The sequence below is a fragment of the Haemaphysalis longicornis genome, unplaced genomic scaffold (assembly GCF_048455015.1).
Source record: "Haemaphysalis longicornis isolate Haplotype H1 unplaced genomic scaffold, Haemaphysalis longicornis Haplotype H1 scaffold_8, whole genome shotgun sequence".
Classification (NCBI taxonomy): domain Eukaryota; kingdom Metazoa; phylum Arthropoda; class Arachnida; order Ixodida; family Ixodidae; genus Haemaphysalis; species Haemaphysalis longicornis.
In genome coordinates this window covers 193,843,129-193,983,808 of record NW_027526445.1, presented here as the reverse complement: position 1 = coordinate 193,983,808, position 140,680 = coordinate 193,843,129, and the positions used below count along the sequence as shown (strand labels likewise).

General features: G+C 52.3%; 4 protein-coding genes across 15 annotated transcripts; 3 read left to right on the top strand and 1 right to left on the bottom strand.

The window, feature by feature from the left end:
- The first annotated feature begins 20,196 nt into the window (after nt 1-20,196).
- LOC144149927 (uncharacterized) lies at nt 20,197-48,667 on the top strand. Of its 7 annotated transcripts, none has more exons than XM_077681671.1 (7): nt 20,204-20,539; nt 23,062-23,140; nt 23,206-23,330; nt 29,719-29,847; nt 35,850-35,951; nt 39,301-39,389; nt 48,367-48,535. In XM_077681671.1, the coding sequence occupies exons 1-7, from the start codon at nt 20,429-20,431 to the stop codon at nt 48,395-48,397; spliced, it is 666 nt and encodes a 221-aa protein (XP_077537797.1). In that variant the 5' UTR covers nt 20,204-20,428; the 3' UTR covers nt 48,398-48,535. The 7 variants fall into 7 exon arrangements, 6 of the variants coding, with proteins under 6 accessions (XP_077537800.1, XP_077537801.1, XP_077537797.1 ...); XM_077681669.1 differs by having other exon boundaries at nt 39,283-39,389; XR_013318389.1 differs by lacking the exon at nt 48,367-48,535 and adding an exon at nt 39,106-39,206 and having other exon boundaries at nt 20,206-20,539; nt 39,283-39,389.
- Ps (RNA-binding protein Nova-1-like protein passilla) lies at nt 48,571-56,346 on the bottom strand. Of its 4 annotated transcripts, none has more exons than XM_077681666.1 (5): nt 55,945-56,155; nt 53,629-53,817; nt 53,248-53,391; nt 51,420-51,574; nt 48,571-51,269 (listed from the first exon to the last, which is right to left on the bottom strand). In XM_077681666.1, exons 2-5 carry the CDS (start codon nt 53,654-53,656, stop codon nt 50,049-50,051), a joined length of 1,548 nt encoding a protein of 515 aa, XP_077537792.1. In that variant the 5' UTR covers nt 53,657-53,817; nt 55,945-56,155; the 3' UTR covers nt 48,571-50,048. The 4 variants fall into 4 exon arrangements, with proteins under 4 accessions (XP_077537792.1, XP_077537793.1, XP_077537790.1 ...); XM_077681667.1 differs by lacking the exon at nt 55,945-56,155 and adding an exon at nt 55,479-55,598; XM_077681664.1 differs by lacking the exons at nt 53,629-53,817; nt 55,945-56,155 and adding an exon at nt 56,179-56,346.
- A 29,102-nt stretch (nt 56,347-85,448) lies between these two features.
- Nucleotides 85,449-128,710, top strand: Stnb (stoned B). 3 transcript variants are annotated; one of them, XM_077681662.1, is made up of 8 exons: nt 85,449-85,588; nt 104,873-107,601; nt 109,043-109,300; nt 116,823-116,997; nt 119,816-119,984; nt 123,664-123,961; nt 124,583-124,718; nt 124,881-128,710. In XM_077681662.1, exons 2-8 carry the CDS (start codon nt 104,887-104,889, stop codon nt 125,249-125,251), a joined length of 4,122 nt encoding a protein of 1,373 aa, XP_077537788.1. In that variant the 5' UTR covers nt 85,449-85,588; nt 104,873-104,886; the 3' UTR covers nt 125,252-128,710. The 3 variants fall into 3 exon arrangements, 2 of the variants coding, with proteins under 2 accessions (XP_077537788.1, XP_077537789.1); XM_077681663.1 differs by lacking the exon at nt 85,449-85,588 and adding an exon at nt 100,958-101,159; XR_013318388.1 differs by lacking the exon at nt 123,664-123,961 and having other exon boundaries at nt 124,881-125,020.
- Nucleotides 128,711-132,569: 3,859 nt separating this feature from the next.
- On the top strand, nt 132,570-136,995 carry Koko (cyclin Q). The gene is made up of 5 exons (XM_077681668.1): nt 132,570-132,870; nt 132,939-133,036; nt 133,122-133,207; nt 134,351-134,483; nt 136,621-136,995. The coding sequence occupies exons 1-5, from the start codon at nt 132,813-132,815 to the stop codon at nt 136,969-136,971; spliced, it is 726 nt and encodes a 241-aa protein (XP_077537794.1). The 5' UTR covers nt 132,570-132,812; the 3' UTR covers nt 136,972-136,995.
- Nucleotides 136,996-140,680: the final 3,685 nt, after the last annotated feature.

The following is a 140,680-nucleotide window of genomic DNA, read 5'->3' as shown; positions in this document are numbered from 1 at the left end:
GCCTTCACAAGGGTAGACACTCTACACGATGCAGTTCCCCTTCCGCCTCTCGCTAACCTCATCGAAGAGACAAAACTACGCTTCCAATATCATCTGGACCATTCGCCACAAGGAAAAAGACTCCAAAAATGGGACCACTTAAATAGTCAGTCTGAGAGCACCGATTTGCCGACAGCACTCCCTCCGTGGGAACGCCCATCCATCGGAATTCTGCGTCGACGCCCGATCCGCCGGGATAAAAGAAAAGTACGCGAACAATACGTTCGCACTCTCGGAAATGACAAGGAATGCGACGAAGCTGACATCTACACCGACGCGGCTCTGAATGGAACGACGGCGGCCATTGCCTGGACATCTGCGGACCTGCCGAAATTGAATGGATCCAGGCACATTTCTAACACATTCGGCCTCGTAGAAGAGGTAGAACTTCTAGGAATTCTGGGAGCCACGCAGCAAATTTATAACCATTCCGGCCATCTATCCACGAAGAAATTTCGCATCATCACGGATTCCTATGTTGCTGTCCGAGAGTTAAATCGTCCGTTTTCACCGAACAATACGGCAACAAACATCCTCACATTGATAAGAGACCTACAAATTGAAGGCTTCAAAGTTCGAATTGTTTGGACTCCAGGACACACTACAGGCGCAGAAGGCAACCGTATGGCACACGACGCTGCCAGGGAGAGGCTACAATCACCTCCCACGGTGCCCGCCACGCCCGTCCCCCCTCTCCAGGCAGACTGGCAACTCCAGCTTCGTCACCTCAAAAAGGAAAGCTGCAAGCGCTTACAGGCAGAAACTCCTGTTGGCATCTTTGCCCCTCTCAAGCGCTTCTCGCGTCCGGGGGAAGTATTCGCCAATAAAGTGTATGCGAATGCAGCGTACACCCCCCACATTATTTATAAATGGAGAGCTCCAGCAGGATCCGAATTGCGCCGATGCCCCCACTGTAGTCGTGAAGGCACACCAAATCTTTACCACTTAATTTGGCTTTGTCCATTATTCGACCGTAATCGCCACCAGCTTTTAACTCTAGGTCCCGCCCCTGCGACTGAACAGGAACATGTTAGTCGGGTCCGCGACGATCCCACCACACTAGAAGCAATCACCGAGTACGCCCTTGAAAGCGGACTCTACAAATTAGTGTAACGGCCTGGTAGACTTCCCCGTTCTACCTACAATGTGAACTGACTGCAGCGTGCACTGTTTTCAGTGTGAACCGCGTTGTCTACAGTGTGAACTGTACTTTTAAGTGTGAGCTGTGCATTTTAGTGCCACTGACTGACTTTTATGTGTTCATTTTGTGATTAGGACGCCAAGACTGCAACTGTGTGCATTGTGCAAGTTGTTACCTTCCCCTTTTCCTCTCATCCTTACCCCCCCCCCCCCCAGGGCCCCATGGCCTCTCGTCTAATAAAGTTTTTCACTCACTCCCTGTGGCAGACCTCCTAGGGCGGAGGCGCCTAGTGACAGGACCTCGGAACTAGATAGCGGAAGGTTAAGGCGTCTAAAGGTTGACTCCAGATGCGTGCGTCGCATTGGGGAGAAGCTGCGGCAATTAAAAAGGAAATGTTCTGTATTTTCCAGTTCGTCGCAGAAAGGACATTGCGGAGATGGAGCCAGACGAGATTTATAAAGATAAAAATTTAGTGGGGGAATTTTGCACCGAAGTTTAGTGATTGCTACCTCGCATATCCTTGTTTCACAAAAAATCGGCTTCCATGCATGACGAGGGTGGCTATAATCTCTAGAAGATAGAAGGGCGTCTTGCTTATAAGCCTGGAGTAGCTGTAGACGTTTAAATCTCGCCCCCAATAGAAAACTGTCATTTGGACATTGCACGACCACAGGGCCACCAAGAGACATGCTGGCTAATTGATCAGCCACTTCATTGTATGGGATTCCTGCATGTCCTGGAACCCACACTAGCCGAACCTCACAAAGCTGATGCGGAACAAAAGATTGGAATGTGCGGATAATTGGAGAATAATCTTTTTCGGATGTTAATGCGGAACACACAGAGAGGGAGTCAGAAAGTATAACTACATGGGAAAATCTATGCTGAAGTTTTTGAAGAGCCAAAATTATTGCCAATAATTCCGCCTGGAAAATAGGTGTGAAATCAGGTAACCTGATCGAAAAGGACCAATCGAGGTACTGGGAGAATATCTCGACTCCAGCTTTCTCATCAACTTGTGAGGCATCGGTAGCAATGACGATATGGGAATGAAGGGTTGACAAATGATCCTCCAGCAATCCATTTAGAATTCGGGCTGGCAACATCTTTGCATTCGGGGGGAAGATATTATCAAAGTTTATTTCAACAGATGACACACTAATACAAGTAGAGGGGAGCCGGAAAAGGTCTGCGTGAAGTGGCTGAAGCCATGACTGTACTAGATTCATCTGGGGTCTCTAGAACCGCGTCCACTGAATGCTTTGAAAAAGATCAGGCCTCAGACGGAAAATGAACTGTGCGTCATGCAGTGGGGGTTCAAACAATTTGACAAAGGTTAGTACGGTCAACAATTGGAATCTAAACTTCAGTGGAGGAAATCGTGCCTCAAGGTGTAAAATAGGCTTAGCGACATATTTTGGCAATCCCAAGCATAATCGCAAAGCCATTCTCTCGACGATAAATAGGGGATTTAATTTGTACGCCGCACCACCAGAAAATAGGACGCAGCCAAGCTCTAATACCGGGTGGACATAACTGCGATATATCATTAACAGTGTATCTCTACGCAACCCGAATTTGTGGCTACTGTTGCGACCGGGCGGGGGCACCCGATCCGATCTCCGTGGCCTCCGACATACGAGTGGTAGCGTGTATGATGCGAGCGGCCAGCCGCTGTTGCAGCCGTGAAGAAGTCCAGAAGCCGTAGGCTAACGTAACTGTTTACTTCATAGCGAGAGGTGAGCCGAAGCCAAAGAACAATGCCCCGACGGGCGAGGTTACAATACAGGACTCGAGCAGAGCGACAACATCGATTCGCTGCTCTAACAGGAATGAGTTACAACGCTTGGGCAGCTCTATTTATACCCAAAAGTGATAACGGTCAAACGCAACAAGCGGCAACACGCCACGAACGTCACAGACACACACAACGCTCTTTCCCATGGAGGAAAGAAAGTTCGTTAGTCGTTCACAGCCTCGGCGCACGTAGAGTCCGAGAGAGAGGAGAGAGGAGGACTCCGTTGCGATCGACGGGGCCTCTGTGTCCTTGACGAGCGTGGAGACGAGCCTCGCAGGCAGCAGCCGAAGTTTTGAAATGCGCCGAAAGTGAAGCGTCTGACGCGGATTGTCGCAACCTCTCACCGACATGGTGGCGCACGTTTTCAAAGGCGCACGAGTGGCTTCACTGCACAGCCGAGGAGTGATGCGGGGAAGTACTGCGGCGCTGGCCGATTCGTAACAGCTTCTCCGCCGGGGGTCCGAGATCCCGATGGATAAGGGTCTTCAACCGTTGTCCGGAGGGATGCTTTCGAAGTGAAGTGCTCGGCAGACGCTCGACTCCAGGCCTTGGCTGTACGACACCGTGCTGGAGCTTCACCGGGCGGGTCACTGGACGAGTAGTGGCTCCCCAAGAACGTCTCTGGCTTGTTCAGGCAAGCAACAGAACAACACAGGAAGACACAACCGCATCGCCGGCAAGTGCGAAGACAAATCAACACTGAAGATCTACCAGGCTTTTAGTTGCGAAAAGTACGCGAACAACTAACTACTCTAGTTATATTTTTGCCCAGCAGTACTTTAGACAAGTGACAAACTTGAAAGGTGACATTTCGCGTGATTGGAAATGTCCCACACACAAAAAAATGCAATCGTAAAGGGCGAAACCTGCTCCAGGAAAAACAATGAAATTGAGAAAGGTAAGTCAGGCGTCTACAAGCCGCTTCTCGCGCTGAGAGCTGCGATTCGAGCTTTCATCATTGCTCCGAGCTTTCCCCAATTTGTATCGCACTTTAGGTACGCCCGTTCTCTGAAAGAGACTGCTGCGACCGCGTGAAATCACACCTGTCGTCTTGTTCGACAAAGGTCGAGCGCGCGGAGGAGCGAGCGACATTTTCCAGCGTTCTAACGAGAGGCGCGCACTCCTTTTTGGAGGCGGCGTTCCCCTGGCGCGATGCGAGCTCACGGCTTTGCCCCTTCGCGTGCCCGCACTGAAACGCGCGCCACAAGAACGCGCGGAAGCTTTTTCTCTCTCCTCGTTGCTCGCCTTTTCGCGAACGCGTTCGGCAAGCGAACATTGGAACGCGTTTACGTTCACTTCTCTAGGCTGGTCGGTTCCCGACTTCGGCTCAGCCGCAGTCGACACCGCAACCTCAACTAGCTCAGCCGATGTTGGCCTATCATCGGGAGCATCCGCTGGGAGTGAAAATGGCACGACGTGCTCATTAGACACCTGGTAGCTTCGAACAGTCACTACCTCGTCATCCTTCGCATTTTCAGCAACAGCCTCGGCACGCGAAGGCCGAAGTGTGTTGCCGTTCTCCTTTCTCACTGCCAGAACTACACTACAACCAGGCTGCCCTGTCTCAAAAGACAGCTCAGTTGCGCGCGTCACCGGAATCTCTACGAGCTCGGCTGGCCGTTGCTCGAGGTCAGTTACCTGAGCTGGTGGCAGGACGGAATCGGCTTGCTCAGCGGCGAGATCGTCACGACTCCCAACTGAACCGTGTAAACCGTTCGCTGCCTCGGCTGCAGGCTTTCCCAACACGGCGCTCGTTTCCGCACTACCGTCCGAAGAAACGACCTCCGTTTCAGCGGACTCGTGCGGCCTCTCGGTAACCTCATGGTTTACGCACTCCAGCGAAACCTCGCTATCTCGCGAATTGTTCATGTTCAGACCGGTAGCCGTTCCCAGGCCTCCCGCGAATTTGAACCGTCCGAACACTCCACCGAGATATCCAAAACAAACGCTGACACATTGGGCCTGCTCGATTATCAGTCCCGGATCGTCCGCGGACTGCGCGAGACGCGATCCGGCGCTCGATTTTCCCATGTATTCCTATGGGGCTCCCGGTCCGAACGCAGTCCTCGGACTGCCCGCGGACCGTCCAGACTGGTAAATCGAGGGTGCCCATTATCGCACTCAGTGGACACGCACTGCCCTCTGCCGCCTTTGCCGACAGTCTGAGCTAATGCGCCGTCGTTATCTCTCTTAGCAACCTTGCCGCGCTGCGGGGCAGCAACGGTCGCTTCCGACCCGCGCTCCCGAGCGTCTGCTACTGGCAGCGCTGGCACGGTGCTTTCCTCGACAACGAGGTCTTTTTCGAGCAACAATTCAAACTCAGGCTTCACTTCTTCCTGCTCGAGTTTAATTTCATGTACTTGTTCTCCCGTTGGAGTCTCTCTCTTTCGAGCTTCTTTCTTTCCCTTCGGATTCGCTCGATATCGAGGGCTCTCGTTGCCGTTTCTGTTCTTGCTTCTCCCTCTCGAGCTCCTGTTCTTGCCTCTCAAGCTTCTTACGCTGGCGCTCAGCCTCTGCCTCTGCAGCCTGACGTTTAGCGGTCTCCCTGTCATTGATCAGCTCAATGCACTCAGACAGCTCGTCATCGTCAGCGCCGACAGCGAGTATAGCCTGTATCAGCTCTGGCTTTCTCAGCGCGTCCGTAACATCCAAGCGCAACTCTTTTGCAAGCTCCAACAACTGCGGTTTTTTTCAACGCCTTCAAATTCATGGCCGGTCTAGAGTACTGCTTTCCCACTGCTCCAAAAATGTTTTGCGCGAATAACCCACGCGACAAAAACACACGCCCTACCAGCTATCCTCAGAAGCCTGGTAAAACTCAGTGAAGAAAAGTCCCGCACTTACCCTTGACCGCCGTGAATTCTGCGAAGTCCGAAGCCGCCTTGACGTCCGTGGTGTTGGGTCTCGCACCGCTGGCTTCAGGTGTTACGAAGTTGCCATCCCACCGCTGCCAACCAGTTGTTGCGACCGTGAAGGCCGACTGCAGCCGGGAAGAGGTCCAGAGCTGATAGGCTAACGTAAACTGTTTACTTCATAGCGAGAGGTGAGCCGAAGCCAAAGAACAATGCCCCGACGGGCGAGGTTACAATACAGGACTCGAGCAGAGCGACAACATCGATTCGCTGCTCTAACAGGAATGAGTTACAACGCTTGGGCAGCTCTATTTATACCCAAAAGCGATAACGGTCAAACGCAACAAGCGGCAACACGCCACGAACGTCACAGACACACACAACGCTCTTTCCCATGGAGGAAAGAAAGTTCGTTAGTCGTTCACAGCCTCGGCGCACGTAGAGTCCGAGAGAGGGGAGAGAGGAGGACTCCGTTGCGATCAACGGGGCCTCTGTGTCCTTGAAGAGCGTGGAGACGAGCCTCGCAGGCAGCAGCCGAAGTTTTGAAATGCGCCGAAAGTGAAGCGTCTCACGCGGATTGTCGCAACCTGTCACCGACATGGTGGCGCACGTTTTCAAAGGCGCACGAGTGGCTTCACTGCACAGCCGAGGAGTGATGCGGGGAAGTACTGCGGCGCTGGCCGATTCGTAACACTACATAGCCTGCGGAGCACGCCTGCAGCTCTTTCTCCTTTAGTAGCAATATGTTTAATATGAGGACGCCATGTAAGCTTGTAATCATAGATTATACCGAGATATTTTAATTCTGTAACTTGACGGATGGATTGCTGTCGGTACAATAGGCATAAAGATATGGGGATGGTAACCGGAAATACTAAGACCGCACATTTTCCCACATTAAGTGACAAATGTAGCCTATTAAGCCAATTATCTATAGGGTGGAGTTAAATTTAGCCTCTCCATCTTCTTGGCGGACTGATGGAGACGAAATAGTGATGTTTTTTTGATGCGTGAGCCGAGAGGACGATGTCGACTCGCTCCGATGACCGACGACCGATGCTTGGAGCGGGTGAGGGATGAGGACTGCCTTCCTTGCTGGATATTAGGTTTATTTACATTATTTACATTACTCCAAGTTTACATCAGGTGAGAGTGACGGTTACATTGCCACTCTGACAGCAGCAGCCTGTTCGGCCGAGATCTATACTGAACTAGATCCCCTCTCGACCGACCCTCGACAAAACCCAACACTCCGGTTTTGATAGCAAAAACCCCGCCTCCAAAAAGGGGGCGTTCAAGAAAGAGAGAAAAACCTTTCAAAACAATTATTACAAACCATTGATTGGCCACAGGAACCAGCCAATCACACACATGTCCCCACCTGCGGTCACGTGACCTAACACTCTCTCTTACACACTCATAGTGCGTTTCCCACGAACGCTATAGCACCCGACAAGCAAATATAGGGCATCTGTGGCCTAAGTGGACACCATTACGTTCAGCCGGCGGCATCTGCACAAAAGCCAAGCCGAGGGCTTGGGCGATCTTCGCGCGGCTACCATCCCCCCGCGTCTGCCTTGACCCCTCGGCTGCGCGCGCGTCGGGACAATGCGGGAGTCGCCGCTAATCCCTTCCCAGACTAAGTACGCCGCCGCCTGCCGTCTGTCGCCAGGGAAGAGGCGCTTCAGGCCCAAGCAAAATCTTCGAGGCGAACGACCCGTCAACGGAGCGCGCCCGGCGCCGGCTTCGTAGATTCTCAAAAACTTACACCGCGCGCCTTTTCGACACTATGAGACACACCGTCATTCAGCTTCCCGTCAGCTTGTCATGCCGAATAACCCAGCCACCTCCGGCGCGACAGGGGCACTCAGGCTAAGCACCCCCGTCCTTTGACACACAGAAGGACGGGCACAACACACGCTCTCCGCGTCTCCGAACTTGGCGTCCGTGCGGCTACATGAAAGGGACACGGGAAAGCAGCTACCAGCGGAGGCGACGCGGATACATGAGCCACCGGCGGCCTTCATTAATTCCATGCGGAGCCCGAACTTAACACCTCCGCACTGAGAATGTTGTCCGTGCACTAGCTGTACGTACAACATTAACTCTCACTGCACGGTATGTCTTACTGCAGAGCCAGAAATAAAAAAAAACACCTCAAGCCGTTACGCGAGTACAATACAAAATACAATACAACACAACAATCCAAAATTACCCCGGATCACACCAACCTAACCAGCACAACGCGCCGGCCAACTGCACCAAAAGCGGATACAACACGGCATGCTTTGCCCTGGCCTGGCCGTGCCTTCCGCAACATCAAACAATAAACGAAAGCGCTCAACTACCGGGCCCGTGAGAACAAACTCGTGAAACCCTCTACCATTAAAGGCAACCAACCCCACGAAGGGTGTAAATGTTCAAACTTGACAACTAAATGAATGACACCATCCACTCTTAACCGTTCAGCGCATGTAGGAACATTCTTTCACTCTAAGGAAAGAAACAGACACCCAAACAAACCCAAACGCACAAAATGAGGCTAGTCCTGCACCAAAAAAAAAACTTTTAAAGAAAGTTCTCTTCACGCACTCGCGGACGCCGGTTCTTTCGGAATGCGACACAGATTGTTCGTCCCGGTTGCGGTTCACTTGTTGTCCACATGCGATACACTGAAAGTTCATTTCTCAGTACTTCAAACACTAGTTCGCACACAAGCGCCACAAGGGGGCCCTACTTGCACATTCCATGGCCCACCATGACCACATGCCAACGGGCGCAAATAAAGGAATGCACTCGCCATTTTACCCAGAGGTAAACTCCCTACCGTGCTATAACCGCGGCTCTACTCCTCAAGAAGACAGCGTTAAGACCGCCAGGCTGCGCTTCTCGCAAATCACACGACTTACGACAGCTGAACGCAACCAACACATGCACAAACAAAAAAAAAACTAACAAGGGGGGGAGAACTACAATACAGGTGAAACTAACAGTAATTGCCCTCTGAGCGATCCCTACGCACCCAGAGAAAAAGACGCTAACAACTAAGTGTGCGCCAAACAACACTGACCCGTTCTGTCTAGCACTGCACACTATTCAGCGCAACCCCTCCCTTTCCACGGCGGCACACACCGACCGTCGCACGGAAGCTGATTCCGTTTCGTGCGCCACCAGCTGATTCTACACGAACCCTGGTTTGGCTCGCGGCGTCCTCTGCTCCCGGGAGAAAAGGAACACCCTACTCGGCGGTAGCGCGTACGACGATGTCGCACCTGCGCCGCCACACCTGCCCCCGCCTTCCGCGTTCTTGGGCCCGTCGGAATCGCCCTACGCGCAAGACGCCGCGGGCCACCTGCACATTCATGCTTTGCGCGCGGAAGTTCAACGATTAGGCGCTCAGTTCCGCTGCCCTTACATGACCCCGGCGCTTCCTCTGCCTCCTCTGAGATGAGCATGCTTTCTGCAGCCTCGCTCGAGTTCTGCATTAGCTCATCCACGAGGGGCTCCTCGCGGTCGGCCGCGGATTCTATGTCGGCGCATGGGGCGGTGCAACTCTCGGCATTTTCCTGCGTGGCCACGGCAACACTGCCCGCCGCAACAGACAGAATTGCTGCAGCTAAGACATCTGTCTCACGAGATTCCACAATCTCATCCGTAGCAGTGGGAACGCTAACGTGTTGCCCAACAACTGGGGTGGCTTCGGCCACCTCCACTACATTCCCACTCTCCTTATCCCGTGGCGCTCGAAGCGCCCACGAGGGAACAAACACCGTGAAAACATTGGCGTCCTCTTCGAGTTCACCGACCCCGCGGAGCTTCGCTTTTTCGTAAGCGATCTCCGCTCTTCCTTGGGCTAATTGAGCACTGAGCTCCTCAGCCGTCCACACGGACTGGCTACCCGCGCCCCTGCTACACGCTAGCCTTGCTTTTTCCAAAGCGTGCTGGGCATTTTTGAGAGCTATCTCCGCTCTCAGCTCCTCAGTCTCGAGCACAATGGCACTAACCTTTCGGTCGGTGCCGCGACATCCCGTTAGCATAGTGGCCATGGTGAACCCGGAGAAAACAAACCAGGGCCCACATGTGCTCGCTCCGGGTTCGGCCGGGTCGCAGTGTCGCTGATGCAGCAGCTCGTGGACCCGATGCGCCGCTCTCGCCGCTGGGATGGGGCCGTGCTCCCTGGGCCGGAGCCCACGAGGCCTCCCGCTGAGGTGTCGCCCCGTCGAACCACGGCTCCCGCCGCCCTGGGCCGGAGACCACGAGGCCTCCCGCTGAGGTGTCGCCCCGTTGAACCGCAACTTCCGCCGCCCTGGGCCGGAGCACACGAGGCCTCCCGCTGAGGTGTCGCTCCGTCGAACCACGGCTTCCGCCGCCCTGGGCCGGAGCCCACGAGGCCTCCCGTTGAGGTGTCGCCCCGTTGAACCGCGGCTTACGCCGCCCTGGGCCAGAGCTCACGAGGCCTCCCGCTGAGGTGTCGCCCCGTTGAACCGCGGCTTACGCCGCCCTGGGCCGAAGCCTACGAGGCCTCCCGCTGAGGTGTTGCCCCGTCGAACCGCGGCTTCCGCCGCCCTGGGCCGGAGCTCACGAGGCCTCCCGCTGAGGTGTCGCCCCGTTGAACCGCGGCTTACGCTGCCCTGGGCCAGAGCCCACGAGGCCTCCCGGAGAGGTGTCGCCCCGTTGAACCGCGGCTTACGCCGCCCTGGGCCGGAGCCCACGAGGCCTCCCGGAGAGGTGACGCCCCGTTGAACCGCGGCTTACGCCGCCCTGGGCCGGAGCCCACGAGGCCTCCCGCTGAGGTGTCGCCCCGTTAAAGGGGCCCTGAAAGGCATTTTGAGCACACTAAATGAACAAGCGCAATCGTTAGATTGGGTCGTTAACGTCAGCTGTGCCAAGTATTACTCTTTTACGCGCAGCGGAAAGCTCACACTTTTGTTGCAAAGTTTGTCGATTTTTTCTCACCCTTTCCTTCGTGTTTTTGGACGCCGCCATCTTCACATGTCTACATCATCGATTCCCATATGTTCGTCATGAGCTAGACATCCTGCTATTGGGCGGCTTTTTCACGCACTTCCGGCAAAAAGATGAGTCGTCTGCTCAGCGTCGGCTCGCCGGCTGATCTGCCAGCGGAGTGGAGTGCTTGGACATTTTACGACAAACGAAACAAGTGTAAACAAACGCTTAACCGTTCGTATTGAATGCAACACGGCCATAACACGACATGGATATTCTCTTACCTGAGTACCTTCCCTAAAGAAAGCGTTGAAGCCCCGTGGCACTTCTTTCGTGCAATCGCAGAGAACGCCCTCAGCCGAATGCCCGGGTTTGACGGATACATTTTATTCAACTTCAAAACAAACCAGAGATGCGTTTCGAACGAACACAACGTCACAACATGCGTTGCAAGTCTGAACCGCGATTGACAGACGATCGGTTGCTTCCTCCTGCCCGTCGTAAATTCGGCACTCACCTCGCGCCTTGTTTGCGGGGACGAACAGCAAGTCACTGAACTCTGGCACGCAAGCGAGAAGGCTTTTAGCCAGGCACACTACACATACCCCATGCGAGGTTGAGTCGTTCGTCGTTCGAGAAAGATAATCCAGACCATGGGAAGCACTATCCACCCGCAGAAGTACAACGTCGCATTTCATCGCGAAACGAACGCTACACATAGGAGGCGATGCACACACACACACAGCTTCGGTCGCTGCATTGGCTTAGCTGCAAGCTTCGTTCGGACAGTCAGCGATGATTCGACGATACAGAGCTGCGTGAGGGCGACGTGCTAACCACTTCACGTATTTAAAAACACAGGGGCAAAGAACTTGGTTCATCGGAAGCAAAAGACCTTTCCTCCATTATTGTGCCTGAAATATACTGGCTAGTGTTGCTAGTGTGCCGAGGGCGGGCCCCAGGCGGGCGCCGGGAGCGATGTACGCGGCCGGCTGCCGCTTGGGGCGCTGCCGTGCGGGAGTGTGCGCGTTCGTCCGGCCCGAGCAGATCGCGCGGTTGCCTCCGCGCTGCGTAGCAGACGGCAGGGGCAGAACTTTCCAATCCCGCTTGCGACGAAAGCGAGCGAAAGCGACGGGAATTCTGTCGCGCGAAGAAACTTTCTCCCGACAGTTCGACAAACACGATCGTCGCGCGACAAAGCGACGAAATTCCCATCGCTTTCGCTCGCTTTCGTCGCAAGTGCGAACGGGCCTTTATGCGCAATCTCCGTCCCACATAAAATAAGCTCTTGCTTGTCGCCTGAGCATACGGTTGATATGTGACTACGTTACACTGTGCTTGCGAGTGTATTTAAACGATGTCACTAGGTTTGAAACGTAAGCGCTCGGCGTGCAGCTTTGTAAACGCAAGCAGCCTCACGTACGCACGCTATTTTGCTGCTAATAGAGAGTTTTAGTACAGCGTTTGTGCCTTTGCATACGCTAAACGCTAAATTTTTGCGTCCCGCTACGTAAACATCGCGAGGGGAGTTTTAGTAGAACGTCTCATCAGTTTTGCGTTGCGACATGCTAATGCATACGGCGCCATCTGTTAAATGTTTTCCGAAATGACTCGGCGGCTGTTCTGCTAGCGGAGTGCCGGAGTGCCTGAACATTTTACGACTATCAGAACACGGATGCGCTCGAGTGCGGCGTTGGTTTGCTCTGCGCCTTCCCGTTCATCGCCACTGATAAAGCAATCCGATCCGGCGCGTTTTGTGCACGGGTTCTGTGTCGGTTTAAAATGTCTTTTTTTCACATGCCGCCGGTAGTAGGAATTACAACCGCCGCAAAATAAGACCCGGCACCAGCGGGCCCACATCTGAGACCGCGCTTTTTGGATAAACAGTGCGCGGTGCACCAAAGGGAACGAGCGCACGATTCTCCCTGCGCTGCTGCGAGTTCACCGCGAAAGGGCAAGGCCAGGCCGCACACATGCGGCCAGGTCTTTCGTTCGCTTTTCCAGCCTTTAGAGGAGTGTCCATGGTGTCAACAAAGATGAAAAAGCCGAAAGAGCTGGCCCGTAGCAGACGGCAGTCTGTGGGAGCGCAATAGCGGAAGTACGTCACCGCTGAGGAGCGAAGCATCATGGGAGGGGAGGCCAACAGAGAAGAAACAGTTGAAAGGAGGAGGAAATACGGCGCGACGATAATGCGCGGTTTTCGATTTACGATTTCTCAGCTAATACTCATCGCTTTAACAAAATTCTTGCAGGAGGAGATTGCTAATACATTGCTTTATTTGGTTACATGTACAGCCGGTAAAAGGCTTGTCTATAACACAGCGTTCGTACTCCCAGCCCTATCCTGCCCCGCCGGAGCGGGATTTGAATAAAACTACTGCGGAATTCTGAAGTCCTAGTCCTTCGCTTTTGCCTCCGACATGTTTGGAACGAGTATGTTTCGGCAGTTTTCGGATGTAGCTGGTTGAAGTGGAAATCGCTGTTATAGACAAGCGTTTTACCGGCTGTACATCCATGCATCGGCGGAAGGCATTTCAGGACCCCTTTAAACCGCGGCTTACGCCGCCCTGGGCCGGAGCCCACGAGGCCTCCCGCTGAGGTGTCGCCCCGTTGAACCGCGGCTTACGCCGCCCTGTGCCAGAGCCCACGAGGCCTCCCGCTGAGGTGTCGCCCCGTTGCCGTTGAATCGCGGCTGCTGCCGCACTGAGCTGAACCTCCCGAGGCCTCCCGCTGAGGTGTCGCCCCGTCGATGCTTGGAGTCTGGCTCGTCGTTGGTCGGAGCCGAACCTTGCGTTGAAGGAGTCTCTCCGCAATGCCCCACCAGCTCCAGCCCATGGTCGTGGTCATCCTGTCGACTGCGCCAGGTAAATTTCGCCTCTCCATCTTCTTGGTGAACTGATGGAGACGAAATAGTGATGTTCTTTTGATGCGCGAGCCGAGAGGACGATCTCAACTCGCTCCGATGACCGATGCTTGGAGCGGGTGAGGGATGAGGACTGCCTTCCTTGCTGGATATTAGGTTTATTTACATTATTTACATTACTCCAAGTTTACATCAGGTGAGAGTGACGGTTACATTGTCACTCTGACAGCAGCAGCCTGTTCGGCCGAGATCTATACTGAACTAGATCCCCTCTCGACCGACCCTCGACAAAACCCAACACTCCGGTTTTGATAGCAAAAACCCCGCCTCCAAAAAGGGGGCGTTCAAGAAAGAGAGAAAAACCTTTCAAAACAATTATTACAAACCATTGATTGGCCACAGGAACCAGCCAATCACACACATGTCCCCACCTGCGGTCACGTGACCTAACACTCTCTCTTACACACTCATAGTGCGTTTCCCACGAACGCTATAGCACCCGACAAGCAAATACAGGGCATCTGTGGCCTAAGTGGACACCATTACGTTCAGCCGGCGGCATCTGCACAAAAGCCAAGCCGAGGGCTTGGGGCGATCTTCGCGCGGCTACCATCCCCCCGCGTCTGCCTTGACCCCTCGGCTGCGCGCGCGTCGGGACAATGCGGGAGTCGCCGCTAATCCCCTCCCAGACTAAGTACGCCGCCGCCTGCCGTCTGTCGCCAGGGAAGAGGCGCTTCAGGCCCAAGCAAAATCTTCGAGGCGAACGACCCGTCAACGGAGCGCGCCCGGCGCCGGCTTCGCAGATTCTCAAAAACTTACACTGCGCGCCTTTTCGACACTATGAGACACACCGCCATTCAGCTTCCCATCAGCTTGTCATGCCGAATGACCCAGCCACCTCCGGCGCGACAGGGGCACTCAGGCTAAGCACCCCGGTCCTTTGACACACAAAAGGACGGGCACAACACACGCTCTCCACGTCTCCGAACTTGGCGTCCGTGCGGCTACATGAAAGGGACACGGGAAAGCAGCTACCAGCGGAGGCGACGCGGATACATGAGCCACCGGCGGCCTTCATTAATTTCATGCGGAGCCCGAACTTAACAGGTGGCCAGATAGTTTTGTAGTCTTTGGCACAAGTCATGAATGTCTCTGCCCGATGAGTAAAAAGCAATATCATCGGCATAAACGTAAGTTGATATGCCATCCATTATGGGAACTGATCTGAGAAGAGTATTAAAAAGAACCGGAGAAAGGACTGACCCCTGAGGAACTCCGCGAAACTGCTGATATTGCGAAGATGATATGCCATCTTTCGAACAGAAGAATGTCCTTCCAGTTAAAAACGCACCAATCCACGATTTCGCTACTCTCAAGATACTCTACGCTGTCATAGGCCTTTGTTATATCAAGAGTAACAAGTGCGCTTACGTGTTTTAGGCTACGGGCTAGTTTAACGCGGCTCTCAATGTCAATATGAGCCTTCCAAATGGAATTCCCGGGTCTGAAGCCAATTTGAGTGGGGCTTAAAATCTTATTGCTTTCGAGAAATCGCATAAGACGACCATGCAATATCCTCTCGACGAGCTTTACCAAGTTGCTAGTTAAGGAAATTGGCCTGATGTTACCTGGGACGTAACCTAATCCTTCGTTTTTTAGCAATGGCACTATCTTAGAGAGTTTTCATTCTGGAGGTATCCAGCTATGTTTCAGCGACGTGTTTACTATGTTGAGTAAATCTTCAGGGGTTCCCTCAAATAAAAACTAACATTGGCACAGTAATGCCATCTGGCCCCGGAGCAGCCTCAGACAGCTGTGAAACGTCAGCAAATTCCGACATTTTCACTGGGTCGAAACCAACATTAGAAAGCTGACTGACAAAAGGAGCGGAAAACACAGAAGAAAAGTGGGATTTGAGAGAGAGAGAGAAATGACTTGTATTGATTCGTCCTGCGAGAAAGGTGCGGGTCAGGCCACGCAGGGCTTCGCCGCACCTCGTCTAACTACCTGCGCTAGGTAGCGGGCGGAGCCCGAGGCGTCGTGCCCGGCCGGCCGCGCGGGTTACTCGGATCGCCCGCGCCGTCGCCGTCCGCGCGACCCCCGCGGGGGCCGGGAGTCGAGGGGCGCTGGCTTTCCTTTCGCCGTTGCAGCGCCAGAGCTTCCTCGAGCCGCTGGACGGCCCTGAGCTGGTTGCCGTGCTCCGGGGAGCCGATCAACTCGCGAATGTCCGGCGGGAGGCGGTCGCCTCCGTCGCGCGCGCACTGTTCGTCGCAGCCCCACATGATGTGGGCCAGGTCCGCGGGCACTCGCGCACAGACACAGCACTCGGTCCGCTCGTAGAGTTCCGGGTACACGTGGCGCGCCAGCGCCGGCGTGAGCACGGTCTCGGTCTGTAACTGCCGCAGGAGCACCGCCTCCTCCCGGGACAGGCCGGGGTGTGGAGGCGGAAAAGTCCCTCTTTCGCGTCTGTACCACCGGAGCACTTCGCCGTAGGCGACGAGGGGCTCCCCTGCGTCTTCGTCGTGGTCGTCGTCTGCTTCCTCCCCGGAGTCTTCCGGGGTTCGGTCGAGGCGGGGGGGCGCGGTCCGGCACGTGGCGAGGACTCGGGCCGCGGCGTCCGCCTCTTCGTTGCGGTTGTGGTGGCCGTTGGGCAGCTCCTGGCCCGCGTGGGCCGGGAACCACCGGATGCTCGTGCTGTTGGCGGCCCCCTCCCGGATCCGAGAGAGGAGCCGCGCGGTGCTCCTGCACACCGTGCCCCTCGCGAAGTTGGAGATCGCCGACTTGGAGTCGCTGAGGACGGTCCGCGTGCCGGGCAGGGTTAGGGCTAAGGCGATCGCCGCCTCCTCGGCCTGCCGGGCGGTCGCGGCCCGCACGCTCCCGGCGTTGAGCAGGTCTCCCGAGGTGGCCTTCAGGACCACCGCCACGAAGGTGTCGGCCCGCTCGCGGTGCTTGGCCGCGAATTTGTAATTGGTCCAATTAGACGGGCATTGGTTTCTTAGCAGTACCTTCCAAGCCGCCTGCCTTTGATTATACGCCAGTGCGCAATCTTCTTTCCACCACGGGCTATTGCCATCTTTTTGAGAAGAGATAATGAATTGGTAAGACCTAACAGCATCCGAAGTGATCGAAGTAACTTGAACTGCCCTGCGTTCCTCGTTACCGGATGGAATAGATTGAAGTGCTATTTTTACTTTGTTTTGCATACGGTGTAAATTTGTATGCCGAATCATACGAGCACGTGGGGACCTAAAAGGGCACACTATCTCAAATAAAATAGGAACATGGTCACTACTTGTCGCGTGATCCAAAGTAGACCACGAAGAGATATTGCCGGAGTTTGAAAAAGTCAAGTCTAAGACTGAAGTAGTCTTCCATCGAAAAAATGTTGCTGAACCAGAGTTATAACAATGCATATTGTTATCATTCATACAACCACTTAGCCGCCTACCACAGGAATCTGTGCGGAGCCCCCAAGAGAAATGGTGGGAATTAAAATCACCGCAAATAATAACGCGATTCTCCCACGATTGCAAAACAGCATCGAGAAGAGAGGCAGAAATGACGCCTTCCGGAAAATAGGAGTTAACCACCGAAAATGCAAAACCCCCGGGCAGGCTAAATGTAACTGCTAGAATTTCACAATCCACCGACATGAATTCAAATGACTTATGGGCTTTATGGCAAAATTGCAATGACACGAGAATTAGCAATCCACCTCCTCTGGTTAGTCGATCTAAGCGGAATATCCGATAATTATGGAAATAAAATGGCCTACGCGGACTCATCCAGGTTTCTTGCAATAAAATAATGTCTGGTTGTTCTTTAGAGACTATGAAGTCAAGGTCTGTGAGAGCTGACATGACAGAGCGGCAATTCCATTGTAGAACCCGAAGCGACATTACGATGAATGGACCTTTTTCCAGTACCGGTCCCTCTAGCGGCCGCCACGGCGAACTAAAAATGGCAGTAAGGCGCACCCCCAAGAAAGTTTGACTTTCGGAGAACTCGTGCACAAAATATCCTGGTCCTGCAGCCCCTCCCGCACTGACCCGTCACCCGCACCTTTCACATGAATGTCACGGTAGCAGGCGAACGTTCTCGTGACTAATCTGCCGTGTTCGAAGCGCCCCCCCCCCCCTTTTTTTTTTTCATTTTCGTTACCCCCTCTCTGGCAGCCATGTGCTAGCAGCGTGGTCAGTCTCAAGCGTTTTCGCCCCTTTTCTTAGCAAGCCATTATTGTATGCACGTACGAACCCACCACGAGGAATCCAAAGAGAAAAAAAAGAAAACGTGCAGATTATAGCCGCTCCCTTAGCAGGAAACCGAGGGGCGCGCTTTTGTTTATTTTGCCCGAGGCGCCTGCCAAGAATGGCGGACCGGCAGCCCACGCATGCGCAGATCGCTACTGGAAAAAGGTCCATTGATGGCTGCCACCGCAGCTTCCAAGATGTCATTTGTTTTGGGAACGCCTTGACCTTTCTTTGCTTTTTGTTTTTGGAGACGATTCCAGTGAGCCCACAGTCGGAGATCCAGTTCTTTTAAACGGAACTGTTTGATACTCCATGTCCACCGGAGAGTTCAAAGAACTGGCACTAGGTTTGTTTTCAGGAAGAATATTGGAGGATTGCAGCAAAGTGGGCTGTCGAAAAACGATTTTGGAGGAAGATGGATCACGTCCAGAGCAGGACTGAGGCGAAGGGGGCACACTAGGGGGAGAGGCTGGTCAGTGCTGACTGAGCTCTGGAAGTTCAGGGGACTGAAGGGCTTTAGAGATGACTTGGCCTGGCGATTCCGAAAGATTTGACTCACTAAAACTGTGCTGGTTTAGTGACCCTGCAGCTTTTGAACTGGACCCGTCTGTTGAATCGCTTTGTACCGCTACGCCGCACAATGCAGACACAGTCTGGGATACATGGGATGTGTGAGCTGCCAAAAGTTCTGTCATGGCATGCATGTACCTGTCCATTACTTTAGCCTGGCTTTTTTCTATTGCAGAGGCAATTATTTCAGCCAGAGACGAATCAACAAGTGTAGAGCCGCGGGCAACTGCTGAGGCATAGCCGGACAATCTTTCGCGAACCACTGTCATCGCCTCACTCCGCGTGCACCGATGTTTCTCAATCACTTCAAGGATCTTCATTTCCTGCTCGCGAACCGGACACCTTGAGTAGTCCGCCGGGTGAGAGTTGCCACACAGGCAGCAAGTTACCTCCTCCGTATTGCATGGTGCAGGAGGATGATCACCCCCACACGAACAGCAGCGAGCCGAAGATTTGCATCCCCCGACACTATGGCCAAATCGCCAGCATTCCTTGCACTGCAAAGGACGCGGGGAAAGAGGCTCCACACGAAAGATAAGTGGCCACACTTTGAGCTCTGATGGGACAGACACCCCGGCGAAGGTAGCAATCACTGATTCGGTGGGATAGCGGGAGTCCTTCTCAATTCTGCTGCACCGGTGTACAGCTATGACACCCGCGGAAGCGAACTCTTCTAGCATATCGTTGACTCACATCTCGGTGTCTACTCCGCGGATGATTCCTTTTGCACACGCAAGGTGAGAAGGAACAAAGGGGCTCGCCGGGAACGCAGCAAATGACCTGTACACACTCCAGGTCCGATGATCTAATCACAACTCCACCTTTCCCGAATGGACGCACGCTAAAAATTTTGTTGAAGCGTTCCGTAGCGGCACGAAGGGCGTTCTGCATTATTCCAGGATTGTTGCGGCGAATCGCCCCACCATTCGTCGGAACCAAGGCCACAGGGATGTCGGTCAAGCCGTTGCGGAGAAAGGCTGTCAAAGGAAGATCCTGCGGAGAAAGGCTGGCCGACCAGGGGGTAGCCCCCCGGCCAGGGGAGTTAGTAGCCATTCGGCGCAAAAAGCGCCCACCCTAACTAGACTCCCAAAAACTGCAAGGTCACAGAGAGATAGATCACCAGGGAACCCTAAAATCCTGGCCAAAACCCCGCAAAGGATATAAGGAGTGATGCTCCGAACGCCAGAACTCAGCAGCTGACGTGTCTCGCAGCCGCCACCCTTTGGTACTTCGATAATTAGTACGCATTTCGGCGCTTCTTCTTTCTCGCACCCGCTGCTCGCCTTGCTGTCGTCGGGTTGGAGGCTGGAGCTTAGAGTGCCATACTAATATTATAATTAGTATGAAACTTAACGGGTAGGCTCGAGGGGCCTAAAAGCTCATAAGGATCAGGCAAGCCCGTAACTACGTGTTTGAGTTTGGCGCTAAATATTTTATAGGACTATAGAGCTTTTTCTCATACAGGAAAGATAAAGTTTCATACTAAATTTCACGCAAATTATGAAATTCTGCGAAGGGAGCGTTTTTCAGACTGTGATTTCCAAAAGCTAAATCATAACGCTAAGCCATTGGGGCTCTTCGATTTACAGTCTCGGACTCACCGCGGGTAGTCCGCGGGTAGTCCGAGGACTCCCCGAAGCCATAGGGATACATGGGAAAGTCGAATGCCGGACTGCTTCTCGGGTAGTCCGCGGGGAGTCCGAGACTGTAAATCGAAGAGCCCCATTGTCATCATCATCATCGTAATGCCGCTAAATTTTTCCGGACCGGCCTCTCCCTGGGCCTCTGGGCTCTGCTGAGTGTTGGCGTGTTGGTACCGAAGAAACGAAAGCGAAAAATCATTGTCTACTGGTGATGCGCACGACTGCGGATGACGCAGGCCATGCCAGATGTCGGCGGCCGCGTGAAGTAATGTGTTGACAGTTGCGCATCATCGCCAAGAAGGCTGTTGATCGTTGTCGAAAAACCATGAGCACCGGGGGGCTTCCCCAGTTCGCGTCCCTGTTCGAAATGGTGTCAGCCTGCGGCCTGTGTGAAATGCCGACGGACATCGACGTCCTGGACAGTTCGGGGCCGTGCGTGAGTTCCGCTCGCGACTTGCTCTACATCCTGCATCATGTGCCCATTTCACTCGTCCGTGGCAGCTTGGGCGGCCCCAGCCGGGACTGTGAAACTCTCTACACACATTGTACAGCCTACGACACAGCGTTACTTTGCGAAATAACGCTGTGTCACCCCCGTACAGGGGGGATTAAAAGAAATGCGAACAACGGAGCGCACAGCCTCCGACGCATGCTGCACTGTCTGGCTGCAAAGTCAGCAAACTGCGCGCATGCGCACTTCTTCAAGAGCGTTTGAGAGTGTTGCCTATATTTATGGGAAATGCTTGATCAGGAAGCGACGCCTGTCGTTTATTTTGAGGCGCCTTTTCACGCTGCGTCGCCACTGAGCAAGATGATCGTTGAAGGGCATCATGCTGGCTGCAATCCGCCTGCTGCGTACTTGGCTCCGAATGTAGCAGATAACAGGATGCTCAGTGGTGACAGAGCATAAAAGACGCCTCAAAATGAATGAACAGCGTCGCTTCTTTATCAAGCATTTCCCCTAATAGTAGGCCACACTCTCCAACGGTTTGAAAGAACTGCGCATGCGCGCAGTTTACTGACAGTGCAGCTAGGCGGTGCGGCATGTGTCGCAGGCTGTGTTCGTATTTCTTTTAATACCCCGTGTACCGTTTCCGTTGTGCCGGGACCCGATTGCGCATGCGGGCACGGTGAGGCGGGCCGCCCTTCACCGGAACGAATGCGCACGTGCCCACAAAGGTCTTGGTACAACGGAAACGGTACGTTAACCCGGTAACACATGCCAAGCTAGTATTGCTTTTAGCAGTACCAGGCATTCGCAACCAATCAACGGAGCTCGTGCCGTTTATGGCCTTTCTTGCGTGGTCATTTTCTTTTAGTTCACACAGGCTTTGTCGCTGTTAAGAAAAGCGAATAACAAAGACACCTGTGTATCAAGATTTTGGCACTTGTTAAAAATTTCCAGGTGGTCTACATTAAACCACAGAATTTGACTATGGTGTGCACCCCATCCCGGGTGAAATTTCCAAAATTGAGGTCTCATCAAATTCACAAGGGGCAGCGTTTCTTGAGTCGTACGCACCCACAACCAAGTCGAATTTTGTTAATTTTTCACGAAGTGATTGCTGCTGCAGCTATCACACTAAAACCCTGCTCTCAGAGGTTCCTTGTTACTGCATTTTCCCACACTTACACTGTAACCAACTTTTCCCGTTTTGAAGTTCAGAAACGTTAAAAGTTCAATGTAAGTCTACGACAAAACGTCTCTGTTTTACGGTTCCTTTAAAAACGTATCAACAAAGTTCTGCTGTGGTTTATTAAGTCTAACACGGTTTTCTGCCTTTCATAAATGCAAGTTTTGTAACGTGTGTTTGCAACAGTCTATGTTATAGGTACACTCAAGTGTAGAAAAAAAGTTGGTCTCTGTGGGTAGATTACAGTGCCGTGAATGCAAGCGTACCGCTTGTGACAACACTATGCAGAAAATGCTTGCGACCACAAACATGCTATATCATGCTTGCGACAAGAATGCAGAAAATGCCTAAAGTGGGAAAACGGCTATCGCTGCCCCATTGGCTTTCCCGTACAATTTGTGACGTTGCAAATTGTAAATGGTGAAACTGGTTTGGTGTCTGCAGTATTGTGAAACAAATGTGAAGGCAGGTGCATGTAAATGTAAAATGTACGTGTCAACTCCCGAGCACCTGTGTTTCCAAAAGGTGTGAACCTTAGCTCTTAACCATCATCGAGCAGGTTCAGGGTATATTTGAGTTTCAGTTTCGGTTCAACGCTTTGCATAGTTGTAAGTACCGTCACAAGATTTATGCAGGGGAATGCGAAAACTGTGTCACCCCTCTTCACTGTCCTTGTTTATGTGCAACCCCCACCTGCGAAGCCCTCGGGCCGATGGTGCCATTAGCTGAACGATGTGCCTGGTCTTCAGCTGCCGTCGTGCTGGGAAATCAAGAGTCGTTTCTGCTGTTCCTCCCATGCGGCAGCGCCTCCCGTGTAGTCTCGAATGGTTTTGGTGTCGGTCCCCTTTCACACTGCACCCGCTGCATTGTGGGCAAGGTGTTGTGCTCTCCCGGTTGCAGTGGCCGCTTTTCAGAAGCTGGCGGAAAATGAAAACGCCCCTGTGTCGAGATTGTGGTGCATGTCAAGCATCCCCAGGCGGTCTAGGCTAATCCCAAGCCCTCCACTGGGACACGCCCCATCGCCGTGCTGTAGCTTTGGTGCGTTAGCCCCCACAATCAATCATCATCTTCACCATGTGTTGTGTTCGTTTGTGTCCCGGTTAGAATTGAAGTGAAGTGAGCGAGAAATGAGGCAACTTTAATTATTTCTAAACACACAAGGAAGGCAACTATTGCTGCCGAACGAAACCGAAACAGCTTTGACTAGCGGGTTCTTTCAGTGGAGGCAGAAAGTTATTCAGCCTGTGGTCTTCTTCAAGCAGCAGCAAAGGCATAACTCCTGTTGTTGTGTCGACTGCTGTGTCGCCTTTTGACCCAACTGCAGGATTCCATCCTTGGAAGTGTCCTCCGGCAGCTCGAAGCACTGGTGACGGGCAGCACGACGGCCGTTAGCGCGAAAGAAGGTGCGTGAGGAGCCACAGCCCAGTGTCCAGCTCAGCTGGAAACGGTGCGTTGCGCTCCCTCGCAGGGTTTGAGCCGCCATCGAACCTGGCTGCAGTGCTGGCCATCGGCTGGCTGGTGGCCCAACACGGCGTTCTGGAGACGCTGCTGCTGGGGATCACCTCACCTGTCACCTGCCACACAGTCGCCAAGGTGAGGGAAGTCGATATGTGCACCATACAGACGATGTGGGCCATTATGGGCCATGCCTGGAGTGATTTACTATTAAACAAACCATACGGCACACACCTGTCTTCGAGGGAAGATTTGTCGCCGTGACTCGCTCTTCACCGGCTGGCGGGATCTGCTCCTCACGGTGATGATTCATCCAGCGGAGTCGGCAGACGTCTGTCCACTGCACAGCACCATTTCTTGCTCTGGTTTGTCATCGAGGTGGCTGGTGGGCTCGTTCAGGGGCGGGGGAGCCTCTGTGCTGGTCGTCAGGGAATCCCGCTTTCTCATGCAGCTGACGAGGCGGATCGGGAATGCTGCACGCGCATCTCCTCCGAGCACCTCCGTGAGGCTCCCAGCACTGTTGGCGGCATTGCTTGGGAGGGTGCAGTGGCCTGCCCAGTTTCCACTGTATTCACTAGGCTCTGCAAGGGTGAGGGCAGTTGCCACAGATCGGGCATTTCCTGTGAACAAAAGAAGCATGGTTGTGTAACGTTCGATTCTCCAGCGATTGCCGTGGTGGGGAGCGGAAGTTCGCTCTCGTGTGTGGCTGCACGGGGAAGACAGTGTGCAACGGAAGCAGCTCTGCTTGTGGGTGAGCAACCGTCAACTCGGTGACTGGCACGGCAGAGATGTCTTTGGGCCACTGCTATTCGGGCAGGCTGGGAAGGAACAGATGGCGCTGTTGCGCAAACTGGTGTGTGGTCTAGGACGGTAAAAGATTACCACATCAAACAAGTGGGCCGGAGCAGAGGCGGTGGCTAGTGCTGGCAGGAGGCATGTGGTAGCAAGGGCCCGCTGTTGTGGACACGCAATGTTGCCAGGTGGTTGGGTGGCCCATTATTGTCGTGACATGTGCAACCCGTTCTTCGCTCTGCTTTATCCGGTTTTTCACTGTCGTGACTGTACGGAGGGCGAGGCAGGCCCTATGTACTAGGTAGTGCCTACATTTTCATTTCCTGCAGGGCAATGGTGCGAGCCACAATCTCCATTCGTGCTGCAATTGAGTTTCAGCATGAGGGAGGCGTGGAAGTGTATGAGCCTAACCCGAGGTTACTTGCTGCCCTGAGGACAAGGGAGGGCTCTGCTGTGAGTGGAGGGGCCTTGGAAAGCTAGGCGGCAGTGCCCCACCTCCAAGGTTTGAACCATATCTGTGCCAACCTGTCACCGATGTGCTTTGTACGGCGTTTAGAGCTACCCACTTTCATCTTTTATCTTTTAGTACGTTCAAGACACTAAGCTGACGTCTTTCCTCGACATTTACGAATTCCCCGTGCCCAGAAAAATCCGCATAGTGTCATGATGCAGTGTTCTACTGTGAAACAACAGAGCCCCCGCTTTTGGCAGCCAGTGGCCTTTTGTTTCAGCGGCCATCCAAAGGAGAGCAAGCCCATGAAAGTAGTCGCTCACACGCATGCATGCAGGTCGAAGGGGGGAAGGTCCAGCGGTTCTCACTTTCCCAATTGCTCGCAACTATAAGGTCATTGCTTTTCCTTTTCCTTCTTCTCTTTCTGCATTGACTGTGGCTGTTGTGGTTGGTGTGAGTGGGAACTGTCAGTGATGTACCACTACCAGTGCCCACTGGTGTTGTGCATTACACATTCACATCCTCTCAGATAGCAGGGGTGCTGCTGTGAGTGCATTGAGCAACATTGAAAAACGTACGGTGAGCCTAGCTCCAGGCTAGAATCAGTACCTGTGAAAGCAATGCTGTGAGTTTAGCCAGGGCCATACTCAGAAATGTTTTTAAGGGTGGTGGTGCGGGCACTGCGGTGTCCATGTTGAAAATTTATACTGGCCTATTTTCACATATGAGTCATGCTCATCGATGACATATACCGTATTTCCTCGCGTAATGAACCCTCCCCCACTTTTCTTCTTTAGAATTTACTTTCTTGTCACTCTGAATAAAAAATGCAGTGGGGATATGTTTTCATATCAGCATGATTGCTGATGCTGTAGACGATCGCAGTAACTTGATATCATGCCACAGTACGTGCAGAAATGCTAAAAACGCATTCCAACAAGAAGAAATCGCAGCAGTAGCCCGACACGTGAGCAAGAATTCTGTGTCTCACAATTTAAAAATTGCGCGCTTGCGGTGCGCCACCTGCTGAACACAAAACAAACCTTGCACCACAAAAACGTTGAGGCGTGCGAACGAAGCGCAAAACGTACTCCGCACTCCTTCCCTGCTCTTTGCCGTTCCGGCTGGTTTTGGCAGTGTGCGAAGAAAGCACTAAACGTACTCCACACTCCCCTGCTCTTGCTGTTCCGCGATTTCGCCATAGCGTGTTTCCATCGCCAAAACGCTGTAGTGTCAAAACTTCCGGTGACGTCACACAAAAATAAAAAACAGAAAAACAAATACGCAGGGGCAGTTTATGCATTAAGTAGTAATAAGGATGATAAATCACCCAGGCGTTTTTACGAAACTCGTAAGCCTCTGACGCGCTTCTTCTATCAACTTTATTGTGTGTAATTTAACTTTTAAAAAATCTGTTGCAATTTTTTCCCGCCTAATGAATTCTCCCCCCAAATTCATGCTGAATTTTCTGGAAAAGAAGTGGGTTCATTACGCGAGTAAATACAGTAATAGAGAGTTATAGCAGAGCAAAGAACTGGTACCGGTACGGTACTCGGTAGCCAACCAGCACCACTGCGCATGCAAAGAGGGGGAGGACCGGCTGGGCGCATGCGCAGGTGCACCAAATGTGTACCGGGTGGTGTACCAGGACCAGTTCTCTGCCCTGCTATAACTCTTTTTCTACACTACAAGAAAAACTGCCTGAAATTTAATTCCTGGCTAAGGAAAGGAATAGAAGTTCAGGTTATAACTTTGGCCACAGCAGCTAAGGATGACCGGGCATTTTATGAGCGGCAGCTGGCTCCCTTTGCCGTGCCGCTACCGCTTTGACAAGAAGACCCACCCACAACTTTAAGCGAAATACTTTCTCCCCTTCAAAATAATCACTCTCGTGAAGTGTATTTTTGGATACCAAAAATGTTTAAGCCAGAAAATATTTTAGTGGGTCTATCCCCCCGTCCTTTCCTTCCATTGGTTATTGCCCTAAATTCAGCCATTGCAGCTGAAGCTGTGTGGGAATCCATTTCTGCAGATGTGTTGTGAATCTGGCAGTGTGGTGAGGGTTGGGACAGACCCCGCAGACCGCATCAAAATGTGCGATTTCTTCTGCTCTGGGCAGAGATCAGGTTATGAACAAACGCCTGAGAAATCTGAACGACTCTTCTGTTCAAGCCCTAACAAAATTTTACAACAAACACTGGGAATCCAGCACCCTTCCTGAAGATTGGAAACACACCCACATAGTAAAGCCGAATAAACCTCCGACCACAGACAATTTGAGACCGATATCGCTCGTGTCGTTCCTCGCGAGGCTCCTCGAGCACATAATTCTGAACCGGCTACAGCCATACTTGGAAGATCGCGAACTTTTTCCTGAAACGATGTTTGGTTTCCGACCGAAACTGTCAACAGAAGACATTCTGCTACAACTAAAGGAGGACGTCATCCAGCAGACCTCTCCACACGGCGTCAAGGCAATCCTGGCATTATATCTGAAAGGAGCCTTTGACAATGTATCCCATCATATTATCCTTGAAAATCTAATGGAAACAAACTGTGGCGTACGTACGTACAACTTCATCCGATCATTTCTGACAAACCGAACGGCCACAATAGGAATCAGAGATCTCTGCTCAGACACCACAAGTAGCCCGAACAAAGGCATGCCACAAGGCGCCTTACTCTCTCCAACCCTATTTAACATAGCCATGATCAAGCTCCCATCCAAACTGCACGAGATTGAAGGCATCCATCATGCTATTTATGCCAACGATATAACGATTTGGACCAACGTGGGATCGATGGCGAGATACAGGAGAAATTGCAAAGCGCCGTACATACACTGCAGCAATACGCACAAGCGAGTGGGCTCCAATGCTGGCCGGAGAAATTGGAACTACTTTTAGTTAAACGCCGGCGACGAGGGTTCGCATGTGAGCAACCCCAGATCAGACTGAGTTTGGACAGGCAAGAGATTCCCATAGTCGAGCGAGCACACATCCTTGGCTTGCGTATACTGCAAAATATGGAGAGCGGATACATAGTTCAACGAATCACACAATCATCAGCCCAAATAGTGAGAATGATTGGCCGAATTACCAACAGACATCACGGGCTTAAGAGTCCAACGTGATGAGACTTATTCAAGTCGTAATTATGAGCCGGGTGATCTGTGCAGCTGCGTATCTCCAGCTCACAAATTACAAGAGGGCAAAGCTTGAGACCATCCTCCGCAGGGCTTACTGACAAGCTCTCAGTCTACCACCCACCACAGCAACTGGCAAGCTCCTCTTCTTAGGCGTCTGCAACGTGGCGGAGGAGCATATCGAAGCATACCTTGTAAGCCAGCGGGAACGTCTCTTGCTCACTCCTACCGGCATACGTGTACTCGACGTCTGGGATATTCCACCAACGCTGGAGGGCACACTGTGAAGAGGGCCTCGAGCTCGGAGAGAAACTCAGCGTGGCACCTCGGAACATGCACCCCGAGCACCATACAGGGAGAAGATCAGCGAGAGCCAAATAGGTTCAGTCCAGATTCAGCAGTCATCCAGATTCGAGGCTCACTGGCGCAGCCAAGTATCCGCATCGGCCAGCGATGGCAATATCCATCAACGACCCAGACCTGCAGGAGATAGCTTCGGCCTCGGTCAACACAAGCAGCCCAACAGAGCCATAGCCATTGCCATCGTATCCAGCGCGTCAGACCAAAAGCACGTACGCGTCATCACCGACTCCCAGGCCGCCTGCTGGAGCTATGCAAGGGGCAGGGTCTCTTCCATAGCGCACCTCATTCTTGCCAGCAAGGCTCCAGGACACCTCCCAAATGTTACAATAGTACGGACTCCCGGACACGGCTCTCTTCGTGGCAATCAGCGAGCTAACGCTGTCGTCCGAGCCCATGCCTCCCGGGCACCACTGGAGGATTGTAACCCGGAGCCCACAATGCTGCAGCACAACGCAATTCTGCAGCACCAGCGGCTCACCCGACAGGCCTTTCCTCCTGCGCACAAATCCTTAACGAGAGAAGGGGTGACATTGTGGCGTCCACTGCAAAGCAACACCTTCCCGCACCTAGGAAGGCTCTGCGCCACGTACGACCTCACAGCTCGCCCTTCAAACAAATGCCCTTCCTGCACAACTGAGTGTGCCTCCATTATTTCCACATAACGTGGGCCTGCCCCGACGTTCCATGCATTCCCCGAATGCCCAACCCAACTCATGAGCAGTCGGAAGCTGCGCTGCTCAGCTCGGACCCAGAAGGTCAGCGACAGCTGGCATGACGGGCCACGAGTGCAGCCAGGGCTGCAGGGGTCATGAGATAGGGGCACCTCTCCTCCTCAAGCAAATGACGCCCTAAAAGTGCCTCCTTCTTCACCCAGAATGGGGAATTAAATTCTCCATTTCGCTCCTTCGCCTTGGCGGCGACACCCTATGTAACTGCCAGACTTTTCTCTGTGGCACGAAATGCAGCAAACTGATTTGTGCATGAACTGATTAGCAAAGACAGAAAATGAGATCGCATGGGTCGGTGCCGGGAGTCGAACCCAGGGTGCTTCAGGAGCAGGAATCGCCTCTCAGCTGCAACTTCTCGGCCATTGTAGGCAAAGTAGTACGAGGCCCTATACGCAGTTTTTGTGGGCTGTTGTCAAGAATGCGTCCTTGCTTCGCAGGAAGTGATTCAATGAAAAATGGCAGCAAAGAAGAAGAAGCAGAGGCCTTTGCTCTGCCCGCTCCCATGCCGCGTCAGGAAACACACCGCTGTAATTGGCTCACTTGCCTGAGTTGAATGAAATGTCTTTATTTACTGTGGAATGGCGCTTTGCCCTCATAGAGGGGAAGAGGGGTGTTGGAGAGAAGACAGAAAGAAAAGAAAGAAGTGCATACACCCATGCGTGTACATGGTGTACATCCGCAATCACATGCGGCGATCAATGCCGGCCTCGTGAGTGAACGCCCAGAGGGAGAGCAGTGTGTCGCTGTTGGGGTTGTTTGGGGGTGGTCCATTGATGCAGAGTGCTGATGTGCGGTGCTGGGCACGGAGGTCCTGGTAGCTAGGGCACTCCCACAGCAAGTGGGTCACTGTTGGGCACACTTTCGTGGGGCCTGTGGAACGGCTCACTAGGGGGCCCTGTTCCTGGTCGCCTGCACCGGTGTGGGCCCGCCATTTGGCGAGCACGTCCCCTGCACGTAGGACCTGAGCCCCCCGTGGCACTCCTCGGGGCAGTGGGTGGTGTGGGGACAAGGTCAGAGCAGGTCACCCTCTGCTGCCTCTCCCCGCAGGCGGAGCAGCAGCACCCAGCAGCAGGGGAAGCAGACAGCGGGAGCTGCCAGCTGGCCTGGTCGCGTGCCCGCCTCAGCCTCAGGGCTCTGGACAGTGCACTGCAGCAGCATGCCAGCCTGGTGCACCAGGTGAGCGTCGAGGCCGTGTGGCAGCAACTCCAGTTACGGCACTTGTGGGAGGTGTTCAGCGCAGCTGCGTCACACTCGCACCTTGATGTGGGTGCACGTCTTAATTCACTAGCCAGTGATGCGAGAGCAGTAATTCTTTCGCCCGATGGGCCGAAAATCCGGCTGCCCTGGCTCACGGACGGCTCAAAGAGCGAAAAGGCAGGGCCAGTAATGGGGCCATACTTTGCAGGGAGGCTCCTGTAGACAAAGTTAGGTCATGGAGTGGAGAAGAAAATGGGGTGGATTTGGGTTGGCTGGGATTCCGAGTCGTCATGCGTGGCAAAGGGGAAAGGACAAAGGTGGGCCCAGTGAATGTGGTGTGGCCTTGGACTTGGAAGGGCGAGACGTGCGCTGGGGCCCTGCAGGAGTACTTTGAGCATGCCGATTACAGAAGTTGTAATTAGAGCCCTGTGTGTTCGATAAGTGTCCCTTTCGGTTGACAATGCGAACACGTGTGTGTGCCGAGCCATAAAATAACTGAGAAAAGAAGATGCAAAGAGAAAGGGATCATGATATGAGTGGGACAGTTGGACAGTAATGCTAATGCTAATCATAATAGTTGCCTAGGTGCCCGCCTAACCTTTCCACATTTACTGGTTGTCAAATGGGGACCCGTGTAAGCGGTCGTCGGTGCTTTAAACATTTCGGGCGTGTGTCTCGAACTTTGTGTGCCTTTATGCTTGCTTCAAAATGCACTACATCCAGAGTGCCTCAATGCTTTTCTGGTCACGAAACCCTGGCCGCAGTTTAATACGGTTTGGGCAAAAGCTGCCGCGAAGGTCACCGCTGTCAGGGAGGGGGCCCGTTCGAGGCAGTTGTTCAGCAATAGTGTGCTATCACTCACATTTAGTGTGACGTATAGCGGGGTCTCTGTAGTGTCGGGGGTAATTAACGCATCAGTGCGTGCGAGCTGTGGCTGCGTCCTGGTCGGCAGGGTTATGCTCGCCGCGAGGTCAATCGTGGGGCCAGAGGTGACCAGGAGAAGGCGCTGCCCCCGCGTCAGGAGTTGCAAAGGCCAAGGTACGCAAGTGAGTTTCCGATTCATTACGGCCCTAGAGTGTCGCCACGACGGCAGCAGTAGGTGACGAGGCACTTGTGACAGGTCCTTGTGTTATGCGTGGTGGCAAACGCGGGGATTTCGTCGGCGTTTGGCTGAATTTCGACGCGTGTCGTGTGGACGACGCGTTAGAGAAACCGCCTGGGGCTCAGAGTTGCTTTTGGCTGGTCGGTTTTAATCTGTGTTGTACTTGTGTCTTGATGTTTATGAGTGAGAGTGTGGATCGCGGGATCATTTGTGCACGGACATTCAGTGAATGTTATTGTGGCCAATCGGAGGCCTAGAGTGTGTCAGCAGGCCCTCCTCACATTGTGCTGGGACATGCCAAATTTTGAGCGGTGCCGTTTGTGTAATAAAACTGAAGTGTTCCTGTTTTGGGAGGTCATTTGAAAGAGGGCAGATGCCGGGAGGCCCTTGTGGCTTAAATATGTTTAGCCGAGTGCATTCAAGTTGTTCTCTGTTTCCTTGTAAATTACGTATGTTCGTAACTTGGTAAGTTTTGTAATGTAACCAAATGTCGCCCGTAGATTAAAGTTGACCTCAGGGCCTCCACAGCCATTGTTCAGTTCATTGCTGGACTAAGCATGCTATTTATTTATTTATTTGTTTGTTTGTTTGTTTGTCTGGTTGAAGCACTCGCCAACAGCGCCGGGCCTTCTCAGGTTATGCACTGGGTACATGAATATAAGGCATGCAAAAAGACAACAAATAGGAAGGAAAATGAATAAAAAATTGCCAAAAATAAATGTGTTGATATGTACAAAAGAGGAGAGTGATGAAGGAAGGCAAAGAATTTTCTGAACAACAATCTTGGAGGTCGTGTGTAGAGTGTGCACCAATGAACACATACAAGCGTCAGCTGGGTGGTGCTTTTAGTGCAGAAACACAAGAAGAGAGGGAAACGTGGCGGGGCGACCTCTACCCAACATGCGCGCATCCACGACAGCCTAGGAACAGCGCTAGGCCGCAGCTTGGGCTTCTCACATTGCAAAAACACGACGTCTCCTTTCACAACGAAATCTTTGCCCGAAACAACATCCGTGGCATCAAAATGCTTCTCACAGGCACGGATATGTTGTGAGTCAAATAAGAAGTCGTTGGCTTCCTCTCACGGTGTTGCACATCTCACTGCTCGTGTTAATCGGTGTCACTTGGTAAACGAAACGACGACACCTTTTCACTCGTACCTCTGCAGCCGGAGCGACATCCCGGTATGCAGCAAGTCTTGGGCATTTCCTCCCAGTGTCCGTGCAGAATATTGTCGCGAAGTCGTAGTTCAGTTTACTCTTTTCCCCTTTTGCGAAGGAGGCACGTTGCATTTGTTTGAAAGCAGCCTGTCCGGGAGGTGGGCTGTTAATGAGTTCAAGTATACCGCCAGCAGAAAGGCGGATAGCCTTCGGCGGCTTCGCCTTTCATCGTTTGTCTGGGAAAGCGGGGTTGCGCGTCTAGCCGAGAAAAATAATCCCAGCCAGGGAAAAGTTATCAATGTCGTTTTGTAGTCTGGTCCAAACGGTGCCGAGGGTATCTTGTGACACCGGTGGAAGGTCTAGGTGCTGGGGGTAATTACCGCATTAGAGCGTGCAAAGCGCAGGTGTGTCTTGGTCGGTGGGGCCAGAAATGAATAGGAAAAGGTGCACCGCGGCACTGGAGAAGATGTGCCGTCCAAGCTATGCAGTGCGGTTCAAATTCGTTGTGGGTCTACAGTGTCACCACGACGGCGAATGCCATACTTACCCACATAATGAACCCACTTTTTTTTCAGAAAATTGGGCATGAATTTAGTGGGGAGGTTTCATTATGCGGGAAAAAGTTGCAACTGATTTTAAAAGTTACAATTTCATACAATGAAGATGCTAAGCGAACCGCTGTCAAAGCCTTACTCTCCAGTAAATACGCGTAGGTGATTATGTAGTCAAATTTCTTTTTTAATCACAATATGCTAGTAGCCCCCTACTCATTAGCGTCCCCTCTTGCCAGTTCACATTTGTCATCGGCGCATCATCTTTCGTGCCGTCAAAGCACTCCAAAACTTCTTTTCCCGCACCGGTAACTTCCCTTCTTTGGGCCCACGAAACACCCAGCAATCCCTGTTCATCGCCTTTTGTTTTCTCCAGTAGTGTACACGCACTGGGTCAACACTGAAGTGCTGCCCAGCCGCGCAGTTTCCGTATGCATCAACGCACGCTCCGCCACCTTCAGTTTAAAACTGACTGTGGACCTCACGTTATGGCCCATCGTACACCAGGACCACAAAAAAAGGTCGAAACGCAGCTGAACAAAAGCACGGAGCATAACGGCGAAGTTGCAGAACAGCACAGAGCAGGGGAGGAGTGCGGAGTACGTTTGGTGCTTTGTTTGCACGCCGCATCGGTTACGTCTGTTTTGCGTTCAGCAGGTGATGCTCCACAAGTGCGCAATCATCTCCCCTGCAAGTGCGCGGGGGAAACGACCGAGGCAATAAAAAAATGAAGTGACATAATCAGAGGCAACAACCTGGAAAAAGAGGATGGACGCAAAGAAGTCCTCAGATATATGCAGAATCGGGAAGCAGGAGATCATGAGGGAAAAGTTCTTTGATAACACCAAAGGGGGTGCATTGCTTTTTGAAGCCCGGGCGGGTTGCTTGCAGACAGAAACGCTCATCCGCAAGCTGGTGCAGGAAGAACTGCACGCAGGTTGCGCCAGAGAGCCAGAAACCATGCGACCTATTTACATGTGACAGAGTGCAGAGGTATCCGTCCGGTCTGCAGTGAGGGAGACATCCAGTGTCCGGAAGCCCCTGGCTCTAAGGTCAACGGAAAGGGGAATTGGAAAACAGTAGAGGTCAGTAAAAGAAAGCTAGACTGTTGGTGGGAAAAGAGCACAGAAGAACGTGGGAAGTCAGAGCAACAAAGAAGTCAGACTAGCACGGAAAATTCCGTAGAAAGATTTTTTTCTTTCTTTTCTGTCTTTTTTTTTTTTTTTTGTGAAGTTGCACAGTGGCGTTACGACAAAAGCCGCTGTGCAACAACACCCTGTTGCAAAAGGGAAGCCGCTAAGCACCATCATTTTTAAATTTTGAGCCCCGGCATTCGCGCTCACGTCTCTGGTTGCTGTTGAAGGCCTGCGTAAAGCGAGTGTATGAGCGACATTTGAAAAATCGCCTTGAGGCCGTGTTGCAAGTTGGGTAGCTCGTTCCCGCGGCACAACTGTGTGCTCTTATGTCACTTTTGCCCATTCACAATGCCTTTCCCGTGCGTTGGTGGCACAGAAACGGCACCTGCATGCACTTATTTCATCACAAGCCTTTCAAGCATGCATGCATAGCATGAGTATGGTTGCAGTTGCCCTACACTAGCTCATGTTTGCCTAGCATTAAGCAGCTGGGAAAAGTGCGAGTACACGTCACCTCGTCAACCGAGTGGTTCTGCAGCGTTGGTGGCTGCTCTTGTGGCTGACCCGTTAGGGGTGCAGTTTTGTCCTCCCTAAATCCGTAGTTGACAAAAGTCGATGGAAGTACATACCAGCGAGTGGACTGCTCTTGCCACAATCATGAACTTTGGCTTGCTTGAACCTCAGACGGTTATCTGGTTGCTCGTATGTTGCTGTCAAAAGAAATCAAGGTTCCCGCACCTGCTGTCCACCCTGCTTGCATTTTTTCTTCAACTGTGGCCCCGACTGGATGAATAGTGAGTGAGATACCACTGTCTGTGCACTGCAGTGCGCGTGCAGGCATTAGAGCAGGGCTGCAGCCTGGACTACGGACGGCTGACGACCCGAGCGGAGGTTTGGGGATCGAGTTGGGGAGAAACAGGGGCCAGTTCACAGGCGGCGTCTCTGGGCAGCCATTTCTCAGCTGGCCTTCTTGCCTGCCCTGCTGGCTGGTTCCCAGCACGGAGCGCATGACGTGGGAAACCACCTTGCTCGGCACTCACGGCTGCCTCGCTCTTCGGAGGCAGCATTCTGCCAGCAAAGTGGGAGAGACATTGGGATTGAGTGAAGTGTCACTGAGCGGGGTGGGCGCCTTTCAGTAACGAGGAGCATCTCCCCCCCTATGCGTGTGGAACGGGTAATTAAATGGTCCCTTCGAAAATGCCCGATATGGCAGGTTTGAGTGCAACGAAAGGGGCTTGGCACTGGCAAATCCAACCAAAGAGCACGAGGAAGACGAGGTGCAAAAAACGAAAGCACGTATTCTGAACCTGTTGCCTTTTGGATTGTTTGCAAAGCCTACTAACTGTCCCAACTTGTGCGCTTGCAACCTTAACAGAGTGGAATGGTGAAACTTTTTTTTTCCACGGCTGAAAGCGGATTTTATTTGGTGGGGAAGTGAAGAGAGGGTTTCTGGCACTGGTGTTATGGATTGGCCGTAGAACGGCATAATGTTTGTGCCAGAGTTGAGTGCAGACGAGTGGCTCACACAGGAAGCAGTTTTGCGCGTTCTGTGGCAACGTTGCGCTGCCCCGTACACTTGCAGCTGTGGCGAGCAGTGCAGTGCACGAAGTACACAGCAGAGTGACTGGCCGAATAAGCGAGAGGGGCGCCTGTAACACCAGGGGTGCAGAAAAGGGGGGCTGGGCTTGGTTCCCAGCGTGGGCAACAGGACGATGCTGCGCCGACAGTCATGCAGCCAGATGGGGTAGGTCTTGACGGCAGGGGCGGAGCGCTTTTTAAAGGCTGGAGGGCCGCAAGCCGGGAGGAGGCTGGGCCTTGCCTTGGCACTGGAACCGCGTCGCCAAGCGTTCTTCACCGACTCAGCCAGCGAGCACTTGTTCTTGGGAGTTGCCTCGTCGCTCAGCGCTGCACGAGGCGCTCCCTCGTCGAGTGCCCTGGCTCGGCCGGCTGGGCGTGTCGATGTGGCGGCAGCTCGCGTGGGCCGTGCGGGGAGGTGCAGCAGTGCAGCATGGTGGGGTCCCGCCCCCTGCAGGCCCGCCAGTGGCTTCCCCGGGACGGCCAGCAGCAGCGTGCCCTGCAGGCCTACCTGCGCTGGCGCCACCAGGACGAGCGGCTCCTCTGGCAGGCTCTGCGGGTGAGTGCCCTGCGGACGGGGGCATCGGTCGGGGGAAGGGCCGGGACGAGAGCCACCAAGCACTCTAGACGGGCAGGCTCTTCTGGCATCCCAAGGGACTACCTGGCTGGTTCTCTCTGGCCGACGCACGAGTCTGAGCGTGCAAGGCCACGCTGTGGGTGGTAAGGGCACCGACCGGCTGCGGCCGCCCAGTGTGCACTGTGCGGCTGACCACAAGGTCGGCACTTGGACTGCATTGCGGAACACGGGGGACTCTTGGTCGGCTCAAGCAGCCCTGCTGTGTGGTGTGTCTGGTGGGCTTCCTCTTCTCTTGCTTCACAACTTCCCGGGCTCTGCATTCTTATTAGCTGAAGCACAGGCACGATAGGGCGACAGCACGGTAGGGCAAGTTGTTTAAAGGAAGGCGTACTGTGCTTGAACAAATGACCTCTGCTGTGCTTTCGTTTGTTGATTATTTCTAGGGTAACTTGCTTACACAGATGTGCCCACTTGTGGTGTGCTGGCTCCAGTTCCGTGCAACCAAGCTCACTCTTTTGAGCAGGCTCTCTGACCCTGGGGCCACCACTGGCTGCACATTGGCTCAGTGTTGAGGCGTGCTGGTTGTAGTGCTGGTTTGGCTCCCAGCCAAGTTTAACTGGAGAGAGGGAGGGCTCTTTTTTAGGGGAGAAAGCGGAGGTGTTTGCTGGAATTTCGACTGCTACTCAGCGGGGGAAGGGGGAGAGGGAGAAGGAAAAGGTCCAAGAGATTACAGCGCAGAAGAAAGAAGAAGAAAAATAAGAAGAGAGAAAAATGACGAGAAATGACGTTCAGTTTGTGTCAGTAGTGTGTTTAAAAAGTCTGGTTTTTAAGCTCTAAATCATGGCAACGACACCAATCTTGTCCAGATAGTCGAACAACACCGCCAGTGCTTTGCGCTGAGCTGGTGGAGATGGCCATGGACCAAGACGTACTTTCAGAGTAATTGGTCCTGGGCTGACGCGCTCTAGTTCCTGCGCAAGACTGCACCTTGCATGTATATATGTGGAGCATTCCAACCGCAAATGCTCCCAGGTTTCCAGCGATCCACACTTGTCACAGTGAGGGTTTGTGGTGACACCAAGTCGAAAAAGATATGACTTCGTAAGCGCTACGTTGACATGAAGTTGGTGGTGTAACGTCTCTAATCGGCACGGAAGTACCTCTGGCAGCCTCATCCTGAGCTCAGGGTCTATGTAGCGTAGGAAGGCATGCTGGTGCTCTGGAAGGGACCAGAGAGGGTTCCGTTCCATTAAATCGCACGCCCTCGCCAGAGTTGCGTCATCACGCTTAGGAAGGAAATCTTCCTCACATTGCACGTCTCCAGGCCCCTGTGAGCAGCTTCATCCGCCTGCCCATTTCCTAGCACACCACAGTGACCGGGGAGCCACTGAAACGTCACACGGTGTCCAGCTTCGGTGGCAAGCTGGTGCAGGCATGTGATGTCAGGAGAGGCATGTTCCACAAACAGTGCAGCAGTCGCTGCATTGCAGGCTTGGGAGAGCCGCCTTCGAGTCCGTGGAAGCAGTCCACTGCTTGGGCCGCTGGTGTAAAATGTAGCGTATCGCTTCCTTGATGGCGTGAAGCTCGGCAGTCGTAGATGATGTCGCACGCTCGAGGCGATAGGAGCACGTCTGGCCTGTGGAGATAAATATTCCAGAGGAACTGTCGCTCAGGTGTGCAGGAGCCATCTGTGAAGATGCGGTCTGCATCAGAGTGCAGCCGGCTGATATGGAGAAGTGTTAATTGTAGGAGCCCACTTTGAGGCATGTTCTTTTTGGAGTCAGTTCCGGGGGTGCTGCGTCTGATATGTGGGGGTGAAAGGGTCCAGGGTGGGAAAATAGATGGCATTGCTTTTGGTGCCTGGGAGGGAACAGAAAGAGTCCTGAGTGTCTGCCCGAAACTCGAATTACCATTTTCAACTGTGCTTGTTAGTGTATGGATTTTGGCGTGCAGCCGATGTCGCAGATGTATTCGCTCAGTCTCCTGGAGTTGAATCACGTCCAAAGGCAGACAGCCAGCTTAGCGATCGTACCTGAGCATGAAGGCAGATGCGGAGGCCGCTGTCTCTGGCCGCATCTGGCTGCTCTTTCTGCTGGTGGGCAGAAGCTTCTGGAGGATAAAGAGGCTGCAACACAGTCAACCGTTGACATAGGCTTTGCAGAGCAGTACCATAGAGCGACAGTCACTGCCCCAGCGACTGCCAGCGAGATATCCGAGGATTTTTGACATTGCGGTTATTTTTACGCGGAGTTTCTTGACTTCAGGAGCCCAGGAAAGATTCCGGTCTAATAAGATCCCGAGGAATCTTTGGGTTCGCACATATTGTGGGGTGTGGCCTCCGAAAACCAGCAAACATCGTTTCATGTGCTTGCGAGTAAAAACAATGGCGACACTTTCCTCGGAAGATAGGTGGAGTCCCCTGGGTGAAAGGTACGCAGATATTTTTGTGAGAGCTTTTTGAAGCCTTTTCTGCGTGGTACGACACGATCTCAATGCACTCCAGATGCAGGCATCATTCGCATAAAGCTGACGGGCCAGGTGGGAGTACTCGCTTTGGGTGGATAAGTGTTTAACTGCTCTGCTCATAGGCTGGTCTCATGCCAATGTTCATCTCAATGTTTTACTGTAGCCAAGCATTTCATCTTCTTTCTCTTTTCTTTTGGTTTGGTTTTGGGGGTGCTGCTGCTAATAAGATTTGCAATCACCCACTTGAGGAGCGTATGTGTCGGGCTTCGTGGGGTTCTTGAGCTGTAACTGCTGTAGCTAATGCTGTCCAGCTCGTCTAATATGGGTGGGTGTATTGCAGAAGCCTTATTACCTGCTCTCAGTTCCAAACGCCAGTTCAGTGGCTTCTCAGTGCGAGATGAGGCTACAGGAAAAGGCATGAGTAAGCTGTGACCAGTGGCTCCACAGCATCATCACTCGAGCAGTGGTATTGTGCGTGCTCGTGTCAACAAAACTGCAGTGTTGGTGGGCACCGAGCTGAAAAGGGCCAGCACCAAGGAAAAGTGTGGCTCATATTAATCAGCCAGTGTGGTAGGAATGGGGCTGCTGTGGCTGTCAGTCGGGGCTACAGCGGTACTGCGGACACGAGGCCCGTTAGCTAAACTGTGGCTGGGCTTGCCTGGTGGCACAGGGCTGGAGATCTGTGGGAGAGCTGGGATGCTGCTCGTGATGGCTGGTACTTGTGCCGCCAGATGGCAGTTTTGTTCTTGCTGCGGCGTCGCCTGTGCCAAGGTAAGGCTAACACGTGTGCAGGTTCCATCATGCGCTGCCTGAAGGAGGCTGAAAGCGCGTGTCTTTTGGCTGACAGAGACCGTGTTGCGTTCAGCAAAGTGTCCAACAGTTCCGTGAGCCTGGTGGAATTGCTGAAAGCCGATGGAAGGAGGAGCCCCCGGTGGTGCCCGAACGCCCAGCGAGGTGCACACGTGCTCTGTTTCTGTGCCTTGGTCGCGCCTGGAGGAGACCGTGCAACAGGGAACACACTGAAGGCACGCGCAGCAATGAACATACCCGGTGCCAAGCATGTGTTCAGCACCGGGTGTCTTCATGCGCGGCCGGCATTTGAGCTAGCCACGCAAGCAAGCCTATCGTGTGTAAACCCTGCAGGGACGAAAGATTTGCTAACGACGCAGAGTGTTAGCTGGACTGGAACGTAATTGTGCTTAGGGTGGCAAAACCAAAGGTGGGCGTTTTGTCAAAAGTGCCAGGAGTGAGAATTGTTGCATTGAAAAGCCTGCTGGCTCCAGCCAGTCGCGTGCCTAGCGAGCGCGCCTTTTCACTGGCTGCAAGGAAGGTCAGTCACACTCGCTTACTGCATTCAAAATACTATGTTGCGTAACCCTTATTTCACCTTAGCAATGGTTGCCAAGTTTTTGTTCGAAGCCCCTGCCTCGATTTGATGCTTAGGATGTTTTGTAACCACTAGTGCAGTGGGGTCCACTGTCGAAAGTCCACCTGCTTGAAACTGCTGTTGGGCATGGCGCTGAAATTGCTTGGGCACACATTCTTTACAAATTGCTTGCGCCATTGGAGAAGTCTGTAGTGTAATGCGGGTGATGAGTGCAGCCAGAAATGAGCATGGCAAGCTCACGACAACCGCCCTTGCTTTCTAGTGCTTGGAAGCCAGTGTTTGTAGCCAAGGCAGAGCGTAGTGGCACATGGCACAGGGCCATGCAGGCTTACCATTAAATGGCACTTTCAACAGCGAAGCAGCAATTGTGCCAAGAGGGATGCACTTGTTGTTGAATTATTGAACATGGTGGAAACACAACTTTGGCTTGGGAACATTAATATCGCGTATGGCAAAGAGACTGAGACACGAAGCAGGAATATTCCTGTTCAAAAACATTCTATTTAGTTTGCAGTCTCTTGCTATTATTTGTGTTCAATTTGCAGTTCCGAGTTTTGTATCTGCACACCTGTACTTTGAAGTTGTGCACTGCATATTCTAAAACACTGTCCGTCACAGTTTCCTGCAACTTGTGCAGCCAGTGCCAGCTGGTATTTACCTAATGCCTGGATTCTAGGAAGCTAAGTTCAGCTCACTATACCACGCAGGGAGGAGTGGCTGCCACATTCGAACCTCTTGGTTGTAGCGAGACCGTTTTTGTTGCTATATCCTGCATTAGTCGTAGAAGTAGATGCCTGAATTGCTGCGCTTAGAATGGGGATAAGACTCGGACTCAGCAAGCACAGTGCAATGGCAATCCATTGAATGTTTGAGGAACTGCACTACACTACAAACACATTTTGAGTTTTTCACATTCAACAGCAGCATGTGATGCAAAACTTGTACTTGCATCGGTTTTCCTTTGCCCACTGATATGCAGTCACAATAAGCTACGTTTAGATGGAGCCGAGTGGTCTCTGGGCCTTGCAGCCAGCCAGTGGGCAGTGTTGACTCGCCTCCCCGTCTCCATTGTCGTCCCGCTGGTTCACTGACAAGTGCTCGTGGTGGAATCCCGAAGGGGTTGCCTTTGAAAGGCGTTTCTTGATGGGCTGTGACTCTGCGAGCTTGCCTAGGCGCTATCTGTAGCCACACTTGCCTCGTTATCGACCCCGTGCTTGGTTGAGTGCTTGTGGTTTTTTTGAAAGGCTCGTAAGTTGAACCTGACCAGCCGAATTTCTGGTCTTGCTCGTTATATCCAGTAATTTGTTTTACCCGCATCTGCTACAATAAGGCGTGAGTGTATGCGACAGCTGTGATTCCAGCCTTGGGGACTGCAAGAGAGGCTTTAACCATGCGGTGAGAGTGAGCGATGTCAAGGTTTTTGCCCTTGTGAGAGACGTGGCATTTGGGCAGCTCCACTGTTCAGGCGTTCACAAGCAGCGAGAACGGCGCACGACGCCTTGCCCCCCGCCCCCGTGTTGTGAGCCGCACTCGGAAGGCCTGTCCACGGTGCAAGGGCTGGCCCGGCCCCTGTCCACATAACTGCCTCATGACTTCGTTAGGTGTACCAGATTGAGCGGCATCGTCCTTGTTGTGTTTTTGGGCCAGCGTGACTGAGAACAGTGACTGGGCTCAGTGGGGCAATAAAGTCATGGCCGATTCTGAGTCTATATTAAAAAAGCGGAGGCATGTGTGCCATCATGGACACTGCAAGGTCTGTGCACTTGCTTTGTGGTCGGCACTGCCTTTCGGTGCTAATATAAAAGATGGGCATTGTTAGTCCGACATCACTAACAGGCACAGGGTTTACATTCCTGTCGATTGCTCTTGTGGTGTGTGCGCATGCGTGGCTGGTATGCGATACCCTTCACAGTGCAGCTGGGCTGTGCATTATTGAAACTGTGCACGCTATGCAAAGGCCTTAGTGACTCTCTCAAGGTGAAATCGCAGAATGCTGCTTGCTATAAAAGCTGACCACTTCAGGGCAAGCGGACACTCGGGTTTCCTCAGTTACGCCTTCATTTTGGGAAATAGTGTAGCCCTGGCCAGCTGGGCAGTAGCTTTGCGAGAGACGTCGTGGAATGTGTGTGCTTTTGTACCATTTTTCGAAAGGTGCTGCGTTGGTCTTGCATGCCAAAGCAGGATGTGTTTCGATGATGATGTCAAGTTTTCTGGACGGGAAAAAGCCCCAATCCTACGAGGTTGTGCTTTCACACGCAACGGCCAGTCATTCTCGTGCTGTCAGCTCTCACTGAAGATGCTTTGGAAAGCTTGGCAATGAAGATGTTGCATTGACTAGCAATAAAGGCTGGTGCTTCAGATAGTACAGCTGATGGACGACCTTGTACAGCGCACAGCAGTGATGGTATTTTCCGCTTGCTGCACCAGTCACATGTGTTATGATGATTGGAATTCACTACTGACTGGTCCTCGCAGCATGTTATTTCGTTAAATAAAACAGATGTCAACAAACAGTCCACCTTGAACTGGTCCAGTGATTAAATCTACAATATCATTAACATATATTAGAAATAACAAGGGATTTAGGGGACTACCTTGAGGAATGCCTTATGACATGGGACTGGCTAATCAGTCGCAGATATACGATTAATTATAAACATGTGGGGATCCACTAATTATTTCTGTGCAAGTTGAACATGAGAAACAAGGCCCCAAACTTTAGAAAAATCTTTAATGTGGAACTGGTCAAGAATATATCACCAGGGTGTCAGAACGAAATGTTTTTCGTTGCGGTTTCTGTTTTGTTCCATAAATAAAAGTTTCGTTTAGTTTCAGCTCCGGAACGGAAAAAAAAAATGCTTCTTAACGGTTCATAACGGTTTGTGTTTGCACGAGAAAAATCGATATTTTTGAAAGGATTGAGGATTGTGAAATTACATTAAACAAGATGAAGTGATGCTTAATAATTCTCTTGATAAATATAATTTTTCAAAAACTCTGTAATTGTGATCTCATTGTTAAAAGTTTAAAACGGTCTGTCTCACGGAAAACTGAAAAACTCCTGTTTTTAATTTTAAAAGAGATTGTGTGCGAGTATGTAGCAATGGATTAAAGGGACCCTGCAACACTCTTTGAGCAGTGCAAGTAAACCTGCGCAACGTTTAGATTACACTGCCAGGAATACCTGAGCCAAATATTACACAAGCACGTGAAGCGGTGAGCGCGCAAATCGATGTGAAAGACGCGGAAAAACAAGCTGCTCTCTCTTCAGTTGTCCTCATTATGCATGGCCTGAGGGACGTCACATAGGCCATGGCTGCCCGATCGGCTGTCACTGGTCAACTTCGCGGGTAGATTCTCCCATTTCCGTCGTCGTCATCGCTGTGTACGAACCTCTTCTATGCCTGAACCTGTAGGCACAGTTTTGCAGTTTCTTTTGTGTTTTGAGTGTGCGCGGAGTTTGAGTGATGAGCTCAATACTTCCCTTTCAACGGGACCACTCGACTACAAACGTTTATTGCTTCAAAAACGCCCTACCAGCCCGAGCGCGCACTTGCGAGCAGGCACCCATGCCTGCTTTTTTGTGGCACCAGACCGGAAATAGGCCCCTCCGCGTTGCGGAGAAAAGGAGAAAACTACCCGGAATGTGATATATCGAAGGCCGCCGAAGAGAACGCCGCGAGCCGCCCTCCTCTCCGGGAGAGAGCGCGCAGCTTTCGTCGCGTTGCCCGCGGTCGAGTTGAGAGGGAACGATTATGTGCGATTTCTCATCGCGCGTAGTTTCGTTAATTGTGAACGGATTTTCATAACTCTTGCGAGAAGAGATTTCTGGGACAATAGACTTTATCCCAAAATACATTACTAGTAGTCGATGGAAGGTGTTGCAGGGTCCCCTTAACATCAGTACCTTCAGCAAAGCCCCACCCCCCACTTCCACCGTATATATCCGAACGAAGGGTAACAGCACAAAAATTTGTGAATAATTATTGCCCACTACCGCATTGCAAGCGTATTTTTCTAAAATACTTCAATAAATAGGAGTGCCCTGCCCGACACTGTTGCTTCCGCGCTCCTCATGAAATATTTTTCGCTGCGCTCTGGCAGCACTTGCTTACAAGTGCAACATGAATTGTAGCTGTTTGCATTGAGTGTGCGGCTGTAATCTTCTTTTTGCGCTGCTAGTGGTGTATGCTGGTGTTCATGCTAAAAGTTGTACGCTTTGCTCCTTGTTCTGATGTCGTGTTTTAGAATATTCGTGTTTATTTATGTATCGCACCCCCTAAACAATGCCGTAGGGCTAATGTGGGTATTTTCTTAAACTAAATAAATAAATCATGCCGCGACGTCTGCAGCGCAGCCAGATGCCTGTGGCAATCATGCGTGGACCTCAGCAGCGCCCCTATCGGCACTGACGGAGAGAGTGTGGAAGCAGGCAGCAAGCCTTCTGGAGGAGAGTGGGTGCTGCCATAGAGACGAAAGATGATTTCACGATGGCAATTTCCCATTTCGCTGAATGGAAATTGAATGAATCCTGAAACACATGAAATTGCCACTCAAACCGAAACGAAATTTTTTCGGTTTCGCTCTTGAACGAAGTAGTAAATATCGTTACGTTTTCGTTCCGGCCAAAGATTCTGTTTTTTTCGTTTTTCGTTTCTGGTTTTCGTTTCGTTCCGGCACCCTGCTGCAAACAATAGACATCAGGTTGCAGTGAGAAGCCTTCTCTAAAGCCATACGGGAAGTAAGACAGGAAATTTTTGTCATCGAAAAGCTTAATGAAGGCTTATGCCCACGCTACATGAGCATTTCGAAGGCCTTTGAGTCGAATGTCACTTGACTCAAATGGCACCTTTGAGCTGCTACACGACGTTCTTCAAAGGCCTGTGGTTGAAATGCCATTTCAGTCAAAGGAGCACACCACCAACGACCTTCGAGGTTCTCAAAGGCCTTTGAAACGCGAACGGTAATGCTCTTGGGTGCAGTTCCTGCATGCCGTAATTACAAAGCAATTACCAACAAGTAGAACTTGGTGTTAAAAGTACACAACTTTCATATTTTTTCTTTTGTTTCTGTTTTGTATCACTTGCTCTACGTTACAAGGTAAATTGGTACTTTCAACACTGGCGGTGCGACAAAAGAAAAAAAAACTGGCTGTTATTGCATGTTTTGTGCACGCTTGTAGATTGTTATCAATTTGAACGCTAATAAATGTTATTTTTCACATTTTTACTCTAAAATTAAATTTTTGTCAAAAAACGAAACAAGGCAGCAGTGGCAACACCAAAACATGGCGGGCAAACGCGGAAACTTTCAACTGCCCTTGAGAATTGTCGTGCTAGATCGGCGCAACTCCTTCCAGTTGGAATGGCATTTGCAATTTCGAAGGCCATTCGACTGAAATGTCCTTTCAAACGCTCGTCTAGCACAGGCATCAGAGGCATTACACTGGACGAAAGTGATCTGCAAAAAATAGTAGCGAGAAATTGGGCTGACATGGTGGCATAATAGTGGAGAAAGATAGCGTATTTTCGCGCATATTACTTGCACCATAAATGCAAAAATTTTATTGGCAAAGTAGGGGTGCAGATAATATGCAGAGTTTCTCCTTAGTGCAGCTTCACAGCAAAGTGCATTGTGCTGTGTAGCGCCTACGCAGTAACATTGACTAAAGCCTGTGCTACACGGCAAGTCTCCATTCACAATTGGACTCTCCACCACAACTGCTCCCTGTGTATTTAGTGGGGCACTCGATAGACCATAGGTTGAGCGGCCTTCCTTTGAAACGGCCGTGTAGCACAGGTATAAGCCTTCCATGGCAGCGATTGCACAAAACATACAAGGACGAGTGCACTCTAACAGCTGAATTTTATTAGTGAATTGGGACTTTTGCCTTGCTGTCTATGTGTTCTGCTTGCTAAATATACGCTTTTTCTGTCTACATAGTATGCGATGTGTTGCTTGAGCAGTAGCTTTGGTGCAGCCTTTCCTGTATCAAATGTGCAGGCAATACACGAGGTGTTTTTTTTCTATTGTGCCGGGCTGAAAGTGGGGTTTAAAAATGTAAGAAGCAGCGCGAAGGACAGGACGTAGAGTAGAAGACGAACATGCTCCACTCTGCGTGCTGTCCTTTGCGCTGTTTCTTGCATTTTTAAACATGCACCAAGCAGCCCACTTGCTCCCCGTTCTAAGATGAAAGTGGGGGTGTGGAGTATATGCAGGGGTGCGTTATACGCGTGAAAATACGGTACTTAACGACCTTGGTCTGGACTTGGTGGAGCACTCAAGTTAAGGAAGCGAACCTAGGCTAAAACTACTCTGCGTAGGCTAGTTGGTAATCCATGAAGTGCGCCGTGCAAGAGTGCTGTTATCTTATTCTTAGTCATAGTCTCCGTCTGCGCTGTTTGCATCCACCAAAGCATCGTTGAAAGAAAAAAAAAATTCGCTAGTGCCAGCTGGAAAAGGAGGGCAGTAAAAGGTATCAGGACGTTCTCAGCCACCGTGCGAGTACCATTTAGCTGATGTGTGCTTGTTCCATTTGCCAGTGGTGTGGGACGCCTTGCAATGTAGAATTTGCTCGGCAAAGTCACACCTGCAAACTGCCACAAAATGTAAATGAACCCTGGGAAGTGACGGATGATCATAACATGGATTGTGCCGAAGCAGAAAGCCAGGCCGATGCACTTACTCCCCGCACAATGCGCGCAGTTGTCTGTGGGCACGATGCACTTTCCTTCAACGTGCACGTACATGCGGTGAAATCCTTCATTTGCACACAATGGCCCACTGGGAGCAGCAGCAAGGCTCGCTGGTCTGGCGACCGGAGTGCTGCGCAGAGCTGCTGCCAGGTCTGCCACTGGCAGGCCTTGAAGGGCCCGTGGAGGCAGGAAAAAGTGGTTCATTCCGGAGCGCTGTCTTGTCCCAAAACAGCGATGCCAATTCAGAGGGGAACTTCGAACAGCCAGTCTGAATGGGGAGGCAAATTCGCCACTCACCGGCCACTTTCTCGCACAGTCACGGGGACTTTTGCGAGACGGGCGAAGACTTTCTCTGGTGCCTCCAGTTCAGTCGTATCAAACGAATTCCGACGTGCGGGTTACTCGTGGACAAGTGCTCCAAGCACTTCCCGTATTGCGCACATTTTTTTTTTTCTTTTGAAGGTGAGCACTTGCTTGGTGGCAGGGAGCGCTGTCGAGGAACTTATCGGTGGCTGTTTCTTGAAAATGAAATGAGGCGCTAGTCTGTCTTGATGTCTTGTCAAGAACGAACACACAAGACTGTCAGGGTTGCTCAATGTTGGGATGTACGCCCAAGGCTGGCCAGAGCAATGATTGGCTAGCGATGGAAATTCAGGCTCAAATCACAATTGCCAACGAAAATGACAGCGTGTTGTGAACGTGAAGGTCTTGTAAGTTTGCCTAATGTTTGAAGTGAAGGCATATGAGGCGTCTTTTTTTTTTCGAAGGGAGCAAAATCCACCTAACGCAAATTTGAGAAACTACCGGAAGTTTGTTACCGGACGTAAATGTAGTGCTGTCAAAGCTATTATACAATATATGTTACGTGCCAGCTAGGGGAAGCTTCAGGCCACAACTAAAAATTATGCGGTAAATTCGGGCTATATTGGTGTGGTATGTTTGGATTTGGCTCTCGTATTGCATTGAAACACTCAAGTTGACACGGCATTTTTATGAAAACTCTAATTTGGCTTGCAAGAACAGTGCGATTGAGCTTTGGCGGAAAAGGCATTAAACACATTCAAAGAGCTCCTCTTGGCACCATTAGCAGCTCTTTTCAAATCTTCCGTGGGATAATTTTTGGGGGCACACCTGAAGGCACTCACGAAGCAAGCAAGCTCTTCATTGCCTTGCCATGGATTTCCAAAATGCTTCACAAGAGGGCTCTTCTTAATGAAGTGGTTTGTACCCCCAGTGGAGGAGGGGGCAGATTTGCCAGGGCTTGCTGCGCCTATTAAGTTCTAAAACAGTAAATATGGGAGTAAAAAATTAATATAACCAGAACTACTGCGTAGGGACGAAAGAGATGAGATGAATTCATTGTTTCACACCTGTGTTTCATTTCGTCGTTCACATTTGGGGACAAATCTTTCACTGATCTCATAATTTCAGTCTGAATTCATGATAGCCAGCTCAGAAAAGCAAAAAAAAAAAAAAAAAAAAAACCTGATAACACCCACAAAAGTCTGAACAGTCAAGTCAAAAGCAAACCAAATGGATTTGGCTCATTTTGATCCGTGAAACGGCAGGAATTGGCTCATTTTCGATACTAACTACGATGTGCATACACATTTGCAGGGCGTTATTTCAGATTTTCTTGCCACCCCTTTTTCTAGGAGACAGTTGCCGAGTTCTTGTCACTGCAGTTCTACCCGACTTGGTTTCTGTTTCTGGATGTGGCTCATTTCGAAAAAAAGAAACGCCTCTATGAACAAGATTACTTCAGCTGCACCTTTGGCGAAATACGATGCACTACTGCCCAGTCCTCTAGCACGCAATGACATGAACTGCTTGAACAAAACCTGCGCAGGCATGCCACCCGCCTGGGGCAGCAGAGCTGAGCCGGTACCAGGCACACCTGCAGCAGCAGCGTCTGAAAGAGGGCGGCCTCCCGAACCAGCTGGCCAGTCTGGCCGAAGGCTGCCCAGGATTCTGGCCCTAGGACCACGAGCCACCCACCCGAAAGGAAGGAGAGAGAGCACACATTTTCGGCAGCTTTGCTGCAGGCTGGATGTTTTCCCTTTTTTTTCTCTTTATTCTCCATTTTATTAAGTGTTTCTAGCAGTGATACAACAGTTATACAACAATAAAAAAAATAATGGTTTGCAGCAGTTTGTTGTGTAACTTTCCCTGACCCCGCTTTGTAGACATAGAAAAAAAAAAGGGTGTGGTTGGTGGTGGGGAGGGCCTTCTTGACCGGCCAGAGCTGTGGCACCCTGGTGCGTGTGCCCTTCCCCCGTGGGTGATGAGGCGAGCAGCAGCAGCCCAGGCAGCCTTTTCGTGCGGCTCGAGACTAGAGGCTCAGGGGAACCACCGAGAGAATCACAGTCCCTGCCCTAAGTACTGCCCTCTGTATATATGTACCAGTGTTCGGCCCCGGCAGAGCGGGGAGGTGCCCCAGTGGGGGGCCACAATTAGAATATTCCTAGCAAGAGTGTGCGAAGAAAAAAAACGTGGGGGGACGACACACAGGAAAACAACAATGTGTCCGAGGAGGAGGAGAGATGCTGGCAAATGTTCATGCAACCCTTTGTTATGTGTTAGGAACAAGTAAACAAAAACATGGCAAAAATTGGAAAAAACGTGTCTAACAGAAGAAGCACTTGCACCTATTGACGGCAGCCGCAGTAAATATTCTTTTCTTCTCTCTCGTCAACGCAGCGGCGGCACAGTGTACAGAGTCCATCATCATCGTGGTAAGGTTCAACAAGGTCTCTCGCATCAGAATGCACCCGCACAGAGCGGAGGAGAAGCAATGGTTGCGCGCACAACACTGCAAGCCCAGGGGGAACGGCGCTTCTCTCTTCTAAAAGTTTGCTCGAAAACGTAAAAGAGTGGGGGTGGTGGGGTGGAGGAGGAAGATGGTGGTGGCGCCCCCTCGGGCGCGCGAGAAGAAAAACAAAAAAGAACAAAGCGTCGCCGTGCCAGCGGAGGGGTGGCCCCTCCTGGCGTGGAAACAACACGGCCCTTTCTCCTCAGCAGGTCGACAGCATGCATGCACACACACACACACACGCACGCTTCCGCGCACACAGGGGGGAGGAGCAGGGCTTTCAAAATAAATAATGCTATGAGACATGAGCGCACGCGGGATGCAACTCCGGCGGAGAGAGTCCGGCCACAGCGCCCCTCCCTCCCCCGGCCAGCAGTCGGGGCCCGTGTCGTCGCGCGGTAGCAGCAGGCGGGGCGTTGCATAGGCGCTACTGCTTGTACTGGGAGCGGGGGCGGGGAGAGAACCTTTCCCAAGGCACACTACGACGAGGAGAGAGAGGAGGAGGAGACCCAGCGAAGGAGCGCGTGCGCGACACCCGAGTCCGACGTGGAAATGGCCCACACTTCTGCACCTGTACACACCCAGACATGCGTGTAGTATATATATATACAGTATGTATATCCGTATGTTATATTATTACGCTATGCTAACATCACATTGCAACATCCTCAAAATGGAGCGGGGAGGGGAGGCCCGAGGGGAGAGGGAGAAACACACACCTAGCGCAGCACCCCGAGTGCATTCTGCTGTGACCTCTTGGCCTCCTCCTCGGCGATCTGCTGCTCGATCAGATACTGGGCCGTGGAGACGGCGTTGGGCGTGCCCGTGATGCTGACGATGCGGTTGCGGGTGCCCGGCGCGAAGGTGCCCTTCTTGGAGATCTGGATGGCGGCGCCGCTGAAGCGCTGGATCTCCACCAGCGACTTGCCCCCCGGCCCCAGGATGGCCCCCACAATGTTCTCCCCCACCTCCAGGTCCCGCTTGACCGCGTCCGAGCACTTGTCGCCGGCCGAGGGCGGCGGGGACTTGCACATGGCGCCGCCGCCGGCCGAGGGCACCAGGGCCGTGCCCAGCCCGAAGGAGTTGTTGTTGACCGGCATGCCGCCGCCGCCGTTGTTGGCCGCCCCGGGCGAGCCCAGCGCGGGCGAGTTCCGCCGGAAGGGGTCGAACACCATGTCGCTGTGGTAGCGCTCGGAGCGGGGCGAGCCGAAGCCGCCGCTGCCCACGGGGCCGAAGATGCCCGAGCTGCCGGCCACCACGGGCGGGGTGGCGTCCATGGGCGAGGGCGGGTACATCTGCTGCTGCTGCTGGGGCGGCGGGCCCTGGCCCATGAGGGCCCCGTTGGCGCCGGCCAGCAGGGCGCCCAGGCTCGAGCCCAGCACGCCGTACGTGGCCAGCGTGCCCATGGCTGTGGCGATGTCGGCCGTCGCCTGCTCCGTGTAGCCGTTGCTGCGCAGCACCGCCTTGACGTTCTCCAGCAGCTGGGCCACGTTGGCGCCGGGGAAGGGCGCCGCCACGGCCAGCGAGCCGCCGCCGCCCGCGCCGCCGAAGTTGGCCGTCGGGCTGAGGCTGTTGAGGCTGCCGCTCGAGCTGTAGCTGGCGGACGAGTTGTTCACCGTCGAGTGGACGCTCGAGGGGTTGGCGTAGGGCGAGCCGGTGGGGTTGAAGTTGGCCACGGGGCCCGTCACCTCGGCGTAGGAGACGTGCAGGCAGCTGCCGCTCTGCGGGTCCTCGACGATCTTGGCCAGGATCATGTGGCAGGCCTTCTTGTTGTTGTCCATCTCCCCGATGACCGTGATGCAGCGCTCGGCCAGCGCGTGGTCCTTGGACTTCTGCGAGATCTGCACGTAGGCGCCGCTCTCCTCCTTGATCTGCTTGATGTAGCTGCCGCCCTTGCCGATGATCATGCCCGCCGTGCTGTTGGGCACCAGGATCTTCACCTGCGCAGGAAGGGGCAAGGGGAGGGGGGCTGAGCACTACGCCAGGGACCCAATGGAAGCAAGGCCACGGCACTGGCAGCGGTAGGCAGAACGGTGCTCAGACGTCTGAGAACTCAGACTCTGGACGAAGGAGGAGGAGGAGGAGCCCACCTGCTTCTCCCGCTCGGCCGGCTGCTTGTGGTCGAAGTCGATGGCGATCTTGGCCGTGGGGTCCGGCTTCTCCTTGATCTTCTCCATGATGAACTCGTGGATGCGCAGGACGCCCTCCACGCTGCCCGTGATGAGGCACACGCGCTCGGTCGTCCCTGCACGGGGGAAACACCGGCTCAGGGGGGCTGTGCGCGCACACACACGCACACCACAGAATCGCTCGCTCGCTGATGGCGGTCGACGTTTAACAAGGGCAAAGAGCACCCCACGGGACAAGCGAGTGACGTAACCGTACATACAAAAGCCTGCGAGTAAAAGCAAAAGTGAAACGAAACAAAAGACAACGGAGCTGGCTGGTGACCAGGGTGATGATGCAAGGTATGACAAGAGCTGCAGTAATTTTATCTCCACTAAAAACACGCTGCACACAAAACACTGGTTCGTCGGCTAAAAAGTATGATCGGTGCAGTGGAATGTGCCGGCTGTAGAGTTCCAGGAAACGTTTGTGTCACGTGTCAAGTGCCTTGCATGCAAGTGGTATGTGGACTACAGCTAGGCCCTTCCCACACCTGCTACACACGGGTCTTGAAGATCCAGTGAGCAGGTGAGAGTGCGTTGCATCTGTGTGGCCTATCCGTAGCCCAGCGAAGGCCACTTCCATGCGTGACGTGCGAGTCGGTTTTAATACGTGCAGTTTGTCGACTCCTGTGCGATTGCCACGTGCTACGAAGCCATTTTCTCGTGTGTGTCTCGAGGTCGGTGTAAGGTACTGCTGTTATGCCAACTGTACTCCAGACCGCAGCAGCCATTTCATCGGCAGCTTCATGGCCGCAGCATCAAAGCCTCTCTCGATATGGCCCTGCTTGTGGGAGATCATGTACGTACCCATACGTGTGCACAGGCAAAGTCCATTTGAATGCTGCTCGACGTTTGTCCCACAATGCATGTTCTACAGATCCCCGCAAAATGCATCAATGATGGGGTCCTCGTGTGCAAGTGTGTATGCATGCAAACACATAATGGCCTATGATCACAAATGAAGGCAATACAACTATAACGGTATGAACCACAACAACGCCAGTTCATTGCAAGAGCGACACAGCGTAAAGGTAAGGTAAAAGAAAAAATGCCACTACTCAAAGCCACAGTGACAGTCTCTGCAAAGGGTGGGGCCAGTGAATAAGGTTTCACCCAGCAATGCTTCCCCAATGTGACCTTGTCTCACTCGCCGGTTCTATCAGTCTCAGTGTGCAGCTAGATACAATGGCACTTTTGTCTTTTCCCGTTACTGTTTCAAAGCTGTATAGCTTTCCTTTGTAGCCGTATGGCTGCATTCAGGTGGATGTCAAACTTTCCTTCGCACTGCGGGACACGACTTGCTGCTTTCAATGCTGGGGTTTAATACACCAAAGCTACCACCTAGGCTGTAAAATACCCCCGTGGTGCATAGATCCACGATTTGTTTTACCTAGAATTGCTTGGCCTTCAAGAAATCAACGGGAGCACCTTTAAACCCCATCCCAGACCCTAACACTGGCTGTTGTGTCGGGAGTAACCCACCCGCCCAGGAATTGGCAAACCTCAGCCGACCTCCACCCCACCGCTGGATCAGATTGTGGGGTTCAACGCCCCAAAGCTACACCTGCAGGGCTACTAGGCATGCCGCAGCGTAGGGCTTTGGATCAATTGTGACCCCGTGGGCACCTTCAACGTGGGCCGAAATCTCGACACACGGGAGCGTTTCCGCCTCCATCAGGAGAGCAGCCACCATGGCCGGAATCAAACCCGGCAGCTCTGCAGATGGTCCACCGAGTGTCCATCTTCTCACCTGGGTAGAAGTCGTTGGACTTGGACATCTTCACCCGGGCTCCCGCTTCCTTCTGGAGCAGTGCAATGGTCTCGCCACCTTTGCCAATGATGGCCCCCGCCGCCACCGCGGGCACCAGAATTTTGAAGTGGAACGTCCCATTGCCTGGAGGGAGGGAAAGGCAAAGGCTGCTTGCAAGAACGCACGCACACACGGGCGCACGTGAGATGGGCAGGACTACCGGTGCATGTGTATGAGTCGTGGCGGCGTTCTCGGCGAGCCCCGGGGTGTGTGGGGGGAGGGGGGAGGCCACGAGAGAGAGAGACCAGATGAGGAATGATGCGGTGATGTGGGCTACGATGCAGCAGAGAGAAAGAGAGAGAGGAGGAACGAAGGCCGTACCTGACGCTCGTCGTGGTAATTGCTCCATTTGCAAAGCTTTTGGGAGCGCGGGGTAGGAGGAAGGCGCCGGGCTCTCAGTTTCCTCTCAACGCACGCTTCGTGCCCCTCTCCTTCGTTTTCACGCTCTCTAACTGCGTTTCTTTCGCCTGAGCATAGCGGCTACTGGCGCCCGTCAAAAGGGCTGCGAGGCTGCAAACGAGAGAGACATCGTTGGGGGGCAGGAGACAACCCGCCCCTCGAGAAGAAACACTCCCTCCCCCGAAACATCATCATCACCACCTGGCGGTACCAACCATCCTGTCTCACCCCATCAGCCAGAAGTCCACAACATCCCTTCATGCACCCCGACCGACCTGCGCTTGGATTATACAGAATGCATAGTCCCGTGCCATACAAAACCAGATGCGGCAGAGATCACTGTGGAAAATGTTCACAGCATTACGCCTTCAACTGCACAGCCCACAGCCTGGCAACCTCTCTGCCCTTATCCTGTCCCCCAGCACTCGTGGTCTGTGAAACTACATTCACCACATCATGCGCCGATGAGTCCTTGTCCGGCCTAGCACTTGCTGCATACAGGTGTCGTGCACCTTCCCTGATGGGCTTCTCGTGCCCTCATGAATGGCTTAATGCTGGACTGGGAATAATGAGCATCCAAGTTTCTGCACGCACAGATTGTGTTAAGCCAGCAGCTAGTACTGCAAACCTTCAACTCGGCCACTAAGTGAACGATTGCACAGCCGACAGCAGCGGCTAACTGCATGCCAGGGACAGGACTGAAGCTACCAGGACAACACAAACACAACCGAAATCAAAGCACTCGATCCGGAAATGAAAGCTGCCGCGTAAGCAGCACAGAAAAAAAAAGACGAGAAAACTGCCACGCGCATAAAATTCCGCTCGGAGCTGCACCGGAGGTGTGTGCCGCGACGTGGAAACGAGGAAGCAACCACGCCAGCGGGGGCAAAACTGGACCAGAACCAAGGTCGTGCACAAATCGCGACGGGCGTTCCGCCGGGCAATCGGCCCACCGGCCCTATCTCGGCCGCCCCGTTAGTCGCTCGGGCACGCGACTAACCCGTTCACGCCGACCCCGGGCCCAGCTCGGTGCTCAGGCCGACCCACAGCAGGCCTCGCCCCACGAGGCGAAAATGCTCACGCCTTCCGCGGCGGCAGGGCAGGGCGGCCCGAAAAGGGTTGGCGGCGGGGCCCCGACGATAAATGCGATTACCGCGGCCGTACCGAGACGCAGCACAGCCGGGTCAACCACAAGGACACGCCGGCCAGCGCAGACGGCCGAGTCGAGATCGGACTCGCTGCATTCCGCCAGTCGAGCGCACTGCCCAGGCAAGGGCGTAAGGGGGGCAGCTCCAGCCACCGGCAAAGAGTCCTCAACCGCTAGCGGTACGACGCGGACGCTGCCTCACGGTGTCGCCTTTCTGTCCTCCCTCAATCGGCGCCTCGCTTCCTGGCCAGAACCGCGCTAGGGGGGCTCGTCAAGTAGATCGCACGTCGGGCGACCAAATATGCACGATAGGCCTAGGCATGTCGCAGTGTCGCCGTGCCGGCGCAGGCCATATGCACGGCCCCCGTCGACTGCGAGCGGCGAGTTCGCGAAGCAAATGCCTCCGCAGATTCGCCGCATTCCTCCGTCGTCGGCCGCGAGCCCGATCGGCCGCCCAACTACCGGAAAGCGAAAAGGGGGAAAACAGACCGAAAACATGCAGAGTCAGGGGGAAAACGGAAAATCTCCGGCCAAACACGGGCCCCTGCGTAGCGGAAGGTTCCCCCCGGGGCTTCGTTTGGGAGAAAATAAGTGAACCGTGGCTGGAAAGCCGGCGGGGACTTGCCTTCGGGGCTGAGAACAGCGTGAGCAGCTCGACGCGAAAATGGTCGACCTTGCTCGAGGCCCGGCGCAACACCTCGCTGCTGCAGCAGGTTCGGGAAGAAAAGTCCGCTGTCCCACATGCCGGCCCCGCTAGCTCATCGAGGAAGAAGAAAAAGCGGCGACCACAACGCCGGGCTGCTCGGCCGGACGACGACGACGACGAAATCGCCGGGGATATAGGTGTGCGACGAAGGGGAGAAAAAAAACAACAAATAAAAAGGGCCACACTCGCCGGGTGCTTCCCGGCCGCTCTGGAGGAAAAGAACTGCGGCCGAGCAAGCGAGATCGCACGTCTGTCAGCAGCGAACGAGCGGCGCTTGCGAGACTGCTCCTGGACGGCAATATCGCGACGCAGACAGCATGCACCGGCTGATGGGGCCCAGATAATTCGCCATCTCAGCGGCGATAAAAAAAAATGCCCCCGGCACCTGACTCAGTGGGCCGGGCTGTGCCGGCACCGGAGCGGCTCCCCGACGTCGTTTCGTGGCTGTCAAGTACGCGTTCGTGGCCCCCCCGCCCCAGTCGAGCGGAGGCTGGCGAAAAGCGAGCCCTGCCTGCCTGGGTCCGGCCGCTGTGTCATATGGTGCGACCCACGTCACACCCAGTTGTGCTGGCCAAGCAGCCGCCGCGAGACGCCCCCCGGGACGCAAATGGTACGCTACCTCCGCCATGGTGGGACCTTTTCGTCGCCCCAATTTCGAGCTCGGAATCCAGGGGCCTCTTCCTAGAATCTCCAATATCGGGATCAGGACATCCATTCACACCTCCTAAACCCGTCGCCATCTTCAGTGCAGAAACGTCCGGGCTCTGACGTCACTACCTACGTCAACGCGAGGCTCCCGGAAGACGCTGCGGACCATCCGCCTTCCTGTTTCCTCGCCGGCTCGCCGCGCCATCCCTCGCCCGAACCGGGAGCTAAGGCGGCCGCCAAGGAAGAGAACGTGTAGAGCGGCTCAGCCAGCTCAGCCAGCAGCACAGCTGTAACGCAGGCCAGATACTCGGACGAGTGTCACTGAACAGTGCGCCCTAGACGTTCGGTCGGATTTTCGTTCATTTTGCCGCACCCCTGCAGGTGGCCCGCCGCTTTTGAACCGAACTTTTCTCGTCATTCCGGCATTAAACGGCTCGTCCGGCGGTAACGCTGCGGCGCCGTAATCCAAATACTTATGCAAACGCACAACTGCTCGAAACTGCACTGCCGTTACCTTGTTCTGTATCGGTTCGAACGATCGATCATTGTTCTGTATCGGTTCTAATGATCGATCGCCTTTTACCCATCGATCAGCTGATATTCCCGCAATGAGCGAGTGTGTGTGTGGATGCCCGCGCAATACCTGCATGTGCGGACCGTTACATTCGCTACCAGCACGTGAAATGCTACAATTCAATTCTCTAGACGCGAGCGCGCGGCCCGCACGGCAGTGCACGGGTAAAGCGCCCCACGTGATAGGCTTTCCTGCACACCACGCTTACCGTGCAGGGGAGCGACATTCGCAGAACACGCGGGAGACTTGAATTTACTCGCCTTCTCTTAACCGCAGCTGGTTGACGTCAGCCGGCTCTTGATAGTGCTTGTCTGGGTACCTTCGGGGTGCGTTTAGTGCAGCAAATAGCCGTACATTTAATTCGCGCCTCTAAACGCTTCACCGACGTTGCAGCTGATCGTCCACTGGTTGCCAAGCCTCGTCACTAGGGCGCGTGGCGTTGCTGGCGTTGCGTCGGACCAAAAATAAGACGAGGCACTGGTGGGTCTGACAGATCGCGTGTTGCGTGACGCGCAATCTTTCCTAGGGCACATTCTAAGCGCCACCAAAAATTTGGGAAAATTTTTTGCAATTTAAAATAAACGGTTCCGTCTGTAATACGCGATAATCTATCGCACATAGCGCAAATGTGCCTGTGCGGGAACGCTGCACAAAAAAATAAAGGAGAAAGGTGCGCCAGCCTTGTGCATTGTGGGATGTGTGTTGCGGCGACCTACTGCTCTTGAGTGCATTTTTTACGCTCTCGTCGATGTCGAGATGCTTCGTTGGCGAGGCGGGCCTGAAGGGGACCAAGCCGAAAGCCGTCGAATGAACTGAGTTGCGACACGTCTGCCGAGGAAGCGACGCAACCGAGCGCTAGGAATGATGCGGTAAGCGGCAACTTAGGCTTAAAGGTTTCGCCTGCGCGAACCGGGCTGTTGTGCATGCGCCAAAAGTGGAGTATCCGCTTCTCCTTAGCAGCTACAGGCAAACGTTAGAGCGCCTTTCGAAATTGTTTTTTTTTTCTTTTTTGCTCTTGCAGTGCGTGCAGCCTTCGAACCCGAGTAGTTCTGCTCTAGTTGGCGCTATTTTATGCGCGGCGTTCGGCGCGAGCGTTTCCACCTGTGACCACAGCTGCTGGCAGCGTAGCCATGCAGGAGCAGCTCGTCCCTTTGTGTCTTGCGCGTTTTATGTGTGGCCGTTTTCTCGGTCGAACAAGGATGGAGCATGCTGGCCATCACGGCGCGCCTGCTATTGCAGTATGTTAGCCGGCCTAGCGAACGATTCTTCGGCGGGGTTCGTTTGCATACGCGCGCTTGTGTATGCACCCAGCGTCTCCAACTGATCGGGAATTTTTATGGGCTGCAGAGTTAGCTGATGGAGTAGCGTCTTCGAAACAAATGGCCCAAGCCGCTTGCATTGCAGTTGTCCCGGCCCCTAAATAAGCCCTTTTGCGAAAGTCCATTACAAAATAGTTGTTTTGTGCAACTTCGTTTAAGCGCTACAGTTCATGACGACAATAAATTGCTGGCGCCAGCGTCCTTCGATTACAGCTCGTTGCTTGCAAAGTGTGGGCATTTATTGAAGTCCCTCAAAACTGCTACCATTTCGGGGGGCCAGATTAAATGGTGTAAATCCATTGCAAGCTTGAAAACGTTTCGGAAATACAACTCATCACCTGCCATGTCTAATGACTGCCTTCTGTTTACACGTCTCTGGGAGGTACGGTTCCTTCGCTGCGCTGGAGTGGAATGAGCGGCGCACTTTTGCAATTGTCAGTTTCACGCATTACAGTAGGGCTGTGCATTGCCTTCAGTGCACTTGCCTGGAGCTCTGCAACGAGCAGCTCAGAGATTGTTGATGCCATTAGCCTGTGGCGTGGGAAGCTCTACACTGTGAGCCACGTTGGTGAGGTTGCAGCTGAGCTGGCCAATCGGGCGACGCGAGAAAAAGCCAGTGATTGGTGTAGGCCCGCCGACGGTCTTCATTTGCTTCAAGAGCGGAAAGGCTCGCCTTCAACTGCACATGGCCAGTGTCTCTTCTTGCCTTGCAGCGTAGGCAAGGAATTCGCGTGGTACCGGCAAATTGTACGAGCTCATTCCACTCTCTTCCCATAAACTGCGCACATAGGTTTCATTGGGACCAGAAAGTGTTTTTTGGCACCCCTCAAAAACCTATTGGCTGCGTCTAATCTCACCGCAACCGGGAGAATTATTTCCGCAAAATTCTCACGGCAGTTTTCATAAAAGTTGGCTGGCCTAAAATTTGCCGAACAATATTACCTCCCAACTTAATCTAACAAAACCTAACCTAACGTATCCTAACCTAACGTATCATAACCTACCTAAATCCAGCCCAACTGCAACAATCCTAACCTAACCCAGCCCAACGACACAGAATACAATCTATATTAAACCTAATCCCACCTATTCTAATAGTTTTTTAAACTGGGAAACAGCGCTTTAACCGAGGACAGTGAAGAAGAAGACACAGACAGTAGTGCTGACTATCAACTGAGCAACATTTTATTGCTTGCGGAAATATAAAACAAGAATGCAATGACGTCACATGCGTGAAAAAGAAAAAGAAACAGGCGCATCTGCTATGCCGAGATAACTCGAAATGACATGTTCAAGTACACAAGTTCTTTCTGATACAGAGCTACGGAAGGGGTGCTCGCACATTCTTCGCCACGCTGGGCGATCTGCCACGCCTCGTAGATTTCGTGTGCGCGTGTGTCGCGGAACCTCTTGAGTATCTTAGTTTCTTCCAAACGCGGGGAGCACTTGCAGGCCTTGCAGTGCGTTGCCAAGTTGCTTCCTGTGGCGGTTTTTGTAGTTTGTTTGTGTTTTTCTTTTTCTTTTTCACGCATGTGACGTCATTGCATTCTTCCTTTAATATATTTCGGCAAGCAATAAAATATTGCTCAGTTGATAGTCAGCGCTACTGTCTGTGTCTTCTTCTTCGCTGTCCTCGGTTAAAGCACTGTTTCCCAGTTTAAATATGAACCAACTAGCCCAAACCCAAACTCTAGTTATTCTAGTAGTCTTGTACGTCGATCTCCTGAAATAATGACCAGAATAAGAAAGCATTTGCAAAATCACCATGCGCGAACACTTCAAATTTTTTGAAAGAAGAAAAAAATAACCTCCTCCATGCCGGACTCGAACCTGAACCTTCTTGTTTAAACGCAAGTGCTATAACACAGTCCCACAGGAGCAGCTGTGGGAACGAGTTCTTGGGAAATATTTGTCCCATAAAATCTCCGGGGGGCGTGCTTAGCCAATCGGAGGCGACTGCCGCGAGAAATTCCTGACAGTAATTCTCACGGTTGCCATGATAATGGACACGCTGGCTTAGCACTGCGCAAGTTCCCTGTGTTGCGGAGCACTCCTTGCGGTGAACCTCGGCAGAGCATTCGATGGGGCCTCCTTCACGCTTGTCTTAGCCCAACAGTCCACCACGGAGCACGAACATGCAGTTGGGTGCGCTTTTTCTTGGTGGCTGCAGAGCATTGCTCCGTGCGAGTGCTGGCAGGAAGGACGTTCCAGAAGTTTGGCGGCTGTGCTAACGCAGTCTGCGTTGGCTTCCCTCTTGTCTGTGTGGGCGCTGCCAAACCGTTCTCCCCTTACCTTCGCCTCGCCACCCCTAGACTGGCACTGGGTCCCTCCCTCTGCTCTTCAGTACCCCCAGAGTGAGTGACGTTGGTATGCCCCTGCACAAGTATACCGAGTGACACTTGATGCTAATGGAATTCGGTGCCAAAATGATTTCTGAGAACCCATGCAACCCCAAACGAGAAGCCTCCCTGACGGAGATGTGTGATAAAAGAAATAGCAATTCTTATGGGCAATGCAATGCATGTTTGAAGTGAAAACTGTCCTCAAATGTAGGCTTCCTAAGGAATAATGTTTTCACACGTGCAACATGGTGCCAATGAGTGTTAAAGAACAAAATGACCTGGCTTTGGGCCCAAGCTGACCCCTGCAAAATTCTAATGGGAACATATACCATTCCTTCCAGGAAGCAGGAAAGCCTTGTGACATCAACAGTGCATCAGAATCTCTGCTACAAGTGCATCCGACCTGCGCTGAAAGTGCGTCAGGTTGGTCGTCGAACCTCCACAGACCCCAACCACAAATGAGCGAACCCACGCGACCATTTTTCGCATATAAAGTAAGCACACAGTGTGGGTTCGAGCCAGTTGGAATTCCGTCGCAAGGCTTTCAGCTGAATATTTACACGCAGGGCCTAACAGAGACATGCGCTTGTCTCTGTCTCATATTCCTTGTGTGTAAATATTTGGCAAATGCATCTGCAAACAATCTAAATGTATACTGATTGGCGGTATACGCTTTGTGGTTTATGGTGCTCCTTCTTCATGGTCGATGCGTGTATTTTGTAATCCAGAGCCGTGCCTTTCTCGCAATCTCGAGTTGAGGGTTTCGACACAAGGGAAGCCCGCGTCTCCAGAGATCTTGCCGGAGCTTTTTGGTTGACCAACCAGTCTCTCGGGAAATGTACTAGTTTTTTGAAAGGACGCCATCGGTCCCACTAAGAAAGGTTTTGCTTTTAAAAAATTGCCCTTCTTTTATCCTGCATGAAATTCCAATTGTGGTATTTCTGCCGCTTCAATAGACGGGCTGGCCACACATTCACCCTTTTCCGCAGCAGGTCTCTGTGCATAACGGGCACACCTCTGCAACTTTCCAATCGCAGCATTGCTCCGTGAGGCTGGACGTGCTTTGTTTGTGGGCTCCAACATTCTCCCTTCTTGTTGTAATGGGGTGGCAGAACAAAGATGTCGCGAACCATGGTGGATGGTGACGGGATGATTTGAATAGGCAGCTGCCATCGTAAGGCACGGCTACAAGCCACCGTGCAGATTTGCAAGCATGGAGGTGTGTGCCCCATTTAAACTATCTTCCTCGTGCAGCAGTATGATAGCCCTTGCCGTGCCACACATTTATTTGAACTGCCCTGTCATGTTTCGAGCGGCCCCTTGCAAAGCTGGGAGGAAAGTAGTTGTTCTGCACCCCTCTCCACCTCCAGTGGGCAGCTTCTCTGGCTTGTGGTGACCAATTGGCACTCCGCTCGGAGATGGTCGAGGCGCATTCCAATTCCCAAACGTGCCACCTCGCTCGTAACACTGAGGCGTCTTTCGAACTGTAGTGCAGAGGGTTTGCCCATTGAGAGTGAGGCGCGCAATCCCTGTGTGGGTATGCACCCTTGGTAAATGGTGTCGTGCACCTAATGGGTGTGCGCGTGTCGAACGAGGGTTGTGGAGACGATGCAGCACGGGCGTGCTGAGAACGCCCCGTGATCTCGGAGAGCTCGCTGCGCCTGGACCTGGCTGCTCCACTCTGCGGCCACCTGACTAGCCGCCCCTGCAGGTGTGCGGAACGTTGGGCTGCCCCAGGCCACTTTTTCCCGCCAGCCTTTGCGCTCTCCTCTCCCCTGCTGGCACGGGCTCTGGTACACACCGGCATGTGCACACCATTCGTCCCAGGGCTGAAGCAAAATGAAAGAAGAAAAGCCCTGTTGCGTCCGCCGTGCGCGTCTTTCTGTTGCGCTTCATGTGATGGGAACTAGGCGCCAACTGGCCTCCCCGGGTGGAAGCTGTCCTCCCCCTTGTGGGCCACTTCTCGTTTGGAGTCGATGAGGTCCGCCTGCCCGCTGGCCACTGCATCAGGAACTTTTCATTTCAGCAATACAAGCCCATAAGCCACAGAAAAACAAATTCGCTTCCGGTGCCAGATGCGTGTACTAGGGGGAAAACTGGTGTGAGGACCTATGCGACTCACCGGAGGCCGTCTGTGTCATCGGGGCAATTCTGGGGGGAGAGAGTAGTTCTCTGCATTATTTTGTACTTGTCCTGGCTTTCGTAAATGTGAAAACACCTCAAGTGTTCTCTGTTACGGAATTATGGAAGAAGAGGAAGACGACCGCGTACTATCATTACTATCGGCTAGAGGAGAAAGAAGCGAATAAACCCCGGTCCGGCTCAGCCATGGCCTCGCGTCTGCGTCCCGTTCCATAACATTCTCTATTGAGAGTAAAAATTTTCATTCAAGCAGATAGGAGATAAAAGTGTGCTCCAGCTGTAAAATAAGGTACTTTTCTTTTTATTTTATTTTTTAGTGTAGCAGGAGGTTTATGTGAATGCCTTTTGTCTGTGATTCTGATGATTCTGACAGGCCAAGCCAGCTGTTACAGTATTCTTCCAACTTTCTAATACCTGACAAAGGTGCATATCAACCATTAAAGGAACAAATGATAACAATTCATAAATGTGATGTTTGCACTGCAGTCATCCCACAGCTAACCAATGCACAGGCTGACGAACTGCATTGATGTTGTGGCTTGCTGCAGTGCAAACATTTTGCTCTGTGTGTACCGCATTTATGAACTGTTCTCATCATGTGTTCCTTTAAAATGATGACACAATGGTGATGCGTATCTTCGTGAGCAATCAAGAAGACTAAAGGGGCCAACTGCACTCAAAATTTTGACCTCGTGAAAACCTTCTTTCCGTTTAGTCTGCCTAAAAAGACTGCGAGATAAGAAAAAATGTGGCAGCTGAAATATGCGCATGCACGGCGCAAACGACCGGCAAAAATGGGAAGAGCAGAGCTATCACGGCCAGGCTGAATTGACTTTTCAGCTGGCCGGCGGGAGCAAGCCTGCGCGCAGCAGTTTTGCGTGGGCGACAGCCCTCGGAGAAGTGCGCCCGTAGGACAAGGCACACACGCGGCTGGCTGGCAGGTGCAGCGTCACCTGCGACAGAGCTGCTTTAAACATGTCTAACTTGTGAGCAATGCATTTCACGGGGGTACCAGTCAGTTGGTAATTTGGCTGAGGCGTAATTTGAGTGCAGTGGGCCTTTAAGAGTATATTGCGAGAGCTGGCTTGAGCTGTCAGAACCATAGACGATTGCAGACAATAAATGTTCATGTAAACCTCCTGCTGCAAAATGGAAGGATACGTGCCTTATTTTGCTGCTGAAATGTGTTCTTATTTTTTGTCTATTAAATAAACATTTTTTTTAGACTAGTTTGTTGCACCTTGCATGTTTTCAGATTCGCTGAAGCGTTGCAGGCCAAGCCAGTTATGAAGCGAAGCGGCGGTTCCCCTAATTCCCATGGTGGTGCGCTGTTCCAGCACCAGTTTCCTCTCTGGTATATTTTGTGAGAGACTCTTGTCGGATGCTGCCCTCGTTAGAATTCCCAGCATAGTCCCGACTGCCTGCAAGCTAGCTGGTGGCCACTGCAGACGCTTTGGGAAGACGGCACGCTTCTAGCAGTCTGTTTGAGAATGTGCCGCCCTCGGTTGGTGGGCGGTTTTCCTCCCACGTCGCTGCCCTGCCTGTGCAGTGGAGGGCCCTTTCCCGGCAGCACGACAGTGTGGCCAACTGGTGGGCTCCTCCCCCTGCGACGCAGGTGATGGAGGCGCCTCCCAGGAAGGGGGGCTACCCGTCTCGGCAGCGCCGCTTTGGGCCCGCCCCGCTGGCCTCCTTCGAGGACCTGCCCACCGATGACCAGGACAGCAGCCCCGAGGCGCCCGACACCCTGCTGCCCTCCTCCGAGGTGTCCACCCCACAGGTCGGCCTCCCTTCGTTGCCTGCTTGCTGGCGTGGGCCAATAGCGAGAGGAACATTTGATGCACCGTGCCACTCGTCCTCGGTTCGCCGATGCCCGATGCGCCCAGCACACTAATCTGGGTTGGCAGAAGGAACATGTTCGATTGGAATAAAAAACTAGCGGAAAACACAGGACACAGAAGAAAGGTTGGAAGGTTTTTATTCCAATCAAACATGTACCAACTAGCCCAGTCCAGCAGCGCTTTGGGAAGGAACATTGTTCTCGCGCCTGGTCGATAGGGCTGTGGTTAGCTATGGAGCCATTGCAGTTCGCCACAAAGCTGGCCACCAGAAAAGCGGAAGCCCGTAGTTGGCATGCGAGTGTGCTCATTTTACCCTTTGAAGTGGTGGTGCAGAAATTCTCGGAATGGTCCACTCATGTGTACTCTGCAGCCGCCCCGCTGTGTGTTGGGCCCGTTTAAAGTTGCCAGTGCTGCTGCCATGCACAAGTGCATTGCTAGCGCATGGCCTTTATCGATTCCGAAGCTACCAGTGAGTTACATTTGCACCATTGCAACTTGACCAGCTGTGCATTTGTTTGGTTGGTGTAAGGCGTCAAGGCCATTGTGCTTTTTCTGCTGCTGGGCCAAAGAATGGCTGCACACTGTGGGTGCAGCCTGGGCGAATGCCGTCGCAGTGGCTCTTCTCTGCTCGGATCTCCTGCAGAACACGCGGCCCGCCGACCCCTCCTAGCTGCGCATGTGTTTAGCTCAGGGTGTCGAACTGGAACTGAACCGGTATTTTTGCCGGAACTGAACCCAAACTGTTCTTTTTTGAGCACGCTGAACCCGAACCGGTACTGAACCGAAAAAAGAAATAACGGTTACCAGTTAATGCCGAAACGGTTCAACCCTCCATTGTTGATATTGCACAGTCAATGCAATTCGGGCCTTTTTTTCTTTCACGTATCATCAACTTCGTACGCGCTTGCGCACTTTCCCCTTCCGACAATTGAACCCTGTCACGCTCCATGTAACAAGAGGGGAAATGAATGAGCACCAATGTAGCAATGGTCTGCTGGAAGCGTGACAGTAGTGCAAGCTGACCAAACGAAATGTCATTCTTGGCAGCTTGCAGGGGATGTAAGACGACTTTTTGCCCTTCCCTAGCTGCAACTTTATTGGAGCAATCAGGCTGCAGGAGTGCTCCACTGCGCAACAGCGAAAGCCCACACCCGACGTGTGCAAACGTTTTGCATTTCATGATTTGTTTAAAAGGCCCGACACCTGCAAATTGTTAATACTTGACAAGTGTGACCGCAGGAGCTGCTCAGTGGCTAAGCCGTCTGCTGCTGAACGCAAGTGGCCTCAATCTCCCTTCCCCACGACCGTTTTTCTGAAGTAGATGGAAATCGAAAACGTCCATGTATCGAGACTTCTATCCACGTTTATTATCACCAGCTGGTTAAAATGAGTCTGCCGGCCTGCAAGATAAGCTGCGGCTCGGAGCGCTGATATAGCACGGGGCATCAAATGCGCCAGTTTTTTTTTTAATGTGTTTACACGAAAAACAACAACAAAGGAAAGGCGAATCACGTTGTTTTAAAATATTGTGCAAAAAGTAAGTAAAACCAAATAAGTAAAAAAAAAAAGCACTAAAACGCGGATATTTCTCTATACTTTTCTTTGCCCTGCCTTTCACAGCCAAACGTGTCATCAATGCGAAAGAAGTGAGTTCTGTGGTCAGTTTTTGAGGACAGTACAGTGGAAAAGTTCCATTTTACAGATACAAATAACAACAGATATGTCGGGAAAAACTTTTAAGGTGCGCACTTAATCCCTTGGCAAGAAACTGCAGCCGTGACCTTGTCCTGGAAGCAGAAACAGTAATAAAGCAGATGACACGTGCAGAAAGGCAGGCCGGTAGCTCACACTGTCCCATTCGCCTAGCGATCTTTTCTGCTTGTTCTGCAGTTTTATCTCTTTCAGATCGGCTTTTTTTTTCGAAGGTGCACTTGTACTGACTGCCCAACTCGCTACATTACTTCCACTGCTACTCGTTGCAGAGGGGAGTACTGCTGTGGACGAATTAAAGAGCGTCTACCCAAAAAAGTTCCATCTCATGCTCCATGCGTCAAATTTCCCTTTCATTTTGTAACAGCATAATCTGTTATAAGATTCCGCAATGTAGCACACGGAACGATGGCCGGGGGTCAGGCGGTACGATAACATACTGATTGTAATGCACACATCAGGTATAGCTATCTCAAAAGGAATTGCAGTGGTCAGAGCAATAACGCAGTGACTGAGCATTAACTAAAGCTTACTTTTAACAAAAGTGTGGCTAATACATTCGATAAGGTGACAGCTAACAAATTATTCAGGGTGACCAAATAGTCTAATTCATTGGTAGTATTTATGTGCCTGTTGTAGGATTTTCCTGTTTTGTTACAAATATAAAAAATGCGCGCCATTGGTATTAAGCGCTGGTATTTGAACGCGCCGTGCGCAGGCCTAAATTTAAGGCTTCAAGGTTAGCGTGATGGGCGATTCCATAGCAACGATTGCGATTAAAAAGGAAACAACAGAAAATATATCCCACCGTCATATCTTTTGTCGGTGGCTTTATGAATTGTCGCTAGGACAACATAAAGTCTGGGTGAGAACATAGGTTAAATTGTCGCCACTTCATCTGTTTTTCTAATATCTCGTAATTTTTTAAAGTTTGCTTTGGGTAGCAGCAGCATTTTGAATTTTTGTTTGTATTTTGATTTGACTGTCGTTTTAAACTACTAAATGCTTTTTTCTAATTTCAGTGATAATTCGACTCATCGAACCGGTTCGCGAACTGGTTCAAGCACCCGAACCGGTTCGTGAACCGGTTTGGCACATGATTTTGTCGAACCGGAACTGAACCGGAACGAAATTATTTCGCATGAACCAAAACTGCAACCGAACGTTTTTTTGACACACTGGTTTAGCTGTTGTCGTGCTTCCAGTGCCAGCACCCCACGCTCGGTCCTCAGAACAGGTGCCAAGGTGCGCATTTCGTGGCGCTCCTACCTCCAGTGTAACGAAGGGCCGCCTCTTAGCTTTAGTGGCGACATGGCAGTCTGTGTACGTTGCAGCGAAAGTGGAGCCAGCCGCTTGGATGTGTCCAGCAGTTGCGTCCACACGGGCCTAGCTTTGGCTGCACTATTGCCTCGTTTGTGATGGGCGCTCGGATGGCCGGGCAGCGGGTGGGGGCCACCATAGAGTTTCATAAAACAATAACTAGAGGGGAAACTGGCGCTAGTGTCAACGCGAACATGGCCGCAGCACTTGCGCTTCAATGGGAATAATGGGTAGTTCTGAAACCGGATTGCGTAAGATCGAAGCGGGTTCTGGCTGCGCAAATTGTGTTTTTTGACAAAAAAACTCTTACTGCCCGGTTCTCTGTGAACAAATTACATGGCGAACAAGAAAGTTAATTACGAAAAACCGGTTTTGTACGAAATAAAACATCGCGTTTAAATAAAAAGGAGACGTGGAGTCGAGGAGGTTTGTTGAGCAGGTTTGCCATTTGCCGCCAACTACAGCAGGACGCAGACTTTAAAAACTACTTGTAAAAGTTTCAGCGCTGGTGGTTTGTAATAGGAAGAGAAAAGTTTTGTGCTCATAAAAAAAAAAAAAAGAAACCGATTACCTTTAGAGAAGTTATTCTTGCCTGAATTAGTGACATTCATCAAGCTGCGTTCCTATCAGCTGCCGGTGCTACTGGTCTATGCCGTAGGAGCCGGCGTTCGCATGGAAGGTGTGGCTGTTCCGAGCGATTCGCAACCGTCGTCAGCTTGGGCAATACATTGCTCTGCGGAATGGGCAGCGCCGCACCTTCTAATTCGCAGGCAACTTCGCCGCACAGAGCGCCGTCATTTGTGTTTTCGTGCTCACTGTGCCGGAAATGAACCCACCAAATTTGCAACTCTGGTTATAAAACATTCCACTCAGGGTGGCGTCAGTGCGCGTGCGGCATGCGGTTCAAGGAGAAACGTATTTTTGATCGCTTCTCCCAACACCCCGCGTAGGCAAATGTGTTCATGTAAATCCAAAACGAAAACAAAACTGCCTGCAATCCATAGCAACTTCCACAAGCCATCGAGCGAATCCAGAACTACCCATCACGCCCATTGAGGCGTACGATCGCAGTGCCAGATTCCTCTCTAGTTGTTATTGCATGAAACTCTATGGGGGCCACCACAAGTGGGAGGGAGTTGTCGGGCTCGCAAAGCGCAAAGGGCCAGGCTGTTTAGCCGGAAGGAGCTGGTGTGTCATTCTTGCCTGCGGCCCCTCGCTGCTCTGCCAGGCCTGCACAGCTGTCAGCAGCGACGATCCTCGGCCAGTGGGGAGGGAGGCTCGGTGGAACTGAGGGCGGGCCAAGGGCTGACCGGCGATGGAATGCCCGTGCCTTTTATCAACGCCACGGAGTTCAGCCGTGTGAAGATTCGGCCTGATGTCATCAGGCTGTGCAAAAAGAACAGGTCGCCCCGCAGCAGTGCTTCTCAACCTTGGGTATGTGTGCCTGAGGGGTAGGAGTGGGGGGAGGTGGGAGATCTGCCTGAAAGTACTGTCCAAGCAGCTTTGAAGCACGCGCACACGTTTCACTTGCACGGTTGTTTTATATATGCGTGCGAAGGGGCTCTTATGACTTCTTAAAGTGAAGTGCAAAGCCAACATTACGGTGTCCTTGCAAGCAGCCTAAAGCTTTGTTAAAGCTCGTCTTTCTTCCAGAGATGATGCAGGCTTCACTGAACTACGAGTTCTTAGCAAGCGTTGCGTGTCTTGTACAAACATGGGAGGATAGCTGCCATTTGATTGCACCTTGTTGCCAAGGGAAGTGTCAGCCAGTGGAAAAGTCGCTGTAGGCAGAGATGGAGAGATCCAGTGATGGCGAGACTCGGGGGTCCACCTGCGGTGCCGCAGGTGGAAGGGGACTTTGACTCGCTGGCGACGCTGACCCCGTGTGGCTCGCTGCGGACGGCCAATGGGTCGCCCTGCTCGCCCGTGGCGCCCCCCGCGGCCGGCGGCCCCCCCGCGCTGCTGCTGGAGGCGCCCCCCCCACCGGAGGCCGACTCGCTGCTGCTGACCCCCGAGGGGGAGCCCACGCGGCGCAAGGGCTCTTGGACGGAGCTGTTCCTGCGCGGCCGCTCCCCGCAGCAGCGCAGCACGGGCACCAGCCCCGAGCCCTCCGCCACCAGGGGGGGCTTCTTCTCCTCGCTGCTCAAGCTGGGCGGCCGCAAGTCGCCCCGCAGCCCCTCCCCCCACAGGTGAGCAGGCCCTGGACGAAGCCGTCTTGCGTGCAACAGGGAAGGCTCTCTGTCGGATAAACGCACCATATTGCACCAATAGGTACAGGACGTTCCAGGCAGCTCAGGCTGAGGATTCACTGATGCCGAGTTTATCCTGAAAGTCATTTGGGGTGGCATTAACCATGCTTGTATCGTTGAATTAATTGTGTACAATGAGTGTGGAATCATTAGCCACATTTCAATTGCAAACTTGAAAGTGTCAAAAAAGAAAATGCCAAATGCAGCGGTTTCCTCGGGAATTTCTGCAGTGCCGGAGATTCTTTTATGCTTTGAACAAAATGTGTGAAATTCAAGTGAGATGGGTTGACGTACTCTAACTAATTTGTTAACTAATCATAACGGAGGAAGGAAAGATGGTGCACATCATCGGACTCTCTCGTTATTTCTCTCATTTGAATTGCCAAAGTAAGCTAACTTACCTCGTTTGAGTTTGGCATGTCTCCTTGAAAGCATAGAGAAATTTGGCTCTACAGGAATTTTCTGTAGACTTCTGCTTTTTTACACTCTCAAGTTTGTAAATGGAAATTTTTGGCAAAATTTTCTCAGTACAAAAATTTATTTTGTGTAATTTGTTTCACAATGCAAATGTAAGAACAGGCTGAGATTATTGACCTTGGAGCTGGAAAATTCCAGCATGTGGTTCCAGTGATGTGAAACACTGTGCAGGGTTCCTCGTTTTAATGCAAAACTCGATAATGTCCTTTATTGCTCGATCCTCCCGTGTGATGGGCATTGGAAGCTGATTAAACCATATTTTTCCCCTCAAAGATTGGCCATATCAATAGTGCTGGCAGAGTTGAAAAAGATTGGCACTGTAGCCTGGAATCTAATTCTTCTGGCTGAGTGAATATTCGCTGGTGACGTAAAAGTAGACAGCAAGTGTCCTGATCAAGAGGTCCCCCGCTTGTGACATCTGGTGAAACAGGGTAGCTGCTGTTCTGGCTCTTCCGTTTCCGTCGCACGTACGGGCGAGCGTTCACCGTGAGCCTTCCAGCTGTGGGCCGTCCACGACGGGGAAGCCTCCCTTGCATCCTGCCCGGAGCTGGTGGGGCCGTCCGCTGGCCGTGCATTGCGAGCCCCTAAGCAGCCCCGTTTTTCAAGCACCAGCACAGTGAATGGTTCTACCGTAACAAAATTTTTGCAGTGACCGTCTGCGGGAGCTTTTCAAGCATCACTGGTGGCATTAGAGGAAGCGGTTGGATTCTCCTGGGCTAGCAGCAAACATCCCACATATACTATTGATAATTGCTAAACCCAATTTCCGAGATATCTTTAGTACTGGCACAATTCCAGAAGACGGTTTGCACAAGTTTTGTAACTTTGCTTCTTTGGTACGCATCACCTATGTGGAAGGTTCGGAGGCATTAAGAAACGTTTGATAATGTTTTCTTGGTTTTAGAAGTAAAACCTGTATTTTTAAGATACAGGTTTTAAAACTTGATTTATTCCCGATTTTGGCATTTCAAGTACGTCCTGGTTTTTGTACCCAAATTTAAAGGATTTTAGAGACCTCACGTCCAAGCTGCCCACAAAGCTTTGTACTAGTCTCTGCTAAGTTGCAGTGTGGTGCTCTGTGTGAGGCACGCAGATCAGCCTTCGTCCCTGAAACCTACCCTTTGTAACGTTGCACGGCAAGAAGCGAAGAGTGGCCTTTGGAATTCTCATCATCATCACTGCCAGTGGCAGTCTCCTGCAAGACTGCATCCCAATTGCTCGTCGTATCTAGTTCCAGTGGATTCCATTACCTGCACTTGGTCCTTCCCAACACGATCGAGCTTCCTTCAAATTTTTTTGCCTTGGCCCTGAAAAAGTTCCCCGACTGCGTGTGGTGTTGTGAAGGCGTCACTAGAACAAAGTCGGCTTCGCAGCGTTGCGACTGCATTGGCAGTAAGGGCCGCCAGGTCCTCCCCCTCCTCCTCTTTGCTCGGCAGGGTGTCCGGCGAGGCGACTGCGACGGGGCACGGCCACTCCCTGCGGTTGCGAGTGTTTCAGTCGGACTCGACAGGCTTGGGCTGCCTAGTACGAATGTACACCCTGCACGCATGCAGTCCTGATTGGGGGGCAGACCTGAGGGGGTGCGTGAAGTCGACAACAGTTGGTACAAGCTGCCTCTTTGTGTAGGTCAACCATTGGCGGCCTAGAACGGGAAAAAAACAGTGCTTGGAGGACCTCAAACCGGCATTGTAAAAACACATGGTAGGAAATAAAATTTGTTGCTGTAGCGTTTCAGCCTGGCCTTCTGGAGGGGAGGTGGAGGCGTTCAGAAAGGGAAATTTTCTAAAAGCATCAAGTACGGACGTTTCACCTGCCGCGGTGGCTCAGTGACTAAGGCGTCGTGCTGCTGAGCCCAAGATTGCGGGTTCAACTCCTAGCCGCAGTGACCGCTTTTCTGATGGAGGCGAAAAGCAGAAATGCCCATGTGTTCGAGATTTCGGTGCACGTTAAAGATCCACAGGTGGTCAAAATTAATCTGGAGCCCTCCACTACGGCTCACCTCGTCGCCTGTGTAGCTTTGGCGGGTTGAACCCCGTAATCGAGAATACGGATATTTTCTTTGGGGAGGTTGCGGGGTTACTGGCATTAAACATTGAATCAATTATCATGTACTTGTTTGAATGCACTGTCGCATTTTTCGAAACGTGCAGCCCTTGTTACAAGTGCGAGTGTTCTGGCTGCAGTAGATGCAAAGAAACAAAAGCTTCGCATTCCTGTGTGCTCTTGGGTGCAAAACAATTGGGGCCTGATAAAAACATTCAAGCCTGGCAAGTGTGAAATCCTGCTCGAAAGCAGATGCTGCAGCGCAACTGTAATCAGCCACTGAGTTCCAAGGGTGCAAGCGCCTCTGGGGCGTTAACGCGGTTCCTGGCCCATGCTATGGTGTGTGTGCTTCCTCGGTGGGTGTGGGCACAGCAATGGAAGAAAGGAATGGCGGGGGACCTCTTTTGGAGAACTGAATCGCTGGACTGCATAAGCCTGCAAGTATGCAGGCTCCTTGCACTTTGCTGAGGATGTACTTCTTTTTTTTTTTTCCCCACACTGAAAACTTAAAATCGAACAGCAGTGTTTCTAAAACGTTGGGAAGGCTTTAAACCCATCAAGGATACTGCAGTGATTTTTTTTCAGAGCTGTTATAGGCTAGGTTCTGATCACAACCGTGTATGTCGACAGAAATCGTGTTGACCAATTTGACGGCACAGCCATCCTTGTGGTGAAATTTGTGTAGCTGCCAAGCTAAGGTAGGTGTGTTGAAAAAAATCTCGACATCAGTTCACAGGGAAGTTGGGAACACTAGAGAGCCTTGGCTGCTGTCAATGCATGGACGTCTTTGGAGGGACTACGATTGCAGAAACGGCTGCAACTCTTGTTTTATCGAAACTATCCCGAAACAAATCCCAGTGGAACACGTTTTTCACCGGACCGCGAAAAAAGAACGTAACAGCTGGGAAAACGTAACAGTGAGGAAAGCCACAAAAATGGGCCGGCACCAATTGGCGCCGTTAAATCATTCCGCCAAATGTAGTGGTCTTTCTTTTTTCTTTTTCATTTTTAATGTGCACATTTAGTGTTGCCAAGAGCAATTAAGATGGGCGTCAAGTCATGTTAGTCGTCGTAAAATCACTGTACTACTTGCACGCCGTCACCCTACTTGTGAAGGTCGACAACAGAATCGGGCGTTGTGAAATCATGGTAGCACTCGATCACCATTCTGACCGGCTCGCGGCGCGAACACGGCCGTTGTGATACAAAACGATTTATTGACAAAAACGATTTATTTCTGCAATGTGAGCCTAACGCTTAAAAAAAAAATCGAGAATAGAAGCTTGCCGTTTCTTTCGCCCGCTCGTAAGCACCACTTGCTTCTCAACAACCTGAAAGGCCGCATTGCTTTTAGCATCTCTTTGAGGTGCGATGAATCTGCGAAGGAGGTCCATTGCCGCGACAGCCTCTCCAAAGCTTGTAGTGTCTGGCAAGTCCTCGGACACTACAAGCTTTGGAGCAACTGGCGCAGGTGGTGGTGTGGGTGGCGTAGAAAGCGCCGAGAGTAGCACGGAAGGAGCAGCAGACGACGTGCCGAGACTGATCTCAACGCTACCGCAGAGCCACCGCCTGGTCGACGGCAGCAGTGGCCCACGCCGCGGTACTGGAAGGCGGCACTGTTTGCCAACTGACCTAATCCAAAAACGCTGCATGGCACCATTACAACAGTGCGGCGGCTCTAACATCACGCAGTTTTGGCGTTCCGAAGTGAAACTTCTGTTGTAAGCACAGTGATGATGGTGAAAGCAATTTCGACGGATGGCCATCTTCTAGTGACTGCCTCTCCCACTCGCTTGTGGCTTCTTGTAGCGAGTTCAGTAACAAGGCCTGGCCAAGACTCATCAAAAGCCAAAGGGGCAGTGCCCAAGCAGCCTCTTAGGGTCAGGTTGCGGCGCATCATACGGGAAGGGGCCCACAGTTGCAACGTTACAGCGGGGTTCGCAATACATTATATGCTATGGGAGCTATGCCGGGACCGACGACAAACAACGGAACAGCCAGGAAAACGCAACAGTGAGAAGCGTAACAGCGGGGTTCTACTGTACATGACAGTTGGCCACTGAGACAACTCTAACATTGTGGCAGGCTTGGTCTACTTTTTAAGTGCAGGGCACTTTAGGCGCCCGCCTTGTCGTCCTAGCTCGCTCGCTGGAGCCCAGCATATCGCCCCGGCGTTGTGGTGTGGCCTGTCACGGTCCCTTCGCCGCGGCGTGACCCAGAGGCTTTGAAAGCCAATCGGCTATGCCAGGATATATGTAGCGTGAGCCAAGGTTCAGCTGGTTATTCTTAGCTTTCCTGGTTGTCTAGGATTAGCTGATTGTCATGCTTACTGCTGCTTATCATCCAATCCAAATCCAATCCTATCCAATCCAATCCTCGCGCTTGCGCAAAGTGTGACAGTGCAACGCCGGCGCGTGCGGGGAGGAAAGCACAAAGAGAACAGAACTCCCGCTGGCGCAGTTTCAGGCAGGGGGCGCATGAGCACAGGGAAGGTGGGGAATTTGATTTGCATTGGGTGGTAGCAGTAAGCGGATAACGGCGGTACAGCCCATTGTGGCGAATCACCGCTCGGCACCTCCGACAGCTTTCACATTGAGTGGAACAGCTTTAATTTTTCAGTAATTGCAGTTCACAGGGAAGTTGGTAAATATTGTGGCATTCCCATCTGTTGCCAATACATGGGAGCAAAATGGAGAGCCCCGTGTTCGTCCGCTCCAGGGGAAGTACATAGGTCGCAGATTAGAAACCAGTGCGTTTTGTTTGGTGTACTCATTGGACAGCGCCCTGCACTGCTGCTCATCCTCAGTAACAGTGTAGCCACTGGTTTTGTATAGCGTGCTTGGTGCGACGATGAGCTACTCGGTGGCTCTGGGATATCCTGGGGTGGACTCTTGTAACGTACAGACGATGACATGTGGTTACAATTCCAGACGTATGAATTAAAGTTCATACACTGTGTGCATAAATAAAAACGGAGAAATAGCTTTGATACACTTAGCTAAGCATATTTAACTTGCGAGGGTCTCCCGGCATGCGCCCTTGCGCTCGACTGACCCCAGCGTTTGTCCAAAACACCGAACACTTGAGCTTTGTTGCACAAAAACCAAGGGCGTGTCACAACGGAGGGTGAGCAGGGTCGGCTACGTAATACTCCTGTCACACGGCCAACCTAATGACATTTAGAGCAAATGCAAATGTCACTTGCTCCAAGTGTCATTAGTTTGGCACTACATGCGTGGGCGTCGGCAGGGGGCTGAAAAAGGGGCACATGGCCCTCTCCCCCTCAGCCCAATGGGTTTGCCCCCCCTGCCGACACCCACGGCTGCATGAGGGTACCGAATGGCATTTAGCAGCTAGATGAGGTTGGGGAGCTCATTCATCGGCCGAATGAGTAGCCTCGGCAGTAGTGGTGCGTCACTCGACAAGGAAGTTCAGTAATAAGCTGAAGAATACTGGTTCTAAAAACTGTCGGTAAACTTGCCGTATAAACTGGCATATAGGTCGGCCCCCTACCTTGAGGTGGGAAAAGCTGACAAAAGAAATAATTAGGCACGCAAGTGCACACACAATGTCTGCATTTATTTTCGACGCCCGTCCGTCACTGCCACTCAGTGTGCCTGCCGAAGTCGCTCGTCCGAGGATGACTGCTTCTCACTGTCGGCGTCCCACAGGGCGTCATTTTCCGTGCCATCGAGCACGTTGCTGATGGCGCGCTTCCTAAGCGCTCGTGCGCAACCATCGTGTCGTCGGGCAGCGACTGCCAAGGGGAGGACACCCAGCTTGACGCGGTCGCAGGGGATGGTCTTCGCAGCCGTCCCATGGGTGCCTCTTTGTTGTCACCGGCTATCCACTCATTGTGCAGCTGCGGAGCCGGTCCACGGATGGCCTCCGCTGTAACTGGCAGCAATTGTGAGCGAAGTTCCCGAACGAAGTCCGCCACGTTGTTCTCAAACTCAGGGTGCACTGCTTGACGTCCACGGAATGGTCTAAAAACATTTTAGACGCATTTGAACTAAACAGCAGGAGTAATTGAAACAATGCTCTGGCTGTTCTTCTACAGTCAACTAATGCAAACACCTGACATGTGAGCTTAGCCCGAAGTTGAATCCTGTACTGGTTGAGAGGAGGTGTACGAGAGGGAGGTTCCCGTTTGAACCCATTCCCATTTCATCCTTCCCGCTTGTTCCCTCCCGTTTCAACCCGGCGCAAAACGACCTTCCCCTTTCGCCCTGTCCCATTTCGCCTGTTCCCGTTTGAACCTTCTCCTTTGTTCCCTGTCACTTCAGCCCAGTACCCTTCCCGTTTCGTATGTTCCCATATAGCCCCTTCCCGGAATAACGAACCCAGTTTCGACTCGGGTGACTCAGACCGAGGTGTGCGATTTGTGAAATTAAAGTTGCGCCCGACTGTATTTTAACCTCATGTTTTCAGTCACATCTAACGTAACCGAAAGTTGTAAATTACTTGCGTCCGCCGTAACCTAAAAATTCAAAGTTACGGCTGGCGGAGCCACAGTATGCAGACACCCTATTAACCTGCAAACTTTTTGCAGTAGTCCGTTTTGCGATACGCGGCGCCAATTGTTGCGCTACGTCTGACCCGGTACAGCGTATGTGTGAAACCACACCCTTCCGTCTGCTGCTGCATTGGTCGAGCGGTCTGGAACGTGTCGCTCGCATGCGTACTCCACGGCAGCGGTGATGGTGCCAGTCGCTACGGCTGCATATATGAATGCACATGCACTTGTATGCACCACACCCAGACAAAAAAGAAAGGACGAGAATTAACAAAATAGAACCTTCCCGCAGTCGCAGTGCCAGTTTGTAGCATCCGCAGCTCTTGCTGAGAATGAAGTTGGGTGTTTTAACAAATGCAAGTATTAATTTATTCGGGGTAGTACAGGGCTACTGTATTATTTTTACGCAGGAAAAAGACCTCGCGAAATATAATTATCAAATCTAACTAACTAAAGAAAAAAAACGTATTTTATGAAAGCAGTAACTATAATGGGCCAAGCCAGTGGTACGATCCATTTTAATCTAACTACAGAAAAAATGTATTTTATGAAAGCGGTAACTGTTATGGGCCAAGCCAGTGGTATGATCCATTTTAGTGTGTGGCTAAGGGCTAGTAAACTGTACTAACGGCCACTTCATATGCAAACGTCTGTTTAAAAAATGGCCATTGAACTCTAAAGCTGAAATTTTTGCTTGGAGGAAACAGTTCGCACACATTTTTCATCCAGGCGTTAAGAACACCCCAAGCTGTATTCTCTTGCGAGTACTTTTTACGGATAATGCATAGGCGGGCACGCAGTACGTGGAAAAGCAAAAGCAAACATTTAAGTAGTTATACGTCTATAATAAGGAGTTCTAGCATATCGTTATCGTGTTTGCGCCACCATTTACCGTGTTACCAGAAGTCTGAGTTTCCGTTTGCCGCTGCAAACGGTAAGACACATTTGAGCACACTGTTTGCGGTGTGCGTATTCTGGCTGCCGCGGCGCAAGTACCGACTTCTGATGAATTAGTCTCAAAGCAAATCACGCATAATTTTGTTGCTCATATCTATTTGCTTTCGTTTAAAGTAGCTCGAATATTTCACTTTTCGGGTGAAGCGTTCACAATAACTGTAGTTGTTTTGAGAATACTGTAGCCATCACCTGCAGAGCTTCAAAAAGAAAACGTGTCAGTGGCGCCATCTAACTAGTAGAGTTAGAGTCAATGTAAAGTAGAATTTGCCCCCGTGCTAAATATTTAGGCAAGGAATGAGTAAAATATGTTGTAGTAATTACTCAATAACCTACACTACCTTACCCAGCACAATTTTGGGGGCCTAAAAGTGCACTGTGAGCTCAGAAACTTGTCTGGACTATTTGAGGCGGGCGTTTTGGTATTGGGTTCAAGCGAGAATGGGTTGTTCCGGGCTACACCCGTACAAGGGGCTGCGGTGCAGCGCAAAATGATGGGAGTGAAAGACAGCATAGCAGAGGCAAGTGTGCGAGAAAGCCGAAACATTTCTGGAACTCTGTATTTCATCAGAAAGGCTGGCTATAGAGCAGTTTCTAGTGGGCAAATGTAAAATTTGCCTTAGTAGGTTTGTGTATTAGGGAGCAGGCCCACGCATGTGAAATTGCATAGCGGAACTTTCATATGACATGCGAGTTTGAGAGACGGGAGGCTGGTCTTTGTAGAGTCATCTTCAAGAACCGAGGCGGAAAATTTTGTTTCAAGAAAAAGTGCCGGTTGGAAGCGGGTTGAAGTCGGTCGGTGTCTTGTCAGAGCACACCTTGGCAAGGGTGGCACCGGTTGACACGATCCAAAATGTGCCCAGTTCCACCACTGGGTGCCGGCAGTTGGGTGCAGGCAGTGGCTGCTGCCGCCGGGTTCTTCCCACAGCCATTGCAGCACTGAGGGAAGAGCAGGATTTGGCGCCAGTGGTTTGCATGCCTGCCCACCCATCCTTCGGGCAGAGTGGGGAAACGGAGTTTGCTCCTGTGCCATTGACTCCCAGTCCCTTTCCTCAGTCTTCTCTCTCTCTCGTGTGGAGCTTGGCCACGTCTTGCTGGCTGTGTCACATCCCAGAGTTTGTCGAGACTTGCAGCTCGAAGGTACTTTGCAAGACTCTCCGTTTGGGCAACCAAGGTGCAAGTGGAAGCTGAAGCGCTGAGTTGGGATGCCAGCATGTCGATGATTACCTTGTGGTGTTGGATCAAGCTGTGCCCGGTGATGGAAATAGCGTTGCTGCCCATGTGCTGCGCATTTTCACCGAGTGTGCAGAGGGCCTGAAGTACACGTGCGAATTGCCCGAGATGGGCGTCTTGCAGTTTTTGGATGTGCGCCTGCCAGTGTTGCGGAGTTGCTACTCCGGATTCATTCCACCTTTTCGAGATTCCGGAATGGAGTGGGAATGGAATGAGGATTTTTGGATGGCGGCGTTACCATTGCTGGCACAACTGCGTCGGTATATCTCCATGGGAGCACCGGCAACGAAAACGAGTAACTGAATCCGCACAGCGCGTATGAAAGGGAACTTCGAGTGGCGCAAGCGCGTCTGGCCAGTGGCACCGTTAGGTCGGCTCTTCGTGCTTCGGCAGGCTTTTTGAGGCATAGCTTTCGCTGTGCAACCGTCCGTGGCACTGATGCCAGACCAACGTCTCTCTCAGTGGCAGGCACCATGTGGCCAGGCCAGCAGGCGGGGAATATCGTCAAGAAGCAGGTGGGGATAAGAACGGCGCACATCCAAAGCCGCGGTATTTCTCACCGCAAGCTGACACTGCGAAATCTTGGAGCTAGCAATGTAAAGCGTTCGCACATAAAACAGCGAAGCGTTTGGTTCCGGCGCACAATGAATAGCGTTGTAGCTTGTAAGCTGACCTGGTAGGCATCTCACGGGTATACGGCGCCAACCTGTCGACCGTCTGTCCGTGTGCTGCAGCGGCCGCGGGGCTCCAGCAGGTCAATACCAAGGTTGCAAGCAGAAAATTCTGGGTGAGGTATTTGCGTTCCCGGGACCCGCCAAAAGCGTAAGAAGCGAGCTTCGAATATGTTGCTGAGCTTTCTACCTCCACGCTCTGCTACGGAGGCTACGGTCGTGGGCAGCTGGGGTGTACAATTACGCAAGATATCGTATGCGACAGTGCAGAACACAGCTGTCGACAGCCGTTTGTTTCTAACAGTTCTGGCTCCAACAGCACCCTTTTTGCGAGTGCTTGGACAGCTCTCAGCAGTGCGACACTGTGCTTTGCTTCGATCCGAATCCAATTGTGCCAAACTTGTTAGTGCTTTGGTTGCTGTGCTTCTGTGCACATGGCCTTTGCGCCTGGGTACAAACTAGGGAGGTCCCGTTTAAAATTTTTGATCAGGTCCTCAAGCATATGGTTGGTTGCACATTCGTAGAAACAAACTGCCTGACCATACTTCTTTATTTTGTCAAGGCTCCCGGCACTTAAATAAGGGGGTCATAAGTAATGTCCTGTACTGGACGGATTGGGCTGAGGTAGTGCCAGGGAAATGAACAATCGCAGTGGAGGTCAACGTGGAAGCGGTGGCGACTTTCCTAGGGTGAATGCAAGACCTGTAGACGGTGTTCTGCGATTCTGCCCTCCCGTCTCTAGCGTTGTTACAGTAGCATTAGTGCTCAGTGCTGTAGATTCACTTGAAATCATTCAAGTAGGCATTTCGGATGCGCGTACATGTGAGCAAGCTCCGTGTGACATGCCTGTGAGTTATCCACAGCATACTAATTATGCTGGTATGACTGTACGCAAAGCAGATAGCCAGATAGCACGCCACAGTATTTAACCCGCCACGCCACGCCATTAAACCCGAAATCATCATCATCATCACCATAAACGACGGGGATCCTCCTACAGGGTCCCCCTGTCGTGCAAAAAGTGCCACATTGGCCACACAGGCAGGTGCCCCAGTGTAAGGCTGTGAATGCACATATGGGGGCCGGCCACCTGGCTGATCATTGCCGTAGGTGCGTGGGTTGCACTCCAGATTTCTGCCAGACACGCATCGCGTACAGGTCGTCCTCTCAAACCGACCGAGGAGGAATCGTTGACGCTTTCTTGATAGGCAGAGAAGGGGAAAGGTGCATCGGTGCGCTGTCCACAAAGGAATTCAATTTTTTGGAGAGGGGAATGGGGTTGTGCATGGGCGGTGGATTGTTCGCACGTGTGGGTTTAATTTGCGCCATGTGACGTGGGCCGGCGCTGTAATGCGGCCTGTGATATGAGCGATACTGTTTTGTTCGTTTTCACTGCGCTTTTGTGATAACCCCTTCAAATATCGTGTCATCATCATCATCACCAGCCTATCTACGCCCACTGCAGAGCAAAGGCCTCTCCCATTATTCTCCAATTACCTCGGTCCTGTGCCAACTGTGACCAATTTATCCCCGCAAACTTCTTGATCTCATCTGCCCATCTAACTTTCTGCCGCCCCCTGCAGCGCTTGCCTTCTCTAGGGATCCACTCTGTTACCCTTAATGACCAGCGGTTATCTTGCCTTCGCATTACATGCCCTGCCCACGTCCATTTCTTCTTCTTAATTTCTACTAATATGTCTTTAACACCAGTTTGCTCCCTGACCCACTCCGCTCTCCTCTTGTCCCCTAATGTTACACCTATCATTTTCCGCTCCATTTCCCACTGAGTCGTTCTCAATTTAAGTTGAACCCTCTTAGTGAGCCTCCAAGTTTCTGCCCCGTAGGTGAGTACCGGTAAGATGCAGCTGTCATACACTTTCTTCTTCAGCGACAATGGTAGGGTGCTATTCATTATCTGAGAATGTCTGCCATATGCACACCACCCCATTCTGATCCTTCTAATTATCTCTGCCTCATGGTTGGGATCTGGGGTCACAACTTGGCCTAAGTAGATATATTCGCTTACCACTTCCACTGCCTCGCCACCTATCTCAAACTGCTGTGCTGTCCCGAGGTTGTTGATCATTACTTTAGTTTTCTGCATATTAATTTTCAGGCCCACGGTTCTACTCTGTTCGCCCAATGCGGAAAGCATGCTTTGCAATTCGTCCCCCGAGTTACTTAGCAATATCGTGCACTTCTTGGTGTTTCCCTGTTTCTGTGGCATAAACTACGTTGAAGTTCTACTAGCGTGTGTTTTGGCTCCTCTTTAGCTTTGTCCCTGTCTTAATGTTCGCTAGTACGATGAATCCCTTAGTAAATGGAAGCGCTGCACCCAGTCTTTCTGGGCCTGCCTTCGCACTGTTAGGACCAAGTACCTGTCCTAAATGGTTGCACTCTGGGAGGGCTTGGCTTAGCACCTTGTCTGCCTGCCCTTGGTTTGTGCGTGGCCTTGCCTTCAGTGAGTGCAACTACATATACCAGTCTGCCGCTCCCGGCGCTATGCACTTGTTACGCAGGAGCTCCGTTTTGCCACTTGGCCTGGCATTTGGTGTTATGTCTTCCCGTCTACAGTGGAGCCCACTGCTGAGCTCTTTCTCTGTCGTCCCCGAAGCATTCCCTCTCCCGGATCGTCTGACAAGGTTTCATTCTCAAGTTTGGACGGGTGGGGGCATTGCAGACGTGCCCTGCTTTCACTCAACGTGTCTTGGCATGCAGGCAAGGGGGGCTTCGTGCCAGCACAGTGGGCAAAACCAACACTGGATAGCATCGACGCCCACCCAGACACAGGGCTACCACGTGTGCGCTAGCAGCTGTGGGCTGACGTGCGGGATAGCGGAGGACCCGGGCTGGCTTCGCTCGAGCAAGTGCTACCCGCGTACAGCCCCAGCGGGATCCGAAGACTCGCACACAGGTTCGGGTACTCGCATGCGGTAGACGGACTCCTCCGGCTGTCCAAACTAAGGCTTCATTGCCTGGCAGATACGGGCAGCACGACTGCAGACGGCACGGCTGTCGCTCGTGGGGACACAGGGGCTCTGTTTGCTCGCTCAAACCGTGGGAAGGAAGGGGGGGCTTCCCTTGCAACCGATCGGGACCGAATCTCTGAGCAGAGTCCTGCGGGCCGCTTGTCGGCTAGGGGGGAGAGGGTGGTGTGGGAGAAGGTGACAAGCTGGTCCCCCTTCCCCTGCGCCCTTGCGCCTGGGGTCACGAGAGGTCACGACTCGTGTCAAGCGCTGGCTGCCCATGCTGGCAGCTCACCAAAACGTGTGTGGGCGAGGCGTAGGGACCCAAGAACCTGCACGCAACGCAGTGTGGTCAACCGCTAGCATTCCCCTGGGCCAAGCACTGTGGGTGCCACTGAGGGCGATGGGCCATAGCACCGACTTTTCAAGTGCGAGCTGTGGGCCTCCACCTGTGCCCTGTGGGACCAGGCTAACTGCCGCATCAGGGGAGCTTCTGCTTCCTCTGCCCACGTATGGTGCTGCCCACAGCTGCCCATTGAGCCCGGGGCTGTCGCGTCCCGGCCGTCCCTTTGAGCTGCAGGAGGTGCTGGCCTGGCTTCCTCTCCTGCATCCCACCGAGGGTGCTTGCCGTGTGGAAAGACCTTTGACGGGCGCAAAGATTGCTCGCCCACAACCCTCACCGCCGGGTGACCTTTGCAGGCCACGTGCGCCCCAGGAGTGCTGATGTGCAGTGCTTGCCTTGCTGCTCCTGCCACTGTGTGTTGTTCTGGTGCGTTGCCATTTGTGCCTTGCCCATGGCAGGCGTCGTCGTCCCCTTTGGTGCACTTCCAGGTGCCATTGCAGGGGCGCTGTTGCGGTGGAAACAGTGTTGGCAAGCGACGCTGGGCTGCAGAGAGCCAGCCTCTCTCTTCGTTGTCGCCCAAGCTGTGCGCTGTCCCCCCGTTGGGTGCGTGCGACTACGGCTGGTCGCTTCCAAGTGCTTGCCAACCAACACGTTGTGGAAGGAGCTAGTGTGGGACACGGGTCGGGGCGATGCGCCTAGTAGCTGGCTCAGAGGGCAGGTTTCCTGCAACCTGGCAGCGCGTGGGTGTTTGACCGGCTGCCGGCAAGAGGAGAATTTTGGAATTGATTTGAAAAATTCTCGTATTAAGAAATAAACCAAAGATGGACCGGGGCATCACGCACTCCAGGTGCACACCCCTGGGCTGTGTCCTGAAATGTGGCGGTTAGTTGCGAGGGCCCCAGTGGTACGTGCACTAGCCAAGGAGTACTTCAAATGCAAACGCTGTGTCGCCATCATCGTCAGCAGCAGCAGCCTATTGAGGCCTCTCCCATGGACCTCCAACCGCTCCTGTGCTGCGCTGCTAGGGCCAATTCCTTGCCTCTGGATTTGCTCCCTCAATGGCCTCCCCTCCTCCCAGGTTCGCCTGTTGGCAGCCACTCTGTTGCCCCGGTGGTCGTTTTGTCGCTTTGCAGGGCCAGCCCAAGCCCGTTACTTTTTCTTGGTGTGAACTGAATCTGCTGACCTGAATGAGCAGCGTGCATGTGCTGGCTGGCTTGCCCCAGCTTTACAGTTCCAGTGTGACTGTTTTTGCTTTTGCCTCGAAAGAACAGTGTCCGGTGTGGCATCTGTCGTTCTGCCTAGAGCCAAGAAGCACTTGCTTGTAAACCTGGCTATGAGTATTCTTAATTGATGCCCCACTCGAGTTGTGAAATAAATTTGCACCGCACAATCTGCGCTAATTCTACCAGTCTCTTTGAGTTCCTTTGTGGATGGAATATAGGCTTGGTGACTGCACTCCAGTTTGTTGGACAGGTTGGTCAAGTTAGTGCAGTGGCTGGTGTGTCAACTTTGCGACGCACAGTTGTTGCACGTTGTGTGCTTGTGTGTGGTGGCCTAATTTTGTGTCCTGTCTGCTCCCTGCAGCCCTTCACCCGTGCCTGCTGCTCCCCGCCTTTCGGTCACCCTGCACGACGACCAGCCCGACGGCTTGCCGGACTGTCAGCCGAACAGCAAGCCACACAACGAGCCGGATGATAGCCAGCCGGATAGTAGGCAGCCAGAGATTAGCAAGGCAGTCGACAAGGCAGGTAGCAACCCAAGGAAGCAGCAAGATGGCAGTGCCTGTAATGAGCGGCCGGACAAGTCTGACGTGCAGCCGGGTAGCCGGCCGGTGGAGCAGGCGAGCAGCAGCAGTGCGAGGAAGTGGCAGGACAGCGTGGCGTGGAACGAGCGGCTGGACAGCGTACCCAGCGAGCCCAGTGCCGCCAGGCCCCAGGACCTGGAGATTGGCGGCGACCCCTTCGACCGGACGTGCCTGCTGGAACGGGCATGCCAGTCGCTCGCCGACATCCCCAGCGCCAGCCGGCGGGGCAGCCGCGAGTCGCCCGATGGCCAGCTCTCGTCGGAGTCTGAGCTGGCCCTCGACTCGGTGCTCGCCAAGCAGAGCAGCCAGGACGAGTTCGAGACCCTGCTGGCCCAGGACTCGGTGGAGTCGGAGGACTTCCTCTCGTCCCTGTCGTCGTCTTCCGCGCTGGCCGTGCCGCCGCCACCCCCGCCCTCGCGCAGCCCCGTGCCCTCGCGGCAGCAGCGGCTCGAGGTGGTGACCATCCCGATTGAGCGGCCCCGCAGCACGACCCCCATCAACATTGCGCCCCTGGAGGCCTTCCTGCCGGTGTCCCCCGAGCCCTGCCCGCCGGACAAGATCCGCCTGTTCCTGCCCGGGGAGCAGTTCACGGGCCGGGGCCCCCGCAGCCCCCGGCGCGGGTCGCTCAAGAGCTGGCTGCACTTCTGCGAGGAGGGACTGCAGAGCCCGCGCTGCCGCAAGCGCTCCACCGAGGACAGCAGCAGCAGCCAGACGGGGGGCGCCGCCGGGGGCTGCTGCTGCGACTGCCTCCTCGCGCCGCCCCCCGCGGCGGGGGACGCTGCCCCGCACCCGGACTGCCCCTGCGACTGCCACCAGCGATCTCCGGGGAGCAGCTCGCTGAGCAGCCCCGAGCACGCCTCCTAGAGCACATCCCACCACCGTGAGTCTCTCGCTCCCGCATCGACGCTGTGCATCGGTAGACGGCAGTTTTTATGACGGGCGTCAGGGGGCTCGTAGTGCAGCTCCCGGGCAAGTGCACTCCACCGTTCCGTTTTGCGTGTCGTTATTCTTTCCCGGGCTCCGTTTCACCAACGGCAGTCTCGTGGTGCGGCTGCAGTGGGTACAAGTAGTGGGTCTGTGAGACTGGCGCCTTCTGTGCGCTGTGGTTCTGCCGTGAGTGGGGAGGTGGGCGAGACTTTTGTGGACTGCTTTCTTTCCCGCATTTGTCAGCACATCCAGTCAAGCCCCTGAAATGTGCAAGCAGAAGAGCAATAACTGGAGCGTACAAATTTAAGATCTTTGCCAAGTGGGGCTTAAATGTCATTTGAGTGCATTTTCGGAAGAAAACTGTCGAGCTCCTTTTCCTTTTTTTTTCCTAGTACAAATCAGGCCGTTACTTTGAACTTGGGAACAACATTTGTGCTCTGGGGTTCATATTTCTGTGTTTGCTTTTTATTGGGGCTAGGGAGTACCTCTTGCCAGCCACAAAGTACTGTGGCAGTAGAGGCAGTTTCTTATCTCATGATATGTGCCATTGACTCTTTAAAAGGACCCTGCAACACTCTTTGAGCAGTGCAAGTAAACATGCACGACGTTTAGATTACACTGCCGGGAATACCTGAGCCAAATATTACATGTGCACATGAAGTGGTGAGGTCCCATATCACTGTGAAAGACGCAGAAAAACCAACTGCGCTCTCTTCAATTTTCCTCATTATGCACCCTTGACATGGCCGAAATGGCATCATTGCGGCCATGACTGTCCTATTGGCTGTCACTGGTCAGTTTGCAGCTTATTTCTCCATCTCCTGTGACAGCCCATAGTCGTCTGCGCTGTGTAGCTTCTTCTTCTATGCCTGAACTTCTACGCGCAGTTTTGGCGTTTCTTTTGTGTTTTAAGTGCATGCATAGTTTGAGTGACGAACTCAACACTCTCCTTTCAACCAGGCCACTCGACTAACAACGTTTATTGCTTCACGAATGCCCTAACGGCCTAAGCGCGCGCTTGCGAGCAGGCAGCCGTGCCTGCTTTTTTGTGGCACCAGACCGGAAATAGACCCCTCCACGTTGCAGAGAAAAGGAGAAAACTGACGTATCAAAGGCCGCCGAAGAGAACGCCGCGAGCCACCCGGGAGAGAGCGCGTAGCTTTTATCGCGTTGTCCGCGGTTGAGTTGAGAGGGAACAGTTATGCGCGATCACGTAGTTTTGGTGATAGGGGGACGGATTTACGTAATTCTTGCGGGAGAAGATTGCAGGGACAATAGACTTCACCCCAAAATACATTCCAAGTAGTCGATGGTGAGTGCTGCTGGGTCACTTTAAAGGGCCATGCGGACAGAATGCAACTTTATTTATTTATTTTTCAAGATATTTGGTGTTTCATAGTGCCCTCAGGGTTTTTCTGGCAGCAAGTGATGCTGTGGTCACTGAGAAGTTTTGATTCTTCTGCCAAACCGTGTGCTTTCGTGGCGTCTGGCATGACGTCACGTGTACTTGTCTTCAGGCGAACGTCTAGTGAGCTGTTCAGCCTGCAGTGGGCTGCAGAGCTATGTTTACCGTCAGTCCTCCTAGATGGCGCCACCATACTGCTCTGCACCGCTACTCGCCTTTGCTGTGTGTTTGACCGTATTTGCACCTGGCTTGTTTTTGTTACGCGGTAGGTAGTAATTGTTTCGTGAAACATGGGGTGTCTGACAAATAGGGTCACGTAAGACAATGTCGCTGACCCCAGTCGGTCAGTGTCGTCCGAGGCAACCCCAAAGTGCCGCACTGCAATGCAGCTATAACAGGCATAGTGCGCGCAGTACCAACGGCAGTGTGCTCTGGTACTTCTCTGTTTACTTTCTTAGCTTCGACTGTTTACCCCACCGTTCTTACTGCTATGAAATGAATATGCATTACATTTAGATGAAAACAGCTGTCTGCAAGCTTATAAGCCCTGCCTAACTTGCGTTTGCTTTTGTCGGCCTCAGCCAACCGCACGGCTGTGCATATGACGTCATAGGTTCTGTTGCAGGAAATGAGCTAGTGGGTCGCATGGTCATTCTCTTTTTAGTAATTATATAGTTTATTTGAGCAAAGATTATGTTAGAAATGGTGTCTGTGTGCCTCTGATGCGGCAATCTTCCGAATGGACCCAACTTGTGTTTTGTCTGCATGGCCCCTTTAACACATGGCGTGCAAATATAGTTCTAACTGCGAAACCTAAATGGACATAGGCTTGCAGGCACGTTCTTGTGTTCATGCAAGTGTGCCAACAAAAATTTCTTCCTGGTAGCGAACCTGATTGGGACAGAATCCCTAAACCTTTGCCATTGTGTTGACCACTCCTTCACGTGCCATTATTATTATTTCATTATTTCCAATGCTGTTAGCCCTTGCGGGCTGTTACAGGGGTGGGAGGAAAGTAATTTTCCACAAACATGTAACACCAGTTCCATGGTAGACAAACAATGCATTCAGCGAACAGGTTACGCTCAAATGATTCACTTGTGAATGTGTCAATACGTACATCTGCTTCATGGTTGCTCCACTCGACTGTAGTTTTTACAAGAAAAGAAAATTTGAAGACATCGACGCGTGGCACATGCAGCAACTATATGGGAATTATTGCGAGGCACAAATGAATATTGTGAAGATGGCCCTGAACCTGACATTGGCGCTCTTTGGTCGTAGACACGCTTGTGCCAATCAACAAACATACTACTCGTGCGTCTCGAAAGGTGGCAACAGCCGAAAAAAAGCTCTTCGAGAACCGTTATATGTTGCATGGTTAGAAGCAAACCTGTTGTAGTATCTGCGAATGTTTCAGGCTACGGTTGCCAGAGGCAGAGATGCTCCAACCTCCTTCCTTTCGAATCGGCCTCACTATATCGGAACCAAATGGCCTTCTAAAAGCTAATGGTGCAAATGGAGAGAGGCTATTTGCGTCCTGCATAGGCATTCTGGTGCAGTTCAGAATGCAGTGAAATCTTTTTCTGACCATGTGAGGGGAAATTTCTTGTGCAGTACTGTTTCAAACTGCCTAGTTGCTTCAAGACCGGGCGAATTGCGCCGCCCTCTTGCGTAGAGAAGCAGCTTTCTGTGGACGTCGTCGTGATCATCAACAAACGGCCTTGCAGAAGCACTGCAGGACCAAGGGCTCTCCCCTGCACTGCCCATTCCTGGCCCCCCAATTTCCTTGCCTGGTGGCCCACCGGTTGCCACATATCTGGCTGCCTGTGTGGCCAGCCCAATTCCTTTTCTTTTTCTCTGCTTGCGCTGCGGTGCCCCCCCACTCGAGTTTGCTCCCTGACCCGGGAAGCTCGTTTCCTTCCCCTTAACACTTTGTTCCATGGCCCGTTGAGCTGACCCAAGTAGTCTGCTTTACGATTGTTTAGTCAGGCGCCAAGTTTCAGCTCTGTATGGCATCACCGGCAGTATGCACTGGTTGTATTTTTTTTTTTTTTTTTTGAACGACAGAGGCTCTTCATATTATTTGGAAGTGCCTGCCGAGTGCTCCCCAACCCGCACCTGTTCTGCGCCAAATTTCTCTTCCCTGGTTGGGGCCAGCACTGGCAACCTGTCCAAGGTAGTTGTAGTCTGCCACTTGATCGAGCATTTCTTCGCATGTTGCATGTGCTGATCAGAGCATGTATTCCCCGTTACTTTAGATTTACTCATATTTATTTCTAGCCCCACAGCCTCACTTTCTGATTATAGTTCCACGGGCGTCTTTTGCGGGTGTTCTGCAGACTCGCTTGGCAAGACTATGTTGTCTGCAGAGCTCAAATAGCCCGAGTGTTCACCGTTTATCTGCAATCTCGTGTTTTCCCAGTCAAGCCTCCCCCTCCAGACATACGGTGAATAGTTTTGGCGAGATGGCATCTCCCCGTCATACGTACGCCCTTTTGGATTGGGAATTCGTCACTTTGCTTGTGTTGCCCATACATCCTTTGTGGATGAGAAGTCTTGTGTAGGTCCCCTGTATTCCCTGGTCTCTCGACGCTTCCGGCACTGCTGTGGTGCTTACTGAATCCAACGCTTTCTCGTAATCGATAAATGCCATGCAAAGGGACCTAGGATGTTCCTATCTCGTGATTGACCACATACATTGCCTTTGCTCAATCCAGCCTGCTCTCTGGGTTGTTGAGAATCCTGGCCGTCGCCTATGCGGTTAACGGCAGAAGGATGAGACGAACCATGATGTTGGGCGGCAGCTATGTCGGCGCCAGCACGGCTATGTGTTTTCAACTTTTTCCGAAGGTGGGCGAGCCGGGGGCTGTGTGTAATAAATGGCCCACTTCTTTGTTTTCTTCTCGTGGCACTATTAGAATAGGCTGATGGGGCTGTGGTTCTTGACCTGTTCGGTGTCCCCGTCCTTGTGAACCGGAATGGTGTTGGTGTTTTTCCAGGCTGTGGGCACATACTACTCATGGTGCAGCAAGCTTTTCGAGTACGACCTCTCCCCCTGCCTTTGGAACATCCGCGGTTATGCCGTCGTTAGCTGCAGCTTTCCTCCTCTCATGCCCTTGAGGGCCTCCTCTGCTTCCTCTTTGGATACTAGTGCGACCTCGCGAGCTGAGCTTCCACTCTCATTGGCTTCCCCCGGTCTAATATCTCTGGCATACAGCCTTGTGTAGAATCGTTCTGCTACTATTACTGTCTCTCCCAGGTCGTGTGTAGGGGTTCGAAATTTCTTAGCCATTTATTGCACACTAGTTGAGCCTTTGTGATGTACATTGTGCTTGATTTGGAGCGCACAAAACGTACCTGCTGACAATTTTCTGTTTATACTGTCCCAATATATATTTGTACACAGTTTGATGAGTAGTTCTTTTTTATTATTATTATTATTGTCACTTCCAACATTTGGTACAAAAAAAACTTTGAAAAACATTTTTGGTCCCTATAGCCTGGCTGGCTAGTGTCGGGACAAATAATTAGACTTACCGCATAACTCGGCAAACGGAAAAGGCACAAATGCATGTACTGGATTACACAATGCATTTTTGGGGACAAAGAAAAGCGGAGATTATTAATCAAACTACAGCACTATGCTGTGACATAAAATGCTTCATGGCCACAAAAAAGTTGTGCGGCTTTCACATTTGCCGGCATAGCATTCCAGATATCTTAGAGCACCATGAAATTCTATTAGCCCTACCGTATACATTTTTAGCAACTGGTAAATTAAAGCAAATATTCGTCGCAGCTTTTGTACTGAGCGCTGGTAGCTTAAAAATGCTTAGTGTTAGAGGGTCGTCATGTCTTACTATTCTGTTTATTATATTCTCAATGCTTATTACGTCGACAGAGTCCAGCGGAACTACGCGCATGTGTTTGAACAGCGGTTTACTGGTATCAGTCCCATTTGAAAGTGCAATAATTCTTATTGCCCTCTTTTGTAAGCGGCTGAGAGGTTTCAAATGTGTTTGCTATGTGCTGCCCCACGATTCTATGCAGTAGCTTAGATGGCTATGCACAAGTGCGAAATATAGGGTACGCCAGGTGGCTGTGTTGAAGCATTCACGGGCTTTTAGTAACGTGTGGCAGCCATGCGCCACTTTCGAGCATGTCTTATCTATATGAGATCTGCAGTTCATATCCGAGTCAAACATGACACCTAAATATTTAAACGTTATTCTCTGCTACAGCATAGACATTAGCTGTAAATTAAAGCTACAAAACTCGGGGTGCATCTTCCTGGAGTGGAAAACCATACGTTTAGTTTTGTCTGTATTAATATTTAGGTGGTTTCGTTCAAAGCATAAATTAACTCTATGAAGGTCTTTGTTGATTTCCGATTCGATCTGATTTAGGGGGTCTCGAACAAAAATTAGTGCTGTGTCGTCCGCATACATTAGGGCTTCCGAGTACAGCAACACAGAGGGAAAGTCACTGACATGGAGTGAAAAAAGACTAGGTCCAATAACTGAGCCCTGTGGTGCTCCTGCGACCACTGACTCGGCAGAGGACACAAAACCTTCAATCACTACTCGTTGCTGTCGGTCGGAAAGGTGGCACTTAAGAAGCTTATGGATTCTGCCTCTGAAACCATAATCATGCAGCTTGGTTAACATTATGTTGTGGTTGACCGAATCAAAGGCCTTCCTTATGTCTAAGAAAACTACGACGGCTAGCTTGTTATTGTTTAGAGCCTTATTAACTTGCTGGGCTACTCAGTGGCTAAGGCGTTGCGCTGCTGAGCACGAGGTCGCGGGTTCGATTCCCGGCCGCGGCGGCCGCTTTTCTGATGGAGGCGAAAAGCAAAAACGCCCGTGTGTACGAGATTTCGGCGCACGTTAAAGATCCCCAGGTGGTCGAAATTAATCCGGAGCCCTCCACTACGGCGCGCCTCATCGCCTGCGTTGCGTCGGCGCGTTAAACCCCACAATCATCATCAACTTGCTGGGCTAATACCAGAACCGCAGAAGACGTGGATCTGTGCGACCGGAAACCATGCTGGTTTCGGCAAATTATACTATGTTTGGAAGCAAGTGATGTAATTTGCGCTGAGAGTATCTTTCCAAATATTGTATTAATCACACTTAACACAGATATCGGCCTGTAGCTCGAGGGACTTGAATGCTCTCCATCTTTGCATACAGGGACGACTTTGCCCGACTTTTAAGTTCATTTGGGTACATACCGCAGTCTGTTAGTGGTTAAACATGTGCAATAAGTGGACTGCCAAAATGTCAATATTATTTTTTATCAATTTAACTGTAATAGTGTCAAGCCCGGCCACTTTACTGCCATCTAAATTCTTCACCACTGATAAGAGGTGTGGCAGTTCTATTTCAAACATGCCACAGCTATCGGAGACTGGTCTATAAGGGCGCGTATGACCCGAAGTGTCAGGAAACTGGGCGGCCAGGGACGTCTGCAAAATAGTTGTTGCAACTATCCACTGTGTGCTGTGTAACGACATCAGGCAACATGCGTTTATTGTAAATCTAGACCAACTGCATCCTTAGCAATCTCCCAGACTCTTTTGGTGTTGCCCTCAGCTTCTTGGACGAGCTTAGTGAAGTATTCTTTTTTCCGCTTCCTCATCATGGAAACTGGTTTATTTCTATAAAACTTGAACTGTTTTAGGCAATATTCATTGTTCCTGTGCTGCTTCCATTTGTGGAACCACCAGTCCTTTTGTTTCAGTATCTCCAAAATAGCGGGTGTCACCCAGGGGCAGAGTGGGTTGATATATCTATTATTGGTGGTTGTAGTGGTGCTTAATGAGGCAGCATTTTTAAGCAAGTCCCGTACTCAGTGTTAACATCCTCGTCATACATAGCGCTTTGTCTCGTAATAACTTGTGATTGACCTTGGTAGTGACCTGGATGGTTTAGCATTAAGAGGTTCAGTTTCAAAAGCAACAACAATGGGCACGTGGTCAGCTACCGGAAGAGGAAGCACACCAGCAGACACATCATTGTCAACCTTGCAAAGGGCGTGGTCAGTAAGGGTGCTTGATGTACTAGTGATACATAGAGGCAGCTCAGTTATTACATTACGCATGTTAAGCAATTTTAACAGAAATGTGTATTCATTTGAGCTATCGCTTGACAAATCAACATTGGAGTGCCCGACAATACTGTATGTGTGTTTGCAGTGCACGCGCGGAAAAGTTTCCATTAGCACAGCCTCAAATTCTTTCACAAACGTTTTGACTGATGAACTGGGCACGACACCAGTGGTTGGCCCTTTTTTCAATCTCGATAAACAGTGTTTCTTTATTTGCACTTGGCAGAGTCGCGACACGTTCTCCCATATAAGCAAGGCAACGGCACTCCCCCACGCAGCCGAGTCCCGGGGTTGCGATAACAGCCCGAATCCCTGCGTACAAACTGTTTCATCAGCTTGCAACCACGTTTCACTCGCAGTGATAATGTTGAAAGCAGCCTGTAAGCGCTCAATACAAGTAACCAGACTGTTTGAATTCCTGCACAAGCTTCGCACATTGCAATGAAAAACAGAAAATTTGGCACTGTTTTGGTCCTTGAAGGTAAGTAAGATGAAGCACATTTGCAAAAAATGAGCTCTACTCATTTTTTGTGGCCTTACACGATTTTCTCGAGATCATCTTCAGACTGAATGTGTACAAACGTTGAGTTTCCCTATTTCCACATCAGAATGCGGCCCTGGGATGTCCATGCAGATTTCCATTTTTTTGCTGCTTGTGCCTCACGAGCCTTGCGGAAAAATATCTTAATTTCTAAGCAGATGTGTTCATAGATGAACTCGTGTTTAGTCTCGTTTCTTTAGCCTTACCACTACATGTGGCCTATCCTTGTCTGTCGATGGGACACGATGTCTCCATCACCTAACTCGAGTTGCCATTTTACCCACTGTCTCCTTTAGGTTTTCGTCTTCAGCGCATATGGCAATCCTGGTATTTCCACGTTCATGTTTCTTCCGTACTGCTCGAGTTCAATTATCTCCCTTTTTGCGTCCGCCAGTTGCCTTGACATCTCTGTTTTGTTTCACAGGCTCTTGGTTTTGACCCTTGACCTCTGTTAGCTCCCGTTAAAATTGCTGAACATCTTTTTTAAACTCTTCAAAGGTCGTACTCATGAACTGTGCAGATTCGCACAGTTTACCGACCTCGGCTTTCATTTCCGAGTTGGACTCCTCGATTGTTTCAACCTGAACTTTAATGCCGACCGTGAACATGTCGAGCTTAGTGGCTAGTTCAGATATGGCCTTGACGACTTCCTTGATACTATTAGGAGCCTTCTCCTCCACTACATCGTTAACAGGGTCAGGATGTGCTGCTGCCATGCCATATACGCAGCGTAGCAGCGCAGGAAGAGACAGCAATGCAACACTTTGCAGAAAGCAGCACACTTGCAAGCACTTGCGGCAGCCGCAGCATCGGCAATTACATAGCAGGCAACAAAAAGTGCAATCAACCGGAAAAACAGACGGGCGCCGTTATTCCGTGTCCGCAAGCCGCCGCTGCCAGTGCCACAGTGCTTCCCCTCAACTGCACTGCTTAAACCTTTGCCGAGGTGTGCTTGGCTCTTTCCAAAAACCGTAGCAAGTGCATCTCCTTAAGGACCTGAGCTTTCTTTCTTTAATGTTTGCATGGTCAAGGTCGAAAAGGCTTACAGCCGCACTACTGGGCTTCTAAGAAGCCCATAGTGGGCAAGGAAATGTTAATCGGGAGGAATTTGTTCCTTTTTTGTGCACAGTGTTAATTTGATACCAAAACCACATTTGCCAAGGGTCGCAAGCTCTGCCTTAGTGAAGAAGTTCAGAGGTCACAGTGGGTCCTCTCCCTGGCACTGCAGGTGCCCTTTACTGGCGGCTACTTGCAGTGTCGCCTGGATGGTACATTTCTGTACGACGATGCTGACACCACAGTCGCGTCAACTGTTTTTGCGGGGCTGCCCTTTTTTGTCACGGACCTCCCCGACTGGGCCCGAGCAACTGGAGTCGCTTCGTCCTCATTGCTTTGTCAGAAGCGGAGAGGGGCGGCAGTTTGATGTCCCTTGTGACGGGCCGCAATAAAAAGGTCGTGACTGGTGAAACATTGAGAAGCGTGGTGTTTTGTTCTTTGGATGTGGAAGCAGCTTTGGAGTGGGACAGGGCAACCCGTGTCCCCTAAGGCCGTTTATCAGAAATGGCGCATTTTCTACACGAGGCGTCAAATGCGTGGTCAAAAGTACGTGTTCGGGCTGCACATCATCCGCTTGTTATATCCAGAACAAAATGGCTTCCCTCGAACAAGTTATGTGCAACGGAAGTTCACCCAGAGTAATTGGTTACAGATTTGGAATCCCACGCTGTTTAGAAAATACATCAGTGGACTCGCCTTGTTCATTTGATCAACTGTTCTGTCAGCCTGATCATCTGATAGATGCAAAAAACAATTTAACGCGTTAAACTGGTTTTGGGTCGTGTGCTACTCGGTACTACTTCCATTGCAGAATAGTGCTGTAACAAACCACTAAGTAAAACCATGCTCATTTTTCCGTTTTGTTGACCGAGGCCATGATGCGAGTCAGTTTTTTGTTACCAGGGGGTGTGCAGAATATTTGGCTCGGTCTTGTTTTCTCTTTTTTATGGGGGGGAGGGGGAGGGGGGTTGCAGGATCGCGATCCTTGTCGTCTGCACGGTCGGGGCAGCACTTCCCGGTGAAGTGCCCGTCGGCCCCGAGCGAGAACCCCAGCTCGCCTTCCGAGAGCCCATGGCGGCAACTGCGAAGTGGGGCCTGAAAACACGTCCCCCACGACGACCGCCCCCGTGCAGTGGTCGCCTCCCCCTTCGTCGGTCTCTGACCGTGGGACCGCACAGACTCGCTCTTGCCCATGCCAGGCCCCTGCCGAGCCGACCAGAGGGTTTCCTCCCGGCATCGTGTCGTCCAGAAGATGCCCCGTGCTGGCGGCCTGTGATTGGCGAGTGCTTGTGAGCACGCACAAAGGCCGAAGGCGGCAGTGCCTTGCGTCGCGAGAGGAATAAAGACTCCAGAGCGGGGAGGTCGTGTGTGTTCTCCCTCAGCAGGGGAGCAGCTGTTGCATGGGGGCTTCCTGCTGCGGCAGGCTGGAGCTGGGCCGGTGGCTGAAGGGCGTCCGTGGGCGCAGCACGGAAAGCAGGCCTCCTCGATGCAGCTGGGTGGCAGGAATGTCCTGCGCAAAAGCGCAATGGGCCGTCTGGGCTCGTTGATGGGTGGAATACCCAGGGCACTCGCGTCGGCTCACTGGCATTGGATGCAAAATCGCCGGGGCTCCCTGTGACCTCTTCACTCGTGCAGAGCATGTGTGTTGTGTGGGTTCCATAAAACTGCTCCGATACAGGTTCCTGGCTTCTCGGTATGCAGTTCCCAGTGGTCTGTGGTCTGGTAAGCAATGAAGGCAAAGGAAAAAGCACGGCACACGTGACACGGCAGTTCTTCGCTGAACCACCTGCTGTAGAGCCACGAGGGGCACATGCTCATTTTGTACAGCTGTGGCACAAGGATTTTCCACACCTTCCCCTGTGTGCAACACCAGATTTTTGGACTCTGAGGGCATAAAAAGGCTTTGATGAAATGTTCACCGCTGGCCACCCAGGTGGAGACCAGAGTCAAAATTGCAGGACGTGGCAGGGCTCAAAGCAGACGGAACGCAGCGCTCATTTCTGCGTGCTTCTTGTTGCACGGCGCAGCTGTGGATGGCACAATAGGCAAAGTTGTCAGCCAGCTTCTCTGTCCCATCACGGGAGTCCACTGAGATGTCACTTGCCCAGTGGGCGTTGTTGGAGCCGCAGCAGAGGCACCAGCGTGAGGGCACGGCAGCTGCGCATCCCCTTTGTGCAGTCTCTGCACGGGAGTGGCGAGAGCAGTGTCGGGCTGCTTGGGATGGAGCCTGCACTGGCGCACCCAGTAGTGCACCGGAATTGCACTGGTGGGGTCGCACTGCTGCCACCAGGTAGTGTGCTCCGAATCTGAGCTCGTGTGTGGAAAAGATGGCTTTGAGAAGCCACAAAGTGGTGGTGGTATCGGTTAATAAAAGAGAAAGATTAGCCTCCGCCTTGCACTTGGCTGGCCATCCTCCTCGGTGCTTCTGATTGGCAGCACCTGCCAACAAGGGCTTCGCTGCACAAGAGCTGCGTGTGGCACAGCGAAGGGGAAAGTAGCCACGCACTGGGATTGGCGACCACTTTGCAGCCACCAAGAGGCCGGCTTGTGTGGCTGCCACGTAGCGGCAGAGCACTGGCTCGAGAAGGAATTGCGTGGCTTGGCAGCACTCCCCAGCAGCAACCAGCTCGGTGCGCACACATCGCTGTCGCTGTGCAGTTGGGTGGGTTGGGTGAAAGACGGCAAGCCTTGCCTGCAGCCAAGGCACTGCAGTCTGAGCTCGCGGCTTTGTTGGGCACCCACCACTTCCGTCGTGCCAAGGGCAGGCAGCGCAGGAAATGTTCACCGCGGCTGCTTGCTGCGCCCTCTTCCGAGTCGAGCCTGGTATCCCTTCCCAAAAATGGCGCTAGAAAGTGCCACATGTTATGGGAATCCCCCATACAGCCAAAAGAAACAACACAACCTTGTGGAATTGCAGCCTTGAGACTGTGCGATTTCACCCAGCCTCTTCTCGTGCCTGGCAAAGGGCCTCAACTCCTCGATGTGCCTCCAAGTGTCCTGCAAACATGATAAACCACTTTGAATTCTTTCGAAACTCCAGCCACGCCACACTCCATGAAATGTGCGCATAACGGTTCCTATTGTTTGTAATTAATCATTCTTTTTAACGAGCCGAATGAAGCCATGCACTTTGAGCTTTTCCTGCACGTTAGCAATTATGTTCCTTGCATTCCTAGCAAATTTGAACTGTGGGCCCCACTTGTTTGTTTCGGGGCACTGAGATGGTACTATATGTGCTTTTGTGTGGCACATGGTAAATGGGCGAAAAACAAGCATTGAGTAATTTTCTATAAAACGTCCTATTGACCCACAGGTTTTAAACCTTGCCCAAACATAAAACTGAGACGTCCGCTATTGCCTCTGAATTTAATGTCCATGCAAAAAAAGGAGAGCAGAAATGGCGGTCTCTTCATAGGGAGAAAACGTGCATTTTGTTGTTTTTCCCACATAACCTAATTGACCATGCAAGCATGTCACTTTCACCTTGCCGCTCTGCCGTTGACGTGCCCCGTAAAATTAAGTTCGATCTCCCAGGGCAGCAGAAAATGGGCGTGCAATGGCTCCACACACTTCTAACTGCTCCAACCGCTCTGCTGCCAAACGTAGGCAAATGAACGAATGAGCATGTCGCCGATTTGGCCAGATAGCTGGAGTCGAGTTGCTTGGGCAGAGGCTGAAACAGGCTGCATGTGTTCAAAGTCGCTGCACCAGGCACAATGTGGGCTCTATGCTTGACTTTGTTTTCTGGGATAGCGCAGTAAGCTGGCCTCAGCGGTTCTCTTATCCATCCGCCCTGCCTTCTGACTTGGCTCATCTCGAGAAGGCTTGGTTCGTAGAAACAGCGGGAACTGCAGGCCACAGGTGTTGCCTAGAAAGTGTTGATTGGCAACGTGAGGGCCTCGGGTTGCCAGTTCTCTCTGCAAGCTTCCTCCCGTGGCCCAATCGGGAAGAGGGAGTTGGTTGATTGCGTGACCCTGTGAACATGGCAGGGAAGAAGGAAGCAGGTGAGGAGCACAGGACCCCCGGTTCTGCATAAGGGCCCATAAGGGTCCGAATCGCGTGGAAGCATGTCAGTGAAGCGCGGTTCAAAGTAATGCCTTCTCTCATTGCATTTGGCCGAGTATAACCATCACTTATGCGCACACTGTTTGGTAATTATTATTATTATTATTATTATTTTTTGCAAGATTGGGGACCGTCTGTCAGTTGGCATTTTGCAGTGGGCTTCATTTATTCAGCCGGTGTTCGACGAAAGAATGATGACAATGCCATGCATAGGCGCTTAATCCGAGTTATACAGCGAAGCAGAGTTCAGCATCGCCTGCTTTATTTTGTCAATGCCCAGTGCCCGCCTCTTAATGGGGACAGTGACGGGGCCGCCTGTTTCAGCCGCCAGAGTGACCGCGCTCAACCGGCTTGTCCAGAATTGGAGAGTGGCTGTGCAGGCGTGGCTGCCAAGGCAAGCGATGAGCGATGAGGAGGCAAGCGATGAGCGATGAGGAGGCCTCCTACGTTGCCGCTCTCCGCCACCACGCGTCGCCCCGAGAGTCACTCGACAGTGTCAAGCACTGGGATTGGGGGACAGTGGCCGGAGTAGCAGGAGAGGGCCTGGTTGGCCGCTCAGGGCTGATGCGTTTGTTGGCATTGACATTACATTGTCGCCAAGCTGCCTCTTTCCAAAGTGCCTGTGCAGCTCTCTAGCTTGTTTCTTTTGTGTACTGTGCACAGTATCGCTGCACTTACAAAGCACCCTATTTATGGGCAGTGTGAAAACACTGATAAGTGGTTTCAGGTTTGTCTTGCTGTGCTTTTTTTTTTTCTTCTTCTTAGAAGTAGAAGGGTGTTTCGTTTGGAAAAAGTTTGTTTTTCACTGCTACTTTTCAGCCGTTGGCATCAAAGGTACGAATTAACGGCCAGTGCTAGTAACGGTGCGATCCAAAAGCCGGGCTTGGGTGAACCCGTTAGCTGCAGGGAATATTCTAAAGATGGTAGCGCACTGACAAATATGAGACCAGTGGCAAATATTGTTTTGATCAAAACATTGGTGCTGCGAGTAGAGTGATGTGCGATGTCGTTAGGCAAGCGTCACGCAATGGAAATGTAATTTAAAGGAGAGCAGTGGCCCTGGCATTCCCATAGATTTGCACAGACAGAACTGCCAATTGGTGTTGTGCACTATCTTCGCCACTGCTTCTGATTGCACTTGGTGCGACGGTAGCTCCCACCAGCTGAACGACTGCAATGGACGTGCTGAACTGACGGGTGGAGTCGTGATCTGCAAAATATCTGCAGTAGCTGGGAATTGCAGGAGTCAGCTGAAAGATATTTTGGGTTAATATCATAGAATGGCTGAAATCAGTACACGTCACTCACCCCAAAACAAAGGGCATAGCAATGATGGGGAGCATGCTTCTTTCGAGGGCGAGTTTTCACCCCCCAGGATGTAATAGCACCAACGAAGTGACAAAAAAAAAAAAACACCACCAGCAAAGGAATGTAGGAGCGATTGAGGTTTCTGTATTGTTTTTTTTTTTTTTTTTTTTTTCTGTGGTTCGGCAGGCTCCATAATATGAGTTAATTAAGCTAGTGGCCCCCTTTCTTTTTTGTTAAGCTCTCGAGAAATCTCTGGCTGACAATGAGTGGGCACTGGATTTTTTTTTTTTTTTTTTGAGGGGGGGGGAGTTTGTTTGAACGGCATGACTCTTGGCGCGACTTACCTGCGTTACGTTGTGCGTCAGAGCGTAGCCGGGCAGGTTATCAGTCGTGGTATCGTACCTACCTGACTTTGCCTTTTTTCTGCTGTTGAACGCTCGTGGTGATGCGCTGTTGACAGCGCGCGGTCGCTTGGCTCAAACGCAGTGTAAAAATAGTCCCCGCGGCCACTAATGAGTCGTCAAGTGACCGCCGGTGGCCGAGCCCGTATCGAAGCGAAACAAAACGGGCTGCGAGATAAAGCGCGGGCGACCCGCGGCGCTCGGGAGGGAAACGGGGGAGCGGCGGCGCATCTGTGCGTGCAAGAGGCGAGCTTCTAGCCGTCGCTATTAATCAGCCGCGTCGCATGTCAGCCGCCTCGTACAATAATGTCAGCCGGCTGCAGGCAGCAAAGTGAGCTCGGGTCGGCGGCGTGATTGGAAAAGCCCACGTGACGAACCCCCCCCGCCGCGCGTTGCCGCCGTGGTGCGGCCGAGCAGCTTCCGACTCCGCGCACGGGGGAGCGCGTCCGGCGGTGTCGGCGTCAGATCTCGGCGCGGATCGAAGGGGCAAGTCGTCGCCTCCGTGGTGGGCATTCGGGCGGCGTAGTGGTCGCTGCGAAGCCGCTCGACTTCCCCCGATCCTCGCGGGCCCTGGGCGGACCCCGGCTGCGGCATGCCTGCCCGGTGCCCGCCGCAGGGAGGACGTCCACGACGGGTGAGCACGAGTCCGAGTGCGAGTCCCAGAGCCGGCGACGTCACCTTGGCCCCGAGCGCGCCGCTGTTATACGGCGCGCTATCGATCGGGAAGATGGCGAGGTCGTCGGTTCCGCTTTCCAGGGACCTCGGCCGCATCGAGTCGAGTGTTCTCGCGGACCCAGCGGAGGCGGCGGGTTTCACGGCCACCGCGCCCCGCAAGCGCGCTTCTCCGCAGCGGCGCCCTGTGAAGGAGGCTTCTCCGCCCTCCCTGGCTGCTGTGCGGACGGCCGCCCCGCTTTCCGCGTTTCTCAACTGGGGGGCACCGTTGTGGGGACGTCGCCTGAGTGGCCGATTTGAGCAGGACCCGAGCTGGTTGTGTTGGGAAAGCCAAACGGAACGATAGGCAAAAGATGAATCGCCGGTCCCCCTCTGTCCTTCGCTTTATTCGTGCTTCTTCCGCGGGATTTTTTTTTTATCATGTTCGCTCCCACTACGGCGGTTTTTCTTTTTTTTTTTTAACTAAAGAAACGTTTCTTGGCGATTGCCTAAACCCTTTGTCTATAGCCGCCGTCGGTGAATGTTTTGAGAGAGCACAAAACGAAAAAAAAAAAAATCCTTACTGGCGGTGTGGAAAGAACAGAGGCGCTGTATTATCGCCGGGTAATTTATAGTGCCGCATTCGATGCTGTGTACAGAATGGAGAGTGGGCACCCGTGAAGATGCGGAAGGAGTTGCTCTCTCTGTCACACTCGAGGTTTCTGTGCCTGCGCGTGTGTGGGTGTGCAGTGCAGACCGGCTTTGTGAGCGAGGTGCGGGGCAAGGAGGCCTGTTTCCGGCTCCCAAAGGGGGAACCCTCGCCTCCTCCTCGCTGTATCTGCACCACTTTGTGGCGCCTTTTCTTTGCTCACTCTGGAGGGCTGACTTTTGCCGCGGTACATGCACACCAACAGTGGGACTGACATACATTAAGTGGAGGAAAATTCGAAAATAAGGTACAAATGGGAAAGAATTTAATTTTTTTTGTCGATGTTTCACCTTTGCCATGCGAGCATAATGGGCATGCTGCACAGACAAGTATGCGAAGGGGGATTTCTGCCGTTGGCTCGTTCACTCGTGTGTTCTCCCCGCACCATCGTCCACGACCCGAGCGCATTATTTCTTAGACATTACAAGGCGTGCAGAATAAGAGCGAGAGGAGAAATGTTTGTTTACAGTTAGGGTTGTCAAAAAGGAGCCTCTCTTGTTGCAGGGAACCGTCCCCCAGGGGGGTCTTGATCAAGCTACAGGGGAAGTGTACCACACAAAAGATGAGCATCAGGTTCATAGGCTGCTGCAGGCACCTCTTCAACATTACAGCTTTCAAGTGCACAAGCACTGAAGTCGTGGCATCTTTGGCATATGGCACAAAGCCAACAACCACAAGCCATCTACTGGGAGCAGAGTTGGGGCTGTTTGGCAACTCGTTGGTGGCTTCTTGGGCTGGTTTAACTGATACACGCTAAAGAGGGGCTGAATTTTGACTCTAAGACGTGCAAGCTTTGTGCTTTTAAAAAGGCTAAATGAAATTCAATGTAGCATGCAAAAGAATGTAATGCCCATCTCCCTTGTACTCGCAGACTTCTATAGTAAAAAAGCCATATACAAGTGTTGTGCACAAGGCTCAAAACCAGGTTTTCTGGGGCTTGCATTCGTCATCGAGTAGTGATAAAACAGGGAAATGTGATGCTGATGCATTTAAGCAGGAAAGTTGGTTGAGCAGGTGACTGGCGTTGGACTGCGACAGGATTCTTGTCTTGTGCTTTGTCACCGTTCAAGTGAAGCACCCATGTGCACACGTTGGTTCCTAGCAGAATCACAAGTGAGTCGCCCATTCAGTAGGTAATTATTTCGTGCCTCAGCAACGCCTCAAATGTCCGCTCTTGGTCGCTTGGGCAGTGTGTGGTGAAACTGTCTGTCGGTTGAGACCTTGAGGACAGAGGGGAGGGGATCGTACTGTTGTGTCGTTTCAGGTGCTACGTGCAAGAAAGGGCCAAATAACTGGTGTGGTAAAAGACAGTTTCTCAACACTGTGTATTCGGGTGCCTGCAAGGGGTGACAGTGTTTCTGTGGACCGCCTTTGCAGGCAATCGGAATGGCTGTTTGTTTCCTCCGATATTGCTTTGTGCGCTCTCTGCTTAAAGGAGCCATGAAGAGAAAATGCAAGTTGGTTTTATTCGAACGATTTCGTGTTTTATAGTGCCCCCAGCGCTTGTCTGGATACAAACGGTGCTTTATTCACTGAGAAATTAAACAATTTAGGTTAAAATTTTGATTTTCCCGCTCAATCGTGCGTTTTCGTGGTCCCAAATGACATCACTGGAACCGACCGCTCTGCAGCCTAGAGTACCTTCATTCACGCATCCGCCGTACAGGGTAGAGACACGTATACGCTGGCACCGCCATTTTCGGTTGCTCGCTCGCCGCCGAAGCAAGTCATTGTGTCAAAACCGCGCTAAAATTATCGCCGCAACGCGGTTTACTGAGAAGTTTGAATCATATTGTCTGTTTCGCGTTGCTAGGTCTCGTGGGAAACGAAAAGAACAACGCGTTAAGCCCGTTGGCCCAATTGCGGCGGCACGAGACTGTTCAAAGGTTGTCTCCACCCTGTACAGCGGTGTTGGTTTGTTCCCGCGTTTCTTTACGTTTCGTAACCTAGATGGCGCCACCATACCGTGGCAAGCGTTTGGTTTGTTTTTGCCCGCATTTAAACCTGGCTTGTTTTTGTTCTGAGAGAAAATATTCGTTCCCTGAAACAGTGCTCGCTCGACAAATGGGGTCACGTAAGACACCGTTGCTTGCGTCAATCGGCCAGTGTCGTCTGAGACAACCCCAAGCCTCGTAGTGCTGTGCAGCTAAACCAAGCATGCTGTGCGCAGTACGAACAGCAGAACGCATCAGTACTTATATGTTTACATGTGCTTTCGTAACTTCCACTGTTTGTCACATCATTCTTATTGCTTTGTAAAGAAAGTGCCCTAAATTTAAGCGCAAATCGCTCGTTCGTCTAGTTTGTAAGCTCTACCTAATTTGCGTCAGCTTCTGCCAGCCTCCGCCAATCGCAGAGCTTAGCTCATGTGACATCATAGGTTCTGTTGCGGGAAATGAGCTGGTGGGTCGCATGACCATTCCCGTTTTTCCTAATTATGTAGCTTATTTGAGCGAAATTTACGTTAAAAGCTGTGTCAGTATGATTCTAACGAGACAATCTTTTGAATGAACCAAACTTGTGTTTTCTCTTCATGGCTCCTTTAAACTGTTGATGTTAAAAGTTTGAGACCCCATGTATTTATATCTCGGCCTTCAACCTGTGCGATGCTTTGTGCTCTGACTGCATGCCAAGGTTGGGTGCAGGAGAGAACGATACACTTTTGGTTTGCTGTTTAAAACCATACTCTTCGTTGCAGTCTTGGATAATAAGGGAAGCACATACCGGGAACCAGATTTGGGGAAGGATGGGAAAATTCTACAGGAATGGTCACACTTATTGCCACAATCTGCAATAAGAGTGCGAGTGCATACCATGAATTGTGGTACAGACTGGATTTAGGGAAACGGGAGTTTGGTGGGTTGTGTTGTGTGTAAAGAGCAAGGGACAGTTGTGGTTGCACGAGTGGCGCAATGGGCACCGACGTGGCCCAGGTGCTGACCTTTCTCCTCTGCTATCCGGGTGCCCCCTCCCCCCCTCCGGTGCAGGGTAGCGTTAGGAGATGAATTTCCTCAAGAAGAAGATCAAGGGCCACAAGCGAGGCGGCCCCGACGACAGCGACGAGGTTGAAGCGGCCATCTATGCCAAGCAGCTAGCCGAGGGCCAGCAGCAGCAGCCGCCCCTGTTGGACGAGGGCCCCCGGAAGGAGCGCACGGGCGAGGAGTGGCGCTTCTTCGAGCAGCTCACGCAGCGGGTCCAGGACACGGTGCAGAAGACCCAGGACACGCTCACCAAGATCAAGGAGAGCTCGGCCATTGCCGAGCTCAACAGGCCCGACTACTACCTCGAGTCTGCGCCCCCTCCGGAGCAGCCCGTCAGCCCCGCCAGGTCGTGGGTCAACTTCGAGGAAGGCGGCGAGCCGGCCGCTGCAGGCGAGCCTCCTGCCCGAGAGCCGGCCGCCGAGCAGCCGCTTAACGACCACAGGGTCGTCGCCGAGCTGGTCTGCGACCTCGCCGTCGAACCGCCGGTTGGCGGCGCGCTGCCGGAAGCTTCGGCAACGCCGGCTGCGGACGACGACCAGGCCCGGAAGCTTCTGGAAGAGTTTGGGTTTGCTGTCGAGGAGCCACTGCCTTCGGAGGACCCGCACCTTGAACTCAACGACCCCTTTGACACGTCGTTTGTGGACACTTCCTTTGTTGACACCTCCCTTGTTGCCGCCGACACCACCTCCTTTGCTGACGCGTCGTTTGCTGACACTCTCGCGAGCACTGAGCCCGACCCCTTCGACACCTCATTTGTGGACCGCTGCGTCGTTGCCCGCCAGGAGGGGCCCCTGGCCGCCGAGGACGGCCCCGAGATGAGCAACCCGTTCCTGACGGACGCGCCCGCGACCACGGGCGAGAGCCTCTTTGGTGCCAGCGAGGCGGGCGACGCGGATGGGCCCCACTTCTTCTCGAGCTCCCGCCGCTCGAGCACCAACCCGTTCGACAACCTCGAGGACGACCTGGCCCTCTTCCAGGCGACGCTGGTGGGCACGTCGTCGGACGTGGGCAGTGACCTCCTGCAGGACATTGCGGCCACATTTCCCTGCGAAGACCAGCAGCAGCTGGAGCAGCGGCCCGCTTCGGACTGGTTTGGGGACGAGCTGGAGGCTGCGCCTGCAGCCACGGCAGCGGAGGTGCCCGATGCCTTCCAGGTGGCCTTCGGCAAGGCCAGCTTCGACCGGGGCCTCTCGCCGGACAACCCCCCGGGGGGCCTCTTTGGCACGACCACACCTCCGGGAGACGACGCGGGCGGGTTGTCGGCAGACCACGCCAGCTCGTTCGACCCTTTCTCGGACCTGAGCCGCGACAGCCAGGAGCCCATCCCGGCAGCCTTGGCCAGCATCACGCCCCAGAGGGAAGACGCCAGCCCGTTCGGCCTGGGGCCCAGCGAAGCGAGCGAGGCACCCCCTGCAACCAGCGGGGAACCTGAGCTGCTTGCGGATTTCGCCGGGAAGGCTGCTCCAGTGGCCGCATCGTCGGACTTTGATGACTTCTTCGGCAAGGATTCAGGTGCTGCCCCTGCTGTGATAGATTCCGACGACCCATTTTGTGCAAACAGCACCGCCGCTTCGGCGAGCGGCGGCGACCTTTTTGGTGTGAACGGCGCTGCAGCTGCGACGGCCAGTGACGACGCCTTTGGTGTGAGCGGTGAGACTGCCTCGGCTCCAAGGGCCGGTGACCCCTTCCAAACCAGCCACGGTGCAGCTTCCTCTGGGCTCGGGGGGGACGGCCTCTTTCGTGCGGGCGACGCCCCCGCTGCCCCCGTGAGCGACGACCCCTTCGGTGCGGGCGAGAGTGCGGTCCCTGCCGAGGACACGAGTGACGACCCCTTCCGCACAAGCAGTGCGCCAGGTGCGACATGTGACAACTTCTTTGGCACCAACAATGCCAACGGAACGGCGGGCAACGATCCTTTTAGTGCAAGCGACGCCACTGCCGCTTCCGCTGTCGGCGGCGACCCCTTTGACACGAGCAACATCCAGCTGGAACCCGCGAAAGGTGCCGTTCCTTTCACGGACACGGCTGCCTTCGAGGCCTTCGCGGCTAAGTTCGAGCAGGCCATCGAGAAGTTTGAGGACTCCACTCTGGCGCCAGCGTTCGAGTCTCTCGACCAGCTGCCCCAGGAAGATGGCGACGCGGGCTTCGACAGCATGGACATCTTTGACCCGTTTGCTCCAAAGACGGCTCTGCCGGGGAAGTCCCAGCCGAAGGCAGCTCCCCCGCCCGCAAAGGAGCCCTCGCAGGACTCCTTCGACGATGACGATGCCGGGCCAGACCTGTCGGTGGTGATCCGGCCGAAGATGCGGGAGGCGGCCGCGCCGGACGCCACGAGCCTCGAGCCGCCGCCCAAGCTGCAGCCGCCGCCAAAGTCGCCCGTCCGGTCGCGGTTCAACCCGTTTGACCGGAGCCTGGCGCTGCGCGACGAGCCCGCGGCGGACGAGGCGGGAGGGCCGGCGCCCCCCGCGCTTGGCGACGCGGCCGCCCTGCAGCGGGAGTCGGCCGAGAGCCCGTCGACGCCGCTGTTCGACGAGGACACGTCGCAGCCCCTGGAGGAGTTCCGGCCCAAGTTCGAGGGCGAGGGCTGGGAGATGATGCTGCGCCACCCCAACAAGAAGAAGATCACGGGCAACCGCTACTGGAAGAAGGTGTTTGTGCGCATGACCGAGCAGAACATCCTGTACCTGCACAACAGCCGCGAGGACAGCGACCCCTTCCAGGAGGTGCCCCTGCAGGTGAGCACGCTTCCCTCGAACCCTGGGCGGCCTGGCTGCTCGACGCTGCTGTGCCTGCCCCGCTTGCGCCGTAGGAAAAAAAGAGATCACAAATTCTGCCAGGCGAAATTTCCCACTGCGCAATGTCAGTAACATCATTGGTGAAGAGTAGCCGTCACGTCATCTTAATTGCACGAAAAAGTGGGATCAGAGGCACCAATTGCACAGTGATGTTCATTGGGGGTAGCTTTTGCCAGTTGGCTGTCGATCACACAGACTGGTCCTTGTACAGCGCAAGAGCAGTGCGAGGAAGTGGCCGGTGGTACGCCACTTTCTTTCTGGTCTCTTTGCCTCGCCAACCCAGCTTACTTGTTTAAAGTTTGTGACAACAGTGGCACAGCTGTTCTTCTGGTGTGGCCACCTTTGGAGCAACCCAAACCTGTATTTTGTCTTTATTGTCACTTTAAGCTATCCAGTCTTTCATCTCCATTTTTCTGGCTGCACTGAATGCTCTGTGTCTAAGCAACGTCTCTCTTCAGTGACTTGGGTGCCAAAAAAACAAAAGAAAGAAAACGGTGCTTATGCTTGAGTAAATGGGGCATCCCCTGTTGTCATGAGAGTCCTTCATTAAATTTAATTGGAAAAATTAGAAAGATAGCACAAGCTTTGTTGTAAAAATGCATTGTACTTTCCGTCGTATGCAAAGCCCATTTTTATAAAACATTGATTGCTAGCGTGGCGTCGTAGTAAATTGGTTCTGTTGCTGCCAACTCATGCAGAAGGGCGCTGTCTAGTCATCAAGCGCGGCAACATTGCAGTTGCCTGTTTGTGCTTTCTTTGAAAAAAAAGCAATAACAGATGAATTGCTGCTGACGTGGAAAGCCGGGGCTAGTTGAAAATGGTTCATGATTGGAACTGCGCGTAAAAACCAGGTGTGAGTGGCCAGCACACGGGAGTGTGTCTTTTCCTCCCTTGTCCGGTTTTGTGCACAGTTCCAGTCGTGAGGTGCTGCTGTCACACACAGCAGCCTTACCTTGAGATTGCGAGACTACCAAAGTACAGCCGTATTGTGAGTGCAGTGTGCAAACAAGTGGCAACTTGCCGAGAAACGAGAACATAGCTTCTGCTCCCATGTTTGCTCGCATGGGCCAGAATCCGTTGCCGTCGGAACAGTTTTGCAACACAGTGCATCTCGACTGGGCATCGAGTATTCCAGGCTGGTGGCTCGGAACTGTGTGACCAAAGCAGAGGGTCATGCCCGTTGTACAGCACGGCCATTTCTTGGTTGGGAGGAGGTGCAGCCTGGTGGCCCAAGCTGTGCATCGCCACGGACAAAACGGGCCTTGCAAATGCAGGGACTGAGTCTGAGTGGACGTTGAGGTGAAGCCTGTGTGTGGGAATCTGTCTCGTGGAGCAGCAGTGGCCAGTGCTCTCTGCCCGACCTCCTCGCTGCCTTGCCCAGGCCTGCTACTCCCTGTCGGAGATGGGGGCCCAGCAGTTCGACGCGTACGGCAAGATCTTCACGGTGAAGCTGCAGTACGTGTTCTACCGGGAGCGGGTGGGCGTCCGGCCGGGCCAGATCTCCAAGGTGATGCAGGGCCAGATCACCAGCGTGGGCCAGTTCGCCAAGCTGGGCCTGCCCCTGGAGCACGCCCCGCAGGTCTCCCAGCTGCTCAAGCTGGGCACCCAGAGCGCCGGCGAGCTCCGCAGCTTCGTCCAGGTATGTCCGAATCTCGCTCTTGCACTGCTTGTCTGGGGCCTCTGGTGCCCAGTGCCTCCGAGTCGGGCCAGAAAGCCTCATCGTCATTCAGGGGCCACTCAGCTGATGGAATTGGCAAGGGCACAAAGTGCGAAGAGGGAGTGTTTTCCAGCAAGGGGGGGGATTGCGAGGAACACTGGCAACGCATGCTGCACCACCAGCTGGCCGCAGAGCGAGTCCTTCCAGAGGGTGGCCCACTCGTAGGGGAGGTGCTGGACCGAGGAGCGGGGGTGGGAGGGAATCGTGCTGGCTGCACACTTGGCTCCCCAGTATGGCTGATGGTGGGTGCACTGTCAGGGGCCTGGCTTGCTGGCGCATCCACGAGCGCAGAGGTGGCAATAGGGTGGCCATTCGGCATTTATTCATTTCGTAACAGCTATGGGAGCACCGCACACATGAGCCGTGCAACTGGCCAGAACAAGCGAGCAGCTGTCCAAACGGCCACTCGGAGACGGCTCGGCACAGACTGCCAGTCGCAGCAGTACTTCCGTCGAGAGATCGTACCTCTGTTCAAAATTCTGGCTCGCCAGATCTTCGCTGCTCATCCACCGTAGCAGGCCGAGACCGCCGATAATTTTTGCCACTTGAGAGTGCGGTGGTTCTTACGCGCACCCAAGGACTAGTGCTGTGCAATCCAGAGGTCGTGCAACAACACCCCCTTCCCATCTTGGCCATTGTCACCCGCTCACCACCAAGGGCGCAGTCTGGATACACCTCTGGTCGGGTGGGGCCAGTGAGAAATGTAGTGGATATTCCGAAGAGCATTGCAGAAGTCGTCATCACGCTTGTGTTCAGTGAGGGCAGTGCCTGAGTGAGCACTCGGCGCGCATGTTGTTCTGGCTGGTGCTGCTGATGAAAGAAAAGCTTTGTAGCTGAAGCAACTAAAATGAACATAGGGCTTTCTCAACTGAAGTTTGCCTCCCTTCTGCGGCCAAGCACTTCAGCTGTAAGTGCACGTGCGGCAGTACCTGTGGGACCGAAAAATTGCCCCCCAAAAAAAAGTTTTTTTTTTTTGTATCACTTTTTTCTTGAACTGTAAAGTTTCATTTTTATTTATTTATTTATTTTTCGATAATTTCATACTCGGAACAGTACCAGGTACTCGTAAAAGCCATAGAGGTCAAATTTCAACAAAAAATTCCCCACTTCTTGACCACGAGCGGCATTGCAGGGATGGGAAATCCTCGAGAGGTACATCCCAGCGTGTAGTGCAGCTAGGAAGGTCATTTCTTCTGCACTGTGAAGCTGAATGTTTAAACCATCCAATAATGGAAGCAGATTTTGCATTTTCTGCTTCAGTAGTTGTTTAATCAGCGTTGTTTTTAATTGGCTAGCAGACATACTCAAACCTAGAAATTAGAATTGATGTAAACTTGTATGTGAGTACAAAACAAAAAAACTGCTTCCCACATTTCATCCTCCACGACTTCTGGTATCTATTGATACGTTGCTGGTAATTTTTTGTTGAATAGTTTTTTCCCTATTGTTCTCAAGAACAATCAAGGAAAACTTTTAAGTAACTCAGGAACTAATTACCTCAGATGAAAAGTAATTGGATATTTTAAAGCAGCTAAAAAAACTGAACAAGCCCATGAGGTTTCATCAAAATTGGTTGGAAAACAAAAAAAAATGTTTCTAAGACCAGTGTGCCCCCTTAAATTAACCCCTGTGCCAGCCTGCCTGTTACGTACCGTATTTACACAATCGTAGGTTGACCCCCCCCCCCCTCTCTCTCTCTCTCTCTCTCTCTCTCTCTCTCTCTCTCTCTCTCTCTCTCTCTCTCTCTCTCTCTCTCTCTCTCTCTCTCTCTCTCTCTCTCTCTCTCTCTCTCTCTCTCTCTCTCTCTCTCTCTCTGTGTGTGTGTGTGTGTGTGTGTGTGTGTGTGTGTGTGTGTGTGTGTTTCTCCTCCAAATTGGACCATCCAATGTTTAGGGGTCGACTTGCAATCTAAATTGAACCATGTACCGCTAGTGACGACTAGGTTTCCATGATTATGGTCAAAGCGTAGCGTAATAATTTACCATTGCATACATTGTGGCGTCATTAAAGGTGATGCGTACTTTCAAAGTTGGCATTCCCGATCTGTGCCCTTTGTCCACCGTACTTAGAGCAACGAACCTCCCACCATCGTGTTTGGAACTGTCCTGAACAGTGTGATATGGTGGTGGCTTCGTCAGCGCCGTGCAGTGAATCAAGGGATTCGCTAATGCTCAGTTTGTTTACTAGAGACGAACACGACGCTTCTGGAATATGAGTAACGTACTCGCTAATAAAAGGAAATCGTGCATGGCTGTTGCCGGTTGCTTCGATGCTTGTCATCTCGCAGCGTATGTGTTCTTCCCGCTCAACCCGCAGCGCTTGATTATTCCGCGTGCTTATACAAAAAAAAGCTTTTCTTTTTTAACATCTACTGCGCGCACCACGAGCGCATGGTTCTTGTGGGAGCATCGATCATTGATGGAAGAGGCGCTGTATGGGGGGTATTGGTAGTTGACGACGAAAGAGCTTCTCTTCGTGATAGAATTTTCTAGGCGGCGCCCTTAGATACGCAATTTTGAGGGGGTCGACCTACATTCGAGTCGACCTTGATTGCTAATAGCATGATGCACTTCCGCTGTCAGCCTGCTCGGTGGCACCTCTGAATAGACGATCGGCATCGCTTCTTGGTGCCGTAAGCAGAGTAGGCCGCACCCTCAAACGCTCTCGGGGGAGGATTGTGAGGATGGTGCATGCATGCAACTTGCGGACTGTGCACTCTGTTGTTTGCGTTCCTCTCGATCCCCCCTGTACATTATAGCCACTAGCGCCATTAAAAACGCGACACAGTGAGAAGAGAAGACGACACTGTGTTTGTTGATGGAGGCGAAAAGCGAAAAGGCCCGTGTGTACGAGATTTCGGCGCACGTTAAAGATTCTCAGGTGGTCAAAATTAATCCGGAGCCCTCCACTACTGCGCGCCTCATCGCCTGCGTTGCGTCGCTGCGTTGAACCCTACAATCAATCAATCAATCAACACTGTGTTTGTGCCGTCTCCTGTTTTTGTGTTGTGATGTTAGACAGTTTTATCTAGTTTTATCGACAGTTTTATCTAGTTTTATCACCTAGACAGTTTTATAGCCTCCTCAAGAGATGTCTTTCGTAACTGGATTGCATGACACCGTTTTTTAACTTGCCAGGCTGCGGTGAAATGTCTGCACAGCTCCTTGGCATTATTCCACCCACAGCACTCGCGGACGTTAGCGTCCCAGTGCCCTTTTCGTTTCACTTGCCAGAGCAGCTTATCAACCGTGACAGCCTCTTTCTTCCTTCTTTTTTATTTATAGCCTCGACTTCTTAATGTCAGTGTCCGCTGACCTGTCTTGCCCACACGGGCAACTGCAAGGAAATGTCATACACACCTTTTCTGCTCAATCTATCTCTCAGGTTCAGAAGAAGAAGATGTAAAACTTGCGCATTCTTGCCGTGCTTCTTTTAATTTAACTCTTTTGTTACTGCAGGAAAATTGACCGATTTTTAGAGGTCCAAGAAAACTTTTTTTTTCTGCTAAAAGGATTGGTTAGGCACTAATTAAAGGAACACATAATGGAGATGCTTTAATGCCCTTTCCAGTAACACCAGTTTTTTTAATGTTTTCATACATCAAAGTTGAGGGGGGAAAAATATCAAAATCAAAATTTTTGTCAAGTTGTCGAAGAAAGTAATAAAAGAGGAGTTGTGTGCAACAAACTACCAATAGAAGGAAAAAATTTGAATGTACATTTTGTGGGCAAACATTTGAAAAACACGTCCTAGAAAAAATGTTGACTTGCGCGGAACAGTTTGTCAGATATAAAAAAAAATGTTATCCTGCATGGAGCCCGTGCCATGCAGTGAAGCCCAACCTCCATTTCAAATTGTGCGATTTTGGGTGCTTCCCTGGAAGAAATCTGGTGGTTTGACATTATGAGAGGCCCCAATTTGTCCCCACCTGATGCAAGAACATCTTGTCAATGACTGAATTTGCCTTTACAGACAGCACAGTATTTGGGACAAGCACGCAATGCGGAAAAATCTGCAGGGAGTTGAAAACGAAACTCTGTGGTTGATGCTTGTTGATGTTCACTGTCAGTTATCTCTCAAAACATAAACTTGCGGTTTATTATCATCATCTGAGTCGCTATTGTAGCCCTGCTTACAGGAATGAGGTGCGATGCGCAAGAGTCGTGCCCTGCCAACTTTGGCCGAGTAGCTGTTGCGCAGTGAAATCGACGAGCCTCCTACATTGTAACACCGCCTAACATTTTTGAAATGAAACAGTACAAAACTTATTGGAGACTTTGTCTGACCAAGGAGCCACACTAGACGTCCGGAGATGCCCTCGTCTGGATACGAAACTGGCAGGCGAACAGCCGGCGGTGTGTAAGGCCGGTTTAAAGCAGCTTTCCTTGTTGGAACTGATATCTTGCGTCTGGGTGTTATCCCATTGACTTGCATCGGAAGTTCTTATCGCAGGAATCTGGTTACGGGGGGGTGAAATCAGGAGCACCGTGCTTTTTCTTTTGAGGATCAGCTGTGAAAGATGACATGAAGGACTTGAAAAATTACAGGCTGATCAGCTTACTGTCAGTCATCTACAAGGTACTTACCAAGGTTAATCGCTACCAGAATTTCTGCCACCTTAGATATAAGTCAACCTAAAGAACAAGCAGGGTTCCGTAAAGGCTATTCAACAATGGACCATATTCACACGATCAATCAGGTGATAGAGAAGTATGTGGAGTATACTGAACCCCTTCATAGATTATGGGAGAGCATTTGACTCGGTCGAAACCCTAGCAGTCATTCAGGCATTACGGAACCAGGGGGTAGATGAGCATTATGTAAGAATACTAGAGGATATCTACAATGGGTCCACAGCTACCATCATCCTCCATAGGGAGAGCAGTAAAATACCTATAAGGAAGGGCATCAGACAAGGAGACACAATCTCTCCAATGTTATTCACAGCATGTTTACAAGAAGTATTCAGAACATTGGATTGGGAACAGGTGGGAGTAAGGGTTAATGGAGAATACCTCAGTAACCTCAGATTTGCTGATGACATTGGCTTGTTAAGTAACTCGGGGGACGAATTGCAAAGCATGCTTTCCGCACTAGATGAACAGAGTAGGACCGTGGGCCTGAAAATTAATATGCACAAAATCAAAGTAATGATCAATAACCTCGGGACAGCACAGCGGTTTGAGATAGGTGGCGAGGCAGTGGAAGTGGTAAACGAATATGCATATATCTACTTAGGCCAAGTTGTGACCCCGGATCCCAACCATGAGGCAGAGATGATTAGAAGGATAAGAATGGGTGGAGTGCATACGGCAGACATTCTCAGATAATGAATGGCAGCCTACCATTGACCCCGAAGAAGAAAGTGTATGACAGCTGCATCTTACCAGTACTCACCTACGGGGCAGAAACTTGGAGGCTCACTAAGAGGGTTCAGCTTAAATTGAGAACGACTCAGCGGGCAATGGAGCGGAAAATGATAGGTGTAACATTAAGGGACAAAAAGAGAGCGGAGTGGGTCAGGGAGCAAACTGGTGTTAAAGACATACAGTTGAACCCCTTTATAAGAGACACGTTCCGGGGAGCAGTTTCTGTCTCTTATACGAGATGTCTCTTATAAGCAGGGTACCATGTTTTCACTTGCTAATCAGACCCTAGTTCAATGTGGGCACCCTATGACTAAAACAAGCTCAAAAGAATGCTACAGCATGTTTCAAAAGATTCATTCTAATATATGTTTGGCCCCCAGAATTTATGAAACAGTTCTGAATCTTTGTTTGCTTCATGACTGTATTTACACTGTATATTTTACAACCGATTCTGCAAGCTTTTTTTTCTTTCCTCGTTTGTGGAAGATGAATCATACATGCTGAGTTCACAAGCCTGATGAATAGGCGGAGCGCACAGCTTCTTCCGCTGTGTGCTCAGGCTATTCATTATGCTTGCAGGACTCAACATCTGCGATGCTTTTTGATTGGGAGCTATGCCAGTGGGAGAACCCGCATGTGCGATCGCGCTTCATCCAACGGATGGCAGTAAGCTTCAACCACTTCTGTAAGTTGCATTTCCATTGGCAGGGCTTCTCATCGTCATTTCATAGCTGACTGAACCACTGTGTGTTTGCTGAAGTTATAATAAATAGCGACTGCAGGCGTCTGTCGTCCACCTGTGTTTCCACAATGGAAGCAGCTGCAATTACTGACTGGTAGCACTGCATCTGAAGTTAAAATGTCTGTTACAGGTGAGAATATTGATTAAAGTTCAAGGATGACTTGTCCCTTATAACCAATCTTCTACATCTGATGTCTGTTATAAAAGAGGTCGATTTAATGGGAAAGATAGGGCAGCCAACCATGTGGGTGAATAGTGTCTCTTATACCCATTTGTCTCTTACATCAGTGTCTCTTATAACGAGGTTCAACTGTATTAGTAGAAATTAAGAAGAAGAAATGGACGTGGGCAGGGCATGTAATGCGAAGGCAAGATAACCGCTGGTCATTAAGGGTAACAGAGTGGATCCCTAGAGAAGGCAAGCGTAGCAGGGGGCGGCAGAAGTTAGATGGGCGGATGAGATCAAGAAGTTTGCGGGGACAAATTGGTCGCAGTTAGCACAGGACCGGGGTAATTGGAGATTAATGGGACAGGCCTTTGCCTTGTAGTGGGCGTAGATAGGCTGCTGGTGGTGGTGGTGGTGATGATGACGGTGATAATGATGAGTGGATGCTCTAGGCACCGTGCCAGGTAGGCTTTAAGTTGGGTAACTGTGTAGTAGCGCCAAATATGAATTTCACGATGCAGAAACAAAACCGAAACTGTTGTAAACTGTTTGTGAATGGTCCTGTGGTAAGTAGAGCTACAACACAATTAGAACAATGTGTGCAAAAGCAATAAAACTGCCTAACATCATAAATAATTTTGCAAACAGGCACTTCTTGATATTTTCAGCCAATTTCAGGGATTATTACTGTCAGAGTGCAAACCTGATGTTTGAAAATCATCTTCTGATTCACCATGTGTCCTGTCAACAAAAACCAAACGGTGGTGCAGAGTAATTACGAGTTGCACACATTCTTCGTTGGTAGCAGTGACGCGAGATGACCACGCCCCTTTTCCACACCCAGGTGATTCAAACGCGTGTCAAAAATCACGTTTTTGTTGCAAAAATGTAAACAAAAGTGATTTTGAAAGGGCATTTTTTGAGCTAACTCCAAATAGCTTTACTTGTTCCAGCAACGCCTTGAATGCTGTGAAAAGGGGCTCCTGAGGTATCGTCCAAATTGAATGATTTTGAATAGGCACGGTCACGAAAGAGGTAAGGTCCCTAGCACGCGAAAAAAGGCGTCACAGGGGCAGTAAGTGCGGCAGAGCAAAAAATGCCTCTGTGCCTCACCTAAGGCAGTGCACTGGCAGGGCAGAATGCCTGAGGCAGTCGTTTTGTTTGCAGGTGGTGGAGGACGCCCTGTTCCGGCTGCAGATCCACCGTGACCGGGCGCTCACCTACAAGACGGAGGAGATCCAGGTGACCGTGCAGGACGAGTTCATCGTGGAGCAGGACAGAACGGGCCACGTGTGGAAGCAGAAGGCCCGCGTGCGCGTCTTCTTCCTCGCCTTCATCACCGGTGGGTCGTGTGGCTGGTCTGCGTGTAGCAAGGGGCAGAGAGAGGGGAGCAGGTGCTGCTGTGCAGGTGGTTTTGTTGACAACGAGGCTAAGGCACGGAGGAGGCGAGACGATTTGGCGACGGACACTAAACAAATGTACTGACGGGTCAAATTACTCTCCAAATGCGCAAGTGAGAACCGGAGCTAGACTAATGGGTACAGCTTCTGAGTGAGCAAGTCGAGTGCGCAAATGTTGGGGCTCACGTGGCAGGTGTCGTTGAGCCTGGGAGTGGGGCACGGGCTTTTGGCGGTCCCCGAGGGCTGTGTTGTGGACGCCGCCTCGTCTTCTTCACCAGTGTGGTGGTCCAGGAGGAAGGCTCCCCGGGCGTTCTCTCTTGGCCGGCAGCTCTGCTTCCAGGACCCGCCACGTCAGTCCTCCTTGCTTCTTTTCCTGGCTCCTTTTCCCACCCAATCTTTGCTTCGCCCGTGCCACTTCTGTGCGCCGGCTAGTGTCCCCGTGCCAAGCACCTCCTCACCACTGGCTTGTTTCAGGAGTGGCAGTGCCAGGCCCCTGAGCCTGTGCTGTCAGTGGCATCTTGAGCTGGTTGGGGGGGGCGCTGAGCTGGACCTTTCTCTCCAGCAGGACATGCCAGGGGCGTCGCCCATCTCAACCGATAGCTTCGCTACACCCCTGGAGAGTGTGGGGGGCTTGATGCTGCCGTGAGTGGAACTCGCTGAGGCTCCACCCGGCTTGCTCATTGAGGCTCCCCCAGTGATTGGGGCTTGACTGAGTGAGGCTGTGGGTGCACGGGGGCAAGGGTATGCGGCCGGGCCTTGTTGTGCATCCGCTTGCCTCGTTAAGGGGCCACAAAGACAAAATGCCACTTCATTTAACTTGAAAGAAGCAGGCTTCCATACCCCACTGTGCTTTCGAGCCACAAGAGACATTTTTGAACTGGAAAAAAACGCTAGCAGTACTGGAAAACTTTCAAACTGCACGCTGCAGTGACGTGTTGTGGACAGGAGTGATGTCATATGGGCCTGCACGAAAAACGTCGTAGTTATCAGTGTAGTGACTGCACTTTATCATCCAAGTGATGCAATCAAACGGGGCTGGAGTCCCCGCTTGGCAATGTATCTTAGCGCTGGGTTATTTCGGCGGCCGCCATTCGCACAAGCAAGATTTTGTGACATCATGAGAGAGTTGCCAGAAAGTGGCCAGGGAGCTGCCACTGCTTCACATCTTAATAGTACCTATCTCCATTATTTCTCTTTTTTTTTTTTTTTTTTTTCGGGTTTCCGATAAACTTGGTACCATTGTTATTGGGACAGAGCAGTCTTCCTAATGAACCCAACTTGTACGGTGTCCTTTTGAATGATGGCTGCTGTTGAAATGTGTTGGAATTGGTGGTGCCACCAAGGGCTCAGTGTCCTGGCTAGCTGCCTACGATGGGCAACAGCACGTGCGAAACCCGTCCAGCGTTTTCATGTTTACACGGAAACAGGTTATACTCGTGGATGGGGCGGAGACAGCTGCACAGTACTGAGATGAACAAAAGGGCGTTCTATGGCCGCAGGCATGTTCACAAAACAGGCACAATATGCACAACCTGTGTCGAAGAGCGGAAAGGAATGTCGCAGTACAAGGAAACGTCTTCAGCTGAGCACTTGTCTTGCCCCTTTAACCACCACAGTGCGGAGGAGGAGAGCAGCCACAGAGGAGCATGCGAGCGAGCTCGTATTCGTGGATCTGCTGTTGTTTTACTGCTTCCTAAAAAGGCTGCAAGAGTCGCCAAGCCTGCCTTGCATGTTTGTTACCTTTATAGGGGTTGCGTACAGTAAGGCTTCAAATGCACTGTATTCTTGGCGTGTGTGTCGCCTATGGCAGACGTTCTCCACATGTGCTGTGGAGGAGGAGGAGGAATAAACTTTATTGCAGTATGCAATTTAGGGGCGGGTGGTGACCACTGGGTGCAGCCCAGCGGTGACTTCGGCAGCACGTTCCACCAAGGCTTTCTGGACCCCAGGGTCAGAGCCGCCCAACACCGCCTCCCATTGATCAGCAGAGGGGATTAGGGGTAAGGGGTTTCGAGGGCACGCCCACATAGCGTGGCAGAGGGTGTCGACATCTCCGCAGTGGGGGCATAGGGGTGATGGGTATTGATCAGGGTATATGCGATAAAGGCTGGCGCGGCACGGAAGGGTATTAGTTTGAAGGAGCCGCCACAAGCGTTCTTCCTTTGTGGAAAGTGAGGAGTGGGCTGGGGGGTATTTCAGGCGGAGGAGGCGGTAGTGTGCGGTGATAGCCGCGTACGTAGTAAGGCTATCTCGAGTGGATTGCTCTCCGTGGTTAGGGGTGACCGAAGGGCCTGCTCGGACAGTAAGAACTCGAGCTGCTGTATGGGCCGCCTCGTTACCCCCTAAGCCGTGTAGTCGTCCTCCGGGAGCCGCTCGTCACAAAATAAATGCAGTGCTTGCTGACAACCTTTGCAGTTCGCTTCCACATGCAGTTCGCTTCTACAGCTTGGAACATTTGGGAGTGGTCGAAACAGGGGCCCGCGTCCACTGACTGCACAGCTGAGCATCCTCCTCCGTGTGGAAGGGCAGCCACTTGCCAGGTCTTAAAAGGGAACGAGTTCAGTACCGGGGCTTTGCAAGCTGCCACTTGGAGCTCCCGCACAGGCGGCAATATGGAGCTGGCTGGAAAGTGCGCCCAACTTGGAACAGTGGCAGCTGTGGAAGGCGGCCTCAGCGGCGCGTTTGCTACCCGTGCCAGTGTCTCCACGGGGCCCTCCCTGTCTGCACTGGGGCGTGACGAGCAGAGGCCACTGTGTGCAGGCATGCCGGACATCGAGGTGGGCATCAACGACCTGACCCGCCAGGGCAAGGAGGTGGTGGGCCGCTACGACATCATGCCCGTGGTCACGGAGGAGTGGATCCGCCTGGAGAACTGCGAGTTCCACTCGTGCGTCCTCCAGGAGGAGTTTGAGAACAACCGCATCATCAAGTGAGCCTGCCCTGCTGCCGCTCGGGGGCTGCGCGGGAGCCATCTTGCCGGGGGAAAGCGCACGGGTGTGGGCCGGGTTCCAAACACTCCGGGACAGTCGCACCGACTCTTGGTTGGGGCAAAGCTGGCGTGGCAGCACTTAATGAGGGACAATGGTGGCCTGTGCCTTAAAACTCACTACAACAGTTGACGTCCTGCGGGTGCCTTGCCAAGAAATCTCGCCACTCCTGCCAAGAGGGCTTCACAAGCACACTGTGGCATTCGCGGCGAAAAGTGGGCTGTATTACCGGGCTAGTCAGCCAGAACATAAGCACCAGAGCCACAATCCACCATGTGGCATCGCGTGGACGCCGCTGTGGGTCCAATCGACTCACCGGGAGGTGCCAAAGACGAGTTCGGAGGCAAGCGAAGTCGATGAAGTGCACTTTACTCCATGGTCGGTCAGATGCACAAGAGAGCGGCTGTCCCGAGCTTGGGCGGAGGACAGAGTCCGTGCTTAGTTCTTCCCTGCGGAGAGACTCGCCTTGCCTCACGGTTGGGGAACGGAGCGCTCCTGGTGCAACCGGGCAGTTTGACCGCGCGGGGAGAAAAAGGCGAGTCTCCCCGCAGGAGACGAACCAAGCCGGCGGCCTACAACGGCTTATTGAGCTCGTCCTCTGCCCAAGCTCGAGACAGCCACTCTCTTGTGCATCTGACTGACTGTGGAGTAAAGCGCACTTCATCGACTTCGCTTGCCTCCGAACTCGTCTTTGGCACCTTGCGGTGAGTCGATTGCGGCTCTGGGGCTCGTGTTCTGGCTGACTAGCCCGGCAATACAGGCCACTCATAGCTGCGAACCCCGCCTTCTGGCGCCCAACGTGGGGCCTGAACCCACGACCCTGAGATTGAGTCTCCTGCTCTACCGCCTGGGCTGGCCAGGCTAAAAAGGCAGGCTGGCACGTCGGCCGGTGCGTGTCTCGCACGAGAGCCCGTGAGATTCAGGGTGCTCCTTGTCGCTGTCGGCGGCGCCAGCCTACTAGCTCTGAGCGAGACATGGGGACAGACTTGTCCCCACAACACGCAAATGCCAAACCGCAGGCCATGGAGCCACAAGTACAGTTAAACCTCGATATAACGAAGTCGTAAAAATCGGCACTATTCTTCGTTATAATGAAATTTCGTTGCATCGAAATTCGGTACCTACCAAAGCAATCACTCATTTATTTCGTCTGGAAGTAGTCCATGACCTTCTTTCACCCGCACCCGCTTGTCGCTGGCATCCATGTTGACACACAGAAGAGCCGTGATACGCAGCTAACTCTGCCTACCGCCGTGGCACCGATTCCCTTTCAGTGCTAGCGTCCTATTCGGCAGCATCTGGTAAAAAAATCCTGTTTCCTCCGCATTGTAGACTTCCGATGGCTGGTATCGCGTCAATATTTTCGGCATTTCCTTCTCCAGCCAAGTAGCGGCTTCAGGTGCGTCGGCTGATGTTGACCGGCCACATTTGGCAGAGCTGAGAATCACGTCCTTAGCTTTTAAAATTGTTGACAGCGTACTTTGTGATATCGCGAATCGAGCTGCAACGTCTCTCTTCTTTTCCCCTTTGGAAACAGCCTCCAGGATCACCGCTTCTTGCTCAAGCGAAATAGCTTTCCGCTTACAGCCCCTCATGGCGGCGTCGCACGCGGGAAACAAAAGCGGCGAGAGAACGCACCAGGCGATGCGAAGGCACTAGAAAGAGGGAGGCCACTTTGGGTCGCAGCAAAGGCACATGGGGGGAGGAGGTATGCAGCGTCACGGCGGCTCGGCCAAATCCTGCACCGGGTGAACGACCGACTCGCGGAGACGGCGTAGGCGTCGCTTCGCTACGATTCGTTGGATTTGAAACTTCAGCCATCGAGAGTCCTGATTGGAGCGATTCAAACTTCTCGGGGCTCAAACGAACTTCCGGGGGTATAAAAACCCACCAGGAGGCACTTATGACTTATCGTCTGCATTTATCGGCGGCACTTTTCAGAGGCACTGAGTGGAGTGGTGCTGTCGCCTTTGTGCGAGCCATATAACGTTTGCTTACCCTTGTACATACGGCATATAAATGTCGCTTCAACTTTTCGTCGACTCGAGAACTTCCTCGCTCTGCTCTACGCCGCATCGATAGCGGACGGATCATGGCAACGTCGCTAACCAGTGGCTGCGCTCGGATGGCCAGTCGCAAGAGTGGTGGCTGCGGTGAGCGGGCCCAGTCCTAACAGCGGATACAGCATCAGGATGGCTGATAACCAATATCGGAGACAAGCTGGGATGCGAGTCGCAACCTTGGTGGCTGCGGTGGGATGCCCATTCGCAACAGCGGGAGGATTTCGCTGCTTCTCCCTTGCTTGCCGCGCGCCCCGGGAGGCCCGGCCGCGTGCGTTACCCAAGTCGCTCGCGCTGCCAACGCTTTCCCCTCAGACGTCGTCACGGGGAAATTGTCCTTGTGGGTAAATTTTCAAGTTCAGAGACTTCGTTGTAATGGAATTACAGCAACATTTGCTTCGTTATACCGAAATAAAATATACATGGTTTCCAATGGAAAGTAAGTTGTGTGTGCCTTGTAACTTCGTTATATCGAGAATTTCGTTATATTGAAGTTCGTTATATCGAGGTTTAACTGTAGTAGGGAACAAACACAGACAAACAGAACAGCTCCACTGAAATATCCTTACGCAGGCTTGGGACGGGCCATACAGACGCTGCACATTTGCACCTTTGGAGTTTACCACCTTGATGCAGACGGGGGATTTCGGTCCTTCATGTTATGGGTAAATGTTCACACTACCACGGTGCAACATTTCCCTGCATTGTACCATTGCATCCTTTGTTGTTTTTGGATTGCCAATGCATGATCAGAAGTAAATACCTTTTAGGCGTTGGTATTTTTGTAACAGCACCAAAAGTTTGGCTAGTTGGGGCATACTGGAAAGTGGAAATACGGTGGAAGGAGGGAGCTTCTGTGTGTTCCTCTCTTCTGCCCTCGGTGCCTATGCACTTTTCACTTTACAGTTTTGCAAAGCTATCTCGTGCCACATGCATTTCTCTCAAGGGAGGTACAGGTGCCCAATTTTTTTTATAGTACCTATCACAGGAGCGTCGATCGGCGAGTGACTGACTGTTTAGCGCTTGATCACGCTTTATCACGGTAGAAAGTGGCCCAACGAGCGGGAGGGCTTCGCGTGCACAAAACGATCCCGCCAGTGCAACCGTCGCGTTCCAGGCTGTTCCACAAGCAAGACACAACCCCTTCCCTTTATAAGGCTACCTTCATTTGCGGGTGGCGAGAGCGATTTCGCGTGTGCATTGTTGATGGCAAGGCAGTGAATATCTCCTGCTTGCGGGAACAGCCTGGAAGGCGACGGTTGCACTGGCAGGGCAGCTGTGCGCACCCGAAGCACTCTCGCTTGTTGTGCTGCTTTCTTCCGTGATAAAGCGCTGAGCAGCGACTCGCCGATCTGTGCTCCCATGATATTATTGAGAAGTTGGACACGCTTAGACGGTGGAGGTTGGCTGCCAGGTGCCGCTGGTTTGTGGAAGGCGCACTGTGGTGAGCTACGCTGTGCCCGGAGTGGGTGTCCTCTTGCTGCACCGGGGATGTGGCCTCTGCCCGTGCCAGAGCAGGCTTGCAAGAGTGTCGCTTTCCTTCGGCCCCCTCTGCCGGCAGGCTGCACCCTCCGGACGCGTGCCTCTTTGAGCTGATGCGGTTCCGGGTGCGGCCGCCCAAGGCGCGGGAGCTCCCCCTGCAGCTGAAGGTGGTGATGCGGGTGTCCCCGAGGCACGTGGAGCTGCGGGCGGACGTGCTGGTGCCGGGCTACCACAGCCGCAAGCACGGCCAGGTGCCCTGCGAGGACGTCCAGATCCGCTTCCCCATCCCCGAGTGCTGGGTGTACCTGTTCCGCGTCGAGAAGCACTTCCGCTACGGCGCCCTCAAGTCGGCCGCCCGGCGCCCCGGCAAGATCAAGGTGCGTCCCCGCCCTCCTCTGGGGCGATGCGGGGGTTTCACCATGCCCACCAAGCACCCCAGAGAAGTTTGGCTCACTGACAAAGGGCCAGGACGAACCAGGAGGTTTATTGGCCGAATGGTACAGCACATGTTGAACTACACTCTAGCAACGCATGCCTCGAGGCCTGGCCCGCAAGGCCGGAATGGGTCTGCCTTGCACGTCCGATCGGGTCGAAGGGACAGAGCAGCAGCCCCTTCTCCACCTCCTCCACTTGCACAGCTTATAAGGCACGGGGGAAAGGAGGCCGGCCCCTGGCTGAGCACGAGCGGGGGCAAGGCAGTGCATGCCTGCCGGTGCGTCGGCCCGTGAGTTGATGCAAGGCGTGACGGAGCTTGCAGGAAGAGGAAGAGGGCTTGCACGGATCCCCTCTTCTTTCGGGTGAACAGTCATCGCAGCCAGAGTAGGAGCGAGCTACGAGGTGAAAGGGGGCCCGTGCTGCAGGGTTCCCACACAGTGTCTCCCCCCTCCCGTAGATCGCTCGCACTCCGGGCGGGAGCGGGCTGCCAGTGTGGGGGGGGCATGCAGTGCACACGGGCAGGAAGAAAGGTGCCAGCCCCCTCTTCTTTCCCCCCCGTGCAGGGCCTGGAGCGGATCATGGGCACTGCCCAGCCGCTGGAGACGAGCCTGATCGAGGTGTCCACGGGCCAGGCCAAGTACGAGCACGCCTACAAGGCCGTCGTGTGGCGCGTGCCGCGGCTGCCCAAGGAGGGACAAGGTGGGGCCTTGGGCTGCTGCGATTTGGTGCTTCGCGGTAAACGGCAGGGGAGGGCAAACTTGGCGGGCACAGCCTCCGAGCACGCACTAGAGGGCATTTTCGTGGGAGCTGAGATGTGTGCCTTGGGCAGGCAAGGTGCCAGCGGTCCCCCTTTGTGCCCAGGTGCCTACACGACCCAGCTGTTCCTGCTGCGGCTCGACCTGACCTCCTTCGACCAGATCCCGGCGTCGTTCGAGCAGTTCGTCGCCGTCGAGTTCAGCATGCCCGCGACGAGTGTCTCGCACACCACGGTGCGCTCCATCTCCGTGTCCAACGAGAACCCGCCGGAGAAGTACGTCCGCTACCTGTCCAAGCACGAGTACCGTGTGGAGATCGAGCTCCAGACAGGCGAGCTGCCCCCATCCGAGACGGAGATCTCGAGCCTGGCCTCGGCCGCACAGCAGGCGCCTTCCTACGAGCCGACTGCCCCGACTGTTGCTGCCGCCGCCGCCGCTGGTGCCAAGGGGGAGGGGGAGGAGGACGACTCAGACTGAAGGAGTGTGGGCCGCGTTGCTCGCGTCGACAACCACCACCGGGGAGGTTGCAGTGCCCTGTCTAGTCAAGCATGTGCATGTCAGGTGTCTTCTTCTTCTGTGCTATGCACATTGTGTTCCTGTTGAGATTGAGTGAGAGAGAGAGAGAGAGAGAGCTCCTCCCCCTGTTTTTTTTTCCCCTCTCTCTCTCTCTCTCTCTCTCGTGCATGTGTTACATACGCGACTTGTTTTTGTTTTTTCCGTTGACTCGTGTCTCGACTCTGTGATCAATTCGACGACGGGAGCCCCGTGTCGTGCGGTTGAGAACACACTAGGCGCTGGGAGCCCCGTAGTTCTCGTTCGTGTGTTGCTAGTGGCTGCACCAGTGAAGTGGCGCTGCTTCGCCTGCCGAAGTTACGGAAAAGTGGTTCTTTTGTTTCTGTTCCTGTTGAAAGCCACGTTGGCAACTGCAGGTGCGCCTGGAAACTCGCCCGCTTGTCGTGGTGGCAGGCTGCGTCACGTGTTCGAGCAGCTGGAGCTCCGCAAAACAAAATGGCTTCAGGGTCGGCCGAAGGTGCAGTGAAGCGAGGGGATTTGTTGCACAACTGCGTATTGTCCGTGGCCGGGAGGTTCTGTGCACTTGGGTGTGTGTCTGTACGGGCACCGATCATTACCGAAGGAAAAATAAAATCTAATCTCTGAGCACAGCCCCTGAAGACTTTTTTCTCACGTCATTTTTGCTCGTTTCGGAGATTGTGCGAGTGGTTAGTGATTGTCTAGCTCTACTGCAGCTGTGAAGTAGTACTGGAATCCGTTTCTAAACATGCCAAAGGTTTGTGCCAAAGCTTTAAGCGAAGCTCTGTAGTGCTGAAGGACAATACGCTGCAAGGTGCAAGTGATGGTGGCATTACTCGAGCTTAGAGGTGTGCAAATGTGAACTTTGAGACTGTGAATTGAATCAAATATTTTGAAACACAAACGTCAGAAAACTGACCGCACACCAAATATTTTCAAATACAAGCATCTTTGCTTTAGTGCGTGTCGAGCTTCTGAAACATCACCCAAAGAAGTCTGTGCTCTTCTGCTCCGTGAAGGTGGATGACCAGTGGAGCTGTTTGTGGGTCACCAGTTGACCGCAACTCCTGCTCGAGCAGCGCTGGGGAGGGTTCGGTGGGATTGTAGCCACACTGAAACCTTGCGTTTGGTGCCGCGTGGTATTTAGGATGCCAAGGGGCATCTCGCTTGTGCTTAACATCTGGGGCCAATCGGTGGTGGTCTTCTGCCACATTCTTTTTTCTCTGATTAGACTTCACTGGGCACCAGTGTGGAAAAGCCAGCTTGGCAATTCCGTTCACACTGATTTCCTGTAGTGGGCTTCACTTGCAAACTCGTTTCCAGGGCGATCATCATCATCATCATCATCAACAGCCTGCTTGGGTCCACTGTGGGACGAAGGCCTCTCCCATTGTCCTCCAGCCGCTCCTTTGCTGCACCGCCCTAGTCCGTCCTTTGCCTCCTGATTTTCTTTGTTTCGTCTCCCCATCGAGTCCTCTTGTTCTGGCCCCATCTCTCGGTGCTTACCCTCGAGGTCCACCCATTGTCCGTTCGTCTCGCTAGGGTTACGTGCCTTCTCATGTCATTACATGAAGTGCTGGAGGTGAACAGGTGGCCAGAGGGGAATGTGTGCGCATAGCACGAGAGCCACAGCATGTGCCGAGAACACTGGCCCGGGAGCTGAGAGAACGAGCGACTTTTCTTTCTTGGGGATGCAAAAAGATGGGGGGGTTAGCCTCCGCTGCAAAAAAGTGATTACTTAGGCTGTCAAAACTCAGCACATCCGAATGTTTATGTACTGTAGTGTTTTCTAGTGGTACAAAAAATTAAGCCCAGTTCCACAATCTGCTGAAGCAGCAGAGCTGTGGTTCCCTTGTATCGGCTTGAACGTCAACGGCTGCTTACCCGGAAACAGCAGTGTCGTCGCCGTGTGTCACAAACCCCTCCCCCGGATAATTGCGTCCGCTAGCAAACACCAAGAAGAAGGGCGCGAGACAACAGTTAGTATTTGTATTTTAGCAGGGTGGCCGGCCCGTGAGTTTTCATGTGTGCCGAGATTGCTGGGGTGAATGAAATCACAACGGAGATGCTCGACTACGTTTTGAACTATACAGGTTTACTGCACAAAAAAAAAGATTACAGGGCACCGCCCAACACAAGAAAAAGAACCCTTCACACTGCCATCGGCCTGGTGCACGCAGGCACCATGCAACCGGACACTAAGCGCACGCGCGCGCTAACTATGTAGCAACACAACAAAGGCCAACCAAATACACAAGGTGGCCACTACGAAGGCACTCGATCCACCGTGGCCTACGCCTTAACCTTCGACCTCGAAAACATAACTCTGACAGCTGTACGCGACACGCGAAACACTCTAGAGGCAAACACTTGTTACACCTCAGTCACGCAACTACCAAAAAAATACTAGCAACACGCAAAACACCCTATGGGACAAACATCGTTAAGCACCGACAACAGCACTCGCTATAAGAAACATCTAGCAGCCCTGCAAGCTGTACACGACACTCAAAATGTCCTCCGGGCGTGAATCTAACTCGCAATCTTTCCTGGTCCCTGCATATAACTACTGTTTGTGCCAAAGCCTCCAGAACCTTGGGATACTTACGTCGTAATTTAAAACACTGCCCTACGAATGTCCGTAAACTGGCCTATTTAACGTACGTCCGTCCTCAACTTGAGTTCACTTCATCTGTTTGGTCCCCTTATCAAAAATACTTAATCTCTATAATCGAAGCAATTCAAAACCGTGCTGCGCGTTTCATCTCTCAGAAATATAGCCGTTATTTTAGTGCAACTCAAAGATTGATAACTCTCTCGAACCCTTGGAAACACGTCGCGCTGTTGCCATCGTTTGCTTACTTCACAAATATGTAAACTGCTCTTATCTACCCCCCCTTCCCCTAGAAGCTCCCGTGCGCATGTCTAATAGACTAAACAACCAGCGAAGTTTCAAACGCATTTTCGGCCACACCCAAGCATTTAACTCATCAGCACTGCCCACAGCCATAACATTATGGAACGATCTTCCTAACACAATAGTTTCAATCACTGACCACACATTATTCCGCAACCAAATATACCGGCATTACCATAAAAATGTAGCTCTGTATATCTGTACATATCTGTATATGTGTACTGACTTTGTACCTAGTGCTGTTTTTGGCACCATTTATTTGTTTGAGTACCTGTCGTATTCTACACCTTTGTATTAGACACCATCATTGTAACTACATTATGTTTTTCCATGCCCTTCCTCTTTAAGTTATGTTATATTACCACATTGTAATGTTTTGTACTTTGTTTGCTTCTGTTATATTTTGTGTTTTTGCTTTTCTTGCCCCCTTACTCAATGTTCCTACGGGAACCTGTAAGGTAACGTGAATAAATAAATAAATAAATCAACATCGTTACCCTTGATAACGACAATTACGACCCCCAACAACACTACTACAAACAAGACACCAAAAAACCCAACTCTCAGCTCGTTAGCTACAAGTGACGCTAGAGAAAAAAAAAAACCTGGAAGGATGCGGATATCTTAATCCGAGGCAACAAACAAAATACGGCGGGAGGGGCGTTGTAAAAGGAAGTCTCTACGAGGCAAGGAGAACACACCGGTTCACCGACAAAGTCGCGACGAGGTGGAGCCGACTTCGCCGGGCAGCGGCTCGGGGGTGCAGAAGCTGGTCGGCCATGGGACTCGCGGCAACGGGCGAACTCGAGCGCTGAGCCGAGGCGTGGACCGATCCGTCGTGAGCCTACCGATGTGCTTCTGCTAAAGCGCGTCACCCCCGGACCCTTCCCCGCGTAGCACGTTAACGAATCTCCAGCCGACTGCCCCAAGCGACCGCGTGCGCTCCCTTAAATAACTTTCGCCGGCCGCTGAAGTCCTGTTCTGACGTCTTCCCATTGTTCCTCTTTTCCCCCTCCTGGAGCCCTCGCCCATACGCCACGATCGCAAGCGCGCGTCCGAGCCAGCGATCGTGACGACACCCCTCGCACCTGCACATCCGCTGGAATGTTGCAGCCCGCTTTTGTCCCCGTAGCAGGCAGTGCGAAACAAAGGAGGTGAGCACAAAGCCGAAGGGGAGACCCCAAATTCCTCAGCCAGGCGCAAAATGGCCGGCTCCGTCCAGGAGGCCGTCATGTCGGCCGCCCGAATATAGAAAATGGAGGGCCTGGCCTGCAGTTTGTGACACCGTGCAAATTCTGCAGTTCGCTCAAGGAAATCGGCATGAGCAGTGGGAAGGAGAGGAAGCTGCATCTGCGAGACCACTGCGGCCTCTATCCACGAGTCTGGGAACCTGCTCCTATCCAAGCGTGACGCACGACCTACATCAGACGGACGAAAGGGCTTGACCCGCCACTACATCTCCGCTGTGAAAATTGTAAGAATGAAAGATGAACACAATGGTAATGCAGTGGAACCAAAATTGGTCGTGCACCGCCATAGAGAATGTGGGTTCATGAGAGAGAGAGAGAGAACAACGTTTATTGAAAGCCTGCGAATAGGAGCGAGCCCCGTAGGGGTGAGCCTCTAAGACGCGGCCACGACGTCGTGTCGGCGTGCTCTTTCTGCCGCTGCCAGACCGCACGCCCCGAGTTCCGGGAGGCGTCCTGTACCCGTGGGTGCAATCCTAGGCAGCTGGCGTTCGAGAGCCGCCTGCACTTGCTGGACGGCCAGGTGTTGGGTGCTGTAGTCCAACGAGGTCATCGCGTTCGTAATGTTTGGGGGAAGCTGCGTTTGTGTGGCAGCCTCCCGCGGGTTCAGTTCACAGTTCCACTGGATGTGGGCTGTAGTTGCTTTGGCACTCGCGCACAATCGGCACACATCTGTCTCGTATACTTCGGGGCACACATGTACACCTAGCACCGGGGTTAGAAGTCTGTAACTGTCGATATGTCACCGCTTCCGCGCGTGAGAGTTTCAGATGAGGCGGGGGTCACCGTCTTTGATTAGTTCTATACCACAGCAGAATGTCCCCGTAGCTCATGAGGGGGGTGCACTCGGGAGGCTCGTACCGTTCTGGAGACGTGGCCGAGGCGTTGGCCACCGCTGTCCATGCAGTCGTTGGGAAGATGATTGCCAATGCATGCTTGTGCAAGTACCTTGCTGCAAGCAGCCAGTACGCTGTTGCGAGCATTGCCATGAGTAATAAATGTTTATTTCTCACTCATGCAATTAAACTTGCAGATTTTACCCAAGTTACGGTCCACACTACTAGCATGCATCAGAGTTGGCGTACACATGTCCAGCGCCAGGCTTACGTGCGTTTGGCTTTTTGGCGCACCATGCCGTCATGTGAAAAGGCCAACTAAAGAGGGACTGCCATGCGGTGTAGCTTGGAAGTTGTTATATCGCAGGGCAAAGCAAACTTTTATTGCTCTAGCGTTCGAAAATTTCGAATACTTTGAATGGCAAAACTGCTATGCGAACCGAATGGCACGCTCTATCTGTGCAGTATTTGAAGTTTCAAATGTTCGCACACCTCAACTGAACGGGTGTCGTACCCAGGCAGCCTTGGTTTTAAAAAATAAATAAATAAAGCCGCTGTTGTGAACATTGGGGTGGGATGAAAGTGATCCTCAACGTGGAAGACCGTGGGAGAAGCAAGAGCAGGATTCTGATTTACTACAGCCGTCATGTCCAATATATATCGTGCACCAGAAACTTTTATTCTGTGTCGCCTTTTATTCTGTGCCGCCTCTGCGAGACCACTGCACCCTCTATCAATGGGTCTGGGAACTGGTTTCTGCGAGGTCAACGGTGGACCTGGCAACCTGCTCCTACCGCTGTGTGATGTACGACCTACAGCGGACTTACAACAGCTCCTCTGTTACAAAAACTGGGGACATGCAAGCGCTTACGAGTTGTAAATGTGTGAAAGCAATAATGTCGGACTGAGCACCGCAGAGCATTAATTGGACTTGGTTGCTGCAGCTATAGTTGGTTCATGACACGCGAAGGAATAGGACTGTGAAAGACGAGGACAAAGACAAGATGGTGGCAGGACTAGGCTCCTACTATTTGGTTACCTCGTTTTGTCGATTTGTTTTGTTGTGCTTTACATGTGACTTTTGTTACGCTATATTCGGTGCATCTCTTTATTGGCTTGCCGGTGATACCGGTGGAAGGTATTGCATGTCATTTAATGCAAAAAGTTGGAACCAGCGCACATCTCTACCCTGTTGTCTTCATCCTCGTCTTTCGCGCTGTCTTGTTGCTCCGTGTGCTGCAGAGCACTTGGCATTTTGCCAAGCTCGGCGCACCACATGGTGAAATCAAACTGCAGGTGCAAAGGAGGCACGGTCTGCTTTTCCATACGGCAGATCTGCGCGTGTACCTTTTGTTTTATTTCCTGACGCACACAATATGGAGCACTTTGCAGCAATAAGTGTGCTCCCTATTTTCTTGCTTTTTTTCCCCCTGGCACACGTACAGTGGAATGCGTTGCTGCCAATGTAAACTGACCGCACTCATCATGTTACTATAGGACCCCAGAAGAATGACAGTGGATTAGACAATTAATTTTTCACAGTGCTAAATGACTCCTGCAGAGTGCGATTCCAGAATTCAAGAATGGTGGAAAAGGGACATGTTCCAAAATTTTGATACGAATTATAAAGGTTGGGGGAGAATGGGAGATGGTGGAATATGGCATTAAGCATGAGTGCTTATCTCCCGATTCTGCGGGGATAGGCGCAGCCGCATCGTCTGTCATGCAATTTCTGTCGCCCTGTCTTGCATATCCACCGCCCTTTTTCCGACCCAGTCTCTCACCACTTAATTACCTGATACCCCTCCCTCTTCAGATCCCCCATTCTCCTCCCGTTCATGTTTACCATTCCCACTCACCATCCGCCTCCCTCTTCTCTCCTCCCCTACACCAATCCGCCACCCTTGTTCCCGTTAAATTCTTCATCATCTCCCTACTTCTTATCACCCATTTCCCTTCCCGCAACAGTCATTTGTTCCACACGCCCATTTACCCACTCGTAATCATTTGCGTCCTCGATAAATTAAACGCGCTCAGCTGTAGTGGCCACAGTCCATGGGCCACAGTGCACAGTGCTGCACTGCAGCTCAGCAGTAACATTCTGGCTGACATTTCGAAAAGAAGGTTTCCGGGTTTATTATAGTAATAACCATTTATTTAAGCGGTCTTTATAAAGGCTTTTAGCAACCACTGCATGATTTGTTTATGTCATGCTTTCATAACGTACGATTCTGTGGTGTGCGCTGAAGAAAGGTTTCTCGGCACCAGGGAGCGCGAGAATCGCAAGATTTGTTTGCTCAATTCGCGTTTGTTGTTCGCGCGTGCTGCTACCGAGTGCCTCGGCGGTTCCGGCATGCAGAAATGGACTCCAAGTAGCTGATAAATGTGACTTTAGATTGCTGCACACATAGCCAAAGGGACGGGAAAGGTATCTCCTTCCGCTAGTCATCTACCGACACCGGCGTAGCTTCTTGCTCTCGTAGGGTCGGCAGCCATCCGCGTCTACAATGACTTCCCCAAAGCCACCATCCTACGTCGGCTCTGTGAGGCTCATATTCGAAGCAGGTAATGACTCTTCGCTCAAGCCATTGCGGCCGATTTCATGTCCGATTGTTTTGCGTGCGGCATCGCAGGTACCAAGCTAGAAGCGAAGCCGCAGACCTCGGCCACTGCTGCCACGTACTTTCACCGGTTCTTCCAGGAGTGCTCACAGGAGGACTACGATTTCTATGTAAGTACCGCGGTTTTTCGGCTACAGTTGCGTTCATCTGGTTGCCGGAATGCCCAACTTACTGCTTTGTTTTTTTGGTCTCAAGCTCGTGGCTGCAACGGCAATGTATCTGGCCGGCAAAGTCGAAGAGGACTACCTGAAAATTCGCGACGTTGTGAACGTCTTTCACAAGTGAGTGAGAAGAGACGACAAAGTGAGCTTTATAAATGTTGCTGAGTTTCAAATGCAGCACCGTTGATATATGCATATACAGTAAACCATCGCTATAACGAAATCGGTTTGTTCGAAATGTCGCTTTAATTGGCGTTCTTCACAATCCCACCGCGGGGCATGCCGAGCAAACCATCCCCGCTTTTCTCGAAGTGCGCTCTTGGCGAAGCCAGTTCTTTTTTTCCTGGGCTTTCGTTAAACGGGGTTTTACTGCATGCATGCATACAGCAATGTGAGACCAGAGCAGCAAAATAACCTCTAAAGCTGGACGCTTACTGAAGTGCGGGCATTTCTCTAGCAGTTGCAGCCGTCTGGATGAAGGGATCGTTCCGCTTGTCCATTTTCTAGGACCGACAGTGTTGCGTTCTTCTCTCCATGAAAGTACCCATTTTGTAGTGGGCTTGCTGTTATTTCACCTCATCTAACGCCTTGCTCCCTGGCTATGCTGAGCCCAAGGACGCGGGTTCGATTCCCGGCCGCTTTTCTGATGGAGGTGCAAAGCAGGAACGCTCAGGTGTTCGAGATTTCGGCACACGTTAAAGATCCCCGGGCAGTCAAAATTAATCCGGAGCCCTCCACTATGGCGCACTTCACTGCCTGAGTAGCATCGGCACATTATACGCCACAATCAATCAATCCGTGGCTACGCCTGCTAATGGAATTGTAAATTGCATGGTACAAAAGCACTAACAAAGCGCGCCTTTTGCTGCATAAGATTATTTCACCTTAGCTGCTACCATAGACTGTGAGAAAACCTATCCTTTCTTGCTGAATGTAGTAGATCTCTAACACGATTTCAGTGTTTGAGTAGTTCTCAGTCGTGAATGAGCCCTGTTAGAATGGCTGGTGTGAAAACCTCCATAAACGATGCGGCATTTTTCATTTGCCTAATGTACGGTGCTCATGCTTCCGCCATTGTTTGTCACCTGGGTCTGTCAGCGCAACAGGCATTCACAGTCAATGACGCCAGTCAACTCGTGATATGAAAACGTGACTTCTCTGAGTCCAGATTGTATGGAAGTTTATTTGTCGGGTCAGAATTCTTTCGGAAGTCCAGTTTGGAGCAAGAGGGCCAGCCGTGAGGTGCCCCGCTGCTGATTGCAGGAGTGCGTACCCCAAGTCGGACCCCCTGCCCTTGGCCGAGGAGTACTGGTGCCTGCGCGACGCCATCGTGCAGTGCGAGCTGCTGATGCTGCGAGTGCTGCAGTTCAAGGTCTCTGTCGACCATCCTCACCGGGTGAGTGCCAGCTGGGGGGGGAGGCATGCTAGATCCTTGGGCATGTTAGACACCAAGCTTGCACCTTTTTTTTCCGTTCTTGCGAATCCCTGCTGGCCCACAAGCTGTAGTGCATGAATTAAGGCTGGCCAACTTGCTGCACATGATGGGTCACTGGGCTGCTGTGCTGGCTTTGGTTTCGGCTGTCGGGAGATGAGGAGCAGATGCAGGGGCTCTGCAGCCAGTGGTGCGCCACTTCCGCTTAAGCGCTAAATGCGCCGTGCACGAGAAACCTCTGAAGACAAGCAGAAGCTCGTCTCTGTTGCCGCTGAGCAAGTGAAGGTAGCAGGAAGAAGACTCGTGTCCGCTGCTAGGCCACGCCCAGGCACACTGCCGGCTCGCTGCTGTGCCACAAGTGCTGCTGGTCTGCCGTCGGGTGTCTAGCTGCAGCGACATTGGTGCTCTGAGGCTGGCGCTGAAGCCCACATACATGAGTTGTGTGCAGAGAGCACTCGCCTCTCTTACGACCATGGACAGAGCCGGTGCATCGACAGTTGATCCTGCAGCAGAATGCCATGCTATAGGAGCGGAGCAGTGACACAAACGGCCGATCCTGCCATAGCAGGAAAGCAGCGGGGCGTTGCCGCACACATGCGCAACGGCTGAGCAGAACACAAGCGGCTGCCTCATTCGGCTCTCCCTGCTTGCTGCTGCATACCTCAATGTAAATAGCTGCGTGTCCTGATCTGGAACCAATTGTGTGAATGCCTTTGCTCATTCGTATGTGCATGGGTTCAGCGTAAGCACTGAAACATGGCTCAGTGTTTAGGCAGGATTGTTTACAGCTGCATAGTGAATGCACTTCACCCGCGAGAACACTACAAGGATGAATAAAGCTGCACGCGGGAGCATCCTCGTTGCTTCCTTCTTCGTTCTTGTCTTGTTCTCGTGGTGAGCTATATCCAAGCCTGCACCAGTTAGCCCAAATTTCAGCCATGACAGCAATAGGCCCTTTGCAAGAAGGCGGGCGCCACTGAGCATTCAGCGGCGGCAACACTGGCGGTTAAAGGAAGCGTCGGGCAGGAACACTGTTGCGGTTACGTGTTTTGGCCCATCGCTTCCTCATTCTGCAGCCTCAGAAAGAGATATTTTTATTGTTTTGTAAATGCTGCTAGTGCTCTTGTAGCATTACAAGGCACAGTGCCCATGCACTGCTGCGTGCCTCTTTGCAAGCAGCACGTTTACGTGCAGTGATGCTGGCCGAAAGGTACATACAATGCGCACCTTTATCGTGGAGACCCCTGCTGCCCTTTCGACCAGCCTAAGCTGGGAGTCGAGATCAGAGCTGGGTGGAGCCTTCTCCCACTGCTCACAGGAAGGGGGCTCGATTCTTTTAATCTTGTGCTACGCTGCTTAGGAGCACGACCCCCTCAACGTGTAACCAGTTTTTGGTGGCTCGGTTGTGGGGGAGTGAACTTTTCTGGATGGAGCCACAACTCACCAGTGGTTCATTTCAAACTCGCAGCTGCTTACACCCTCGCGTGCCTTCGCACGTCTCCCCCTCTTGTGTCTGGCTTGCTCTTGTCTCGGTGGCCATTCTGTCGGCTCTTGAAATAATGCTCCTGCACACGCATCGAACTGGCGAAACCCCACCAAATGTTTGGCTGTATGTAGTCCGTGGTATAGCAGTTACGAAATTGCCTTCCCGCAAGCACACTGATATTTGGATGATGCAATCTGTGCCCTTTTTTTGTATGTGAAAAGCCTCCAAAAGCTCGCATCCACTGTTTCTCTGCTGTGTGCAGAATGGGATCTGTGCCTGGCCACGAGGGAAAAGATTCATTTGAATGTGTATCGTGATTAATATAAAATGCTGTCTTCAAATGCAGTCACAGTTCACGATCCCTCTCGTATTAAAAGGTAGTTTTGGGCACAGACAGACATCTAGAATTCTTTAAAACGTACTCGGGTAGTGCTTCCGGTGTTATGACGCCCCGGCTTCCAAGTGTCGAGATTTTGGTACATGTTCAGGATACTCTGCAGGCGGGTGTAAATCATTCCGGGGGAGCCCCCCACTATGGCGCCATGCCTCACAGCCCTGCAGGTGTAGCTTTGGCGCGTTCCTCTTGTGACGGCCTTGGCTCTGTTGCCCCTGCAGTACCTGCTGCACTACCTGCGGTCGCTGACCGACTGGCTGGGCCCCCTGACCAGCGGCAGCGCGGGCGGCGGTCGTGGCGGCGGCGGGGGGGCGCCCTGCGCGGTGCCCCTGGCCCAGGTGGCCTGGTCGCTGCTGTGCGACGCGTACCTGCAGCCGGCCTGCCTGCGGCACCCCCCGCAGGAGCTGGCCGTGGCCGTGCTGCAGGTGGCGCTGCTGGCCTACGACGTGCGGGTGCCCCACGGGGAGGACAGCGTGCTCAGCTGGTACGAGACCCTGTGCGAGAGCCTGTCCCGCGAGAGGCTCGCCGACCTCATCATGGACGTCATCCAGGTCTACGACGCCGAGCAATAAACCTTCGCTGTTGCGCACCACTCCCCCGTGGGCCCCTGGTCTCAAAAAGTGGCTGTCGGTGGGGCATTCTGTCGCCAGAATACTGAAGGAGTGCGCAATGAAGTGCTTGTGGCTGCTGCCATAAACGGAAGCACCTAACTTAATGTTTTCTGATCAGAAAAGCAAGTATTACTAAGTTGTGCTCATAAGTAAGCATTTAGCAAAGCTCCCTTCTGGTCCCCCAGGCCCGCACCAATGCCCTTTCCCCTCAGCTACAGCAGAGCAGGGGTGCTCGTTGCACAACCCGCATTCTGAAGCAGAGTTCACCAACTGCTGTGCATTGCTACGCTGTCATTGCACAGCTAGCGAACTGGTGAAGTGGAGAAGAGTCGGCTGGGGTTTTTCGACGAGGCAGCTAAGCGAGGTGGAAGAGAGCAAGGCGCTGCGGGGCGGCAGTCAGCCGCCTTGAGCGCGAGCTTATCCGCCTGCGAGTAAACCCTCGCTACCTGCACATAGCAGTCTGCTAAGAGGGGTATGTCAGTCAGCACTAGTTTACCCCGTAGATGCATGGAGACAGGAGGAGGGACAACGACGGAACGCATGTGGAGAAGGTGACATCAAGCTCATGCGCAGTGGCGCTGGGCTCGCATCACTGCCTCGGCCCTAGGCGTCTGTCGGGCGGCTTCTTGGGGCGTCCCGGCAGCGCTTGTGCATGTTTCAAAATGGAGTATAAAGTACAACAGAGTAGAACATGAGGGCATGGCTGGAGAGGCAGCAAACCGGGATGGAATAGGAATGGTGGCAACGGATTGCCAATGCTGGCGGACAGCGAAAGAAATGGCGGGCAGCTGGTGCCGCTGCTCAAGTGAGCAAGGGACGGTTAGGATGCAAAGCACGATCAGCACGGTGTGCGAGGAACGTGCGAGAAGCGCTGTGTTGTGGGATTTTTAAACCGGGCCAGTTGTGCTCATTGGGCCACGCCCCTTGTGTTTATGGGGGAGAGGGAATAAACTCGGGTAGAAGTGATGAGCGGAAATAGCGTCTCATGCAGTGTATGACTCTGCTGAAGTGACAGCTCGGATGTCAGCGCAGGCATGCGTTTTGAAAGGAGATGGCACTTAATGCGTGACATCGCCTGTTTTTTCTCACGTAGCTTGTTTGTTGTCACTGCAGTAACTTATAAGCAGATCTGCAAAATCACTGAAACAACCCACGTATTTGTTCGAAATACTGCAAGGCACGTTTTGCACCATGCGGAGGAACTGCAGTGATGAGGCGCAGTGGCAACTTTCGTTGTTGTTCTTAAGTTTATGCATTCTTACAGATCCACCTATGGATCTTCTGTACATTTTTTCTCTGACTCCATTGCATGTGTCAGAAGAATACGCAATTCAGCCTTGCATCTTAATTAAGCATCTGTCGTTTCTTTCAGTCGGAGATGCTTCACAAAATCACTTGCAAAACTCTGCGACCGGCTGTTATCAAATGTATTTTCCTCGTAGCAAGCCCTGCCTGGTACTTCTTGAAAGTGGGGAAAAAAACTGACTACCGGTATTTTAATGGTTGTTTGTTTGTTCCAATTAGTTTTACTAATGGCTATGTGCCACCTTTTTGTTCACGTAATATACTGTCTCTGGTGTTTGGGGAGTGACAGCACCCCAAACAGCACTCCCTCTCCAGAGAAGGATCTGGCCACCCTGGTGCAGTAGTTGGCCGCCCCCTCCCATGGCTAACCAACTCAACTCTCGGCCCTGTCCCCAGCAGCTGTAGAGCACCCGTCCACGGCGGCGTTCAGAACAGCGATACCGCACAGGGTGCTAAGAATCTCTGGGTCTGGACAGGCCGCCATTGCAACTTGACCCCGGCAATTGCGTACAACGCACGCACTCTGCCTAGCAAGGGAAGCTTAGTACAGCTCTCGAACATTAAGTGGGATATCGGCTAAGACTCTAAATGTTTCAAATAGACTCTAAGACTAAGACTCTAAATGTTTCCACCAATTCTGGTGAAAAAAAATTTCCCCGCATTTCCCCGAGGGGAAGAATGTGAAAGTGCGAATGCACGAGTTGAATTTGCGCGGTTCGGTAATGTTCGCGAAAGAGAGATCACACACACACACAACTACAAAGAAAGAAAGATGCATTTATTCACAGACACCTATTTGTGTTGTCGTTGTACTTGATTGCTAGAGCGGATCTCAGCTTTGAAATTTCGTGTCAGTACTCCTTTAAGCGGGTGCATTAGCCCTTCTCACGCCCGATTCCTGGCCAATCCCCCACGTGGGTATGTGCCATGTCAGCGGCCAGGCAGCGCGCGCCCATCTCCCCCCGTTGCCAAGGAAGACGAGGAGCGCGCGCACCCGCAGCTGTTGCTATGTGGACGGACGGCGGTCGCCGGAATTCAGGGTCGCTTATAAAGTGCATTCGCACTTAAAATAACTGTCGAAAGGTCCACTTCATCTCGATTGATATAGCAACACGATGTCGGAAGTGCGCCTGACCACAATCCTGGACAACCGTTTGGTTAGAGTTGTATTCTAGTTCACTCTAGTTTGGTGGAAATCGCCGGAGAAGCGCGACCTCCACGCGACAGGTTCCCCTACCCATAGAGTTTCTCACTAGAAACTCTATGCCCCTGGATCCGTCACAGGCCGCTCGAAACTTGTTTCGGCGACTTCCCGCCAGGTGCTAACGTCGTCTGCTCGGAGGTACTACTTTGAACGACGGCACATCGGGCTCTCTGCTTACGAAGCTTAGGATTTCGCCATGGTGATTTTAAGAGCTTAGACTACTTATCTTGGTGAAATTTGAACAAAGAAAAATTTGAGTGCAGTTAGCCTTTAACTGGGTTACTGCATACTGGTTTACTTTACTGGTTTACTCCTGCGCTTGAGTTGATGATGATGATTAGTAGCTCTCCCGTTAAATCGGGGCGTCAGTTGTCAGCAACCGACTTGCCTGTTTTATTACGCTTACTTGCCCTACTCCCAGCTAACCTAATAGATTTGCTTCCTCCCTTCCGTCTCCCCCTCTTGTTTTAAACTCATCGCTCCCACCCACCTTTTTTCACCCCTGGCTGTTCTAAATTCTCATCCGTATGATTACTCCGCCTGCGTACCCATCCCTTCCCTACTTTTCCTCCACCACCACTCCAGTCGCCTCGTCGTCACCTCTACGGCCTTAAAGTTGAGGTTCCCCCTCGCCCCAAAGCCTCCGCCAGTGTCGTTTCCCCCTCACCCCGCGGTTGTCGTATCTCTATGCAGACCCTGACAATATGGTCTATAGTTTCCCGATCCATGCTCATAGGTCGGCAAACTCACGAGTGCACTCACACACCCCCCACTCACCACTCATGAGTGAGTGGTGAGTGAGCCTCGCCATCGTTGTAGGCTGGTGAGTGCGAGTGCCACTCGCGGCGAGCCCCACTCACCACTCGCGAGTGCGAGTGCACTCACTCCTCGCAAGTAGTGAACCCCGCTCGCCACTCGCGAGCGGCGGGTGCACTCGCGCGATGTGCACAGCTTACCGCTGTGAGCGCCGACCCTTGAGCTTTTACTCGTGTTGGCTATTCATCGCAGAAGCCGCTCGCTGTGGTGGTCCACCACAACGAGCGGCTCCTGCGAAGAATAGCTCGAGGGTCGGCGCTCACAGCGGTAAGCACCGCACATCGCGCGAGTGCACCCGCCGCTCGCGAGTAGCGGGCGGGGTTCACTACTTGCGAGTGGTGAGAG

Bases quoted from the DNA above. Each gene is read 5' to 3' on its own strand.
- LOC144149927 (XM_077681669.1), top strand. From the start codon at position 20,429: ATGAGCACCGGGGGGCTTCCCCAGTTCGCGTCCCTGTTCGAAATGGTG. The intron at 20,540-23,061 runs GTGAGTTCCGCT...ACCCAACTGCAG, and splicing joins TGGACAGTTCGGGGCCGTGC to GATTCCATCCTTGGAAGTGT. The intron at 39,390-48,366 runs GTGCACACGTGC...AAACCTGCGCAG, and splicing joins GTGCCCGAACGCCCAGCGAG to GCATGCCACCCGCCTGGGGC.
- Ps (XM_077681664.1), bottom strand. From the start codon at position 56,299: ATGGCGACGGGTTTAGGAGGTGTGAATGGATGTCCTGATCCCGATATT. The intron at 53,392-56,178 runs GTAGCGTACCAT...CCCTCCCTCCAG, and splicing joins AAGGTCCCACCATGGCGGAG to GCAATGGGACGTTCCACTTC. The intron at 51,270-51,419 runs GTGGGCTCCTCC...CTTCCTGCGCAG, and splicing joins CGGCCGAGCGGGAGAAGCAG to GTGAAGATCCTGGTGCCCAA.
- Stnb (XM_077681662.1), top strand. From the start codon at position 104,887: ATGAATTTCCTCAAGAAGAAGATCAAGGGCCACAAGCGAGGCGGCCCC. The intron at 109,301-116,822 runs GTATGTCCGAAT...TTTTGTTTGCAG, and splicing joins AGCTCCGCAGCTTCGTCCAG to GTGGTGGAGGACGCCCTGTT. The intron at 119,985-123,663 runs GTGAGCCTGCCC...CTCTGCCGGCAG, and splicing joins GAGAACAACCGCATCATCAA to GCTGCACCCTCCGGACGCGT.
- Koko (XM_077681668.1), top strand. From the start codon at position 132,813: ATGACTTCCCCAAAGCCACCATCCTACGTCGGCTCTGTGAGGCTCATA. The intron at 133,037-133,121 runs GTAAGTACCGCG...TTTGGTCTCAAG, and splicing joins AGGAGGACTACGATTTCTAT to CTCGTGGCTGCAACGGCAAT. The intron at 133,208-134,350 runs GTGAGTGAGAAG...TGCTGATTGCAG, and splicing joins GTTGTGAACGTCTTTCACAA to GAGTGCGTACCCCAAGTCGG.